Source organism: Labrus bergylta, chromosome 5, assembly GCF_963930695.1.
Source record: "Labrus bergylta chromosome 5, fLabBer1.1, whole genome shotgun sequence".
NCBI classification, from domain to species: domain Eukaryota; kingdom Metazoa; phylum Chordata; class Actinopteri; order Labriformes; family Labridae; genus Labrus; species Labrus bergylta.
This window is the reverse complement of record NC_089199.1, coordinates 18,472,583-18,578,374: the sequence shown is the minus strand read 5'-3', so window position 1 is coordinate 18,578,374 and position 105,792 is coordinate 18,472,583. Positions and strand designations below refer to the sequence as shown.

Genomic DNA, 105,792 nt, shown 5'->3' with positions numbered 1-105,792 from the left:
CGATGTGCATCCATTACTGTGTGTAGTTACAATGAGACGGAGCCACGACAAGGGCAGAGCCAAACACTAACATGATTATGGTAATGACTGCCAACAGCTACTCCTCCAAATGCCAGGGATGTTCACTCCGAAAAGACATTTCCTCATAATTAATCAAAACACATAAATAGATATAATGTCGTTGACTTTCACTTCTGGCAGACAAGCGATTGGTGAATGTTTTTGATACCTTCAAAGGTATTCAATCACTGTGATTCATGTGGATGGAGGTGGGGGGGGATTTGGCAGGCTACAATACATCATGCCAATATTTAGTTTAAACTTTGTCAGCAAATGTAATTAGGCAGAAGTATAATTTTACACGTGAGAGACCTGTAGCAGATATTTGAAGCATCCATCTCTGTAATTGGGCTACAAAAACTGTGAGGTGGCAGTTTCATTTCGGATTAAACACTCCCAAGGCGTTCCCATTGTGATGACAAACCATGCGAATTAAAACTAGGATCCCCTGACATGAATTGAAAAACACATGGAAAGAAGGGCTTTTAATTATGTAATGTGGCATGAAGAAAAGTAATTAAAGGAGAGTGGCAGTCTAGCTTTGAGCTAAATGCTAATGCCAGAATGCTAAACTGCTTACAATGATGATGTTAACCTGAATATGCCATGCAGATATAATGTAAACCATGTTCACCATCTTAGTAAGCACTAAACACAGGTAAGGCTGGTTGGAATTGTTATCAACTTTGCAGGTAGTTGAATCTGAGTATTCCAAAGCTGAAATTTGATGCTTTTTTTTTTTTTTTTTTTCCAGTGATTATCTATTTAATAATCTAGTTAGAACCATGCAGTTGCTTGAAATGATACGAGATGGACCGCCAGAAACTAACATCCTTATAGCCATGTATCAACAAACAAAATGTAGCTTAGATGACCTTCTGTTCATCCAGCACCGAAATGATTGAGTGAAAAAACAGTGCAGCAGAATGAAGGACTCTATAATGCATAGCCAAGTGGCAACATCTGGTGTTGAAAAATAAAAACCAATGTTTACAGCCTGGTACAAAAAAAAGGAACTAGGCTGATTAGTTATAATCATCATGGGCACACACTGCACAGGTGGTGAATTTTTATAAAACGCATCCATTTTGATTTCGTGAATGATGCTGGTTAGCCATAGTTAGGCGTGTAGCCGACATGATTGACAGGTGGGTCCGGTGTAGCGGTTGGTCAAGAGGCTTAAAACCTGCCTCAGCTCCAGCTCTCAGCCTGTCGTTAGGTTGACTGGAAGTTAGGTGGAGGCAGCTTTTCCAGCATGGCGGCTGCTGCCGATGAGCCCCCTGCTGTAAGAGGTGGCTGATATCACTCAGGCTTTGTCCTTTTATATTTACATTCATTGTGCATAGCTAAATATAGGGCATAAAAATGGCAGAGTTTAAAATACAGTCGATAAGTAATAAAGAAACCAGGCTACAATTCCAACAAAAGGCAGGCAAAAGGCAATGATCAAAAACACTGGCAATGGTCTTACACTAGGATGAGCCGAAAGAAGTGAACCACGATGAACTGGCAATGTGAAGGAAGACACACGGAGATTAAAAATACAGAAAATCAGGGGTAATAAGATGCAGGTGAAGCCAATTGGGGCAGGGTGAGACATAAGGCGGGGACATTTGGTGCATGGAGTACTTACAGAGTGAGCTGGATTTTTATTTCAGAAACCACATAGATAGTGTAATATGATACAAACCTTAAGCGTTAGGTCTAAAAGGAGGTTTCCTAACAGTGCTCTATCTACTCGACATCCTCCCGATTGGTTCTTCCGCTGCTGAGGGAAGCAGCAGTCACCCAGACAGGGTGTTAATTCCAGCAGCTCCTCCTGTGAGCCACCAGCCTCTCACACATTTACCACCTCAGCACATACGCCTGGTGATCTAATGTATGCATGATCAGTCAGGCATGTGCAAGACTTTAGTAAGACTTTGTCCTCAGAGACAGATGGTTTACACCTCTATCGATACCACCTTCCCTTCATCTCATTTTCAAAACAGACGTGTTCGACAGACTATAGCACCTTTCTCTTTTCCTCGTTTCGTTTACTTTTAATTGCTGCATCTCTTCTCTATCACACCTTTTTCTTTCTGTTGAGAAAATGTTAACAAGAGGAGGTGCTTCTTTGTGAGGTTAGAGTATAGCGCTCTGGCTGAGGGCTTCCATTAAAGCCACAAAGCCAATCTTGTGCTCATCCACCTGAGGCTGGACCAACAGGAAGGACTAACTTCCAGCCTGAGAGGCCGTTATACATGTTTCATATAAACTACCCGAGAAATCTTGTTTATGTTCCTGGTTTCAGGCAATGTGAAAATTTCGAAACCACAGTAAAGGATGATCTTTTCCACTTTTTACCCCGTTTATGTCTTTATTGCTTTCCCTGTAGCGCATGTATTGGGATTTTTTTCTATTATCACCAGGGGACGAATAAAACCAAGGCAAATATACAGCTCTTATCAAACAGTAGCTTAAGGGTGCCGGTGATTCAGCAGGAGACTGCACTCAAAAATAATACACCTTACATTATTACGTTATGTATGATAATGACAAAAATATGGCATCGGAAGAAATGCATTTATTGGATTTGTAACCATTCATATCAAAGCATGTACAGTGTTTTGTTCTTATTGTATGGCTTCAGATGATGCATTAAATACAACTCACTGAAGTCAAGGTAGTTAGTGCTGGATTTGGTTTGAACATCAAAAGGTTGTGAATGGTTTGTGTTTATTAGCAACAGAGTGCAGCTTAGCCATGATTGAGTGTTATTGATCATCCATCAACAGCCCCAAATGCCAAATCCTCATCTTGACATCTGTGATTGAAGTCTTTCCAGACATTTTTCCTGTGGGCTGTGTGTTGCCCAAGATTCTCATTTCTTATTTGTCACATGCTCATACAGATGTGAAGTGAAATGTAATGGTTGTAAACTACAAATTGTCAGTGATGTAATATTGGATTTATAAGATAAAAATGTAATTTCCTCCCAAAAAATCCACATTTCATGCTGCAAACATGACTGCCATGTGTTTGAGGAAACAAGATTTGAATCACACTATGTCCTAATTAAGTTCAGTCTCATAAAGCAGCAGGGTAACTGCAGCACAGATGTGTTAAATTTACTAGAAAAGATCAGCAGAGCCAGGGGGACTAGCTGAATTTTTCAGATGGGTATTTCCACTTTCAACCTCTGATGCCTTGCAATGATTATATTTATTTTTAAGTGTATTTAACCAGGAAAAACGTACTGACTCATCTCTTTTAAAAGTGTCTGCAACACCTTTTAACAAAGTCTTACAACACAGGTCAACGTATTGGGTCATAGATCAGAAAGATTAGTCAAAGCGTCTACAAGCTGATGCATTGTCCTCCAACACGTTCAGTCTACTTTTTTTTAACAAGATGGGAAGGGACCAGCAGCTCCCCCAGACCCAAAACCGACTACAGCAGATTCCAAGCAACAGCAGGAGAAGTTACCTGAAACCCCTTTCACCCATTTCCAGATGCACTTTGGGAGAACAGACAACAGTTTGAAAAGGTGTATTTGCAAAGTTAAGACTGAAATAGAAATAGAATTTCCATCTTCTGAGGTTAAATACTTTTTTTTTTTTTTTCAAAATATAGCTTAATGCTAATGACAACCATTTATGCCCTGCTGCGAGAAAAGATTACTTTACTCTAAAAAGAGTCAAGTTGTTCAACTGTAGGAAGAAAATGTGTAAAATGCAAATAGATACTCCAACAGACCTGCCCGAAGTGCTTTACTAAGTGTTTGCAGTAAGATTGAAGTAGATGACTGTGACAAAAAGGCAGCAATTCTGCTCTGCATATACCTGTGTGCACACATGGTTTGTTGTGGAAATGAGGGAGACATCTGGCAGGAGACTTTTAAGGTCTTTGACTCAGTGATCTGAAAATGCATTTTGTGGAATAGCAAAGGTAGGGTGCACATGCAATGCGTATAATGGACAACAACAAATCTAATTAATTAACAATATTTTCAATGAAATTATAAGACATTATTGATTGGGAATGTTTAATCGTTGTCTTCTGTAAAAATTGTATGGAGTAATTCTTCCTTTAAGGGTTTCTTTTTGTCTTCTGTTTAGAATTTCAAGGGACAATAACTGTAAAACCCATTAGGCTTTAAAACCCAAAAAAAGTTTCCCAGAGGCAGAAGATTTTAAGGATTTCATTTAGGATCAAGCATTCTGATGACTTTGTGCCAACAGTTATGATCAATTGAAGAATCATTATCTACTTCTACAGAGAGTTATAAACTTAATGACTCAGCATAATCCCATTTCCTTCTTCATTATTAATCCGTTCCTCAGCAGCGGTTATCAGGGGGGAAATCTGTTCAATATGAATGGCTTTTTTTTATCATGTTTGTTTCAGTCACTGCAAGCTGTTCACACTGCCTGAGTAGCAAATACTCAACAGATGGAGGAATGCTGGCTATCGTGAAAACTACATTTCTGTCAGAAAAAAAGAAGGAAAATCTGTACCTTCATATCTTACAGTAAAAGATACTACATCCTACAGGAGGAAGAATCATTTTAAACATCTGGCTTTAAACATGAGGTGTACAAGCTGTTGTCTGGGCATAATATGTAGACATAAAACATTTAGAACAAAGCCAACCTACATGTGAGTATAAAATAAAGACAAGACTTTCATCAAATTCAACAATTTTGTACACAACTATCTGCCTAAAGCATAACTCAGAATATTTGTCCTCAGACAGCCTTTGACCTAGAATTGAGCATAGGTTAAGACTACAGTGGTAGGCAAGCTGTTTTTGGAAAAGCTGTTAATCCCCCTTAGATGAGGTGTAGTGAGGGAGTGTTGGACGGTGATGGAGGCTTAATAAAGCTTCCCCCACATCCACCCTGCCGTCTGCACCGAACACACCCACGATTTACTCTCTTTATTATCTCGGCGGAGCATTTCATTTCCCAGCATTTGTTTGGGTTAGTGGTACAAGCAGGTGGGTGTCAGGACCGGCAATCACTCAGGGTGATACTGGCAGACAGTGACATATGATGAAGTCTCCAATGAAGCTGAAGGGGAGAGAGAGTTAGAACTATGGAGAGAGAGAGAGAGAGAGGGGAAAGAGAGAGAGAGAGAACAGAGTTATCCTCTGTTTAGTATGATGAGACCCCATCTGGCGGGGGTTTAAAAAGGGAATGTGTTAAATATGAATGTGTGGGTGTCTGTTGATCATGTGATGCCATTACTTCTGTGAGAAGCTGATAAAAACACCACTTGGCCACCACCTTAATAAATAAGTTAACACCCAAATTGTTTTTAATTAAGATCTCATTTCGGTTGTGCTCTGATGAATTAATGATGGTGGGTTGGGGAGAACACTGAGCTCCATACTGGCTGGCAAAGTGCTTCCATCCACACGGAGGGGACGCTCTGTTATGTCATCAAACTGAGCTAAATCTGAGATAATGTGGAGTAAAACCTCATGAAATGAAAAGGTCTTACGGTTGAACTATTTTATTTCCTACAATTCAACACCAAATATGTTACATTTCTTTTTTATACCAATTTCAATCAGGAATGATAACACAGTTCTAAACATTATACCATCAGCTTTTGCTGTTTGGCCTAACTGTTTTTGGCTAAACGACTTTAGTCTCTGACCACCTCAAGCATCTTGTTTTGGTAACATCTCCATATTCCTAATCACGACAGTAAACTTGTAAAATAAAAGTCATTATTATCAATTGTAAGGATTACCAACACTTCATGCATAAGATCCAATGTGTGATGAATTTGATTAAACTGCATTTTTCTCTTCCTGGTATTCACTTGAGTGATGAATTAAACAAGCGTGCGTGTCTCCTCCACTCAAAGATGTTAACAAGCAAACAGTCACATCATAAAATCATTATGATTGTTTAATGTGGTGACACAAATCATGGAATAAATTGTTATCCTACAATGCAGGCTGCACAGAGAAACAGTCGTATTAAAAGTGAAGAGAAAAACATAAATAAATAATGTAATGATTCATTAATGTGTGATATGTCAACATGAGTAATACTGTGCATATCTGTTCTTCAACTAACTGCCTCTGCAGTTGCGATTATAGTCTGCCGCTACGTATAAAGCAGAGAGGAGAATAAATGTGAATATGACTCTTTTTATTGTGTGATAGCCAATCCTATAAAGCATTATGAGTGCGTATAAAAATCACTCATTCTTCCTGCTGATAGAACATCTAAATCTCACTGAGCTGCAGAGAACTGCGATATTACGAGGCTAAAACCCGCATTTTGATGTAATGAAGTTGTTTTGACAGAAGTACATGTTTTCTTATAGGTGTCACTTTTACAATGCAAATCTCACAGTCCATTTCCCTCTGAGGGCTGCGTGCTGCCAGGTGCTCTGCTGTTTATTACTTTGGAGCGGGATAGTGAGAGATTTCATGATGCTTTATCTCCTGAAACTGTTTCATTTAAATCCCTCATGTAAACATCGGAGTCCGCTGACAGACGAGATGAAGTGTTGCTGCTGGTATCTGTAGTCCTATCGCTGGTTCAGAGCCCTCCAGCCTCTCTCCTCAGTCATGTTCTCAGTGCAGAGGAAGGATATACCCCACATCCTCCAGCACCACCTTGCCCCCCCCCCCCGCTCTGCAGAGGAAAGGGGAGAACATAAAATATAGGGCTTAAGAACTCCTTACGGGTTTAACCTTAGGGTGGTAACAGCACTGAGAGCTTCTCTATCATAAAGTATAACTTTTTTAATGGTGAGGCAGTGTGGGACTTGTCATTTATTAAACATACTGGGTTCTAATTGGATTTTGATGCTTTGATCTTGATTTGAGCATCATTTTTATGATAGAGAAATATTTGTAGTTTTTGCATTTATTTAAATATTCAGGATTTTTTGAATTCAATGATTATTGTTAGAGCAATTCAGAACATTTTTAGAACATTTTACACAGGTGCAAACCTTTATACCAACATCTGAAGTTGCAATAACAAAACAACACAAGTGTCTAGCATGAAACTGATCAAGGAATACAGTGTGCACAGTAAGAGATGAGGCATCTAGCATCTTCATAATAATACAAAACAGACGTTTCAAAACACCGAAATAAGTTCATGAGCAGTGAAATGCTATCTGTTGCCAGTCCAATGCATAAAATATGATAAACTATTCAATTATTACTAAGAGTCGAAATATCAAAAGATATGTATTTATGCCACATCTGTATGGTTTCTAATTTTCTTTAAGCAAGTTTTCATGATGTAATATTCTAATTCTTTGCAGCCCCTTGGGTAACCCTGTGATCATGAGTTCAAGCAAAGATGGAAACAAATAAAACAGTCAAAGGTAATATTTGATATTATCCTTAATTATTGACACAGTCAATCCTTTTTTTGTCACACAACATTTTTCTGCATCAATAGATTTGGTTGAGAAGATAGAGAATGAGATCGAGAACTCCCTATTTCCTTCACTGTATCATGTGTGAATCATTTTAAAGCATATTTAACATCAGAGCTCTTGAGGCGAGTGTTGGAGCCATGGATTGATATAATTGTCTTTGTGCTATTTATTTAAGGTTAAGGTAGTCTGTTATATATTGGTGTTTTGGGTTATTGATTATTATATTATTATTAGGATTGTGTTGAGTGGGGGGATGTCGGGTCACATGGGTATGGGCGGAGATGTATTGATTTAACTCACCTGTTCACTTTTTGTTCTCAGTGGAAGAGAGGGGGTGAGCTTGGTTGCCATATTTTTTGTTGACCGCTATTGTTTCTAGTTCACTGTGATTATGAGTTAATGCACGTTATTATAAGTTAAGTTGATTATCTTTTTTACGCTAATAGAAAAGTCAAATTTATTTTTACGTATCACAGTATTCTTTTGAAAGCGCGTTGGACAAATATATTAGGCCCAACCTCAGCCTCTCAGCGGCTTCATTGTTCAGGAAAGCCGCTACAGCGAGCATCTGGGTATTATGTCTGATTGGGTAGGGAGCACTCTGCATTGTGCTTGTTTCTGTTATGAAACTTCACTCATCTGATGTCTCTGGATAAAACAGTAAAACAAAACATTTTATAAGGAAAAAGTGAGCATACGTTTCACTTGTTCCTTCTCAGTCAGGGTCTGCATCCTGCTCAGATGGAAAAACCTAAACCTTGAAGTGTATTTTGTTTGTCTCTGCAGTGTGTCTCACTCCTGTGAGGAAATTCTTGGTGACTGCTGACAGGCTGGATTGTTGTCCCCCACAATAGACAATGTCTCCTTTTAAGAAGACTGGCTGAATAGTGATGGAAGAACAGTAGGAATGGCAGGTCAGGAAGTGTGCTGAAGAGGACAGGAAATAGGAAGCGCGAGCAGGAATAAACGCTGTTGAAATAGCTGGAGGGAAATTTCCGTTTCACTCTCTTAAGATTCTCCTGCAAGCTTTCCTCCGCTGTCCTTGAAAGACACGGAGAGCAAGCCTTGAATAAAGACCGAAGATCTGAAAGAAAGCATCATGGATACCGTTTCAATATTTACACTATACTGATACATATTAAACATGCAGCAGCAAAAGTCTAAGTAATATATTGAAACAAGTTCTAGGGGCATACCCATGAAGATTCAGTCCTTTGATATCAGACATTGCCTGTACTGGTGTCTATACTAAAGTTTGTGCTCTGACCAGAACGTGCGAGCAGCATCAATGTTGCTTCACTTTGCATTGTGTCTGTAAAACAGGTGGAAATAACTAACATGGCTCTGAAAAAGATCTATCTGCTACAACCTAAAAGTTCACTATTCAAAAAACCTTATTTTCATTTGAAGCTTTTAATTTGTAAGTATTTATTCAAAACTTAGCTGGTTGTTCCTTCCTACTGACCATAGTCATCTTTTTTTTCAGCAAATCAGTGCATCAAAATGTCCATGTTTGTCAAGGTGAAATGTTCTATTTGATGATAAAAATCAAAAACCACCTGTGTTTTCAGTCTTTTTGATGACTGTGATTCAAATTTGAAAATGGAAAAATACTGAGACCACACATCAGAAGCTGCCCCAATTAAATTTAATTTAATGGAAAAATCACCACATGTAACGTTTCGGGCCCTCACCATTCATCAGACATCATCTGTGTGTCAGATTTCTTCTCTTATTGTCTCTCATTTTTATTCTCACTCAGCTTCTTCTTCTGAATGCATCCATGTCTATATCTCTCACCAACAGAAAGTCAAGTCTGAGAGCCGTATTAACTGCATGTTTTTAGCTACTTTTAAACTCTTTCAATCTAGCACAACTATATTTTTGTATGTACATAAATATATTTGTGTATATGTGACCAGACTTGTAATGCAAAGTTTCTTTGGGTTCTTTTATGCAAGGAAAACTAAAGTGCATATATATTTGTAAATGACTTTTGTTCAGTAAAATGAATAGCCATGTGGACTTTTATGAAACCATTTGTTGCATTTTACTTGACTAGTCAAGAGTTAAGTATAAACCAGAAATGTGGCTCGGGGTGATGTTTTTTGACTTGTCAGTGTTCATCTTTTTAAATTCTTACATACAAAAACAACAAAACTTTTACTTTTGTTTTTGCTGGATCAATGTGTTAACACAGAGACTTAATGAAAAACCAGCATTGCCAAACGATGTTGTCTTTAAAGGGAAATTAAACTAAAGTTGTGAAGTACTGAAAATGTATAAATGTCAAATCTGTTGCAGTTTTGGGATTAAGACTTTAAACTTTGTGAAACACAAATCAGTGAAGAGGTCAAATGTATCAGCCTGACTGCACAAAATGAACAAAGTCACCATGTGTTCAAAAGTTTTTAAAATCTTTCGTTTTTTATCCATCTTCAGGACAGTTCCAAACAGCATGAAAATAAAAAAAATATGTGCAGCAAGATGATGGCAGGTCCTCCACCCCTGCAGGCAGGAAGCTCCAAGCACAAATTGTCTGTGGGGTTTTGCCCATCAGAATCAGGAAGAACAAAGTGCAAACCAGCAATGACACCACACCCCACACACTGGGAAGATGGATTGTGTTCCCTGAACACCTTTGCGATGCTGCAACAACCTCATGTAAGATCTGATCCTGCATACCACCTCACTTTGGGACAGCAACTGTGGCGTTGGCAGAGAGGAAAGTAGCATTCGTAATAGTAGCCATGATGTTAGTTAGCCCATTATAAGTTGTTGTAATGAGTTATAATAAAGACATTTTGGGTTAAATACCAAAAGAGAACAGGACAATATCAAAACCTGCAGCAGTGAACCATCAAACACAACATTAATGTATTTTCACAGCTAAAACAATTTATTGTCTTGGCAATACACTCCAGGCAATTTCAGTTAAAGGTAAACGCATCCATCACATTTGAAATCATTTAATAAATCCCCCACATATGGAACGCATATCCTGCTTATATTTCCGGCTTTGATACAAAAGTAACCAGGAAAGGGCCTTTTTTCATTACAATCTAATCAGACAGACTTCACACATCACATCATTAGGATGCACTACTTCACAATATAATGCCATAAATTATAGAGATAGCACGTGAGGGAGCACAGACACACACTTACAGATATTTGGATCATATAGCAAGACAACACAGTTTTGTTGAGTGTATATGGAGAGTCTAATTACATTATGAGCAGTGGCAATAAATCACCAGTCTTAATCAAAGCAATACAACAGAGAGAGTCATCAATCACTTACTACAGCACAACACAACATGAGCCTGTAGCGTCTCCTTGTCTCCTGCCTGGCAGCTCTTCTCCTTGCCTAACATGGGACACATGGCTGACACTTTATCATTAGCACAATCAACACCACTTTGGAAGTCCTGACGGGGAGCCATCAAGTGGCAAATGGATATGGAGATGTATGAGGCCATAAAGCTGACAAAGCTTGATTCTCATGTCAATGCAAGAAGAGGTTATACATGCAATGAAAAGCAGGATTTGCTTCTCTGTTTTTTCGTTGAAGAAGACACTAAATATAAGCCAGCGCCTCTGAGGTTCTGCTCCCTGGCAAGGTGTCAAATACCTGCCTGTCATGATCAAGTATTTCAAGCTTGGGGGCTTTTCAACTGGGGAATCTTCAATCTCTGCGTAGACACCTTAACTGTGGTTGGCTGTGATGGATGGCAGAGAGGGTCACGTCAAAGGCACCGTGGTGACATTCAGAACGTCGCTGCTTCAGGTATAGAGAAATGACAGATGGCATTTCAATGGAATCTATAAAAATGTATCAACACTGGAAGATGGTTTGACTTCTTGTCCTCTGCTGCCCTACTTCAGAGCTTGTGTGCGTTCAACAAGAATCAATGCTTTAGACCTCAAAAATAAAGCTAGAAGCAGAACCAATAAAGGATTGCCTAACCTGAACATTTGGGCACCATCCTATCTATTTAAGTGTCCTTGTGCAAAAATCCCACGGCAATGGTCCTCATTCATAATAAGTAGTTTTAAGTGTCTTGAGGGCTACACCTTCCATATTTTTTGATGAGATTTTATCACATTTCCCTGCTGTTTAAATTGGGAGCACAGCTGAGGTAAAATGAAAGAGGACAGGACAGGCAGTGAGAGAGAGAGAGAGAGGGAGGGAGGGGAGAGAGAGAGAGAGAGAGAGAGAGAATGACAGAGATAGGGCAAGGATGGCAGGCAGTCAGCTATGAAGGACATGGCCACAGCAATTATTTTAAGTTATCAGTTTTCATAGGCTGTCATTCGGAACATCTCATTAAAAATCTGAAAAATAAATCCATCAAACTCTTCTGATTGTTACAACTAAGGGACACTGCCGCCATATGCTCCCGCACACACAAGCGTATTATCCAAAATGTGGATAATAATTTCAGGGTGCCATGCAATCAGCACATCAGGCGGATCTTCATTGACCTCTGGAAAAGGTATCTCCACCATGTTTCCTTTAATATAAGAGGAGTGTCAGACATGCAGGTGGATTCATTATGTTCATGTGCCCACAGGCATGTCTCTTAAAATGCAAAGAAACCAAGTCCAGGTTTATTAATCATTCTATAATGAGAGATTAAACACCAAGATTCATTAGTACAACATGGACACAGTAAATCAAATACTTGAGGGAGACGTCCTAACTAGAAAGGTCGTTAAACTTAATTACATGATTCCAGATTTTATGTCTTATTCATGCTAAGTGCCCTGCACAGAAGTTCACAATTAAAGCAGTTTAAGGCTATACGTATGTACAGTAAGGTTTTTTTTTTTTTTTTATTGTAAAAGCAGTTGCTCTTTTAAGATTTGCATTACAAATGTACTACAATACTACTAATGCCACTACTACTACTACTACAAATAATAATAATAAAACCACAAGAAATATTGTAAATAAAGTGTAAGATTGAGTTATTTAAAAAGTGATATCATTCAGGCCAAAGAAAAACATGATTAGCGTCTGCTTTGAAGCAGGCTCATTTCATGCAAATGGGCCATGTTCTCTCATTCTGTCTCTCTCTGACTGTTAACTTGTTTTATAGATAATTGCCAAAGTTTTAGGGCTGAACCATACAGAGCAAAGCAATTATCATGTAATTACTAGTGGAGTCTATTTAAATCTCTTTGCTGTTGTTAATTCTTCTGCTCAAGTGTCTTGCAACATCTAGACTATTGCATGTAATAGAGTCAAATTTTGAACAACTATGCTAAAGACAATCTTTGACCTTTAAAATGTGGTCAAAATGAGTAAAACTGATACTCAGTGGAGGACTTTATTAACATTGAATGTGTAAGTATAGACTTGTATAAGTCTATTTTTAATTGCACAGTTTAATTTTGATTCATCAAGGAGTATTCTTTAAATCTTTTTTTCGGGTTAATATAGAGGTATGTATGGGAGGGGGACGTCGGTTTTTGTGGTTTATTTGTAACAAATGTTTCATGTCATGTACGTCTTTGTAACCTGCTACTGGATGCTTTGAATTCCCCTCAGGATCAATAAAGTATCTATCTATCTATCTATCTATCTATTTATATATCTATCTATCTATTTATCTATCTATCTATCTATCTATCTATCTATCTATCTATCTATCTATCTATTTATCTATTTATCTATCTACGTATCTATCAATCTATCAATCTATCTATCTATCGATCTATCTATCTATCTATCTATCTATCTGTCTATCTATCTATCTATCTATCTATTTATCTATCTACGTATCTATCAATCTATCTATCTATCTATCTATCGATCTATCTATCTATCTATTTATAAATATATCTATCTATCTATCTATCTATCTATCTATCTATCTATCTATCTATCTATTTATCTATCTATCTATCTATCTATCTATCTATCTATCTATCTATTTATCTATCTATCTATCTATCTATCTATCTATCTATCTATCTATCTATTTATATATCTATTTATCTATCTATCTATCTATCTATCTAACTATTTATATATCTATCTATCTATTTATAAATCTATCTATCTATCTATCTATTTATCTATCTATCTATCTATCTATCTATCTATCTATCTATCTATCTATCTATCTATCTATCTATCTATCTATCTATCTATCTATCTATCTATCTATCTATCTATCTATCTATCTATCTATCTATCTATCTATCTAATACAGAGGGGAAATGCTGCCACCGTTTGGATTATTGTTGTATTTGCAGTGAATTACCGTAAGTGGACTTTAATTATGCTGCATTCAAAACTATCGGATTTATTAAAAGCAAATCAAGCTGTGTGTCTAATTGTAAATAATCTTAGATAAAAGTTATCCTACTCAGGTCCTATCTGCAAACAAGAAAGATCTGTTGGTCTTAAATGAAAAAAATGTCCAAACCTACATCTGTGCTTGGGCACAGATGCCATTGCCATTATTATGCTATTATTGCCATTGACATCCCATATTTACTATCGCTAAGGTCGGTCTTTGAAGGTACATTAGTAACCAAACATGGCGGACGCGGATGAGCCGTAAGTAGCTGCCGAAGAAACAAGCAAGAAACAGTCATTAACTGCCCAAAAGATGCCTTCAAATCTCCTTAACCAAGAAAGCGCAGCGTGAATGAAACTTCTTTTATTCTCTCTTTTTAGGGAGAAGAAAAGGAGAGTAGTGGAGCTGACTGAGAAGTTAGTGATGAATTGGAAGGTTTGAGGTTACTTGACAGGAGAAAGGTTAACGTAAGCTAGCGGAAGAAGCTAACTAACTCGATAGTGGTTGTTCACAGTACACTGAGGTATGGTAGGGACACAACCCCTGCTATATGTACAGGTACAGGTGTTCATTAAAGAGCGTTATCATTACTCTATGTGAAAAGATTACTATACCTTCTTACGGTTGCCATGCTAGCTGTTTACCTAGCCTAGCAACCGGGAGCTGCCCAGGTAAGAGAGTAGTAATAATACAGTCAGTAACGCCCACCTGTCAGACATGTGCAGGTTCACATCGTGTGATTAAACATCAGAGAGTTACACTTGTTAGAGCAGAAGCTGATTCAGTATAAAGGGTGGGACAAACATCCAAACACAAGTGAATGAATGAACAGTCGTCCATGTCTTTTTAACTCTTAATGCGTGTTCTGCTGTAAACTGTGAATAATATCCTGACTGTGTCACATTGTCGAGTCCGCTGTTAGTTTTTGCACAATTTCATCAAAACGTAAAATGTTTTCTGTGCATCATTAAATAATGAAGTAGTGTGCTTTGAAATGGTCGCATTTGACTCTGATGATACGTCCTTAATATATGTATTGTTGTCTTCAGGATGATGGTTGATGGATTTAGTGGCAGAACATGTGAGTCGGAGGGCCAATGGAACCACATCAAAAAGTTTCTGGAGAGGTCGGGGCCCTTCACGCATCCTGACTTTGAACCTAGCACAGAGGTAACAGTCACATCGATTAATTGGTTGACTCTTCTTGTCATTTGATCGGTGGTCTTTTATTTGTCTAATATCACATTTCTTCATCCGCTTACCACAGTCGTTGCAGTTTATGCTGGAAACCTGCAAAATCCTAGTGATTGGTGCTGGTGGACTGGGGTGTGAGCTGCTAAAAGACCTGGTATGATCACCACTATTATCAATATTTGGAAGGTGTCATTTTTGCTGTACTTAATGGCTAAACGTGTTTGTTTTGCTACACTTTTTTGCTCAGGCTTTATCAGGCTTTCGAAACATTCAAGTTGTGGACATGGACACCATTGATGTTTCAAACCTGAATCGTCAGTTCCTCTTTAGGTCAGTAGAATTAACTCATAAATTAAATGTACATTTCCGACCCTTTTAATCAGTATATGTTTATTTTGTAAGAAAAAAAACCCATATATATATATATATACATTTTGTAAGGAAGCAGATATATTGACTTGATGTGTATAATTTTCAACAGGTCGAAAGATGTAGGCCGGCCCAAGGCGAATGTTGCTGCGGATTTTATCAACAATCGCATACCCGGATGCTGTGTAGTTCCGTATCCTTTTAATGCAAACACGTTCTTTAGTTTTGATTGCATAATATGAAATGAAAATGCCAAAACCATGATGTTCAATCAAAAGGTTGAAAACAGCTAGCCATATCAAGAGTCACTATTAGTCACTGTTAGATCAGGCCCCATGTGCGGAGGCTAGACCACCAAGCGTAAGGCCTGGGTTCAAGTCCTCCTGATTTCCCACTCTGTCTGCTGTATATTATCTTAAAAAAAAAAAAGCCCTGAATCACAATTTCACAGTGTGGACATATTTGAACACAAGTGAGCTTTCTGTCCAACCATGAACTTTTCCTTAATGCTTTGTGCAGACATTTTAAGAAAATTCAAGACTTTGATGAAACATTCTACAGACGTAAGTATGATTGAGGCCGTTTAGTTGCATCTTTCCTAATGTCTGGTTGGAAGGGGTCTAAGGTTCAGTCAGCTTGAAATCTGCGTAAAATGGTGTATTTGACTGTTACTAAAAATTACATATGACAAATATCATCTAAAATAAGTTTTAGATGATATTTCATTCCATTTGCAGCATTATAATGCACTTCAGTATGTATTTGTTTAAAAATATTTATTCAAACCTCCTCTGCTTGGACTGAATTAATGGATCCTTCTGTCTTCTAGAATTTCACATTATTGTCTGTGGACTAGATTCAATCATCGCCAGGAGGTGGATGAATGGTATGCTGGTAAGTTGTGTTTACTTCAGCCTTTGTCACAGTCTTTTTTCCTTTTTAACTCCATCAGTTTGGTAAATTTGCATTACATAACACTTACACCCCCAAAGTGATGCAGTTGAAAGATGTTTTGGTAAAACAAACATATTTCATGCAATCAAGTGTGATCCCTGTGTCTTTCTGTGCAGCTGTCTCTGCTTGTGTATGAGGATGGTGTCTTGGATCCAGGTTCCATCATCCCTCTGATTGATGGTGGGACAGAAGGCTTTAAAGGCAACGCCAGAGTCATCCTTCCTGGCATGTCTGCCTGCGTTGACTGTACCCTTGAGCTTTACCCTCCTCAGGTGAGAAAGCTTTTTTTTTTTTTTTTTTTTTAAATAAAAGATGGTTAAAATCAAACCTTGTTTGAAGTGTATGTGTCAGTCCTAAAATACACCTGCCTTTGTAGGTCAACTTCCCCATGTGTACAATAGCCTCCATGCCTCGTTTGCCAGAACATTGCGTCGAGTACGTTCGGATGCTGCTGTGGCCCAAAGAGAAACCATTTGGAGGTATGAAATCTCATTGGAGTTGTAAATAATTTTGTTGTTGCTTTTTAAGATTACAGTTATCCTTCAATATCAACACAGCATTTTTAAAAGTAATTTTTATGTGTGTTTCTTTGTGTGAATTAGATGGTGTGGTCCTTGATGGAGATGACCCAGAACACATCCAGTGGGTGTACCAGAGATCTTTGGAGAGAGCAGCAGAGTTCAACATAACAGGAGTGACATACAGACTCACACAGGGTGAGCACATTGAGCACACCGATCTGTCACCACCAGAAATGTCTTTCTTTATTTGAGCTCCACTACGAGATGAGCCAAAGTACACAAGACCTACTGAGCTGTTGCTATAATTATACTTTTTTAAAGTCTGGAATCTTAGAGCTTTGATTTCTGCAGTTTTCCATTCAAAATAATAATCAACACACATATTTATCTACTGTGGCCTACTGTACTTCTGTGCTGCAGGTGTTGTGAAGAGAATCATTCCAGCTGTTGCATCTACAAATGCTGTCATAGCTGGTAAGTTGTTTGAACTGAATTACAATAAAGATGCCTAAGGAAAGACACATTATCGTGGTATTGTTTATGAAAGATTGTATTCCCTGCCATAAAAGAGTAAAACATTTACAAACAGGCCTTGGTATGTTGACTCAAAGCAAGCCGACAAGTCTTCCAGGATGTAACATTTTATTTGTTTCTTTTGTTTGATCCAGCTGCTTGTGCCACTGAGGTTTTCAAAATAGCAACAAAGTGAGTTTGCATGCTCTGCTACTCTGTTAAGCCCACAAAATGATGTGTTTACACATTTGCCTCTCACTGTTGTGTTGTATTATTAACTTCTGCTTTTGCATTTGCAGTGCCTATATACCTCTTAACAACTACATGGTGTTCAATGATGTTGATGGCCTGTACACCTACGCTTTTGAAGCAGAACGGAAGGTTTGTCATGGATATTCATTTATCAGCTCGTACTTGCCTGATCAATACAATCAATAAAGTTAATTTCTATTGTCTTGAATGAAGGAAAACTGTTCAGCCTGCAGCCAAGTTCCCCTGGACCTGAACTTTTGTCCATGTTCCAAACTCCAAGAGGTTTTGGACTACTTCACTGACAGTGCCTCCCTGTACGTTGGCCTTCCTAATAACAATCTATAACCAATAAGTACCACTCTTCTTAATTATGCTTATGGTCCTATTTTTTTTATATATATGGTCTTCAACAGCCAAATCTTTTATTTTTTCAGACAAATGAAATCCCCTGCCATAACGGCAACAGTGGAAGGAAAAAACAAAACGCTATATTTACAGGTATTTAGCCTATGATTTGTTTTTAGTTAATTATTAAGAAAGGTGTCCTGATGAAATAAGGCAATCATGCAAGTTTTGGTGTGAGCTGACTTTCACCTGGTATTTTGTGTTACAGTCTGTCGCTTCAATTGAGCAGAGGACGCGGCCAAATCTGTCCAAAACCCTAAAGGGTGAGCTCCTTTATTTTCTGATACGTTTGCTAGAAATGGCAACGCCTATGTTTGTTGGAATAAACCGAGTTGAACATGCACATTGACTTGTGTTCTGATATATGAACATGATTTTTCCAGAGTTGGGCCTGAGTGACGGACAAGAGTTGGCTGTAGCTGATGTCACCACACCTCAGACCATGTTGTTCAGACTCTGCTTCACTACTTAGGAAAAACTCCATCACTCCCACCACCAGTTGATGTCATTCTTGTTTTTTTTTTTGTTTTTTTTGCCAACTATCACCTGATGCAGGGTAATTAAAGCAGCCTAATAACTAGAAAAGTTTACACTGTACGATTTCACAGTGTAAATGATTGTTGCTGATTTCTTTGTTTTAATGTACTCGTTGACTTTAGTACAGTTTTTTGCACTGAAAAGCCAAATCATAACATGTCATGTTTTGGTGATACATTTTCTGCAAATGTCACAGATTTCTGCATTAATGTTTTATCTGCACTCCAATCTAAGTTGTGCTCTCTACAAAGAAAGAGACAAGCAGGAGTTACTTTGGAAAGAAACTTCTGTATGTGTGAATATTTATTATTTTATTCTGACAGTTTTTTTTAGTTGCAGTAACCACTGAAGCGGTACATGCCTGATATTGAAAATGATATGTAAACTGGAATAAAAATGTTTTTCTTATTACTTTCCTGTGTTATTTATGTCCATGCATACACTGTATGTGTGAGTCCAGTTTTAATCTCGTTTCATCTTTTAGTAGGTATGATTTGGAGGAGTTTTATTAGAAAGACTTTATTTAGAGTCAAGTTGTTTACATGTATCAATTCAGTTCAATCAATTTTCAGTCTATTTACCTATATATTGAAACACATAGGCTCTAACGTTGTAATTGAGCTGCACGCAATATTTTAAAATGTGTTTTCCACATTTGCAAGTATTTAAATAAAGAAATGTAAGCCAGTCGAGGACTTCACCTCGCGGACTCGTCTCACAACATTGCAGGCGCAGTCAGACCGGATCGTGACGTCATGCTGCTACGTGGAAAGGAAGAAGATAGCAGGCTAATGCTAGCCGTTACAAGTTGAGCGACCAAAACAAACGATGACGGCGGAGCAAAGGAGCCGGAAATCTTGGATTTACTATGGAAAATGCGCTTTGTTTGATGGCCTGGATGCGATTTAGATAAACCTGTATGTCTACATTACTGACTTTTAAAACATGTTGGGATATTAAGAGACAGCTGACCGGTTTTTCCTGCTGTGTCTGGGATTGATGTCCCCTGTACACTAACGTTATGCGTTTGCTAACCTACAGCTTTGCTAGGCTGTAGCTGGATGTCAAAGAACCTTTTCATGTACTCAACATACATTTTGAGTAACAAAATACTCCTCGCAGCAGCTTATCTTGGCAAACGAAGAACACAATGTCAGTAAATTTGACTGCTTAGTGTGGGTACGCCGAGTTCCCTTTACTGTATGATCCGTGAAACCTTTACTGAACTTGGTGATAGCTAGCTAGCTACAGAGGCAAAATGAGTTGGTTCAATACATCTCATCTGTCTAGCTTCGCTAAGCAAGCTTTGACAACAGCTCAGAAGTCAATCGACCGGGTTCTGGACATCAAAGAGGAGGACCAATGGGGTGACACAGTTGTTATGCCTTATGATGGTAAGTAATGCAAAACACCATGATAAAAGCCTCCAAATAAACAGGTTGGATTACTTTTAAAACTGTCTGATTCTCCCCTGTCAGATGTTACAATACCCGAGAAGCTGTCCTTAAGTGGAGGGTGGGGGATGACTCAATGGGAAGCACCACCTGAAGAAAAGACCACAACTCCTCCTACCTCTTCTGAGGCCATCACTACTCCTGTCACTCGCACAGTTGTGGATGAAACCGAAAACTTTTTCAGTGCCTTTTTGCCACCAGGAGACGTTCAAGTTGTCCCCAAATCCCAGGTGGTTTCGGTGCCCCCTACTAAATCCCAAAGGCGGCCTCGGGAAAAGGAAGAGAAAAACATTGAGGCTGTGGTCCAAAAAGAAGAGGAGACTGACGAGTCAGCCCTTGCTGATGAGAGTACTGAGAATCAGAGAGCTTTTGAGATCCAGCCAGCGGACCCTGAGTCCTCCTCACCCACACCAACTTATGCAGACACTATTCTCCTGGAGCCTGTTTCTCCTGCTTACTCGTCAAGCGATTCTGCTTGCAACACTGATATCAAAGAGAGCAGTTTAGAAACAGATGTTAGCTTAAAGGAATCTGAAAACTCCATAACAGAGCCACCACAGAGTCCATGCGATCTCCAAATTGAGCAGGAAACCATAGATTCTTCCGATCCTTCTGCCGTCAATTCTGGCACTATAAGCTCTACTTCTCCTAATTCGTCACCTTCCCCTTCCGCTAAAGAAGGACTAGTAGAGCATAAAGACTCAAAGGTGGAGGACCGTCAAAGTGATACCCCTTCTCCTCCGGTCAGTGCTTTCTCCTCAGGAACCTCAACCACCAGTGACATTGAAGTGCTGGACCATGAGTCTGTGTTAAGTGAGAGCTCGGCCAGTTCCAGACAAGAAACAGGTGAGGGCAAGGCTGGCCTACACCTGATGCAGGGCTCCTTCCAGCTTCTCTCTGCCTCAACCTGTGGAGATTTCCCCCGCCTGGAGGATTATTCCAAACTCACAGAGAGCTGCGGTTCTTCCTCAGATGCGTTTGAGCGCATCGATTCCTTCAGCGTGCAGTCATTGGACAGTCGGAGCGTCAGTGAGGTGAACTCAGATGATGAGATCCCTGGCAGCCGGACACTCGCGTCTGTCACTGCGGGCCCCGCTCCTTTGACAGTGTCGTCAGCTGTATGTGAAAAGCAAGACGATGGATTGGTGGAGAAGGTAGAAGAGGGGAAAGATGAGGAGGAAGACAGCTTCACAGAGCCAATGAGGGAGCAGTCGCTGGATGAGATGGAGGAAAGTGGACGGAGTGCGACGCCTGTTAATAGTGAACAACCGGAGGAGTTGACAGAACAGGAATCTGAGGCTAACGCCACACTGTCGGATGCTACCTGCGTAGCTGGAGAGACGATCATCCCACCGATCACTGAAGACATGAAAGGTTTCTCAACAGCTCAGATTTTGGAGCTTCAAAAGGTAGCATTTGTTCCTATCAGTCTTTAAGTATCATGTGTAGGATTTTATGTTCATCTGATACATACATATATATCAACAAATCTACAAAATCTATATAGCTGTGACGGTTACCTCCAGCTTGAAGGATGGTGTGTGTCTTTGCAATGACTCTTTGATAAGCAAATCTAAATCTGTCGAGAATAAAGTACCATGCAAAAGTCTTAAACTACATTGATCAGTAGAGAATAACAAGTTAAATATATAACATTTAAGTTCATATCTCTACATTAATAACAAAGTAAAAATATACATAAAAGAAATGCATCTAAAGCGATTCAGTTCTTTACAAAGCCTTCTTTAAAATGTAAAAGTAAGTAAAAAAGCTTTGCATGAATTTCAGTGTCATGACAGTGAGATCCATGAGACCCATGTCAGTATTTCCATGTTGCTTTGAATTTGTTCAAGCCAGCTGTTTTCTGGAGCACACGTGTGTTTGTTTTCTGATGGGTTTAATCCCATCTTTGCCGTGTGGTTAAAATCATTGGACACAAAGTTTTTGTTTAGTTTCAGTCTTTCAATTGTTCCACTATTCCCAGAAGCCAGTCGTCAAACCTTTACAGTATATCTCTACTGCACCACGTCACCTTTTCATGTTTTTAGTCTTCTCATGCTTGTCAACACATCCTTTGGACATTTTTATAGGTCATCGATGAACTGTCAGGGCGCCTTGAGAAGAGAGAATCCCAGCTGCTGGCAGTCAGCAAAGACAAAGCCAGGCTGGAGGAAGAGTGTGACAACCTTAAAGAGTGAGTTTGTTCTTCACATTGTCCCATGTTGTTCATATAACTCCATAAATGTGTCCAGCTATAGGTGAAGCTACACAAATGAATGTTTATGTAGCTTCAGGCTGAAATGTAAATCGATGTTTTTTCGTTACTCTTAATTGTTGAAAGCTTTATGAAGCTACTTGTGTTGTTTTTGCCTTGATGCTCTATATACTTTGAGAATGAGCTCTTAAACCAATGTGTCTGTTCCTCCTCAAGTGAAGTGGTAACCTTGAAGGAGGAGAGCTCCACCGTTCAGTCCCTGAAGGAGGAGTTCACCCAGCGCATCGCAGACACAGAGAGGAAGGCTCAGCTGGCCTGCAAAGAAAGAGACATAGCAAAGAAGGTAACATGTTCGTCTTCCTAGGCCAGGGGTTCCAGAACTTTGCCAAGCCAAGGACCCCCATATAGCATTAGCTAATGGCAAGGACTGAAAGATTTCGTAAATTTTGCTCATTCCTTGTGCATTACAAGGAATTGTCAATACAATGTACATGACAAGGTAGTTAAGACACACGACTTCTTAACATGTTTCCTTTTATGTTTATTAACATTTATTATCTCCTTATGCATTCAGTGTCTTTTTGTATTAAAACATTCTGAACCATAAGTTTCCGAGACCCCTAGAGTCTCCTCCTGGGTGGGCTGGGAGCTCCAATTTCAAGATGTTAAGATACAAAGACTAACAGTGTCTTAAGTGCTGGTGTTAAAAATGAAATGTTTCTGTCGTACAGGAAATCAAGGGCCTGAGAGAAGAGCTTTCTACCAGACTAAACTCCAGTGATACAATGGAGATCATCAGAGAAAAAGAAGAGCAGATCAGAGGCCTGCTAGAAGAAGGTAACACTGATTGTTTTCGCTAAATATTTATATATATATATATATATATATATATATATATATATATAGTATATACTCTTCACCAACGCCAACCCTGCCAGTTTGATTCTGGACAGCTTTTTTACTCGGTCGTCAGTTGAGCCTCACGTGGTACTGTGGCTTATTTTACTATTTCATGTGTTTGAGTAGCAGGAATCATTCAAACATCCATCTTGATGGAGCCTTTTTTTAATGTAATCCTGACAAGGTACAAATACAAAACAAGGCTCAGACATAACAGGTCTCATTTGAATATATGTCACTAATTTTATTAAAGTTGGCTGATCAGGTGTTTATCTCTATCATGTTTAGGTGAAAAGCTGTCTAAGCAGCAACTGCAGCACAGCAACATCATCAAGAAGCTGCGAGCGAAGGAGAAGGAGAGTGACACAAAGATCACCAAGCAACAGAAGAAAATCAAGGAGCTGGACGAGGAGCTCCGACAACTGCAGCAGGTAACACCTTTGTTTTTGTTTGGTGCCCAGTTAAAAATGTAAATATATCATATCAAGATACTTCTGACTTATTTTTATAGTTTTAATAATATTTGATATAAATTTACATTAAAAAAAAGAAATGGTTGGTTTTCTTACAATGGTTAATTATGTTTGACAGAGGCACGGTTTCTATTGTATATTATAATAATATAATATTGGTTCTAGAGGTTAAAGGAGGAATATGCCACTTTTTGATCCAGTAGATGTCGCCCCTGAGCACCAGCATAAACCAAAACAACTGCATTGTTGTGTTAGCATGCTAATGCTAGCTGTCTTTAGTTTGCTCGTAGCTTCCCACTGCATGCAAATTTACATGAAATGGCCGTGATCTAAAAGCGCTTATGTGACATTCAAATAAGCAGTGAGTACAATTCTACATTACAATTCTACAATTCACTTAGCAGACGCTTTTATCCAAAGCGACGTACATCAGAGAGTAAGTACAACACAAGCAAGGATCTAGAAAAAAGGGAACAATGTCAGTAAGAGCAAACGATCAGCTTTGAGTCCGATTGGACAAACAGGTGCTGACAGGAAGTGACCAGAGGCAAAGCACAACATTGAGGGCAGTTCTTGAGAGCTCTAATCAGTATAGAAACCATCTTATAAGTCATTGTTATCAAACAAAAACAATCGTCACTCACAACCATCATCATCATCATCATCATCATCATCAATAATATGGAGACCATCATCATTAAGTTCGTAGGTATTCATGAAAGAGCTGGGTCTTTAGCTTTTTCTTAAAGATGCAGAGGGACTCTGCTGATCGAATGGAGTTCGTACAGTATGTTATTCTTCTTTCCTCTAGTCCCTCAATTAAACAACTTTTATACGCAAGGGGATGAGTCGGCTGGCCGCCCCGTCCATGTAAACACAGTGTCGATACGGCTCAGACAGCATCACAGACAGTGGGACTCGGGTGTCATTGTAGACAGTCATGACTCATAGAGTTATTTTCAGTTGATATACTGGATTTCTGCTACATTTATGTGTAAAATGACGCTCATTCAGCCTTTAAGGGTTTGGTAAACATTTAAATCATTTGAAGTAGAAAATGAGGTCATCAGATTAGACTGGATTTAAAAATGAATGTAATTCTCAAAAATGTTGTCACATTGTCTAAATTGTTGAGCAACACTACCCTCTCTGAAATGAATAACCAACCTGAATCATAATTATGAGACTTTAGGAAATTACTTCTAAACACACACCTTTGAACCATGTTGTTGCTGCTTCTGGAGCTAGTTTTCTTAAGAATGAAAGTAGGTTTGTTGAGTGATGGAGGCCGGTTCATGCCAAAGTCATTTTGTGGTTGTTGTTTAAGTATTGTTTGAGTTAGAGGTGTGTCTCAACTCTCCAGCCATTAATAGTATCCCTTGACAATACTTTGTTGAAACAATACATGGCAACCTGGTCATCCTGCAGTGTCTTATATTGTTCAGGAAAAATGTCAACTGCATGGCTTTAAAAAGTCATGTATCTGTTTGTGTCTCACTCTCATTTTTAATTTGTCTTCCTGAAATACTTTTTTTCTGTCTTTGAAACCCTTGATGTTTGATGCTTATATTTATTTTTAAATTCTGCTCTTGGTTTATGTGTTTTAGGTTCTAGATGGGAAGGAGGAGGTTGAGAAGCAGCATAGGGAGAACATCAAGAAGCTGAATGCTGTAGTGGAGCGGCAGGAGAAGGAGCAGAGCCGGCTGCAGACGGACTCAGAGGAGCTGCAGGAGAAGAATAGAAGCATCCAGGCTGCTCTGGACAGCTGTTACAAGTAATCACTACACCCTGCCATCCAGACTGAATACTGTATATATGAGTAGAGCAAAGTGACGTATTTACTGAGTGATAACCCAGTTTATGTATTCATTGTATTTCAGATGCAAGTATATATTTTATTCCTGGTTGTTTATAGATATATTACATTTGGTTAATAGTTTAGAACCTCTTTCCATTTTTGTACAAAGACCATATACTTCTTACAGATGGAGCCAAAAAAAAAATCTTTTTACATTTACCATGTACATACATATACTGTATATCTGATCCGATCTGAAGTACAGAGCCAACTATATACAATGTTTCACTGTTACTGCAGACAGAAATGGCAAAGGAAAACACATGTAAATGTAAATTGTCTTGTCTTTCTTGTTTCAGGGAGCTGGCAGAACTTCATAAGGTGAATGCCAGCAAAGCCAGCCAGGCTGAAGAAGTAGCTCTTAGCATGGAAATCCAGGCCAAGGAGCAGCTGAGTCTGACTCTTGAGAAAGCCCAAGAGGAGGCCAGGTTGCAACAGGAGGCACTGGCTGATCAGGTAACACAACTCATGCTGTACTTGCACACCAAGTAATATTTGTTTTACTGTGCATGTAAGTAAACTGAGCTTAACCAGCGTGCATTAGTTTACCCTGTACACTGTGTAGGCTTTAGTGCAGAATAACAAAACACTTAGTCTTCAATTATAAGTCAGTAGCAAAGCTGTTGCTTGTACTCAGCTCTGTTGAAATGTTCATGTAAAAATGTCACTATAGCAATTTCTTTAAGGTTTTTATACTGACCAGTGGCAGATTTACTTTTCAGCCCTTGCTTATTTCTGTAAACACAATAGTAATAATGTTTAGACACAAAACTCCTTGATGTTTTCTGAATGAGCTGCACGTGTGAATGCAAACTGATACATTTTTTCACCCTGACTTTTTAAACAAAATGTTATTGAAGGGCAAATAGAAGACAAAGTGCAGACTTAAGGCAAAAAAAAGGGGTTCCTTTATTTTAATTTTCTTATAGCATGAAACAAATCCCAACACCTGTGCGTCCCTTCAGGTCCTCATTTTGGGAGACTATACAGGTTCAATACAAGAGGTCCTTATAGGATAGGAGCTTAGACCAAGAAAAACAAAAGAGACCAACTGAGCAAACAAAACAAAACAAAACAGAACATAGGACACCAGCTAAAAGGATGAGACACAGTTGACAGTCTGCATTCTGTACAGTAAGTAGAAATACACAGTGGATTAACTCGTCATATCTGTATATTTTCGAGTGCTTGGTCCATCTAAGCTTGAGACTTGTCCCGGTTGGCTGTGCGTGTATCAAATAGGGGTTGCCAGATTTTCAGGAAAATATGATCTCTGTTGCTGGACTTAAAGCGTAATCTCTATATGGAGTACACTCCCTAGATCTCTAAACCACTGTTGGAATAGAGGGCGAGACTCTGACTTCCAATGCAAAATTATAATGCTTTTTACTAGTAGTGTGAAAAAGAATTTGGCCTGCCCTTCATACTTATAAATAGCCTGATTCACTCCAGCTGCTCCAAAGATAGCAAGTAGAGGATCTGGAGTGATAGTTTGGTTAAAGGCCTTCTATAGGTAGTCAAATATAAGAGACCAAAAAGTTTTTAATTCTGGGCAGGACCAGAACCGGTGGGTAAGTGTACCGGGCCCCCTGACTTTATCCAGAGTTTCTCCTGCCAGCCCCCTAGTATTATTTCCACAGAACGTCAGAGTGAACCGATGTCAGAAAGCAGCAGGATATAGTCAGGAGAATTCACTAAATTACAAATTATGAAGTGGTGGTGACATTATTCCTCAACAATTAGCACACGACCATAACCAGTATTCACACAACCGGTACGATCTACAGTATGTGCACGTAATTAAACGGCTGCATTAAGATTTCTGTTCATCAGTGTGGTCTTCTCCGCTTTGTTGATACTGTGAGTCTGTTGAACTACACAAAGCATTGATATAAAGGCAAGTACTCTCAATATAAAGCTGTGTAGTGAACTCTGTTGCTTCGTACACCACTTCCGGAACCTTTATTTATTTGTCATGTTTCGCCTCAGGAGACCACCTGCCACCCCCCTCCTGTCTGACAGGAATAGTCTCCTATTGTGACGTGCATGTGTGAACAACCAGATCAGGAGGATTTCAGGGGCACTCCTCCAGAAATTCTCTAGAAGTTTTCAGGAGTGCATGTGTGAAAACGACTAAAAAGCTTAACAAGACAACCTTCGATTCATGTTTATTTTTTTATTGTTGTGTTCAGGTAGCTGATCTGAGAGTGGCTCTGCAGAGGGCTGAGCAACAGCAAGCAAGGAAAGAAGATTATTTGAGAGAGGAGATCACTGAGCTGCAACAGGTAACATATTGTGCTTGTCATAAAGTGTGTTATTAAACTATTTCCATTTGAAAATCAGCCAAAGTAAGAATTATTTTGAACAGAATTATTCAAATTCACAATATTTCTGTATTCAACAGAGACTACAGGAGGCAGAGACCAGGAACCAGGAACTCAGTCAGAGTGTCACATCAGCAACACGGCCCCTTCTGCGACAGATTGAGAACCTACAGGCCTCGTTGGGTGGGCAGACTGCATCCTGGGAAAAACTTGAGAAGAGCATCTCTGATAGGCTTGGTGAGAGGCAAACCAACAGCGAAACACAGCACTTGTAACAAAGCGAACTAAAAGCTTGACATGTTTTCTGCTCTACATTAGCGGACGCCCAGGCACAGCTGGCTGTTGCTGTGCAGAAGGAGCGATCCGCAACAGAAGAACTGTTGTCCATCAAATCCCAGCTGGCCTCTCTGGAGTCCCAGAATTCCCTGCTCCGACAGGAAAAGGCTCGAGTCCTGGCACAGGTCGATGCAGAGAAGAACAAAAGAGAGAAACTGGAGGATGATAGCAGCAGGTAACAAATTACAACTTTAAACTTAGACTAATACATCCAGTAGATATTTCCCTCCTCGACTGTTAATTCTCAGTACATTTGGATGATATGTTTGGTTAAGGTACAGTGTTTGACTGATTTGAAGACATGGCTTTCTAATGCTTATGGAGTTGCTGCTTTTTCTCACAAAAAGATATTATAAAAGAGAAGAATAAAGCACAATTTAGACTAAAACTTTTTTCTCATTTGGCAATGGTTTGTCTCCAGAAAATCTGTTAAAGACAGATTCTTATACTGTGTGTACTTTGTGTAGAAAATTACTGCTATAATGTTTCTGTCTACAATAAAACTTGTCAAACTATGCAGGAGAAATCAGCCACACTCTCTCCTCTTGTCGGGCCTTTGCTTCCTGGACAGCACTGTTGTTGTTTAACAGCCAACTGATTTGTGAGTCATAGTGATAGTGTGAAGTGTAGGCTTCGGGGGGAGGGGATTTTTCCCCTGGCGGAAGCAGTCATGCGTGTACTTCATGAATATCTTTTGTGAGAAGACCTAGAAGTTTCAAGGGGCCAGTGGCGCAATGGATAACGCGTCTGACTACGGATCAGAAGATTCTAGGTTCGACTCCTGGCTGGCTCGTAGCTTTTTGTGTCGTGCTCAAGGAAGGAAGAAAATAAATCTTCAAACTGCGGTGAAATGCCTCTGTGTCTTGCTAATGACTGTAACCGAATCTGAAAACATAATTACTTAGAAGGAGATATCGCACTGCTCTTTGCTGCTCAATATAATTGCATTTACTTTAGTGGAATATCCTTAAACACAATGATCATGATATTTAACATCATTATAAGATATTTCCCACTACATGATATCATTTCATTACAAGCACATCAGAGGTGATTCCTCTGTTTTCCAGTCGTTGATACTGTTTGATGTTTGTGACTTATTGCCTGTTCTCTCATCTCAGGGAGCATGTCGAGCTGGAAAACCTGCGTGGAGAACACATTAGGATGCTAGAGGATGCCAAAAAAGAAAAGGTGCCGAAATGTTCTTTCCTACTCTCACTGTTATCCATTATTTGAAAAAAAAATGTTCTTATTTGCATACATGTGTCTCTTCCACCAGCTGCTACTGACCAATCAATTAGAGATGGAGAAGATGAAGGTGGAGCAAGAGAAGAAGAAATGCTATTTAGCACAAGAGGCACTCAAGGAAAAGGTTGAGTAGAACGTAGAGATACGTGGACATACAAAATGTTACCCTTAGTCTGTTTTGTTATCCCCTTTCAAATAAGGTGTCGAAACTCTGTTGTTTAATAGTTGAACATTTTTTCCATATCAGGAGCGGAAGGCTGTGATCCACTCTGTGGAGCCTCCAGCCTCCTCCACACCGTCCCTGTCCCGCTCAAGCTCCATCAGTGGGGCTGACAATACCGGCCTGCACGCACCAGTTCTTTCCCAGGTACGCGATGAGGAAAACATTTTGAATTTAAAAACTACACTTAGTTTGTACATCCCTGTATTTTTGTAATTTGATTGATCCTAACAGCTCACATTCTCCAACAGGATGATTCTTTGGATCATTCACTCAGTACCATGACCATGTCGATGTCGATGAATGGGACCAACCTGTACGAGGCTGCCCGGCTGTCTGGAGGCTCCAGCATCATAGAGAACCTCCAGTCTCAGCTCAAACTCAGAGAAGGAGAGATAGCACAGCTGCAGGTAGCAATTAAAAATTAACAACATAACACTAATTCATCAGTTTGATGAATCGGCTTCATGGCAAAACCAGCTGGTCCAAGCTTTTCATGTTTTCCTTACAGTCACCAGTACACAGAATAGTAGTTTACTACATGTGTCAACAGGACCAACTCTCAGCACAGGGATCGTCCTGTGCTTCATTAAAAAGGTGATTATCTACCAAAGGTTTTAACCTTAGTTTCTCTTGCTTTGAAAGCTTGAGATTTCTGCTCTAGAGAGGAGTCGTTCAGTGATGGCAGAAGAGCTGGTACGCCTCACCAATCAAAACGATGACATGGACGAGATGGTGAAGGAGATCCCAAAGTTAAAAATTCAACTCAAGGTAAGAGCTAATCAGGGAAATCAGACCATATGTCATTGGAAAAGTTCTGTCTTGATGACTGATTTGTTTGCAGAGCCTCTTCTAATTTGTGCGGCTTTGTATTTCAGGAACTGGAGCAGAGGCACAACACAATCCTTCAGATGTACGGGGAAAAGGCTGAAGAGGCAGAAGAGCTCAGACTGGACCTCGAAGATGTGAAGAATATGTACAAAATCCAGATCGATGAACTGCTGAAAAACCAGAAATAAACAGTTTTTCGGTGCTATTTTAGGAACACATACTAAACAAGATGACCAATCTACCCAGGCATGAAGTGAGGTGAAGATAGGACAGAGAGTGTAAGTTTAATCACTGTGTCAGATGAAAAATAGGTTTTCTTTTTTCTTTTTTCTTTTAACTAATGATCACATAAAATATTTAAGTTAGGATCTTGGGATTATTCATGGCATACAATGTATTACTGCACAATCAGTATGAAGGATAGTCACAGTTTAAGATTCAGGTGCCCTTCTCCAATAGTTGGGATTTAGCTCAAACTTCACTATAGATTACATAGCGAGGACGGATCGTTTCAAATGGTACCTTCAAGACAGTTTATAGAGATGGTGAAGGCCCTTGCACTATACAAATTCATCCTTGTTTCTCTCTAATGCATTTTAAGAATGGTTAAAGAACTATATAATTTTATTGTACAGAAATATGTATGTATTGTTCTTTGCTCCTTACAAATCACAAAATGTTGTGTAGGCCTGAGAGTAGTCTGTGATTAAAATCCTGAAGATTTGGTATCAGACATTATAAATATGTAAATGAATAAACATCTATTCGGGTGGTGGAAAAACATTTTTCTGATTCTTGGTTTCAAATGTGTGAAATAACATGAGAAGTCATTACAACACTATGTTAATGATGCACACAGCTCTTCAAATAAATGTCCTAAGTCTTAGCACAGTATATGTTTGTAAATTAGTACAAGACTATCCTACATAACCTAAACATGCACAGATAAAATCAAATAAATCAAATTAGGACAAGATTTAATTCCAAGGTTTGTAATACTTTGTGATAATGACGGCTACATTTCTTAAAATGTCCTTTCAATTAGAGAAGTTGTCCAATGTCAACATTTCTTGTAAAAGGATAGAAAGCCACTAGAGTACATGGAAGTTACATGTAATAATAGAAATAGAAAGATGTGGTACACAGTGCCATCGTCTGGCGGATACTCACATTACATACCGGGTTAAGATTTCCGGTGTTATGGCGACCACCGGCACCAGCATCGCTTCAGTGTGGAGAACAGAGAGCTGTGCTTTCAGGTCAACTGCATCTCTCAAACTCTCTCCAGCTGCTGCAGACGACTCTACCGAGTGAGTGTTTCTGCACACACGCCGTGTGCATCGTGAAAATGTGAAGTGTTTCTTCCTCAGTATGTTTCAATGCAACACTTGTCCAGCTTAAGATAACGTGAGAACGGATTAGTAGTAGAAGTATCGCTATCAATATGTTAGCCACCTAATAAATATCTCAGAATGTATCCTTCAGTACGAAGTGTCGTCGTAGTATCAAAGAAAGAGCAACTATTAAGTAACGCGTTATTAACACTTTGTCAGTCTTTCTGTGAGCGTTCCTGGCGGTCTGCCACGTTAATAACACATTTGAGTAGCCTAAACTAGTAAATTCACTTTAGATACTCATTAAAATGTCAAACTGGAGCTTATTATCTTGCCAAATGAAGTTTGTGTTTTTCTCTTAAAGCGCCAGTGTGACAGTAAGATGAGGATAACACGTTTAGGGGCGTCATGCACTCTCACTGATTGCACAGCTCCCTATGTCAATACTGTCCATTTACTACTCTGTTTTTGCACATTTACATTTAATCTTTCATATTTAAGACTAGTAATGCTTAGTTAAATCCTGGTTGTATATATTCCCATTCTCAGTTGTGATATTTTTAGTGCTTATTTACTTTGTATTTTATATTATATAGTGTTTAGATTTGCTAATATTGTGTTTTTTGCTCATATTGTGTGTTTGGACAACCTGCTGCTGTAACGCCACAATTTCCCAGTTTTTGATCAATAAAGTAATTCTATTCTATTCTAATTGACAGGGGCTAATAAAAACTAAATAAAGACAATTAATTCATCTAAAATGTGGGCGGGATACTTGTGCCGTGTTAAGTTTAGCGTTTAATTATTCAGGTAACAGTATTTCACATGGAGCTGCTTTTTTTCCCACAGTAGAGTTTTATGCAGCATCCTGTTACGCCCACATCAAAGAGGATTGTTTACATAATAACTATCCTTGTACATTTGTTTTTAATCAGGCGTGATACTCTTACGCTTAAAAATGTAGTTGCTACCTAACCCTGCAGGGCGTTTTTATTGTATTATTATTTTTAACAGATCATGCACTGCATTTTGAGTCCAGTCCAAATGTTTGGGATTCATTGTTTAACAGCATAATGTGGTTATTGCACTAAAGGAGTTGACTTTGGGAGTGATGAATGTCAGTGGTTCAAACCACATGCATACTTGGATCATAAAAATGTTGCCTGTGTTCTGTGTGAAAGTTGGTTTGGCCATCTGAAACTGCATAAGTCACGTTAATGCCAGCTTTTCATTTGCCCTATCCTGCCTCAGTTATGATTGTTCAGACAACAGTCGGAAAAGGGGTCAGTTATACTTCCTGCAACAGTACTTTTCCTTATGAGGCAGGTTCTCACACACTTGCTTGTTCCCACATGTTTGTCTACGGCGGCGTTAGGCTTTAAACTTAGATTACAGAGTGCAAGTCTCAGTCTGTGTTTCTTTCTCTCTGTCCTCAGGGTGCTGTGAAAAGCAGCGGCCGTCTCTCATGTCTGTGTGACTCTGACTATGCTGCTCTTGGTGCTGTTGTGCATAGTTTTTTCATTCACTTTGGTCGCCACTGAGAGGGCTGAGAACATCAACCACAGACCACCAGCACCGCTACTCAACTACAGCAGGATCACCCTGCCACCGGAGCATGTACCCTTCTTCCTCTACAACAACAAGAAGCTCGCCAAGCAATGCCGCCTGGACCCCCTCTGTCCTTTTAAAGTAAGTCATGCACTTTGTCTATTTTTTTTTCAATTTTCTTTTTTAAATTTTGAGTGCTGGCTTATCACGTGAGTTTTTGCTGTTCTGTGTGAAAAGCTCAAGGCCCTTGGGTTACAAAATCAATTGAATTGTCTGTTTGTATTTTGTAGTAAACTGATAATCGGCTTTACCTTCAAGCATACATTTAAACAAATTCACTCATTTATTTATTTATTCGAAGCAGCGTGGAAGCAGCTGAATGTTTGGCAGCACTGTGAGTCCACGACAAATTTCCCCAAGGGGACAATAAAGTCTATTGTATCGTATTTAAAGCTTTCAACGCTTTCAGTGATCTTCAAGGGTGTGTGTATATGGACACCAATTGCTGCAGTGTCACACCGATGTTTCATAAAGAATGATACATTTCAAACATCACGATTAAATTATGTCTTTAAGAATATCATTATTTGCAAACTTTTGTATTGAAAGTCATTGGACAACTTTTTTTCTGCCAAACTTTCCCTTGAAGATTTTCCTTCACTTAAACAACGCTGTTCTTGTTTTTACAGCAGGATGCACTGCAGGATCCGTCTGCCTGTTGGGGTTACGAGAAGAAGTGTGATCCAGATAGACGCTTCAGCTACCCAGTCTGTACCAGGGCTGACACAGGATGGTACTGTTTTTCACTTCATTTTCACAACTATAATGCTGTTTACATCACTTACTTTTTGTTCTCCTAGCAGGCATCCATAATATATGAGGTGCTTAAAAATCACAAGTATAGTTAGTCATCCTTTATTCATAGGTATTTAATTTATAGTTCCAAAGTAAACGTTGCTCATTCATAGCATGCATCTTTGATGATCCAGTATGATTTGGGCTTTGCTGATCTGCACTAATCTCTAAACTGTCAGGGCTCGTTCACTGGAGGCAGCCCAGGAGCTCTTTTGGAAGCAGGCTGATTTTGGCTACGTGAAGGAACGTCTCTCTGAGCTCAAAACACTGTGCAAGGCCAGCAAGCCGGTAAGTCTGCCCATTTCCTTTGTTCCCACGGGCCTACTGAGTCAACAGGAAGAAACAGCAGGTAGAAACATACAAAGTCATAAATAGGGCCTGACATTTTTCTTTTTTTTACAGTAGTGCAGAGACAGAAAAGTGCAAATTCCATTCTCAAAATCTACACAGTTCCAAGGTTTCTCAATATCACTTAAATATTTAATAGTTCTATTAATAACATTTTTCAGGGGAGCTCATCTTTAAGGTGCAGTAGCCACACTCGCTTCTGTAAGGCAACAAACCTTTACCTGGACTTGCGTAAGCCACGCAGAGGTCACGAGAGGTCAGTATGTTTGAGAATAATGTGTACATGAAAAGAGATGAGGCTTGACACCTATTCATGTTTGTTGCAGATACAAGGAGGACTTCATTCAGAAGGGTGAGATTGGTGGCTTCTGCAGACTGAACAAGCAAGCACTTGCTGCAGAGGGAGAGCACAAGAGCCCCCTACAATCTTGGTGAGCAAAGAGAAACTCACATGTATACAGTGTAGTATACACTCTGTTACTGGCACAACTGAGATAAAATCAATGACTTCATGATTGGTACTTTTTTTTTAAAACGTGGAATGCATCCATGGCTAACATAGCCCAGTCAATGCAGCCTATTGAGGTTGATTCGTAAATTGGTTTTTAAAGGTATTGTTCAGACTATGTCACTTTTGTGGTTCGAATACAAAGTGCAAGAAGAGAGATTCTCTGAGATGGCCGGTTAAGTTGTAAAATATATTCTTAGTATATCAGACGCTGAAGGTTGTATTGATTTCTTACAAATGACACACTTCAGGTTGCTTAGATATATATTATAGCTGCTCCTGTCCTCATCAATACAGCACAGAATCTGTGCTGTTACGTTTGGCCGCTTCTTCAAACCAATTCAAGAAATCTGAACAACCCCTTTCATTGTCAGCATGTTGTTGTGTAATGTAATGGCTTTAGCGTGACGTTAGAGGTCAGGCTCTTTGTGCTTTGAATGAACTTCATTCTACAAAGCAAGTTGAAAAGGGAGTTCCCTGACCGGGAATCGAACCCGGGCCGCGGCGGTGAGAGCGCCGAATCCTAACCACTAGACCACCAGGGAGCTTACTGTGAGTATTTCACACTTGCAGAAAACTCCTGAAAAAATCTGGATAATTTCAGGAGGAGCTGCATGTGGAAACTCAAACAGCCACATTTTTGACTTGGACTTTATCCGGAGTATCTCCTGCCAGTCCCCTTGTATTTCTTCTGCAGAAAGTTCGGATGAGCTTATGTAAGAATGCAGCAGGATATAATCAGGAGAATTCTCACCGAGCAAGTGGGAGGGGGTGATGACGTTTATCCTCTGTGACTGCTGCAAAATTAGAAGAGCGACGCTTTACAGGGTGAATGAAAACAATGTTGAAGACCGAGAATCATTTCACGACTCATAACAGCGATAATGTGTGCCCACTGGAGCGACTATGAGATCAGGGAGTTTTTGTCTATGAGGGTCGATGCTGAAATTGTTTGGCAGATAAAGGGGACAACCAGGGACTCGGTCGTGTACGACCAAATAATGACGCTGTTATGCGACAGTAGAGTTACCGGAACAAACGCCCAGGTAAACATGAAGCTGAAGTCCCTAAAGACATTTTACGTCCACGTCGTTGCCCATAATGTCCGGAGTGGAAACGAGAGAGCGAGACGTGGGCATATTTTGGTCTTTGTGAGGCTATTTGGTTAGTTAAGTTGTGAAATATATTCTTAGTCCTTCAGACGCTAAAGGTTGTATTGATTTCTTACAAATGACACACTTCAGGTTGCTTAAATATATATTATGGCTGCTCCTGTCCTCATCAGTACACCGCTTAGAATTTGTGCATGTTGACAACTTGTTCAGTTGACAACATGTTGTTGTGTAATGTCATGGCTTTAGCATGACGTCATAGTTCAGGCTCTGTTCTCTTAATGGTGTTCATGCTACTAAGCAAGTTAAAAAGGGAGTTCCCTGACCGGGAATCGAACCCGGGCCGCGGCGGTGAGAGCGCCGAATCCTAACCACTAGACCACCAGGGAGCTGCCTGCACAGTTAGAAAATAGATGACTGAGCTAATGTATGTTAGGGCTTTCACCCTAGCAGAAAACTCCAGAAGAAATCTTGATAATTGCATAAAGTCCGGATGAGCAGATGTGAGAATGCAGCAGGGTATAATCAGGAGAATTCACACCGAGCGAGTGGGAGGGGGTGATGACGTTTATCTCCCGCGACTGCTGCAAACCTGAAGAGCGGTTGTCAAGTAATGTAATGGCACTTTCTAACATTAGTGGTCAGGTTCTTCGAGCTTTGGATGAAGTTCATTCTACATGACATGTTGAAAATGTAGTTCCCTGACCGGGAATCGAACCCGGGCCGCGGCGGTGAGAGCGCCGAATCCTAACCACTAGACCACCAGGGAATTGTACAGACTACAAATCAATCCAAGAATCCAACACATGTCTTATATGCCAAATGTGTGGCCTTCTTGGATGGACATGTACATGAGGGTATTTCCCTCAAAGTATCATTAATGTAGTTATTTAATCTATCACCAGTCTACTGTTATCCCTCAGTGCCAGCTGCTCCTGTCACTCAACATTCAACATGTTTAAAATTAGCAAACTCTCAGTCTCTTCTGATCCACTCCTTTGGATTTGACTCCTTTCCATTTTCACATTTTCAGCATGTGAAATAGTTCATGAAAATGTGACAGTTCCCTCAATTGCATGTTCTGCTTTCTATGTGAGAAGGATTGATCACATTACACAGAAAAATAATAATAAGTATTTAATCAATGTGAATATAAATATTTAAAAACAAATGTCTCATATTCAATATGATTACTTCATTCTTTCTTGTAGGGCTCGTCCGATATGGGAGTTCTGAGGACAATATGGATATAGATAGTGAGGAGAAAAACACTCTGAGACCGATATATCGCTGATTGCTGACAACAAAGTAGAGGGGATTTTTGTCAGTGAGAGTCGGTTGTGAAGTAGTTGTTGAGTACTGTAATGGCTTTAGCATGACGTTAGAGTTCATGCTACAAAGCAAGTTGAAAAGTGAGTTCCCTGACCGGGAATCGAACCCGGGCCGCGGCGGTGAGAGCGCCGAATCCTAACCACTAGACCACCAGGGACCTGCTTCTGAGGTTAGAGAACAGATGAGTGAGCTAGTGTGACTGTGTGTGACATATGGTAGGCTGGGTTGGCTTAGTGTAGCATCACAGATGGTCACTAGGTGGTGCTTTTGTCTTACACCTCAAAGTACTCCGTTTTAGCCAGCAGTCATCTGAAGATATAAATGTGCTATACTGTCTGGAGCCTCTAAATTGTATAAAACATGCAATACTTTTAGATGCCTGTCTACAGAAACACAGCAGGAGCAGCTAATGTGCTGCCTTGAGCATTATTGTATGACATTCACTTCCAGTGAGACCAGCTTCCCTCCATAGAGAGATTAAAGAAAGCAAAAGCTGACCCTTGTAAAGCTTTTACAGACACAAAGTCATGCAGAGTGATCTATAGGAAACAGCTTCCCCCCTTCCTCTGCCAGAGAGACTGAAAGAACCGAAGAAGGCGGTGACCTCTCTCTTTTAAATGTTAGTCAGAGTTAATGAAGTAACTCCTCAAACCCAAACCTCGGGGTTGAATATTTGATGTTTTTTTAAACTAAATCACTGACATTGCACACTTTGAAAACACGCTGGCCTTTCTCAAAGCAGTTCTGGGGGGGGGGGGTGGGAGACAGGAATGTGAGGGTGGAGTTTAACTGTTGAATGCATGGCTTTTGTCTAGACTGAAAATGCTTTCAGTGGGCCAGTGGCGCAATGGATAACGCGTCTGACTACGGATCAGAAGATTCTAGGTTCGACTCCTGGCTGGCTCGGTGTTTTGTCCTTGTGTGCTGAGAGAGTGCTAGTCATGAGAAACCAGAGAGTAGATGTAGTGTTCGATATAATGTGAATTATATGTGTAATGTAATCAATGTGATTTATTATATTTAACTCCAAATATCAGACATGTTGCTCTTTGCAGATAAATAAAGGCACAGTCATGATTGGATGGCACTGTCCTTGTTGGAATTATTAGGGATTATTGTTGCATTGATTAAAATGTAACCCTTTCTTGGACACTCACATCATAACCTCGATAACAAACAAGTCACAATCCTTCATATAGTATGTACATGAAGGCATGGAGGACTGTGATGAAGGACTTCCCCATCTCAGTTGCAATCACATAAACGGACTGCTTTATACGCTTTTGCTAATCTTATCTCTAAAAAGTACCTGAACTCTCCTTTGACACTTTGACATGAAAGCAAATGATCACAGCCAATAAGTTCGTATGAATGTATAATATTTTATCCCTATCAGCCTTAAGAGCATACATTTATTTTACTTTATAACTTGTTATTGTTGATGACACTATTATATTCGACTGACTGTCAGCAAAAAAGCATCTGAGCCAGGGCCGAACCATTTTTTGTACGGGGAGGGAGTAAGCTTCCCTAAAGCTACTTTATTTATTGACAGCCTTCATAGTTGTCTGTCATTGTTCGAAAAACTCTAAGATGGAAAATAATCAGTTCATGTGACCTCTGGTGATGACTGGCTGGCCTGTTGCATATTTCTCATGTGTGGACACGGGTTGCTGCCTTAAACAGTAACAGCTAACAGTCCGCTTAGTTAGACCTGGGCGGGCAAATCTGTACTTTATACTTGAATAGCACTGTACCATGTTACTGCAAAAACAAAACTATATTGATGCGATGCGCTGTTCTTGCAGGTATGCTGAGCTGCAGACATACACGGAGCTGGACTTTAACCCCATAGAGGGTGGACACTGTGACATCGTCATTGAAAAACCTACTGTTTTCATGAAACTGGATGCTGGTAAGCAATGAAAATATAAGGGGATTAGATTTAAGACCTGCAGTTGTAACATGTAGATAAAACATTTCCTCTCATCATAATTTTAATAAAAACACAATTAATGCCCTTTTTAAAAATGTAGATACATCAGATGTTTAAATAAATATATATATATAAGGAATAATGTGTTCCTAAAACCAATACATGTTTACAGTTTGCAATAGTAAGGATTCTTCCGTAATATACACTTGATAAAAACCATTGTTGGAATGATCTACTTATGTGATGACAGATTCACTCCAGGTTATTTCCTCTTTTCAATATTAGGCCAAAGACCTCTCATCTTTATGGTTTACCAGTTTTCATTTTCAGTTGTTACAGGATGATACAAATAAACCTACTTTTCTGTTTCTATAATAGGGGTGAACATGTACCACCATTTCTGCGACTTTGTCAACCTCTACATCTCGCAGCACATTAACAACTCGTTCAGCTCAGATATCCACATCATCATGTGGGACACGGTGAGTATCTGATGCGTCTCACTAATGCGCCAATGGAGGGTGGGGGGACATATTTCTGAATATGTTTTTCTTATTTCATATTATCCTTTAAAAAACTGTAGAGTAAGGGAAACATAGCAGTTCACATTGAGGTGAACATCACTTGTATCAACACTGGAAAATACAATTTTCAAAAATGTTCTTCTGCAATTTTAATAATCTTTATGGAATGTGACAAAACAAGATAAAGGCATAAAATGCTCATGGCACTTTTTTTTATCTGTCTAATTAAAACACAGCCCAGGATTGATCATGTCCTGCTGACATTTAATCGGAGACATCCACTTTAAGCTAAGCTAGTTTACAAAAAAATAAACTTTTAAAAAGTAAATTGTTGAACAGAGGTTAGATAAAAAGAGTATACTTCTTCAAATAGAAAAAGGGACACACGATTTGCATTTAGTCATCTTGATCAAGAATATTTTGGCAGATGACTTCACTCCCTATAACACACAATCTGACAGAAGAAACATATGGTGTTAAAGGCTAAGTAAATAAATATCGGAAAATAGCTGGCAGGAATCCAAGCAGCCGTGTTGATGTACAACAGTCACACATTTTCTTTAACAAGTCAGTAAATATGCTCGTGGTTAAGACATCAAGGGGAAACAGCAGTTGAAAAGCAGAATGCTTTACAAACAGCCTTATCCGGCCCATTGTTCCTTCCACTCTGCACAGAGGTAAAGAGGAAAGAGGAAATAGAGGAAGACAAATGGGAGGGAGAGAAAACTGTCAAGGAGAAGAAAAGCAGTGACCTTTCGGAACAAACTGCACACTGCAATCCAAACAGTGGCAGGCTGTCAGATTATAGAGCAATAAAAGACTGTATAAAAAAATAAAAAAAATGAGAAAAAGAACAGATGACTGACTCTGGCACTGCTTAAGGATGTAGTACATTTGACTTTAATGGGGTTGTTTGTCTTTTCAGTACAACATTAATTTAACTGAAACATGTTCACTCCTTTTTAATGTCTTTTGTCAGAGTTTTTATAGTTATGGAGATCTGTTCAGTGAAACATGGAGGGCCTTTTCAGAGTATGACATCATCCACCTGAAGACCTACGACTCAAAAAGAGTAGGTACAATGTCAACTCGGAGTGTTTTTTTCCTGCTCTGACTTTGATGAATTCATCACTTACTTGTTAATGAAAGCGTTCAGGGTGCACGGACCCTTAAACACAGGAAATGTGTGCAATTAGTAACCATGATCTTGATGAAATATTATGTAAAGAAACTGTGAAATAAGTCAGGGGGCCGGCAGTAGCTCAGTCTGAACTGGGTCGCCAGGTTCAAGTCCTGGCACTGACCAAAGTATGGAAGTTGGTGTTGTAGCTGGAGAGGCGGCAGGTCACTTAACGAGTACTGCCAGGGTGCCTTTGAGCAAGGCACGGAGCGTCCAACAGCCCTGGCGCTGTCCCTGTGTAGCAGTGTGTAGCAGCTCCACTCTCACATCCCTCCATGAAAGCATGTTCATATGGATGTGTGTAATTCAGGCCTATGTGTGTGTGAGAAGAATGTCTCTCAACAACAGTGTAAACATGAATTTCCCCTCTTAATAAAGTATGTGAAGAAAGAAAGAAGAAACCAACCATGGCCTTACAGATAACAAATCAGCACCTCTCATTAATATAAATTACAGTGACAAAGATCCAAGCACTCGTGTGATCTCTGACAATAGCAGTCCCAAAGCAAGGAGAAGGAAACAGTAATCTATATTATATGTTGCCTGATTGTGAATGTTGACCCCGAACCATCTATTCAGTGTTTTTGAAAGCACTTGAAGATGTCTAATAAGTTTACATGCCTGCTAACCTGTAAGAAACTTTGCAGTATGCTAACTTCATTTCTTAACTCACTTTTGTCCATAGGTGTGCTTCAAAGATGCTTTCTTCTCCCTCCTCCCCAGAATGCGATATGGCCTCTTTTACAACACCCCTCTCGTAAGCTCTCCTTTATGTATCTGTTTGTGTGTGAGCACTAACCAGATATACTTTACATGTGCACATAGGACTGGGAATCTTTGGGTGTCTCACGATTGGATTCGATTTTGATTCTTGGGGTCACGATTTGATTCAGAACCGATTTTCAATTCAAAACGATTCTGGATTCATTGATCCATGGATTCAAAGTGTATTTAATGAATTAGTACATACTTCAGGATCTACGCCAGTCAGCTGTGAGACTGGCTGAATTTCTTGTTGCTCTATTTGGCACTGAGTTAAAGAGCTAGCCTTAGCACTTAGCACTCAAAAAACGATTTAAAGTGTCTCATACTCTCAGTGCTGTCTTGCTTTTTGTCTTTTTCTGTGTTTTATCTGACATTTGTCATCATTTATCCGCCTTTCCTCCAAACATGCACGATGATATCTGGCTTTGTCATTTACATGCAGTGCAGCTGAAATATTTATGTGATGCATTCCAAAGTTCACCAAGTGCTTATGTTATTTAAATGATAATTCCAAGGAGATTACTATAAAGATGATATCATGTAAATACGCGATGTCATGGAGTTCCAGCCTTGAGGTGTGAAATATTGATAGGTCAGCCTCAAGCTCATGCCTTTGATCGCCCCTGCAAATACATGTCACGTTTATATTCATGTGCTCACATCCACAGCTACAGTGCAGATGTGTATATGGGATTTTCTTAGACTTGAAGGAATGTGTAGCTGATATGATATTCATTCCATGGAGATTAGGAGATATGTATGTTTACAGTTTTGTCAGATATAGTGTGTTACATATATATTCTTTTCAACCCGGTGCAGTACACAGGGAAGGCCAAATTAAATATGCCTTCAGTTCATTTCAAACTGGAGAGAAGATTTCCTACTTGCTTGACTAAATACAATCTCTAACAATATCATCAAGTGGAAAGAAAATTGCTTGAATTGCCCATGTGGCTGAAATCATGAAACCATGTTCTGTGTTGTATCGATGGCAGATCTCAGACTGCTACAGTGAAGGGATATTTAGGGCTTTCTCTCAACACGTCCTCCATCGACTACACATCCCTCAAGATGGACCTAAGGTAGGAAGAACCTTTTCTTTGTAAACACACCTTCACATCTCTCACTTTTTTTTGGGATCTTATTATTCACAGGGTTGTTATAGTACAGCGAGGCTTAAAATGTCAATTATTTTCAGGAATCACTGATGGTGATGATTCAGGTCTGAGGTAACTTTTCAGGGTAATGCAAGTAACTTTTGTGGTTTCTCTCGGTCAACTGTGGTTCCTCTTGTTGGTTTATCTTTTCACCACTTTCTAAAAACATGAATGATTTTGGTACAGAGGCTTTCAATGGAACACCAAGCAGTGACGAAGCAGCCTCTATTTTTGAGACGGGCTGTAAGTAGGGTGGCACAATAAAACACAATCTCAACGTTATCGCAACATCAAAGTCTGTATTTAAAAGACTGTATTTATCGCAATAAATAAGACAAATGACTTTACTTCACATTTTGATTGAATGTGACCTATGTGAAGGACTTCCTAATAAAAAATCATGGGTACATTTTGAATTCAGAATATTAATCAGGGTGTTTCCTGAGCGGGAACCGGACTGGGCCACAAATTCTAACCACTAGACAACAAGGGAGGCTGTCTCACTCACAGCACAACAAAAACCACACACACACACACACACACACTCACACACACACACACACTCTGTCGTCACTGGTCTATCTGGATCTATAGATTGTGAATGTGAAGATCAGAATCATAAAAGTCTTTGTTCTTCTTTTCATAAAGGATCTGTCTTTGTGTCTGTGGGGATTTTTAGGTGAGGCCTATGAAGACTTTTGAATCAATTTCAAGTATATACCTACAGAATATGGAAATATTTATGCTTTTCTTACCCCATTTTTGGGGTTTTGATTTGTTAAGTGATGTTCTAATGTCTAAAATGATCAAGATATGCGGCCAGCCAATAATATCAGCCGATATTAGCATATCCAGTGACTATCCCGTGAAATACGTTGGTATCAATAGATTTATTCACCAAGACTTTCATTTGAGTATCATTATATTATACAAGCAGTTCTCTGTCTGGCTGTCACCAGCAGAGTGCGCTATATGGATTAAAACAAGCAGTATCACTCTTCAAGTATCAAGTGGTGATTACATGCATAAAAGTGTATATCTTTATCTATCTATCTCTGAATATTAAACATAGATTAAAGAAAAGATATCGGCGATATATCGGTTTCTGAGTTTTTTTCTCCCCAATATCGATATCAATATTGTCCTCAGAACTCCCATATCGGACGAGCCCTACAAGAAAGAATGAAGTAATCATATTGAATATGAGACATTTGTTTTTAAATATTTATATTCATGAACTATTTCACATGCTGAAAATGTGAAAATGGAAAGGAGTCAAATCCAAAGGAGTGGATCAGAAGAGACTGCGTGCTTGTTTGCTAATTTTAAACATGTTAAATGTTGAGTGACAGGAGCAGCTGGCACTGAGGGATAACAGTAGACTGGTGATAGATTAAATAACTACATTAATGATACTTTGAGGGAAATACCCTCATGTACATGTCCATCCAAGAAGGCCACACATTTGGCATATAAGACATGTGTTGGATTTTTGGATTGATTTGTAGTCTGTACAATTCCCTGGTGGTCTAGTGGTTAGGATTCGGCGCTCTCACCGCCGCGGCCCGGGTTCGATTCCCGGTCAGGGAACTACATTTTTGTTTGCATGTGTGAGTTCCCTCAGACACTCCAGCTTCCAAAGACACGCACGTTAGGTTAATTGGTGTCTCCAAACTCGCCTATGAGTATTATTGTTGCTGCTAGTCTGTCTCTGTATGTCAGCCCTGTGATTGACTGGCAACACTCAGGTTTTCCCCCGCCTCTCGCGCAATGATAGCTGGGATCAAACTGTAGGAGCGGTAGGTATAGTTAATGGATATTGGGAAACTGATAAACACTTATTTTTTGTCATGGCGTGGTTGGAAGAATTTCAGGAAGCAATGATGTATTTGGAAAAAAATCTAGTATAAGTTGTACAACATTGACTCAGACATGGTTCAAACCGATAGGGAGGAACTTTGATTTGTTTGTTGATTTTGGCGGCCCCCTGTGGAGAAAGCAGTGGGTCTCATGTCTTTGCTGATTGTTTGCTGTATATGCATGTGCAGAATTATCTCAGTAAAAATCTCATCCAGCTTCCTCTCTATTGTCTTGCTTACAGGAGACTGTGAAACTTTGCATGGGAAAACATTAACGTGGGTTATTTTGGTTTGCATGCTGTTAATCACTTTTTAAAAATCTAAACTGGTGAAAATAAAGATGACTTTTTAAATGTATAGTCTGTCTTCTAGCAGATGTTCTGGTTGGCATTTTAAGTCATATTAATCACCCAACATTAAATTTGTTCTTTTTTTAAATGAGTCAAAGTTATGGACTACCTTGTACACAGGACAAAAAAATGAAAAATATTTATATTTAAATTGTAGAAACAATCTCTATATACTTTGACATAATAGTTGTTCCTAGTAAATACCTCCCTGGTGGTACACTTTTGGTAGGACACTCATATCCTGTAGAAGCTATTCATCAGCATAGCTTAACAGTGCCAGGGCTCACCTGCGTGCAGTGTGTTGATCGTCTGCTCTGAATGTGTAGTACAGGGTCTTCTTGTGGTACAGATGGAAAATGTTGCTGCTTTCCTCTCCCTCTGGCCTCTCAGTCAGCTTGACTGTAAAGCCCTGTAGTGGTAGACTCTCTGAAGCCACTTTATCCTGAAGAAACCAGAGGGGAGCCATCAAACACGACATACAAACCTCAAACACCAGTGCTGTCTGCAGCAGTATGCAAATAACAAGAAAATGGATGTTTCAAGACAAAGAAAGTGGTGCAACACTCAAGTGCAAATGTCTAACAAGCAAACAGAGAGAGAGCACAGAGAATCCCTTTGCTCGTGCTCTTTTTCCGGCGCTGCAGGCTGCCACTCATGGTGGAGCCCTCCACGGCCAGCGCCACCTGTTGAAAAGCAGGACACAGCAGAAACACAGCAACAGTTAGAACTGGACTGCATTACTTTCCTGTTGAAACTCCTAACGACAGATAGACAGTGACCTCTACTGGTAGCTGTTTTTACTACACACTGACATAAACAGCTGATCAGATCATATCACACATGCCACACATTCCACTCAACAAGTGTGACAGATGCATGAACAGGTCCCTGGTGGTCTAGTGGTTAGGATTCGGCGCTCTCACCGCCGCGGCCCGGGTTCGATTCCCGGTCAGGGAACAGCTTTTTCTGATTTGGTTCAAGCGGTAACATACAAAGCTGTTTTATTTTTAATCATCCTCTTATAAAATGCACAACAGACACAATCTCATTTGTCACATTTCCATAAACTAATTACATATGTAAAAGAACCAAAATCAAAGGACTGGATAAGCAGAGACTGCTTCCATGTTTGCTCATTTTAAACATGTTGAAGGATGAGCGACAGGAGCAGCTGTCACTGTTTGACAACAGAAGACTTGAGGTTGTTTACCGTGATAGCTGACTAATATCAATCTACACAAACCTTTCCACGTTTAAATAACTACATTAATTATACTTTGAAGGGAAAACACTTAAACATGTTAAAAAAACAAAAACAAACGTCAGATCAATTATACAGGTCTGTCCAAGAAACCATTAGCATAAAGATGGACTATTTATTTATAATGCCTGAAACTGCAGAAACAGACGTTTCCACGACATTTTCCACAACAAAGATTTCCAACTAGTGATTCATTTGACTGTCTAAACAAAGCATGATGAGATGATGTACAGGAAAAAATATTCAAAAATAAAATAGGAGATAGTAGTTTGTCCATGAATCGCAAAAATCATAAATCAGAAGTTCATCAGAGTATCTTTAAGTTGTTTTTGTGTATTCTAGCTATTTATCTAAAAAGGTGTAATTCTGTAATAAGAGTTATTCATTGTAATTCTAAACATAATCAATTCTTCCTCTGGAGGCTTCAATTGAATGTGAACATCATTTCACAGTGAAAAGTTTGTAAACAGATTTCAACTCCTAGAAAATAGAATCAAATTATATAGAATCCAAGGCAACTGAGTCTAGGGGGAAGCTTAAAAAAAAGTATATTGTATAATCATTTAATCCTAGACCAATCACACATTAAGACATAGACCTGTGATTTCACTCCCATCAGGAAAAGGCTTTTTTTTATTTTATTTTTTTTTACAAATGGATTTGTTTTACAGTCTGACACATTTGAGATGGGCTGGGAGACAAAACGAGTTTCTTCCACTCAAAACCACCAAACATACAGAATGCTACACTCCGGCCTTTAAAGCAGTTGTCAAAACACCCAATACACATCTAACTAGTGGATAAGTGACAACAATGTAACAATGCTGTGGTCACTGGGGGACAACAAACAGAAGTCTAAGGACACATTTTAATAATTTTTACAAACGTAAACTAACTCTTTTGCTTTCTCATGGAAATGTAGTTTCTTGTTTACAAACGTTTTCCCATATTTTAATGATCTCACTTTGTGTTGTTGCAAAGTTTAATTAAAAATTAGCGTTTAATTGCACATTTATGTGCAATGGAGAGCAAAGTCACTAGACTCACCACAACCACACTCTCTGACAATCTCAATACTTTATTAAACAGGTGATGCATCCCTTCCTTATATGAGTATCCCTCTAGTTTATGTTACAGTAGATGCATAAATAATGTACTTATCATACTCATGATAAGTACACTCCTCACCCTCCCCTTCATCTCCTACACATTGAACTCCTTTAAAGATATTTTATGATACCAGAGTTGAAGTTTGAAGTGCTTGACTGCATCTTTATGACCAGCAAAGCCCCATAACTTCTTCTCTCTTGTGGAGCAGCTCATTGGGTATTCATGGTCTTCACTGGAAATATGCTAAGAAGCTTTTCAGCCAGACATGGTGCTGATAGTGATAGCGAGCCGGCAACTGAATGAGAGGTCTTCTTGGCCCTGACCCTCTCCACAGCTACTCCTTTCATCCCTAGATTAATGGCACAGCCAGAGACTCACACGTCTGCTCTCTGCTATTGTGTCCCATTCATCAGCCCAAAGCACCCCTCTCCTCCTCTACACCACTCATCTTCATTTGCTCTGGTCTTGCTCATAATGTTGTCTTTTCCTTTACTTTTTAAATGTTTTTTTTTTAATAGAGCAGAAGAAATGAGTTCTGTGTTAAATACATATATTTCCACTGTTTTTGGCAAGGTGTGGATGTAGCTGGTAAAATGTTATTTCTCAAGTTCTATGTTACTGTTTGTGTCATCCATTTTTTAGTAAAGGTCGTGCCATCTTCTTAATTTTGTTAACGTCACAGAAGTTTACGCCTCAGAGAAACCTGAGTTCTCTTTCAGGACACAAGATGGCAGCAGAAGATAACATAAAAAAAGAAGTCTCTCAGATCACGCTGTAACTAATGAGAAAAACATCAACACAGAAAACTTTGATTCCACTTTCTTACTCACACTTCATTTGATTTAAACTAATATATTCCTTTATCTGTGCTAAGGAAAAAGACACTGAAGACGTCTTTTAGTTAGTTAAAACGAGCGTCATGTTTTCCCAGCGACCCCTCTTTCTGTCCTTGGCTGATTGATTATTGGGCACATTGCTGTTTTCAGGAGGGGCGTGTTCGTGTCACCCTGCTGGCTCGCAGCACAGAATACAGAAGGATATTAAACCAAGTGGAGGTGAGTCGCAGCATCACCCTCCCTCCTTCCTTCCTTCTATCTGTCTCTTTCTATATTGTAATTGCTCTTTCATGTCCCATATCCTTACTCTACCACCACTCCTCCTATTCCTTTTTGTCTCTGTTCTCACTCTATACAACCTTCCTGTCCCTCAGCTCCTCCTTTCCATCATTGATTAACTGCCCACATCTGTTAAGCGCCTATTTAAAATGTTATTTGCTCTAAAAACGGCAAGTAAGAAAAGACTTGTGATATATATGGCCACTGCACATATTTATTTGCTCTCTCATTGATCAGAGAACACGCTCCTGTGTTGTTGTTACAGCTTGTAAACGCCCTCAAGACTGTGCCTTTACTGGAGGTCAATGTGGTGGACTACAAATACAAGTGAGTTATTGAGTAGTGCCACATTACAACTGGAGTTATTCAGTACTTTGCTATATATAACAGAGGTTTTGTTTGATAAAAGAAAGTGTAAGCTTTTAAAGATTTGTAATTGTGACACGTTACACAATGAAGATGATTGATATAGGACTTGCTGCCTGTCTTTCAGGGATGTTCCCTTCCTCATGCAGCTGAGGATCACCCACAACTCTGACATTTTTATTGGGATGCACGGGGCGGGTCTCACACACCTCCTCTTCCTCCCTGACTGGGCTGTCATCTTTGAGCTGTGAGTGGCACTCGGAGTGGCTCTTGTGTGTGAGTGTGTGTGTGAGTGAGTGAGTGATGGACGAGCAGGTAGAGTGATGGGTTTAGCAGCATCCTGTGCCCGTACTGACCCTCAGTCACTTTGTGTATGACTTTGAAATGCCATCTAATTAAACTGGCATTCATCACACTTTGTTTCCCTGGGCAGATGAGCTGATTGAACTGTGGTTGAGTATGTGTGGGAGTGTTTTCTGCAAAATTTTGGGGATAGAGAGTGTGAACCACTTTAATGTATACAGCGAAAGAGAGAGACAAACATGGAGCAAAAAAAAAAAAAAAAGAGTGAAAGTGAGGCAGGGAGATGAGAGCAAGAGATAAAGCGTCTGCATCTGTCCCGCCCAGATATAATTGTCAGGATGAGAGCTGCTATCGAGATTTGGCTCGGCTGCGGGGCATTCAATACGTGACTTGGCAGAAAATGGACAAAGTGCTCCCACAGGACAAGGTAGGGGAAAGTCCCACACCAGCCATTGGCTCTCAAACACCTTGTTTACTTAATTCATCTGTTTTTATCCCACATACACAGGTGTTAATAGCCACAGCAGAACAAACATTTAGAGACTATGTTATTTAATTGCAGGTACATCTTCCTATAATGTATTTCCCTGTGCTTGTATGTGTCTTTTCAAGGATTTCACTTTTCTCTACCATCTCTCTCAGGGTCACCATCCAACCCTCGGAGACCACCCGAAGTTTACCAACTACTACTTTAACGTGGGCGAGTTCATGCGCCTTGTACTGGAGGCAGCTGATTACGTCACACAGCACCCTAAATGGCAGCCTCGTACTTTTCATGATGAACTCTAGAGTATCTGTGAGTGTGAGATACAAAACATCTGGCTGCTGAAGTCCCCTCGCTTGACTCTGGATATGAGTAGTTCATGGAGTGTTTTTCCCGTCCTGCCCACTGCTTTGATAGATCCAGATGAATGAAAGCAGCGTGCTGGTCAACTCAGGGCTGACGAACATGACACCAGCTCTATTAGCATCGAATCAGTCACAAGGCAAGGCAGGTGCAAGCAAAGCAGCTGGAGAGGGATAAGAGACGTCCTGTGTTTCTTCATTACCTCCGCTGCGTCTTTTTCATTCCGCGCCGGCAAAGTTAGTTAATGAGCAGCTGTTACGGTGTCCCTTCACATGCGAAATCTTGTCACATTTGATCAGAGTCACCTTGATGCGCTCCTCTTCAGAGCTGTTGACAATCATGCCCGAGCTTCAGAGCACACTCAGAGTTCACCGGGCTAATATGAAGTGCAGTATTCACCTACATTTGTGTTTTTAAGCTGTGGTTACAACAAGCACTAATGTCTCTAAAAGATAAGGAACAGAAGTGAAGCGACACACTCTTGCTGCAGAGAGGGATTTTCTTTCTATCAGTATTAGTAAATGATCGTGAGCACATACTGTAATACTATGTTAAGTACTCTGGAACTCATATTCAAGTATTTGTCCGATAAGTTAAACACTCTGTTGTTTTATGTAAAAAAAAAGAGAAAGAAAACAATACTGCTTTTGTTAACTAAGTATTAAGATTATGTTGCGGGTTATTTGGATTGACATTTTATTTCAAGTTAACCTGCTTGTTACTGACGTTGGTAATAAGGTCTAATTTAAATTGAAGTATTTGTTGTTATACGTTTTTATTCTGATGCCTAATTTTATCATACTTTCCTTTTTTATTTGAAAGGAAATTCATTATCAGGATAATGAAATGATGAGTGAGCTGCTATTGTCTGTTACCTTTGGAGTGAGGTTAGTTTCATATTTTAGAGGGCTATGGTATTTTGAAGCATCAGAGCATCGTTTTCATCTGACTCCATTGGCTTGATGTTTTATTTATCGATGAACAAGATGAACTCTCTCAGACCTCTTTGGTCAGAGCTACGCTTGACTTGAAGGCCATTTTTATATTCAGATGTTGGCTAATATTTTGAAATAAATAATTTTAAAAAAATGCTGAAGCATGCTGTCTTTTCTATGCTGCCCATTCTATTAAATCAATCAGCGTTTGAAGTCTGACCTTGAGGGACAAACTGAAGTCTCTGTTGCCAGTTTTTTTTTTTTTTTTGCTGAAACCGGACAGCTCTTTTCTGTGGGTTTCATTATTTTGTGTGAGTTCAGGTCGAAGGAGCGGGCGGGCCTTTCGCAAAAGGTCACCAGTTCAGTTTTTACTGTCACCATAATAAATCTGAATGACCTCAGAAATGACTCAGGTTAACTGTGACGCATCATGAACACACGGGGGCAGTATAACACCACACATGAGGCCAGATCAACTCGGTGCGCTGTGTGGGATTGTGCCTCACTGAGTTTTTCCTAATGGTGGTGAGTGTGAGAACACATTATTCACAGATATCCATTGGGTCACAATAAGACAATGTTTGTTAGTCTTTTTTGCTTCACAAGTTTGATGTCAGCAGTCGCACTCCTGTCGGCTCTGCGGATGTTGTGTCTGAACTTTCTGAGTATTGACAGACACCGGGCCTGTCTGGGATGGACACTATTTATGGCCTACTCGGGTTACTACCAGTGACCTCGTAAAGAAATGAAGAATCTCTTTGCAGGGGGGGGGTTCAAAAGCAGAGGAACCAAGATGTCTGTTCTCATTAACCTTCATTGCGGCCCCAAATCGATGGCCAAGTCCCGGTTTTAAGGCCTGCCTGCTGGATCTCTCCAAGAGGGATCGGATCACCAAGCCCACCTTTCGACTTAAAGTACGAAGCGAGATGAAACAAAGACTTCTCCTGTCTGTTTTGGGTGGAGGTAGTGCGCAATGTATATAATAAACAATATAGTTATGATCATGCAAAATAATTAATGCACATTGTTAAAAATGTCCTTAAAGGATTCTATTTTGTATCTGTAATCTTTGGACAAGGTGCTCAAGCAAAGCGTCTTAAATAGCCTGTAATTAAAAAAAACTGCATACAGTTTGAAGACACAGTAGAAGTAACAGAGAACAACAGTTTTCTAACAATTAAGACACATAGCAAAGACAAAGGGAGAGTTCAGTGCGGGTGTATCAACTATCGATTGTTTCAATTGGTTACTGAGATTTTCGGTTTTCTGGGATTCTCCAATCTCCTGAATTTCTGACAAACCAGGCAAACTAGCAACAGGCATTTTTCAAACAATAAAATAAGCAGTCTCCTTTTGGCTACCTTCATGTGGCCTTCTGATTTGTAACATATCCTTTCTCCTGTTTGTGTGGTTTCAAGATGAGGTTGATCCAAACCATATGGAACATTATAGGCCACAGAGCACATGTTTAGGCCTACAATTTGTTACATTATCCATCTATCTTCATCTTTTATTGAAAAAGTTGCTGTTATGGAAGTGAGAGCATTATTTGACTACTTTACTGGTTTGAGTCATGGTGTAAGTGTGCTTTAGTTGACTTGTATACAGCTTTAGATAGTTACTCAAATGAGTTGTGTTGTCTTCTTTTCACTCATCTATCATTGGCATCAACAGGATATTTACTGCGTCACTGGAAGACCAATTGAATGTTTGATCAGGACAGCATATGTGATAACAAAAGCTGATGTTTGGGTTAATCACCACCGTCATTAGAGACCGTTTTAGTCGTGATTCACACTTCAGAATTAGGATATTTATACGAACATGATATGCCTCACCATATGTGTCTTAACGGTATTGTCTAATAACAGTTTGTATATTTCCACCGCAAAAGCCATTATTACCTCGACTGCATGTCCCAGAGTAGTTATTGCCTCAAGCTGATCCTACCCTGTCACCTGAAGGCGTCCCAAATATCAGGAAGACATTGTTTCAGAGCGATTGCCGAGTTATATCGATTTATATTCCTCCAATTAAAAGCAGGTTTTCTGATAGTCCCATCATAGTTTGTGTTTGTCACTGGACGAATAACCATAGAGAATATCCTCTAACATATACCCCATAGAACTTCAACCTACTTCTAGCTGCACTTTTCTTTACCACATTGACGCCAGATACACAAATGATAATACAACCTCTAAGGTATCACTACTGCATACGATTTGAACTCCGCTACGGATGGTAGGATCAAGCTGAGAAAACTGATGCCTAACAACACCAAGAAGTGTAATGGAAAGTAAATTAGATTTTACACCGTTCAACCTCACCCTTTAAAGTCCGTGTTTACGTCACGTGATGTGGTTTGCTCTGATACTATCTGCCCCGTCTGAGGGAGGATAGATGAGATAAGTGCTGTGGACTGCTGCATCCATTAGCTGCCTCTCTTATAGATAAAAGGCCTATCCATAATGTGGCACGGAGGTTCACTACTGTATAGACACAACTTGCCTTTGCAGCTGGTCAAATTATACTTTTTGTTAACTTCCTGTTCACAGTTAAACTTTTTTTTTTGTTTTTTTTACGAAGATGTCTTCAAAATGGATTAGCTGTCTGACAGCAAGAGGCAGGGCAGGCTGGAGCTCCGACGTTCTATGACTTTATGCTGCTCATCTGGTGCTGTCCATGGTGCTGAAACTTCTCCGGTTGAATGTTGTTGTTTTTTTTATTGTCTCATTCCTTCAGCTGAAGGGCTGCATGTTCCTGGGTCATGGTGAACCCACATCAATGTCTAAACTGTGCTTAGTTTAAAGTGAGACAAGTCGATCTTTAACAGATTAAAGCCCACATACATCGCTTGAAAACAACCCACAGCGCTTTCCCTCTCAAGCATCAGGACGCAGAAGTGGTCAGAATTGGTCGAGGAAAAGTGACAGGCAAGCGTGTTCGAGATTACCGTAATATCAATACCCTTGTTCCATGTTTCAGTTTTAAAATGAATCACATTCATGATGCATGTCCCGAGAAAAGTTCAAATGCACGTGTCTTGACACTACTCCCTATAAGAAGGCCTCCTGTGACACTTGGGTCGCCGTACGGCCCAGGGTGAAAACAATGAAGACGTCTGAATGTATCTGATCCCCTTCTCCTTGGATCGTTAGCAGACATCGACCTCCTCTAAGCCTTAACGACTGAATGTACAGCGCAAAGCAATCAATCGCCATCAACACACTAGAATATTCTAGGGATATACTAATTGATAGGCTGTCTCCTGGTGCGTAACGGAGAGGCGGTGGTGATTAAATTCTGTTTAACATCTTGGTGGGGGGTTAGGATGGTGTTGGTGGTTAGCGGGGTCTAGATTTACACCATTCGGTGTACAGCATAAAGTATCGATATTCAGACAGGATCTGTAACATGATACAAGTGTTGAGGTGAGGTGGGATATTAAGTGATGAGGAGGGGTCATCGACTTATGCACAGGCAGCAAACACAATGCCTGCCACTCGGAAACCATATCAGACTTCAGACCCCTTTCTTAACTCAAAACACACACACACACACACACACACACACACAGACACACACACACAAACACAAACGCACGCGCGCGCGCACACACACATCGGCTAAAGTCTGACGCAAACAATGAATTGAAAATTGAAGAGGGACAAATTGCTTCCAGCCTTTTTGCATATGGGCAAACTATGAATAAAATTTAATCCTATTTTAGGAATACTTCCCATGAAAGATTTATGACAATCTTAATCAGTGTCTGACAAGGTTTGCACCAAATCCACTCTTATCTGTCCTGTATGAAACTTTATCTCTCCATGAAAAATGTAATTAATAAATCCCCTATGCAACATGTATAACCACTCGGTATGTGTTTCTGCTCATGTATTTCCTTTTACTTCTATGTTAAAAAAACTTTGAAAAATGATTGAAGAAAGAGTTAAAAAGTGCAAATATCAAGTAATTCACCAGGACGAAAAATGGCACAATGAGAATTGTTGAAATTGACTCTTTTCAGTGTAGAATGTTTTCCATCTCTCTCCCCCCTCTTCCCTACCTTCACCTCAGTCGTCCAGGATACTTGTAAACTGCATGACATCAGTGAGGAAAAAAAGGGGGGGGGGGTGTACTTTGGAGCCGGTGAACTGGGCGGGCGCTGCTGCACGTGTTCTGAATTGGGAAGACTGGCTCACATCGCATTTCTCATGTCCAATCGATCCCTGCTCGGGAGGAGCGACGGGAGCGCACAACTATCACTCCTGCATCAGTACACCATCACTCTCATCAGCACCTCTCCGGCGACTATTACGCCTCTATGTGACTGTGGCGCACGAAAGGGGATAAACTTGAGTGGAGTGTTCACCAAAAAAAACAAAAAAAAAAACAACATCAGCCCGGTGTCTCTTTGGGGGAATTACGCACTTTTTTATGACTTTCTCCTCTGTGTGTAGGGCTCAGAGATGAGACGTGGTGAGATCATGGAAGGTTGGACCACATCGCTATTGCGCAAGATGTGTTTTCTGAGCCGGGTCCGGAGGGCTGGTACTCTGTCTCGGCAGTAGTCCTCTTCGGCCCCGCGTCAGTATACTTGAACGTGGACTCTGGGAACTGGACAAGGGGCGAAGAAGGAGTGAGTTGAAACAAAATCAGAAGAGAGGGAGCAGAAAGTGGCAAAGCGCTCCACTATCTCGCCTGGATCCTTTACAATATCCTGTGATCATGCCATCGTGGTTATAGATTCGGGTAAGGTTGTGTGTGTGTGTGTGTGTTTTTTTTTTTTTTTTTAATTCACATTCAATAAGTATAGCTTCACATTTTAATTCCGCATGTGTTTCCATGGCGCACGGTCAATGGGCTAATGAAACAAGGATGGGGTCAGAGGGGGTCTTGGCTGGAGAGATGTGGGCAGCAGGGAGACAGGGGGGGAGGTGACTGGTTCACTGACTCACGAGCTTAAAACAACTTTGATGTTTCTGGCTCAGAGCGCTGCAACCTATTCCGATGAGGCACCAAGAGGCTGAATTTCCGAAACCTCTTTGATTTTCACAGTGAACCCTCTCTTCCTTTACGCGTGATTGCTACCTTTTCGCAAAAAAAATGGCACACATCGCATGACGAGCCGATTCCGCTGACCGTGTGTAAGCGCGTACTGTCGGCGAGGGGCGCGGGAAATTGAGGTGAGATTGATGCAGTGTTTTCGCCACTGTCAGGTTAAATAAGCGATCGGTTGGAGCTCGTCGCTGCTTAGTACCTATATTGAGTGATCTTGCGAGGCTGATCCGCTGACCGAGGCTCTTTTCACGCGTCTGCTAATCGCTTTGCAATGGATCGTGATCGGCGGTGGAATAGAGAAGGGGAGCACGCGGGTCTCGGACGTATGGGAAAGAAATGAGGTGCCGCCGGGTTCTCCGGGCGGATTGCGCACGGAGGCAGGGAGGTGTGTAGCAGACTCTATTGGACACACACTCAGCACGCGCAGACACACACGCCTCCCCTACCCTCGCTCTCTTGCGCACACACATCCAACTGAGAGGGGAAAATTACTTGCTGCATGTTAATGGGCGAAGTAATGAGACCCAACCCCTATCGTGTTGTAATTGTTAGTCATCCTTGTCTCCACTCCTCCCTCTCCCATCTCCTCCTCTCCATCCCTCCCTCTCCTCTTTCTTTTTTTTTTTTTTTTTTTTACCTCTTGCTGTCCCGCTGCCCAGGTCTGCAATTTGTACTGTATTGAAAGAGTGTAATTATTTGCCCATTGTTTTTAACGCACGTGGCATTGGCACTCCACAGAAAGTGGTGTCATTACTGTGACAGACAGGGCGGACAGGAGAGAGAGAGAGAGAGAGAGAGGTAGAGGTGGAAAGAGCAGAGAGGGCTGAGGAGGAGGGACTTAATTCTCATTGACAGTCACATTAACACAGGAGCAGCACTCTTAATCCTGGGGAGATTACTCTCTCCAACCTGACCCCCTGTCACACACACACACACACACACACACACACACACACACCTGTAAGAGGGGTTGCACTGACGTCTTCCTTTGCTGCTTTTCCCCCCTGTCTGCAGTAGATGACTTCTCCTCTGTCTTTGTCACCCTTTTCCATCTCATCACACCCCCCCCCCCCCCCCCCTCCTTTTCTCCCTGTGCACTTTTCAGTGATCCCCGCCACACACTCAAATTCACACACACTTGGCAATTACTCCTCCCCCAAGGCTCACTCTCATCTGGACCCTTTCTCTTCTACTCTCTTCCTCCCAGCTGTGGGACATCCAGTATCCTCAGAGGGCCGTTGGGCTCAGCATGTCTCAACAGCCTCCTATCTACTCACCCCCACAGAGGGCTGTTCAGGATGACTGCCTGGGAATGGTGGGGGAATGGATTGTGTGCATTTGTGATTGTGCATGAGGACACGGCCAGGCAGGGAGGCAGCGGTGCGGCAGTGAGCGGAGCAAGGGATGGAGGCAAGAGAAATGAACAGTGGAGAGACAGAAAAAATATTTGTTAGAGATGAGGTGAGGGAAGGAGATAGTATGTGCACGTTTGTGTGTATGTGAAGGAGAAACAGACGCCCCTATATTTGAAATGACCTGCGTGTAAGCCTTTGAGTGTAAGTAATAGGATGAACTCGAGACAATGGGAATCTTGTACATCTGTGTTCTCTTGCAAGCTGATAATGATGATGTGTGAAAAGATTGATATGATAGATGAATAAGAAGGGATCAAGCATGCACTGGTGAGGTGACAACAGCGCAACAACAGATCACCTCCACACACACACACACACACACACACACACACACACACACACAGGCATTAACAGATTGACTGTGATGAATGGATACTTCCTGACAGAGAGCAGGAGGAGTAGAAGAGCGTCCTGGACAGCTTTTCATCTCAGGCAGTTTCTGGCTGTATTAAGCCAGAGGACATGAAAAGGTGTCCCGCAGACGCAGCGGACATTAAGCCTTCACTCATCCAGATGGAATCAGGTCCAGGAGAAAGAATAGGAGATCCATGATTGTAATGGAAAACAGGGAGATGTAAGATCAATGGTGGTGAGTGGTTGTGTATCTGTTTCTTGTCTCAACCACAAACCACAGCTGGACAGAGGTCACAACCCTTGGAGAAATGAAAAGAGGTAAAGATCAGGTGTCACTGACAGGCCAATGAAAACATGTGATTTCTTGTTAACATTGTGTGGTGGCTGAAAACCATTTAGATGGGAATGCCCTAAGTATCCACCGACTTCTTTCATGGTCAAAATATCCCTTTTAGTGTCTTTTTAAAGGTCTAAATCTCACTTATTGGTACTGAAATATGAGGTAAACTAATTAGATCCCCTAGTGTGATAATAAGCTGCTGTTAGCATAGAGCTATACTATACTACCACACCAGCTAGAGATAATTCAGAAACAATGTCTCCATTGCATTGCTTTTCCACCACTGATATTTGAAAAGTTGCACACTGTAAAATGTGTAGCTTGATTACATAAAAGCACAAATGTAAGGGATCTTTAAAAAGCGGGACTCCTTACATTAACTTTTTCATTTGAACAACAATTACAATTTGATAGAGTTGAATTATTGATATTGATTAGCTGTTTTTTTGATTAACATTATTAATATAGTGATTAAATTAACTAAGACATACAATCTTTTTAACTCATTATCACCAATGCAGCACAGATAGAGATCAGGCACTAAATACATGTGAATAGTGCGGTAATGGTATGTTTCAAGTTCAATGAACATGTCAGTAAGACAAACACACATCTTTGTCCTGTGAGAAGAGGTGTAGAAGTTGATTGTCCTCTTTGCCTTGTCCCTCACACGGTGATCATTTTGTAAAAAACGGGCACCAGCTGGTCTCAGCAGTGGGGGTCTCATGTAGGAGCTCCACAGCTGTGTGCGATTTTTGACTTCCATTGTTCCCTCTACCTGTCAGTCAATCAGTGACGGCACGGCCTCGGTCTCCTGTGTGTCACCGTCACACCATCCAGACTCTCTCTAATTCTTCATAACAGGTCCTTCTTTGACTGACAGTTCTCTCTGCCATGTGGCCTCCCCCCCCCCCCCTCCCCACAACCCACCCACAGAACACGGTGAAAGGCACAGCTGCCTCTTTCAAACACACCGTTCTCATGGCTTTAACGTAGCTGACAGGTTGTGGGTTACTGGATTATTGTTCTGAATGTGCCAAGTGCTTTTGAAGAGTCACTCATGTACTGTAGAGAGATTATTTTTTAAACATCTGTTTCAAATTCTTAGTAATTAATTTACGTTTAATTTTAGTCATTTTTGATTTGGGAGAGAATTTTGAGGATGTCGTAGCCCTTATGCGAAAACTGAAAGTAGCACAACTTCACAGTCTTCAAGGTGCTTTCTCCACAGCTGCGACTCACTTTGACCATGACAAATCTCCCGAAGTGATAGTAATGATTGTAATTGAACGGGCACAGTTTCTACCCACAGTGCTCTATCTATCACCTTGGATGCAATCTGCTGCTTCTACTCGTGTGTGTGTGTGTGTGTGTTTGTGTGTGTCAGAGAGGTATTGCGTCCCTTTTCGTTTCCCTCTGGCAGCTGGCAGATGTGCTGGTTACTTTGAGTGACAGTGTGAGTTTGTGGGAGTTCTTGGTGTGTTTGTGGGATTATGAAAAGCTCCCAGCATGCTCTGCAGTGTGAATCCGCTGTGAGGTTGTGGTGAGGAAGCGGTGTGGTGGTTTTGGAGCCTGGGGCGGTCGTAGCAGAGCAGCAGCCCTCAAACAACAGCACCGCTGATGAAGCGGGAGGAAAGGGTTAAACCCTATGGGGGCGCAGAGCATAAAAGGGGGGTGGGGGGTGGGGGGGGTTTGAGGATGAGGAGAAGATAGAAACAGACGGGAGAGAGGAAGACCACTGTTGGTGATATCTGACCGCAAAGTTGGATTGAATGGATGTTTGAAAGAGGGGTTTCAACAGAGAGGATCATGGGTAGTCAGGACTGAGGGGGAATCTGTCAGAGTTGGGGTGTGTATGTGTGGGATGTGTGTGTGTGTGTGTGTGTGTGTGTGCGTGCGTGCGTGCGTGCGTGCGTGCGTGCGTGTGTGTGTGCTGGAGGTGATGGCTTTGTAATGAAAACAGCAGGCAGACAGCGGTGGAGGGTCCCTCATGGTGGCTGACTGATGTCAGTCACCACTGGACAATAGGCTCCCATGAGGATGGCTGTTTGGATGAGGATGAATCCTTATCGAATGTGGGATTGTGTGTGTATGTGTGGTGTGTTTGTGTATGTGTGGGGCGGGGGGATTCATGTAGTTGAAGAGGAGTGACATGCTGCATATGAATGCAACATATATTGTAAATTGTAAATTGCACCATTGCATTGTGATCTATTGTGATTGTTATTTTATGAAGGACACACATATCGACTAATAGAAGTGCATGTAGCACCACTACCGGGAGTTGCAAAAAGTCGTAGTATAATAAATGAAAAGTGACCCTCTATATATACTGATTATAGTGATTATAAGCTCAGCAAACATTTCCAAAACTTAGTGCATGGCCTCAATTTCGAGTCACAAGTCCTCATCAATACAGCTCAAGTTCATTTTGTGAATCCCCACCATTTAGAGTTAAATATACCATAAAGCAACATGTGCTATTTGGGATTTACAAGTCTTTTACTGTAACCTGTCAACCAGGATAGACAATAAAGTGTGCATCTACCATTTCACCCAACATTAGAAACTCGCACTGAAAAAAAAACAAGATGAGAGTCATAATGCCAAACTCAAGGCTTCAAACCATAGCAAACAAACATAAGGATGACATTGTGTTGTCCATTGACAAACACCACATTTGTGAACAAAAATATGTTTCTTTTTGTGTTAGGTATAAGGCTCAGGCATGTAGTGGTTATGGCATACTGTAGGTTTGTTTACGTCTCCAAGGAATAAATGCGTGTAACAATGTCCCAATATCTTTAAAGTAGATGATAAGAAACACACAGGTTTGGGCATATGCTGTGAATATTGGTATGAAAATGTTTCTCTATCAGCATATCTGTTTCTGATATCCATCAGAATGTGTGATCCTCGTATGAAATTGCTTTGTAACAGTGTGTGTGCATGTGTGCATGTGTGTTTGTCAGAGAGAGGGTTAAAGGCCCTGCTTGTCTCGGGGGAAGTGTGACATGGTGTCATGCTTCAGAGACCCACAGACAAATTAATTCACTTATTGACACTGCTGACACGTCTCAGTGACTTTGTAAAATGAACAATTGATCAGGCTTCCTCTCTCTCTCTCTCTCTCTTCTCTCTCTCTCTCTCTCTCTGTCTTTGTCTTTCTTTCTTGCTCAAATTCTTTTTTTTCACAACCTCTCTCTTTCTCCTTTTCTCACCCATTTCCTACTGCGACTCTTCTGTGACTTTTTCTTTTCTGTTTCTTTCCCTCCTGTTCTCCTTTCTACTTGTTTTCAGGCTCTCCCTGGCCGATTGACAGGCGAGGCACGTCGGCTAATTAATATAATTACAAGCAAGCTGGTCATTAGCAGCTGAGGGGACTGATATAATCAAGATGTCTGTTTGTCTGGCTGTGCGTGTTTCTGTGTGGGACTGTGGAAGAGAGTGAGAACCCGCTTCTCCATCTGTGTGTCCACCGAGTCAAGGCTGTTGTCTGAAAGTGTCATGAGGCTAAGGGTTGAGTTCTGAATGTTTGTCCAGAGCTTTGCTCTCTGCCAAACATGTAGCAACTACTAAAGGGAGACTGAGGGTCATAAAAAATCAAAGCAGGCTCCACATCAAGGCTGTTTATTTTCCATTAATCATAATTTGGGCACAAAGCACAAAAAGTGGCTACAACTCTCAGGAGACATGCCGTCAGTACATCGACCTTCTTTTCTTTGGCCTCTTTTTAGTTTCCACAGACACATACAGACGCATACAGAGAAACTGGGATTGCTGAATGATTGTGTAAAAACCATGATCTCTTACGTAGTAAAGTTGTATTGCTTCGCGCTGCCCTGCTACTGGTTCAACTATACTCTATACCACACCTCCTTTTTCATCCTTCAGGATAAAGGAAGGCAAACTTAGGAACAGTATGATCATTCTTGCAGGGTAAAAATAATGGAGGAAAGATAAAGAAAGAAGAAAAAGCATGGTATTATTCAAAGTGTAAGCCCTACCGGAAAGTTGTCCTCCCTGAAAATGCAAACAATTTCAGTACTACACAACAGTTTCAGATCCTGCTTGCAAAGTTTGTGAAATAAATAGTAATAAAAAGTAGCTTCACATCTGCATTTGTTCATTTCATTGGGATACATATGTGTGTGTGTGTGTGTGTGTGTGTGTGTGTGTGCATATGTGCTTGCATCAAGAAGGGCCGGAATAAAATCTTGCAATGCGGTAAGTGTTACAGTAGACCTTGCAGGGAGGAAGGCAGCTCAGAAGCGGAGACAGAGATCCTACCCAGTGAGCGGAACAGTACATAAAGACCGCGCTTCACCAGTTTATATCACAGTGTTTACTTTTTCCATCTCAAAAGTAAGCTGCAGCCAGGAAGGGTAAAAGAAGAGGAACACCAGGAGAAAGGCATCAATATTGCAGATACTTGGTTTGTCTGGAGCGTAGAAAAAAGCTGCCAAATATGAGTGTGGGTGTGTACAACCATCTCAAACTATCTCCTCTACTTTCCACATTTTCATCTATCTTTCTGTGCTGGGGGACATTGACTTTTAAAGGCCTTTTATTGCTTTATTAGAGTGCAGAGGATTTACAGCACAGGCCCTGCTTCTCTGTCTGTCAGCCGCTCTGAGGAGGGTTGTCCTGATCTATGTCCAGCCATGCTCGCTGTCTGGGCTTTAAATGACAAACGTGTAAAGCGAAGAACAGGGACTAGACCTCTGCTGCAGACTTGTTGTTTTAGTGTGCTAATGTTTATTAGCCTGTTAGTACCTCTGCCTTTTTAATCCATTATTACAAAAGAAACAGCGTTCACCTGACGCCCCCCTCTGCTTATAGTGGGAGAGGATGTTTAAAGGCTTTAATGAGACTTGCTAGCAATGTGTGAATGTCACAGGTACATTCTGCATAATCCTATGAAAAAGGAGAGATATGTGTGTTTGAAGAAACATTTGTGCATCAGTATGAATTTTATTTGATAGGTAATACAGGCAAGCATTATCCATATGGGGATATTTGTTTTTGAAAAGATTATAGGTCCATTTGTTTGTGCATGGCAGCAGGAGAGATGGGTCCAGACTCCTTGCTTGCACAACACACACACATTTTAAAATGCGTTAGATCTCTGACCATTTCTGAGCTTTAGCCATAAAATGTGGGAGCGAAAAGGGAATGACAGACAAAGAGGGACGGAGGAAGTGATGTGGAAAACGACGTTAGAGAGAAAGTGAAAAAAAGGAACCTTGAAAAACACAAGAGAATCTTTCTTTCAAAGAAGTTGTACACACACACGTACACAAACACATGCACACGCGCGCGCACACACACACATGAAAACACACACATGCAGATGCACAGGCCTCACAAATAAACACACAGAGAAACACACATACTTTCCATGGTCACCGGATCCTGAGACGACGCCTTGTGCAACAAGGTGGGATTTGGACTTAAGTGCAGTCCGATCAATTGAGCTGTAATGGTACCTTAGTGCCAAGGCCATTCTCTGAACTCTGCAGTCAATAACACCGAAAGGTAATGCTCCTGAATTCAGACTTTCGCTCACAACTTGCTCCCCTCTCTTTTTCAAACTTAAACATTTCACCAAGCAGAGAATCCTCCTTATTGCCTGTTGGTTTACTGGAAGAACAAAAGAGGTGTGCAGCAGGACTAATGCAATATTATTAATGTCCCTCAAATGACCTCTATCCTTTTTCTTTATTAAAAAAACCTAAAAGAATCACACCTTTTACAGTGATACACATGTACAGTTACTACGGCCCATAATGACCTTGAAGAGTAGCATTAGCATCATTCATCACATCATTGTGGGCCTTTTCTTATGGGTTCTACACATTATTATATAGCTACATATTTTAGCATTAATTAATAGAGTATATTCTGTCCCTATTGCATGTATGTTGAAAAAAAAAAGTGACAAATGCGAAAAATGAAAGAGTGCTAAAAGTATTGGTTCCAAGCAGTTGACAAGACACATTATCAATAAGGAGCATGATGTTAAGAAAATAGTTTTAAAGGTAATGAAAAGTAATTTATGCACCAGTTCAGAATGTAACGTAGTAAATGTTTTAAATTTGAAAATTTACAAAACTTTTTCTCCAAATTAAAATAATTTAGGTTTTTTACTTAGTTGTAAAATTTTCAAGATTTCCATTTTTAAAGCCTCTTCCCTGTGTTTTAATAAAAGGAACTCTTGCACACTTTTGAACACAAAATCATTCTTGGACAGTGTTAGACACAAATATAAGTGCACATATGTTCATTAACAAGGTGAAAATGTGTGTTGTATGCACGCACACACTCGCCCGGTGACTCAGAGGAAATAGTGAGGAGCAGCGTGCTTTAATGGTTAAAAGTCTGAGGCGGAAAAATACACCCTAACTGAATATTAATACACGGCATATCGGCTGAAATCTGAAACGCTCTTCACGAGATTCTATTGGGCTTTTTGCTTTCACCCGTTTCATTTTCAATATCTGTCTGCCTTAGGGAGAAGCACTTTGTTTTACACTGATATGCTTTTTGTCTGCCTGCTCTGTGTCTGGACACAAATCAGCTCACTGCGACATGGTGTGTTGTTTGTGCAGTCTTCAATCATACAGCCTCAGTGGTTTTCAGTTATGCGCAGGTAAAAGGCAGTTTGGTTGCAGTATGGGATCCATATATTAATTTATGTTTATATCATTTTGTATTTAATGTCAAGAGTTTTCTTCCAGATAAGCTTGTATGCTGGTAAAGACAAAATGTTCTTGAAAGTCAGAAAGCCTCCTAAAAAGTATTAAGAGAATCACTAGACATCAAAACTTTGCCTGAAACACAGACTTCTTATTTTTACAGTTTGCTGCTGTAGGGTAGATCATCCTCTGCTATCTTACTGTAGACGTTTCAGAAAACAACTCTACCTATGGCCAATAAAGGTCATTTAAATTGGTCATTTAAAAGCATTACTCTCAGCACGTGACCAAGCTGTCTGTGTGTTACAGTGAAACATATTGAATTAAAGAATCAAAAAGGTTTAAAAACAATACAGAGCATCACAAAAGTTACTGCTCGACACAGAGCAGCCTCACTGTGAAGCTCAAAGCAAGAACATGATTTTTTTATGAACGTAAGATTGAAACATAGCCAAGAAACTACGTGCAGAGGAGGGAGGAAAGGGCCATTAGATTTTAAAAAGTGAGTGTGAATATGCTCAGTTAATTCTAATGCGTTGGATCATCCTGCTCATTTTTACTTCGATTCGCAGGAGTAAAAAAAAAAAGGAAGAGCTGGAATGTTTTTCTTCTATGTTGAAGTATTAAGAATAGAACATTTTCCGGCAGTGGTTTTCAATGTAGCAGCAGAACGAAGGCTTTCATTTTTGACTCATTAAATGTGGAAGATCAACAAACTCATTATCCTGATCATCAAGAATGACTCTCCACCGAACTGTTAAATGAATACTCCTGATAACTGTAGTTGTTATCTTTCAATTACAGTCTGATGATGATCTGATACAGACTTTAGACAATGTATGAACTTTGATAAGCAGCACTTTGTATTCAGAATGCAATATGTCCTATAAGAGATACATTGAAAGTTAGGAACCTTAGACCAGAGATATTTACAAAAACACTCTCAGTTTCACTTCATATGTGACAGCGTGTTTATAAAGCAGAGGGGAAGTTTCTATTCTTACAGAAGCTGAAGGAACGGCTTGTTCTGTTCTAGTAGAGGTGCTGCTGCTTATCAATAGGCGAGACAGGCAACGGAATGGGACCCCAGGACAGCAGCGTGCACCCAAGGGCTGACAAACCTTAAATCTCAGCATTGCCTATAAATGTGCAAATTTGGCAATGACAGTAAGAGACCTCCCAAAGGGGGCCCCATCTGATAGCACATACTTACTTTAAAAACCAAAGTTTGTCAATGAAAGTTGCAAAAGGAAAATGAAAATGAAGAGGAAGTATTTGTATAGGAGTGAAAAAAGAAAGTGGAAAATAACAATGAGTGCTGGTAGAAGGGGCCTTAATTATAATTTTTGCCTAGGGCCCCAACATGCTCTAGAATCGCCACTGTGTTCTGGTAAAGTATGGAAACCCTGTGAGTGTCAGTAAAATCCCCATCATGCAGAAAGTTTCTCACTGCTTGAGGTGTCGCATACATGTTCCCTGATGTATCGCATGAGGTGTTATGTGTACATGCGTATGTTTGTCTTTCAGTGTGCTGGCAGATGATGCTGTTTAGATGCTGCTCACACAGATTTATATTTGTGGCAGAGGTGGGATTGTATCACTGCATGTCAATGAGCCCTCCTATCACTTCAGTGAGATTACAGCGAGAAATGACACAAATCAGCCCATTTGTCCACAGAGACACAGAGAGCGAGCGGGGTGGTGCAGAGGGTGATATTCAACAGGGGGATCATTTTAGAAAGAGTGAGACTTGATGTTCCCTGATAATCTTGAGCATGTCTCTGCTCCGCTTGGTAACATGTATGTGTGTGTATATGTGTGTGTGTGCGGGTCCTTGCTGCTGCCAAGTCCAACAATTCCTCAGAGCTTTGATGACCACCTGAGCCCCTCACACACCTCTGCTTCCTTATTAAGGGACATTTCAGACCGCTGCAACACGAGTGTTCTGTAAAATGTGTGTTTATGAGAATGTTTATTATTATTGTTACTCGTTACCCTATTCATGGCTCTGTTATAAAGCCACAATCCGCACAGAACTTTGGACCCAGTAGAGGCGACACCGTTTCTGTGACTGATAGGTTGTTTTTTTGTCCCTCAAAACTGAACTACATCTGGAGGCTACAAACATTCTCACTCTGAAAATTCTACACGTGTGCTCTTTTAATGAGTGTATGTGTCTCAGTGTATAAAGCTGATAAAAATTCATGCCACAGCCCAGTCTTTAAAAAGAGAATAAGAAATGGGCCATCGTGCTGCCATGCAGCATGCTTAATCCCACTGCACATACAGTACATGCACCTTGCATTCTTCCACATACTGTGCTGACAGAAGGCACATTACACACACAAAGGCACACAGTTAGAAATATTCAAACAAATCCACACAAATGCAAATTCATCCCGCACCAATGTTTGATTGCTGTCCATGTCAATGCAAGTGCAAAGCTTCGTTTCACTTTCGGAGCACTGTAACTTGTTTGCATCTCTGCAGGAGTACATATACAAAGGCACTCAAGCAAACACTACTTTTCACACATTTGTGAAGCAGTCTGCTTAAATAATATATTATTTTATTTATACTGAAATCTACACTTAATTCATGAATTCATTTTCCTTTTTCCTAAATTTGTTTTTTTCTTTCATCCACACTAAATTTCCCTCTCTTATCTTTTCACCTTGTCTTTTCTATGCAGCCTACCTCTAATCTTGACTTTTTCTCTCTGACCTGAATCTCTGTTTGATTATCATCTCTGTAACTTACTCTCTGTTTACTGTCCTGCTATTTTGTCTCTTCAGTAGTGAAACTTAAAAATATACACATGTATCTATGGTACTGTATCTTTTCTCCACTCGTCACAGGTGTTGCAGTACGTTTGTTGCCCACCAGGGGGCAGTGGCACTACACTGTTGTCTGAGCGGAGGTATTAGGCCTGGTTAGAGCTGACACACACTCCTAGGAAGTTCCTGAGCACAGCAGCGGGCTGAGCTGCATATCAATGAGTGATGATGAATAATGAAGGTTTGAGGAGGGGAGAGCATTTTGGTCGTAATGTGAATCTGTTGTCTTTCATTTAGATTGCAGAGTAAGTCCCTTTGTCAAGAGAGCCGTGTTGACACCATAGACTGGTTGACACACACACTTTTGCCAGGATGATAATTGACTCTGTGCCTGTGTGTGTGATTGTATTAAGAAGTGCACACGCATCAGAAGTTGTCACTCAACTGTAATGAGGGAGTCTTTATTCTGTCATCTACACTGTTTGAATTTACCTTGCAAACACTTTGCAAGTGCGTGAGTGTTAGTGTGTGTGTGCTTGGGTGTGTGTGTAGAGAAAGAACTTGCATTTATTGATAGTTTCATTATTTGATTTGCTGTAAATGATTGATTCATGGAGTTGCATGTTTTTAATGTTGCACCTTGTTTTAATGTGTAATGTGTCAGTCCTTGTGTGTATGTCAAAGACTGATGAGTGAGTGTGGGTTTGTGTGTGTGTGAGTGTTTGCAGGAGAGGGAGAAAAACATGGGAAGAGCTGCATGTGATGTCTAGAGTGGGGATCACATTCCGCCTGGGGGTAGGTGAAGCCATTGTAAACAATGGATCTGACAGAATGTAGGCCTTCACATCTCTACCACTGTGTGTGTGTGTGTGTGTGTGTGTGTGTGTGTGTGTGTGTGTGTGTGTGTGTGTGTGTGTGTGTGTGTGTGTGTTCTACTGTAAACCGTCATACAAGGCCATTGGAGGCCTCTGAGGAACCCTGGGGCAGGCGAGCCTCTCTGACCTTTGTCTTTGTACCTCTTCTCTCCAGGGGGCTTCTTCTGTTTGAGGTGAGGAGAAGGAGAAGCAGGAGGAATAGGTAGAAGAAGGAGGAGGAGGATGGCTGAGCAGTGACTGGATGCAGCCATGGCCTGTGCACCCTGTTCATAGAGGAGCTGCTGAGGGGAAAAGAGATCAGAGAAGACAGAGACGACCAACAGGTCAGACCATAGCCTGTGCAGATTCCCATTAAGGAGGAATACATTTTGAACGAGGGCATGATTATTTCCTTGCTTATCAACTTGTCTGAATGATTTTGTATTTGCTCAAGAAAATGCAAACAAAAGATGTTCTTCAAAGATATTTGAACAGTTAACACAAAACAGAAAATGTATTGAAAATATGCAAAACCCAACAATTATGCTGAAAGCATCTGAAAAGGATTGATCGAGTACCACAACTGCTTAGTGCTCATTTTTGGTTGATTGATTTTATTCCATTAATCAGTAGGTCATTTCATCAATATCAACATCCAAAGAGCCACAGAGCTGAAATGCTTCACCGAAAACTAATCAGCAACCATCATCATAATTGATTGTTTCTGTGATTAATTTAGCTGTTTTTTTTAACCATATATATATATATTAGTCATGGATTATCTTTGAGAATGTTGATCCAACAAATAAAGCAATTAAATGAAAACACTTTTTGCTTTGGGAAAGGGATGTGATGGATGATTTATTCATTTTTGGCATTTAATTGACAAATGATGAATCATTTAATCAAGAATATAATTGCTGTAACAGTCAACAATAAAAACTACAATTAGTTGTGGTTTTAATCCACATACAAATATAGATTGAGCAGGCTTTATTTTACGCTTTAACCAACACAAACTAAATGTTAATCTGATTGGCTTCTTCCAAATTGTACAAGTGGATCTTTATTTGATTGTAAATTGGCACTAAAGCAAACTGTTAGATCTAGTTGGTAAGATTTACTGACAATATTTGTGTCTGCAGAATATTTTCCTCAGGTCAACTGTGTTCTCCTGCTTGTCGTTCTTTTCCTTTGACCTCTGTTATCTCACCTCAAACATTGTTTCTGCTGTTGAAAAAGCAATACTCTTTGTTTGCCTCGCTCCTCTGCCTTCTGGCTTTATGTGGACCTCCTCTCATACCCTTTCCTTGTCCTCCACTTCCCTTATTTTTCCCTCGTTGCCCCTCTCTCTCTCTGCCAGGATGAAACTGTGGGGGAGGTCAGCTTGGCCTTTGCAGGTGGCCTTCCTCGTTGCCTTTCTGATGCTCTGCGTTGACCCGTTGTCTGCTGGCAGCCGTAACCATCGGGGATCGACAGGTACACCAGGTCTTGCTCTGCACCCTCCGTCCAACCCCCGGAGAGGTTAATTACACTGTCACTGTGGGGGTTCAACACATGTTCCATAAGCCTGTGTCTGACTGACTCATCCCCATCCTGCAGGAGGGGGTCTGAGCCAGGACAATTCGCCCCTGTGCTTGACTTTGACATAATGTAATCTAGACAGGACCTCGTTTTGGACTTGGATGCAAACACACCGCGGTTTGACTGATCGAGCCCGTGTAGATATAAATGGCACTTAAGCTGTCATGAGCTGCCAACACAGATAGATCAGTGTGGGTGTGATCTGATATTTTCAGAGCGCTTTCAGGGATGGAGCTGTTGTTCTGAAGCGGCCTGGTGAGTTAGTTCTGCTATAGAATAAGAAGCATGTCTCATGTAGGACCATGTAGGCCATAAGGGCTCTCTTGACTTCTAATCCTCAGGCTTTTAATTGCCAGGGCTTACATTATATGCATCGCGTAAACCCTTCAACCAAAGCAGCACTTAATTTTTTCAACAATAAATCTCTGAAAAAAAGATAGAAAATCATCATCAGTGCTGACCTAATGAAGCCCACAAAATACATTTACTCTCTGTTGTTAATTTCCTAAACCCTTTAAAAAAACAGGCAGCCAAAGACTGACCAAGACATTCTTATTATTTCATCGAGCTGTGCAGGGTCAGTTGTGCTGAGTCACAGCATGTTGCGCCTTGACTTGTTAGCGACGGCCTCCCAAGCCACCTCTTCCTCGCTCTTAATTATGACAATTTCCTTAATTATCTCTCGGTTTTTCTGTCCTCTCACAGCTCCTGTTTTGCAAAGTGACCTTTACGTGCCACAGAAATGCTGCCAGCATCAGCCTGTGCACTAAGTGATTGTATTAGTTTCCTTTTGACGGAGAGGAGGCAGCATGCTTACGGCAGGGACATCGCTAATTGCAGGCCCTGTGTATTGTGAAGGTCAGCATGAATGCCCGCCCCCTTTTTATTTCTCTCTGGCTGTGAAACAAGATGAGTCGCTCCCAAACTGACTACACTTCTTATTAGACGTTTTACTCTAATTGGTGGAAGTTTAGGACCTGTTGGCTGTGAATACCAACATGATACACACATAAACACACAGTTGTTTGAAGCTAAAAAATAATTGGCTTTACATTATGACTGCTGGAGACAATTTCTGTGTTTTCTACGTGTTCTAAGTGTTTTTACTGCTGCTTTGTTGGCAGGTCAGTGAGTCATATGTTTGAACCGTGTAGTCGGTGATGTACCATTTACTGCCACATGATGGCTCTAGAGGTCAAAAAATACTCCTCTGTAAGTATGTATATTTTATTAAGGCTCCTATGTTCATTTGACCTGCAGACACCTTGCATCTTAATGTTAATTAATTAATGTTGCCAACTTTTTAAAATATATTTTTGGAGCTTAGTGACACAACGGTTTAGTTATGATGTGTGGATCTTGTGTATATGATTAATAATAATAATAATAATAATTTGATATGTATTGCTAAAACTTTTTATTATGTAAGTTTATATTAATAAACCCTATTTTCTCCCCAAAACCACCCCTAAACTGACAAATGATACCACAGCATCTGAGAATAATTTTAGATTTGTTTATTTCAGCAAGTGAATGATATACTGACCACAAGAGTTACATTATGTCATTGTGTTACTTAAAGATAAAATTAGGCTATTATTATAAAGGAAATAAATGTGTCTCTTAACTTGGACCCCTTTAACCCCATTGACCTCTGACAGTCCCTGGACACTGATTAAATTAAAAAAAGATAATTCTCAGGTTGGAATAAAAATAAAAAGAGCTAAAAAAAAGGGTTTTAAAGAGAGATGTGACTAACTAAGTTTCCTTTTTTATTTCGTACTGCCCTTGACATCTTCAAGCAGTCTTTTGTCACAAAAATGCTCTGATATACATTGCAACTTTATGCTTCTTGATTATCTCTTTAGGAGCATGATGTGTTAGGCTGACCTCATCTCTTTATCCATACTTTTATCTGCACTGATGCTCCACAAGGCAACTGATTATTATAAACTATGAACTTATTTCAGCACTTTAGATACGGCATATACGTATATCTGATGAATGTGATGGGGGCTGTGATTGGATGGCAGGTGTCATTTTACAGACGTGTCTGATGATCTGATCTATATCAGTAAGGTGTCATCTAGTGATTACATACTAGCAATGTAAATATGGGACAAGGGGCATCCTGCTCGGGACAAATCAAATCAATTTAGTTTGGAACACAGGATGTCCCTGCTAATACAGGATGATGGGCAACCCTACTACATGAATGCAAATGAAATGCAAACTCTAAACTTTGCCCTCATTGTGACCATACCTAAACTCAATGACATATTATTCACACTCAGAGCATAACAACTATCAATGAAAGTACACAGTATACTTACAGCCATTTTCACTGTTGGCCCTCTCACAAATAGATCCAGACAGTGTGACAAATTAAGAAAGCCATGCAAAACATGCAGCAAAAAATACCTCGGCTCAGCCCTTGTGATTTTTTTATGCTTAACTATTTACTCTTAAACTGTATTTCACCGTAATTACACTGAGAAATTTATAAACAGGTCGCACAAGATATAGCATTCCAGGAGCTGTCAAGGTAATCCTACACAAATAATTAGTCACTCCGACTTAAAATGCTCTCTTATTCAAAGTGCATTTTTTGCTGGTGAAATGATTGATCATGCCTTCAGAGCTCCGTGCCACATTCTCCTGTATTCTGATAATTAAATTTCATGCAAGAATATCTCATATGCCCCTTTTTTCTTTTCTTGCTTGAATGCCTGAAATTTGATTATCTTGGACCAGCAGTTCAGTCAGTCACTTTCAAAAGTGATATACTTCATTCTGCAAAATCTAATTGTGTTTATGGCAACTTTCCACAGCTTGTTTATACGAACATAACCAATTTTCTTTCGGCTTCTGTGCCAAACTGCTAATCCGTGGTTGAAGTGATATTTTAAATTCTAAGACAGATACATTTCTGCATAAATTCATGAAGTATTCGGGGACCTTGTGTGCCCTCGTTGTCTCACGCTCTTTCTCCATGACAATAGTGTCTGTCAAGGTTAATCTCATACTCATGCACTTAGAATTAAGCAAGCTTTTTTAAAACACAACTGTGTGCATCTGCAACCACTAATATTTAAGTATCAGATACAGCCGTTTGTGTGTTCTTATCTGAGGCTGCTTTTAAAATGTCTCCTTAAAAAAAATCACAGCAGGGCATGGCCGTAGAGAGCAGGTTCTTTTTTATTAGGAATAGATTTTGTTGCGAAGGACTATTCAGCCGTACCAGGGACCTGTTTCGCTAATTACCATAAAGCCTTTGGGCCTGTTAAATGCTGATAATGTCAGAGCAATTGATGGGATGTGTAGGGTCTGGGTGAGGAGGAGAGGAACCAAGTGAGGACAGTGAAGGAGGGTGAGGAGGGGCAGCGAGTGATCTTATATGGCAAATAAAGAAAGGGATACTGCAACCTATGAATAAATATGTTGATCCAATAGAAATTCTATGTGAAGAGATCCCACATGTCTCCCCATCTTGTTCCACTTAACTAATCATTTCTTACTCTTTTGAAACTTACAACTCTGGTCCTGTAGTGTGTCCCCTCTACATCGACTTTGCCACCTCCGACAGATTTTGCGAGATATCTGGCCTTTCATAGTGGCAGACATGCTTGTCAGGTATTGACAGGGGAAAGACACAGCTTTTTGATAAATTGCACAATGCTCCTGCCTGCCCGTGTCTGTCAGACTACATCAATCGCCTGACTAACCCATCAGTTCAAGGTATCTAGGTTTGTTGGCTGCCCAGCTACTGTTGCCGCCCCCCACCTCCCTGCCTCCCCTTCTGCCTGTCGTGGGGATAGAAGCATTTAGCTGTGCTCGAGAAGTCTTTTCATCTCAGCGTTTGCAGGGCTCTATTACATTGAAACGGCCATAACAAAATGGTTTAGAGGCAACACTGAGACATTAGATACACTGTTATTATGTGTTTATAGCTGGAGGCTGACCGCTCCGCACATGAATCTTAAGCAGATGAGGGGCGAGAGGCAGTAGCTCTCTGAACTGGGAAGAAGACAAAACTGAGAGGGCTCACAGCCAAGCTGCAGTACTTCAGTCTGCACTCAAGACCACATCTGATGTCTGGGACTCGTCCTTGTTTTTTTACTGTCTCAATTCAGAAGGATGGACTTTGGCTACTGCTAGCTGTTAATCAACTTTGGGTCATTCCTATGCACGGTCAGAGGTCACTAGATCTTATTTCTCTGACATTGCAACACATCTGTACAGGATATTCAAATTGAAACAAAGTACGAATCAGGAGGGAGAATAAAATCCACTTTGAATGGTAAAAAAATCAATTCACCCTTGTGGAGAAATTTAAGTCTGAAGAAACTCCAGACACAACCATCTTTAGGGCTAAGAGTGAAACGTCAGCAGGCTATAAATTGTATTTGGCATATTCAACATTAGCAGAAAATCACACTAAACATTTGTACAGGAATAAAACATAGCTGGTAGTATAAAATCCGTTGTAAAGTCTCTCCTATGTATTTTATTACAAGGACATTAGGATGGGGAATTGAAGACCCTGCAGAAACAACATGACTCCTGAGAACTCAGATTTTAAAACGCTAGGGTCTTAATCTGCAATTGGCGGCAGAAAGTCAGTTGCAAGCTTAGCTTAACTTATTCTTGTAAAAGCAAATATGAAAGGCTTCAGCTACGTCTGTGTTCTGTCAGATACAACTAACACAACAGGAACATATGTCAATTCATGCTCTACAATATCCAACATTACATCCAGGAGGAGCATTGCTACAAGACACAAAATTGGGTGTAACTTTTTGTTAGTTGGCAACCAGATTGGTTTTCTTTTAAGCTCAACTGTCGCTCTTTCTATCGACTTTGACTGAACTCTGTATTCTTAAACAGAAGAACATTTGTGCTAAAAAAGAGCTGAAACTTAAACACTGAAATATAATTAAAAAAAATAAAAATACAACACTGTCTATGTTGTGGAATCAATCTACTTATGCTGAAGTTTGCACAGATTATTCAGGTGTATTGGTCTTGTCCAGCACATTATCATTGGTGCTGAAAGAAAACTGAAGTCTTTTAACCTTGAAAACAGAAATCAGAAATGTGGGCTTTACTTCACCTTATGAAGCCCTATGAGAGGCTGAATTCACACTTTTTAAGGTTTAATTATCATACCAAGTTTGATGGACACAAAAAAAGTTGCATAAATGAAGTTCAGGTGGGTTTAACCTTCCCTGCATGGAAACCCTTAAAGCTTTACAGATTTAAATACAAACAGCCTCAGCCCAGGCCTGATTTAAGCACTAAAGAGAGGAGACCTGTGAACCTGCTGACCTCATTATGCTAGCAGGAGGCGATCCACTCTTTGTTCTCTGACACCACTTCTCCTCCACCTGTTTGACTCCCTCTCCCTCTCTCTCTCTCTCTCTCTCTCTCTCTCTCTCTCTCTCTCTCTTTCCTTCTCACTAACAAGCTGCCTGTTTCTGAGATGAGGGCAGCCGATTGACTCACCAAGTCTCCGCTCAGCGCTAACAATAGAATGAATTCTCAGTACAGAGTAATGATAATCAGAGAGGGCGCGGGTCTGATTAAAACAAAGGCAAGTTGATGGTGTTTGAATTAGACTTTCATTAATTTACATTGCTACTCTGTGCTTTCATTCTGATTATTCTAATTACAGCTGCGCAGATAGTTTTTATTCCAGTCACCGTTTTATTAAATCTGAGGTTCTTATCAGTAGATATGAGTTTTATGTGCTTGTGCATGCATGAGTGTGTTGATGTGCGTGTGTGAGGAGGTTATATGGCAGCTGCTTCATCCTCATGAGAGCCTCAGCCAGAGGAGTGAGGGAAATGAAAGTGAAGGGATGATAGCGGAGGGGCGCCCTTAGAGAGCCTGGGATCATTGATGGGGCTCTCTGGAGAAGAGAACAAACAAACTTTAAATCAGAAAGGATGAGAGAGGCCATGGCCTGCAGAAATGGAACCCTCTGCAGTCTGTGTGTGTGTGTGTGTGTGCATGCTGTGTTTTTGTGTGTACAGCTCTGTGTGTGTGTGTATTTCTGTCTGCCTGCAAATCTCATTCAGCTGAGCGTGAAAAGTTTTGGAGTCTGGGTAAAGTCACGTACATAAACGAAATCTGGGCTTATGGTACAGTATAACCAAGGGTTTTCCAGGGCTGTAAAGAGGCTTATAGGTAGTAATGTCGCCAGCAGGGTTTGCTTTGCTCGGGAAACCATGCCAGAGACTCTCAGGAGTGCGCGACAAGCTTTGGGAGCGAAAAGATAAGGCAGCTGGTATCTGTTCAGAAGCCATGAGCGAAGATTAGATATACTAAACATTTTACACAACATTTGCGCTCGACAGGTTTTCTTTTAGGTGGCTACAAAACCCTCCTCCTAAGACGTTCATGAGTTTAATGTGCCGAGTGAAATGTAACATTAGCATACACATTATGCAGAACACACTGCATTACATTTACATAAGCCTATTCACACACTATCCTTGCAGCACCCACACGCTGCTGTATTTTGCATGAACACACTATACGCCAACACATGCTTCAGAAGTCTGCACATACCTGTCCCTGCAAGATTCTAGAATGGGCATGAAGCCGCGTTTGTCTTTTAATCGATACTCTAAATAACAAAACACAGATCCCGTATGAACAATTAGGATAACCAAGTGTTTGAGGCTAAATCATTCAGATTCAAAGCGCATGGTTTCAGTAACTTCACACTCACATTCATATAAAGCCACTGGGGAGAAAGGTTTGTGTTCAAAATCACTCTAAGTTAAGCGCGTCCTTCTGTCTAATTATTGTCAAGACAATGTGTTAATTAAGCGGACCAAAGTCCCCCCCGGAAGTGTCAAGATAATCAAGGGAGATAAGATGTTGTTTGTGTGTTGAAGATGACAGGTAGATAACAATTATCCTCGTATAAATATAACTACCAGAAACAGGAATAAACACAGGCTGAAGACATATGTGAAGATGTGTGGATGACAGTGCAAAGGTTTCTGTTTCTACTTCCTCGCATAAACACAGAGATTCAGTGTGTCTCGCACTACCAAATTTGTCCTTGACATAATTTACAGGTGTGTTCTCTCCTTATGGTGTGTGTGTGTATATATATATATATATATATATATATATATATAGTAGCCTATTATGTCATACAGAGTAAAAAAAAAAGATGAATTCAAAATCCCCCCATACCCCCTCCTGCTCACAGTGATAGCATTAGAGCCGCTTCTGTCTCTATGTTAATGAGGGCACTGGGCTGAGAATAAAAGCAAAGTATCGCTAAAGAGTGTTTACTCGTGAATGCGAGAGTGTGAGACGGGAATAAATTGAAGAGTTTATACAAAAGCAAATAATTCTGCAGATTTGTTTAATCCTCTGAGGAGCTGTTGTGGTGTATTTGCGGTGTATTTGTATTTGATTGTTTTTGCGGCTCAAAATAATTTGAATTTAAACTCAATTGTTTTGGAGTAAACACCAATAAGCCATATTACAAATGGAAGAATTTCTCGCTAAAAAAACAAACTAACCCTTTCTGTTTTTTTTCCTCTCTCTGTCTCAGTCTCGTACCAGGTGAAGCAGGGGACGTGTGAGGTGGTGGCTAACCATCGCTGCTGTAACAAGAATAAGATCGAGGAGCGCTCTCAAACCGTCAAGTGTTCCTGTTTTCCTGGGCAGGTTGCTGGCACCACCAACGCCAGACCCTCCTGTGTGGAAGGTAAAAACTCCACCACCTTATCATATAAATAATCATGTAAAGAACGGGCTGTCATCTTAATTTATGGAAACTTGCATGCTTTTTTTAACAGCAGACAAAAGTTGTCATCATAATCTCTCTGTTTTTCTTTGAAATGTTCCTCATGTAGTATTTAGGTTATTTAATCTATGTACATCTTCTGCATATACCAGCTGCACGATTTCACTGTAGCGAGATCACAACTGAAGTCAGAGTGATATTCAAGCCAAAAATCGTGCAAGTTTAAAACAAAGACAATATTTGAGATATCCTCTGCATCCCTTTTGAACACTTTCCCACAACCCGGTGGCAAGATGCCTGACAGTTTCCAAAACTTTGTTAATATCTAAGAAATATTTCTTCATAGGTTTGGACAGCTCTGAGCTGCACAGCATGTTTATGTAATGATTGACGCTGTGCTGAAACAGTCAGGGTCAAAGAGGTTGTCTTTTATCTCCCTGCATCATTAAACGTGCTACATTCAACCTCCCTCCTAAAACAAATCATTTCCAGATTCATTTAGTAACATAAATAAACGAGTCAACCGCAGAAAGATTCATAGGTTGCACTTTATGTTAGATTGCTGCAAGGCTAGATTGGGTGTGATGATTGATTGTTTTACGGCAGACAAAGGGAGACACTGTTCATCTGTTAAAGCCTAACTGAGCTAAACCTTCTAAAGGTGGTTAAGAACAGGAAACACTGATGGAAGAAAGTGATACCTGGTGTTTCTGACATTCTCAGCAAAGCTAAAGGAAGAAGAAAGGCTCAAAGGGGTGAGACAGGAAGAGGATGAGCCAATATCAAAAGAAAGAAGAGCTTTTAAGATATGAGATGATGAAAAGAGTCCCTTGAGATCCCCTTTTTTTTTGTAATCATACGAATAAGTAATAATGATTTAAACCTTATTTATAAAGACATACACTGCATCTTTATGTACAGGAAAGCCATGAAATCAAACAGCATATCTAAGCCTTTTTTAGTCCCACAGTTTGTGTTTCATCATGTCTACAAGAAACCGTGTAACATGTGAGGTTCAAGTATCTAAAGCAGGAAATAGAAGCCCAGTCACCGGTGTCCTCTAGACTCTTTATTCATCCTGTGTTATATGATAGAAGAACCAAATATAAGACATCTTTCGACCATGACTGCCTCTGCCTTGAGATTTTAAATGTGCACTACAGTTAAAAGGCTTGATTTCGTTTGACACAGCTCTCCATTTAATAGCTAGTTGAGGCCGTTATGAATACAATGTTCTTCTTCTCTTTTCTTTTCGTATCTTTTCTAAAGTGAGGACATTGACCCCATGGAGACTAAAAACCACATTTTTGAAACTATTACCTTCAAGCTGTGATAATAATGAATTATAAACAATATGATAAATGAAGCCTATGCAAAAAGTAGTGTACTACTAATAGTGTACAGTGTGTTTGTGCCTCTACATGTGTGCTGTGTGGGAGTGTATTGATGATAGACAGATGAAAGCTTCAGGTCGTTTTCATAGACCTTATTTCCAGACGCTTTTCTGCTCTGCGAGCTCCTGCCCAGCAAGAAACAAGCAGTGTCACTGACCCCTATCATCCACTGACGCTCTGCTGAGATCACAAACACACACACACAGTGTCAGCCAAGTCGATCCAATCACGCTGTATTAGCCTCCTACCAGAGCGAAAATACATAGTGTTCCCATATGAGAGAAGAACAAGTGCCTCTCCTCCGAAGCTCAGAGGTTAGTCAAACTGTTAAGGTCAGTAAACAGAGGGGTGGGGGTGATCAAGACTGAACCCACTCACACAGATCTGACTGACTGATACAGTGCAGAGAAAATGCAGACTTTTGAGGAACTGTGAGGCAAAGATGAGGTGATGTTTGTATCTCAGATTGTTGATTTTCAGTCTTTGGTTTGACTATTGTTAACGAAGACCTTCACATCATCGCCCTGATGTGGCAAATTAATTATAATAAAGATCTGAGTAGTCTGTAGTAGACGTCTAAAACTCCCCAAATACTGTTCATAATCAAGTCCTTTGAGCTTGGAGTCTAATTTAGCTATTAGATCGAATATCATATCAGAAAGGTCTTTGCTGTTAACAATCTTTCCTAATAAAAATATTTGCTTAGATTAGTTGTTCATGTGAGCCCTGCACCTGCATTATGTTTCACTCATTTTGTAGTTTTATGAGTCATGTTGTTTTATTGAAAATGAAATCAACAACTCTTCTGAGTCATAGCTGACTTTCTGTGCTTCAGGCATGTACTCAAACTGTCGGAGCAACCTCCGTATTTAGAATTCACAACCATCCACCAAACTCCCCCACCATCACTCAGTTGCTGTTCCTGAATGTGGCCAGTAGACGGTGCTTTCCCCATTTAAATAGCTCCGTTACAGACGTACTTGCAAGTTCATTTCAGCACTATTTTCTCCCAATGAAAGAGTAGATTTGTTGTTTAACCCTCTTTGATGAGTTCCTGGGAGGGAACAATTGCTTCATAATGATAAAATCAGGGAACCATAGCAAAGATGATTGGCTTTGTAATGGAAGTTGGGATAAATAAAGGATCATGTGAAACTTCGATAACCTTTTAGAATAGGTTAATTCTAAAAGATGCTTTTGTTCTTTTGTTTGCTTCGGCACTATAGGTTGTTAATCACGAGGAATTACACTGATGAGGAGAGATAAAAGACTGACAGTTTTTACTCAAAGTCAAACAATGCTAAACTCTCTTTTGTTGGACCAACTTCTCTTTCCTCTCCCTCTCTCCCTCTCTCTCTCTCTCTCACACACACACACACACACACAGCTTTGTGCCTCCATCACACCAGTCATGAGGTTTTCTAATTTCCTTTGCAGAACTCTCCTCACACCTCTCATGTACGAATCCAGCAATCAGCAGCTCTAACCTCGTGAGTCAGGCTTGACCTCTGAGTCACAGTTACAAAATATCTCACCCCACCAAACACTGTATTAGACACACACACACACACACACACACACACACACACACACGCACACACACGCACACACACGCACACACACACACACACACGTTCTACTCTCACCTTTTAGGCCTGAGCACTGATGGAAAGAGACAAACTCCTCTCAGTAGCAGCCTTTGTAGAGAAGCTGTAGAGTAAATGGAGTTACATTATTGATGATGACTGAAAGAGGAGTAAATGGCAGCAGGCCCATTACTGGCTGCTTTATGTTGGACCCATTACTGTGAGACTAACTATTCAAGTCAACTCCATTCAACAACATATGACAAGAGTTCTTTTTTTCACCATTAATGAAACACACCTTTTTTCTCTTCATATTCTTTAAGATAAGAAATATTTAATTCTTTAAATTGTACCATACATATAATGTATAAAACAGTGGAAAAAGTTATCTTGATTTTTTTTACATATTATTTTTCTTTATTCAACACTATACATGAAAAGTATGTGGGTATCACGATTTAGTAGTTTCATATCCAAAGGCATTGTCTTTAGAAGAGTTTAATTATTGATGACGTAACATTAAAGGAGCATTTCAATGTTATTCATAAAACATGAGCACATTTAGTTTTGCCGGCTTGTTAAGCTCTTGTTAAACGATGTCAAACTGAATGTAGTAACTGCAACCTTTAGACGGACTAGATTTGGAGGACATGTGATAACCGAAGTAACACCCACTCTGGAGTTTATTGAGTTCAAAAAGGACTTTTAATCCTCCAACACTCACCTTTGTAAAATCGTGTCAGTTATGGAGACAGTCAGAGATCGTAGAAACCTTGTAAAAATGATGGAATCAGTTTGGTGTTTGATTTGTTGCACTCTGTGACTGTTTCATTACCGGCCAGATGAATGTAGTTAAGTGTTTCAAACACATCTACCTGCTCTTGTTTACTGGAAAATCTGCTCCATAATGTCACGCTTCTGTCATTATTTAAAAAAAATCTGCTCTCCGTGTTTGCAACCCTTCACCGTGCATTATCATTTTCTGTCCGTTTTTCCACTTTTGTTTTCCTCGTCAAGCGTATCTGGGTGTGTTGGCATTGCTGTGTGAGCTGTGCCAACAGAGATACAGTGTGTTAGTAAATCATTCTAGAAAGAGATGGATGCTCCTCTCCAACTGCGTATACACTGCAGGATCACTGAGTGGAACAGTTACAATGCCTTAGGGTATCCATACCTCTGGGTCCATCCCAAACTTCTTCTTTGTGCCTTGGCTATTGTACATGTGTATTTGAGTGTGTGGGTGTTTGTGTGTGTTTGTGTGTGAAGGTGCATCATACTCTCTTTAAATATTAATAGTCAGGGAGCAGGGCCACAGGATGGTCTGTGATTTTGCTTTTACGCCTGACACTGCACTGTGGGGGAATGCACACATGCACACAAAAAACACCCAAAGGGCCCCATATGTGCACAGCTGGCTCTACACGTATTGAAAGACAAATACACGCAGATGCAAAGTGAGAGTAAACTACCTATTGCACTTTGTGTTGCTCCATTGAGTGAGTGCCTTTGTGAAGTATTAATGGGAAATACTCCTGCAGACGTACGCATGAGTGCCCAGATTGTATTAGCATGCCCTGCTGTACATCAAACAAGCCACGTCTGAATGATACAATGGGAGACGTCCAGATAGAATTGGGCTCATACATCAATGGATGATCTATTATTCTTTCACATGGCTATAATAACTTGAGATGAAAGGGATGACGGGGAAGGAAGACCCTCGAACATGCATTTGAGCTTTACCAAAACACAGCGTGGTGCGACCTTAAAAGTTGTGTTTGTTTGTGGTAAAAATGATACACACCTCTCCCCCACCACCACCTAGCCTAAAGAGACGCTGTCAAGCTTATGCAAAAGAACAGGAGTACAGCACACATTCTCAAAGTGCTAAGTACATAAATTAACGCACGTTGGCTTGATAGTTTGTTGCAGGTTTCTTAACAATAAACAAGTTTTGTGATCATGTAAGTCAGAGAATAAACAAGTGGAGCCTGCAGTTTCACGTTTGTCCACTTGATGTCACAAACATTACAATGACAATCCACAAGGCAAGGCAGGAGGAAATAGATAGCAGCTGTGTTGGCTCATAGACGCTGACACCCTCGCTCTCATACACAAACAAAAATAAAAAGCTGCATCCACAACTGGCATAACGATGAGTGACATTTATCATGCTCATGTTAGATTGACGTGTAGTGATCAGTTGGAGCAGAGACAGGGCTGTAAGCAGCCTCGTGGCGTGGAACCTCCGCAGACCTTATTTAGAGAACCCCATAGAGTATAAGAGAACTTGGGGAATAACATCGCCTCAGTCCCTCGTGTTGCCTAATCACCTGCACCCAAAGCAAAGCTGTGTCTAGACGTTTGCCCTCAGCTGTGCTGCCTGCGCTGAAAGTTTGAGAGAACTTAAAAGGAAGCCATTTTGAGCACTGATTCTTTTGTAATGAGCTGAGAGGTACTGTGATGAAATGTACGAGCTGTAAACCTTTTTAATTAGAATTTTCACTTTCTGAATGTGTTAATGGGACTGATGCAATCAGAATAGAGGTACTCCATGTGTTATACACGTTTCCTGGATTGTATGCATCGTGTTCTAGTTTAAATGAATCGTTAGTGAGTCATTCTCACATTTACTCGATCAGCATTTTGGGGACGTTATAAGTGCGGCGGAGGAAAGCCGAAAATATATTATTGGCTCAACCATTTGAGGTGTTACCGCTTTTCAAGGCTTTTATGCCCTTTAAGCATTTGCCAGTGTCACCGTGAATAATGACCAACTTGTGTATTTAGGTCATTGGAAAGTGTTGGTGAGACGAAGCAGAGAGTTATAAAAATGAATAGTTCAAAATGTTGGCAAATGTGCTGAAGTGCGTTTTTTTTTAATGCAGTTTGAAGATTCATTAAACTTGCATTTCTGTAGAGTAAATATAACCCTTCAGTCAGGATACCATTAACAAAGCATAGCCAAAGGACTGTGGGAAAAAAAGTGGGAAACAAATAGATTTGCTCCATGCAAAGACAACAGATTCAAACTACTTGTGTCTTTAGAGTTTATTTATTAACCTGATGTAGTTCAGAAACTAAAGTTTGAAATCTGACAATTTGTGATTAAAGACAGTTTTCTATGTTTGACCTGAATTCAAAGTTTGTACCTTACTTCGTTTATTGTACAGATGACACAATATTACAAATGATGAATAATTGATATAAGGACTGTATTGTACTATGTTCAAACCACATCTATATAACCGGACACCTGAATGTGGATTTAGAATGTGGGCTAGGGACAAGATTTATGGTGTCTGAACTGTAATGGTTTTTAGTTTGAAGCGGTCATTGGTAGTATCAAGTATCAAGTATCAAGTAGTATCAGAAACTGCTTGTGTGAAATGCAAAAGAGCCTAAATATATTGGCAGTAGGCCATCTGTACAATAGCTTACCCTGAAGGCATCACATCCTGCCAAACCTACCGCTTCCGCATTTACTATAAGTGGGGCGCAGAAAAAAAAAAGTAGTCCCAGAGGTGATGATGTCAGAATGAACTACTACAGACACACTAAGTACCTCTGTAATCTCTTTATCGTTGACCTGTGGAGACCTGTCTGTAAGTGCTGTCCAACATCTAAACCATGCATGACATCACAGGCCTTACCCCAGCGACTGTTAATGTCTGACTTGACAGGCAGTTGCTCGTGTGTCACACCTGACCCGCCCTCCCAATACAACATGAGATAAACTGCAGTGAACACTAACTCCATAATAGCACTCACAGGCCATGCCTATTAGCTCTAAATAACACTCTCGCAGTGTAAAGCACGGTCGTCGACACCATAATGGCCACATTAACGAGCATTACACAGCCATTGGTTTTTAGAACCACTCGCTGCCACTGAGCTCATGCATCATAACAATGTGTTCTACATTATGCCCAGTGTTTACTGTATTGTTGTGGTGACTTGGCATATTGGGTTTCTTCCTCTCTCTACATGTCTTCCTGTCTGTGTCTTTGGACTTGTACAGCCTATTCTCCACTCATTTTCAGTTTCTTAACTCGCCTTCCCTCTGTCCTCTTTGTTTCATCTTCTGCTTTCTTTGTTACACCTGGTGGCAGTCATCTTCAAAAATCCTCTCGTCTCCCTTCCCGATCTCCAGCTCTGCCTCTCTTAGTTCAAACCACTTCTCATTTCCCTCACTACAAAGATTTATTTCTCGGTGAACACTTATTATTTAACGATATCTTCCTCCTTCTTTTCTCTTTCTTCTTACATGATACTTGAGCGATGTTTCTGTTGTGTTACGCAGTTGAAAGTCTTTTTTTCCCCTGCCAATGCCAACTCATCTCCTCTCTTTGTTGGAAACAATCGGCACTGAAGATAAAACAAAATACATATTTCAAAACATCATCAATCCACCAGTTTAATGAAGTTGGAGAAATGGGTGCACTCTTTTAGTCCTCCCTGCGTCCACACTTGAGACAGAAGGGTGGATGGATGATGAATTAGGAGAGAGGGAATTGAGTTATTCTCAGCTGTCGGGCTGTCTGCTGTCTAGACAGTGGGTCAGATGATCTGCGAGATTTGAGTGTCAGCTGCTAAGGCATGAGAAAACTTGGGGTCTTAACACTTGATTAGCTGTACAACAGGTCCAGTTCTGAAGCTGTGCCTTCTTTCACACAGATATACAGGAAATGATCACTTTATTTTTTTTTTAAATTAAGATGCACTGATACTAAAAAGACCACACTCAGATTTGTTTACCTTCATGCATAATATACAGGAGACTGGGTTTCAGAAAGGGGTTTTTAATTAAAGAATAGAACATACGGTCTGTTGTCCTAAATACATGAGAGTATGTCTGTTTCAATAGATAGCATTGCTTTATCACAACTCTGCTCTTTCTCCCTTTGTTAAGTAATTAGATTTTTACATAATTAAGTATTTAGTGCATAACAGATGTTATTGAGAGACATGCTTCTCACACATATAGGCCTGAATTACACACCTGCCTGGACCTATGGGCATTAATGGAGAAATGTTAGAGTGGGGCTTTCCAGTTTCCAACCCAGGTCCCTACAGACTGAGTTACTGAATAATACTTATCACCAAAATGATGTGCCTTGTGTTATTCTTATCTTAACAGAAACAAAGGAGAAGTTAGGTGAAAGCAGTCATTTCATTCATATTACTAAAAGTTAGAAAGTAACTAATTTCTTGGATTAGTTAGCCCCATTGTTTTATCCAAATACTTCAATTATAATAGTCATTGCTGCCTAAGTAGTATATCTTCTGCTTTTTCCCCATTTCACGTTTTGTATTCTTTTTTGCTTATGTCAGAATTGATGCTCTACACCAGTTTTTAGATCCCATGATTGGAGATTACATTATTCTAAATCAAATAATACAGGTACCTGATATAAATTCTAGCTCCTGTAAAAATCACAGTTGAAAACACACATGACTGCTCAGAGATAACAGTGAATACAACAGAAAAAAAACAGGGTGTTTCACCAGTGTAGTTTACAGTGTTAGTTATTCTTCCAGCAGTAAGATCAGCACCATGGACAGCGGTGGGGCATTAACATTGTAAAAATAAGCCGAGGTTTGCTACCATGTTTGAATAAAAAAGTTCATTTGGGCTGTTGATATGAAGTCCAGTTTCATGTCAGTGTGAAGGTAATGGTGACGTTGTATTGTATCCTTTTGCCATCCTTTGTTACTAATTCAGCTCTCTTCATCGTTATTTACCATCTACTCACTAACCTGCTGTCCTTCTTTTCCCTCCACGTGCTGCTCCAGCCTCCATAGTAGCCCAAAAGTGGTGGTGCCAGATGCAGCCGTGTATGGACGGAGAGGAGTGTAAGGTGCTGCCTGACCTGACCGGCTGGTCCTGCAGCACTGGCAACAAAGTAAAGACCACAAAGGTAAGATGAGCATCTGTTGTTGCTTTTCTAATTTTTTTTTTATTTGTTGTGTGTGCGCTTTATTTCTGTGCTCATTTAGGGTCACTGTTTATCAAGCCAATTCCAATTATCGTAGCGTCTTTGATTAGTTAAATTTCTAAGCAATAACAAAGCATGGAACCTTATTAGTGTTCAAAACAAACAGTCCCCTGAGAATCACACCTTGGCCCGGAATAATAGATGAATACTCTACTGTGTATCTTCCAGCTTCACTAACATTTCATGTAGCCATAATCGAGCAGGATCTTCAATTGAATAGATTTTTTCCCCCTGTGTGAAACATCTTGGCTCAATTTGTGTCTGGTAAACAAACTTTCAACCGAAGCACTCTTACTGCTATGCCTTGTCATTTATTTGACTGTAAAAGGAAGAATTCAAAGGAGCTTACAGAGAAAATTAAAGATGATCTCCAGCACAAAAGCTGCTCGGGTCTTTGAAATACTTACAAAAGAATGTGGTCTAATTAAATCACTATTTCAAACATAAAAAAAGACTTTCAAGAACAATACAGAGCTAATCAGCAAACAAGTCCCAACAATGAGTCTAATTGTTAATCTGCCCTTGTACCTGCTCAGCCAACTTTTACTATGAACCAATGGAGAAATCACAGGCCCTCTTTACACTCTGTATACCATAAACAACCTGTGTGTGAGGCCATGTTAACTGACTGAGTTTCAGATGAGACAGATTGATTTAAATGAAGGTCCTCCACGGCCCTTTGTAAGCTGTTGAGGTGTGAAAGTTAATTTGCGGGACTGACGACAGGGGTGTGTGTATGTACATACAACAGTGTCTGTAGTTTGATGGAGCAGCTGCAGTTTATTTACAGGTGAAACATAAAAAAAAAAATTAACAAGTTGTAGAGGAAGCGATACAGGCGCCATAAGAGTAATTGCTCGAGAGATGGCATAACAGCACAACATCTGTCGCATTCATTAGAATGCATTATGGCGGGGGCCTTCCACAGAGGCGCTACAATTAAGAGTCATAATTAAATTGGTGAGTGGGATAGACTGAGGAACAGAGGTCCTGCTGGGCTCAGTCACAGGCAGTAGAATTAATGACCCTGGGCCTAACACCAACCTTGGGACCTATAGGGGCAATTATCCTCATTCTGTTACACACTGCTGTCTCTCTTCTTCTTCTTCTCTCCTTTTCTTCCACCCTGTCTGACTGGTCGATCAGCTGAGGGAGAAATGAGGAGCCAATGGCTGACTGCATCAGTGGACATTAATTGTGCATTTGCAAGGTGCTTTGGGACCAGGGAGCAGTTACTTGGAGACTTGATGGCAGATGTCACTGAAGATAGTTGCAATGACACATCGATTCCCTGGCAACCGCTCAAACGGCCCTGCAACCTCGCTCCCTCTGTTTCTTTCTTTTCTTTATCCTGCATCTCTCTCTTTCTACCCATGGCCTCCTTTCACCACCTCAGCGTCTCATTCACCATGATGATCTGTATCTGTCCATCTGTTTTCACTCCCACACAGCGTAGGTGTGCAGTAGAAAAATGCATAGTTTGCCTGACCAAGGCACTGGAATTCTGTTTAACAAGGAACAGCAAAGATGCTGCACCTCAAGATACATATTTGCACATGTCCCATTACAAACATCTTTCTTTATAGTACATTTTTTACAGCATTTTAGGAATGAAAAAACATGAAATCATTAAATAAACAAGCATTGCTGTTCTTTATAAATGCATATTAGATGAGGTTTGTTGATGGAAAACAAGCTCTGTACAGTTCCAATTACACGCCTTCAACTTACTGCCCAAATGTAAACAAACCATTACAGCTTGCAGACATGTGAAATCCATCTCTAGCAGTTTGTCCATGCAATCAGTCAGGCAGCTAGGGTAACAAAACAAATATTTCCAATCAAAAAAAAAAGGACACGAAGGCAGTGCAAATGGTGTGATTTGGTATATATTCTCCTCCTAACCTGATTGGATCTTTTCAAATGGAAACTGTTAAACAAGAATCAGAGTCACTTTGTGTAATTAGATATCTCCCTGACACTGACACTTCTCTTATCTGTTGTACGGTTTCTTTTTTAGGTCACACGATAGCAAGAGAGCCAGCGAGGCACAAGGAAACCTGAAACTCTCCATGTGGAAGAGATGGATGACTCACACATATTTACTGTACAGTGGGAAAAATATCAAGGAAAAGGACCGCTGTCAGGCCATCCATCACAAAACAATGGAATAAAAAAGAATGCACTCTTCACAAACTATGTTCACTTGGCTAAGTGGAGCGACACATAAAGCATACACAGAATGCTTGTTTGTGAGACCAACGGCCTACAATCATGGACATCCAGGGTACATCTGGACTCTAATGTACTCATATTTATAAATGATGGACAGAGTATGGAATGATCAGGGGTCGATTTCAAACACAGAATTAGCATTTTTAAGAATATATTTCAACAAAGCGTTTGTGGATGAGTGTCAGATGTGCTGTATTCCACAGCTCAAACCTGTTGTCTATGTAGAGCTTCTACTGGAGATACTTAAGAGATGATCTGGGAGAAATGAAAGCGATAGCAGTCGATAACTAGCAAATAGCAAATTAGCATCAAAATTGCTCTTGTGGGTCAAGTCACAAACATAAAGACTGTTTTGCGTGGCTCATTTTGCAGTTCTAATTAGGAATTTCAGTGTAAGAACATAACAGCATATTAAAAATTCATGTAAGATATTTGCACTAGCTGAAACCGTTTGGGAATGTTTTGTTTTTCTAGATATCTCTCATCCTTTGCTGTGGATGTCACATGAAATTGAAGGTGGAGCATTTTGTTGAATGTCTGACACTTGAAGTAGATGAAAAAGAAAAAATCATTCTCCATTTGCCCTGATTAGGTATTGGTCAAAATAGCTCATAGAATCGAGCCATGCTTACGTACAGCTTGGAACAATATGAAGTAGCAAAATGTGACTCACCCGACTCCTTTCCTTTCCTTTTTGTCCAGAAGACTTTTTCCAATATCAGCCTTCAAAGTTAGATATCTCAGATCTCACATATTCAGACTGTGACATCTCTTATGTTCACTAAAAGGAGGCCCATAAAATGTTCAAACAAGGAGGACGAGTTGTCTTTGTGTTATTTCCATTCATTGTGAATATTTTCTTTCTCTGTCTTAATGTTCAGATTATTTATCTTTACAAGCTGTTTTAAATGGAAGACAATATTATGAATGTGTGTTGCAAAACCTCTGTCAAAAGATGCAATTATACATGCTTCTGTCAGATACACTGAAATAATAGCCAGTTCCTCTGTCTGTATCTCCATGCAGTTTGACCATGGAAAACAGTTCTTTCCCCATTCCTGGAAAGTCATTAACTGATTGAATGCAATGGTGAAGCTTTCCAAACAACAACCTAATATTTCTCAATCATCACTGTCTAGATTGACTTGGATTCCTCCTGTTTTTCTCTTTTTTTCAGCCACATTGCGTATCCTCACAGTCAAAACTTTTTTTTCTTAGCCGTTTGTACGAGTGTGCTACTTTCTGTTCCCATGCTTTCCAAATCCATTTTTTCTCTCGCAGACACACATCCAAGTGCAAGTCTTTCTCAAACTGTTTCTGTCTGCCTCTCTGATATGTGAATGTGTCGGGTCAGTGTGCCCAGGGGTTAGCCCGCCGGGGGCGGGGGGGGGGGGGGGGGGGGGGGGGGGGGGCTGCTCCTCTGCGAATGAAAGCCTATGCTTTCAGACGGGCTGCTTTGTGAGCTATGATAAATCTGTGGAAGCTGAGCCACTGCCTCTCCAGCGCCAGCACCAGCGCTGAGCTCTGAGCCGGAGGGAGCTGGGGGACAGCAGGGCTACCAGTGGCAGGCAGCTCCTCTCTCTCATTACTGAGAGGCCTGGAAAGCACTGGGCTCCTCTCGGGACTACTGACATGGAATATTTTTAGGCCTACAGTCACACCACAATGCCCTCTTTCCTTGAGCAGTGTCTCTGCAACAGTGGTCCATTTAGAGTGGGAATACAATGACACTCTGCAACTGCATTCTCACACAAGCACATACGACTATATTCAAATGAAACACTCTATTTTGAAGTTTAAGTGGCTTCCCATCCTGCAACTCACTGCAACTCACATATACAGACACTTAAGAGAACTAGGTAGTGACAAGCTTAAATTACAGCCAGGATAAAGCAAAAATGTCTCAGTAGCGTTTCATCATTAAACTGTATGAGGGCTCTGTATACTTCCTCATCATCTCTCCTCCCCTCATTCCCTAACTCGCTTTCTCTCTCTCCCTCTGAGGTTTGGTGTTCTGCAGATGAGCCTGGCGCCTTGTCTCCGTCCTTACACGGCTCTCTGCAGCAGAATCAATATTTGAGGACAATTTGCGCTGCGCTGCTCTCTTGTGGCTGCTGTTTGACGCTGTAAGTTCAACTTTCGTCCCTTCCTGCTAACGCCTGGTAGGAACAGATTCACAGCTTGTCTCAGGTCACCACTAGTTAACAACAAAATCTGGAAAGAGCACAGTATGTATATCTGCAACTGCTGTGCAGGGTGGACAGCCCTGCAGCAGCTCACATGCTGCTTTTTCACATCTATGGGACAGAAAACAACTGAACTTGGTAAGAGGCCTCAAGGTATCTGGGAGGGATTTTTTATTACCATATTCACTTTTAATGAGATGTTATATAGCATGCGAATTAAGCAGGTATCACGTTCTAGCCATGGTTGTATATATTGTACATTCCTTGCAGGAAAAACCTGCAAACCCACTTCCAACATCCTTTTTACCAACTGGTTTAAACAATTATGAAAGGATTCTGCTCACTGTAGGAATTTAGCAAACAGAGACATTATTCAGTAAAAAAAAATGCTTTTAACTGTTAGCGATATCTCTGGATATCTCTGTGGTGTGTCAACAGGTGTCAAGCCTACCAAATATCCCACAGAGAGTGGTTGCTTTCATCTCAACGGGTTAGCAAATGGTTGGACCCAGAGGGCAAGACCCACTGAAGAAAACAAACAGCATGGAGGCCATGAATGCAAAATAACATGCTAATGAGAGCCAGACAGGCAGTTTGAGTGGGAATGGAAGAATGATGGGCTACCTAAAATAAAAAAAGAGATACAGAGGTATAGCTATGGCGTCTTAAGAGTGAATGTGTGAAGAGTATTTTAAGTATGTATTTGTTTATGCACAAAGCCCGGGTGTCTCCCAAGAGGCCACTTGGATCGTCAAACCAAACGCATCCACAGTCCATCATCACACACAGCGGCAATTCACACAATCGCTACCTAGAGAGGGAGAAATAAAGGGATGAAACAGCGTTGTCTCGGCTTATGCATCATCTTTTGTCAAGTCCAATTTGTATTAGCCTCCAGCCATATCCAGGAAATATGGCTTCAGCTTCATGTTCAGCGAGAATGGTAATCTTCAGATGAAGTGAGTTTGTCAGAGGCAGAGAGATTTGTGACAACTTGAGTCGACTCTTGGAAAAGAGCTTTGCAATTGCAGAGGAAACAGACTCTGAGTCCTGCTGTCTAAAAAAAAGTTGACATTGATTTAATATAAGTCAGAAGGAGATTAGCTGATGAAGAAGATCCGATCTGCGTTATCAGTTCCGGATGGCACTCGCTGCTCTTGTCGCTGTCACTTCAGAGGGAGCAAATCAACTCAAACCAAAATGTTTCCTTCAAAAGCTCAAATCTTTAGGCTAACAACCGTGACATATAATTACTCTGATGGGCTCAGACATGTGCACAAACGCTCTCAGAAAAACATTGTTCAGACTCTTTCTAACTGTATTGTATCATCACTCAGCACACTCTAGACACAGTGCCCTCAGTCTACATCATTCAGTATTCTAGTGCAGCGTCTTATATTAGTGCATCGTGGCCATGTGACTTTACTGGCTACCACAGCTGATTAGCCTTCATGTGATGGTGTGGGGATTAATTGCATTAGCTCCACTCTCTTACCCAGCATAGAATATGTGACAAAAACACCACAAAACAACCCATTAAATATTCAATGAAACCACACAAAAAAATACGGCAAACAATCAAAAGTGTCTTTAATATTCATTTGCGGTGGGCCTGCGACGGGCTGATATTGACGGAGGAGTGAACAGGGGATTCATTAACATCTTCCCCCTCGCTGCTTCCTTTTCGCTGAGCCGTTCCTTGCTGCGTCGTCAAACTCACTTATCTCTCTGAAGCAATTAGCCACTGGAGGCTCCATTGACCTGCGCCTTTGTTAGACTAACGGGCTACATTAGCATGGCTGTAGCCTGGCAGTCTTGGCAATGCATGTGTCAGTGCCAATGTGAGCTGCACTGATAAAGAAGGCGCCCTGGGGTGTGTGTGTGTGTGTGTATGTGTGTTTGGGAGGCTGCAGGAAAGACATGCATGCAAATTGACTAACTGATACTTTTGTACCATTTATATTTAGACCACATATATTCTTTATGTATTCATTCCCCTAATTGTATGAGTGTTTGTTTGCTGTAGTCCTGTTTGTGCAAGGGGGGGGGGGGGGGGGGGGGTAAAATTAACAAGTCAATTTAAGCAATTCATATCTCTGTGTAAATTTGATTCAGTCTCTTTTATGCTATGGCACACAAAAAAATGTCGAGGACTGATGCACAGTGACACTTACAGTCTCCACAGCAGCTATCAGACAGCTGCAATATACAGGTTGATTCACAATACCTCAATTGTGTTTCATGAAATGTGGTGAAAGTGACCAATTTAATTTAGTGCTCTGAAGTGAAAATATTACATATATTTACATGAAAATGTGAATTGTGGGGTAGTAGTTGCTTTCTGTCACAGCCCAACATAAAACTACAGAGACATGAGTAAGGTTCATGGCCTCTAGCACTCTGCTAAAGAGTATGGCAGCAGTGCTATTTTTAATTGTAAGAAATTGCATTTACCTACTTGTCACGCTTCTGCCAACCGTGCAGCGAGGTCCCTGACACGTGAGATCACAACAACAGAAAGAATCATCAAGCTGATGTAACTCTTACATTAACAGCTGACATGTGCGTTAAGAAAATAAATATCCTACCATTAAGTGTTTTCGTTTTAACATCAATGTTAGCAACAGCTAAGTATGCATTATTTATAATTAATTATCCAAATGTGCTACTCCTTTTGTTTTAAAACCAAATTAATGGTTTGTTTGCTTGAGAAATCTCTCCGTCTGGTTTGTGGGGTGGAGAAGCAGCGTCCTCATAACTTTTCCTGGCAGGTGAGGTATGGAGAGAGTGATGAGACAGAACACGGGAGGATCAAACACACAGAAACAATTAGTTACGCTGCCTCTGTGGCCTCAGTGATACAACTTTAAAATCACTGCAAGCGGAGACATAGCAAGTTTTATTAAGGAGTTGTAAATGTAGTACAATCTACCATACTCTGCTAGCAGGCGTCAGTTCTTGCTAGCATTTGTATCATTCTGCAAAGTTGAAACATGTTTCTGGAAGGTAGACTACAATACTGGATTGTGCACTTGAGTGCCTTGTCAATTTAAAAAGGATTTACATGTTGATGGTTGTTATGCTCTAATGGATTTTACAACACTTTCTCTGCTCTTGTGTTTATTTTGACTCTTTAGAACACGCTTAGTTATATTTCTCCCCTAAACCCATCCTTAATGCTTCCCTAATACTACATGTGTCACTCATAAGTTTTAGGGTTAAAGTCATTGCTTAAAGGCTTTATATGTGATTTTTCACACTTAAATATAATAGAAATCAAGTATATCCTCTGAAAATAACTCTGAGTCATGACTGTCTACAATGAGTGTAACACCCGAGTCCCACTGTCTGTGATGTTTTCAGAGTTTTCAGAGTCCTATGTTCACTTTGTTTACATCGGCGGGACGGCCGACTGACTCCTCCCGTCGCGTATAAAAGTTGTTTAATTGAGGGACTAGAGAAAAGAAGAATAACATACTGTACTCACTGCTTAACTGTGTTTCTAGATCACGCTCATTTCAAGTAAATTTACATGCAGTGTGAAGATACGAGCATAATATAATAATAATAATAATAAGATCGTTAGCATTAGCATGCTAACACAACAATGCACCGCGAGTTGTTTTGGTTTCATGCATAGACCTCATGCTGGTGCTCAAGGGCAACATCTGGTCCGACAGCTGGATCAAAAAATCGCATACAAAGCCTTTAAAGGTCCTATATGTAACTTTTTACATGTATAAATAGTTTTTTTATCGCCCATTAATAAGAGAACGGTTAACTGATGTGAAAAAGTAGATGTTCACTGTCTATCTGTGTTGCCTGTATAAAAATTTTCCCCGGGTCGTATTTTACACGAAAGCTCCAGAAAGTGACATTTTATTTCTCGACATCCTCCTCACTCTGCTTACTGAGATCAACAGAACAAACTCATCACACACTCCCGCTACAGCCAGAGGCCGCCTTCCACACACTTCTATCCGCCCTAGGAGCTCTCAAAGGCGGACAAACTCATCACACACTCCTGCTCTCAGCCAGTGCCTGCCGAGACTGTCGTTTTTAGGATGGAGAATGAATCTAATATGGAATCTGTTAGTACAAATAAACGACCGGTCTCAAGCACAACACAGACTCCTTCACAGACTTTCACATGTGTATGACCTCTAACCTCCTCTGTAAACATTATGCCGGTAAATAGCCAGTGTTTTGCGGCCGATGATGATGCTCGTTTGTGTATGTACGAGCCATAGACTGTACATATGACGAGCATGCAAGCGAGCAACAGGTTACTGGTGCAATTCGCCTAACGGCCATGCAGTATCACTACAAACGCATTATTTTTGAAAGTTACATATAGGCCCTTTAATAATGAAAAATAATAATAATCTCTTGATTTTATATTTCTGTTTCTGAAGATATTTAACGAGACATACTTTTACAACAGACCAGGCCAGAATCAATCCAAAGACTAATGACCCTAAAAGTTCTAGATATATTTCATAAAATGCACTACTTCGACAAAATATAACAGTTATTATGGGTAATCTGTAAATTATGTGCAAAGCCCTGTTTTGTTAAGTTACCAAATATAACTAGAATATAGAAACTGTGAGTTCATGAATAATAGTTTACTTATTAGTTTAAATGGTAAATGGACTTGAGCTTGTATAGCACTTTTGTAGTCTTCAACTCAAAGCGCTTTTATACAGTCAGTTACAAGTATAATAGCAAGTACTGTACAGTAGATAATAACTTTTCAGGAAAAAGATATGGGGAAGATGTCTAACATATTAGAAAAATATACAAAAGAAACCCCAATTGTAGACGTTGCATGCATCACACAACCATTTCAGAGGCTAGTTGAACAACAGCTGTCAACCAGCTAATGCTACTGCTGCTGTAGCAGAGCAAGCATTCACACACATTCTTTCAGAGCCTCCTGAGCGTGGCTGCACATCTGCCGGGACTGGCAGCCAGATGCCGTGCCCTCAGCCAGACCTCAGCCCAGACGACAAGCTTTACAGGCGTGTGACTGGCGTCTCTCATCCCACTGTACCCTGTTCACCCTCACAGCTAGGGGCTATCTGCCTCCACGGCTGCCTCTGTGCCAGCCTGACAGATGTCCCGTCAGCACAGATGTGAGCGGTTTGGGGTGGTGGTGGTGATGGTGATGGTGGGGAGCTGCAGAATCAAGCTAAATCACTGTGTAATCAACGTGTGTGGTTGGGAGGTGATGGGGGCTCAGCGGGCACTCAAACATTTACAATTGGCCAGGCAGTCCTTGTAAACAGGAGTGGTTGTACAAAAGAGGCAGGTTGAATAATTGATAGGATGTAAGAGGATCTGGCTTTGGGGGATTTTGGAGCATTGATTCTGGCTGAAAGGGAGTGAGTATGGATGGGGGAGGGCTTTCCTGGTGCTTACCTTTATAAATGCCTTTTTCCTTTCCTTTAGCCCTCAATTTGCTGTACCCAGGTATTTCTACCCAAGCCCGCAATATTTTTTCCTCTCAGTAAAGTGAGTTTTTGTATGAAACAGTGGGTAAGCCATCATACCGATGCATGACACCAGCATAGCCAGGGAGGAACAAAAGAGCAGATGGCTGAAAAAGAACAAGAGAGAAAAAGAAAAAGAAAGACATGATGAAAGATGACGTAGGATAACAGAAGAAGAAGAAGAAGAGAGTAACAAAGTAGACAAACAGAAAGAGGATGGAGAAAAAAAAAATACTGTATGTCAGTAAAAGGATTGAGAGGAGAACACTGTCATAGCAAAACATTTCATTCTGTGAGCCTGTGGCACAAAATGTCAAAAAACAAAAAATATAGGGTTTGAGATTTTTCCCACTTTACCTGGATGAAAGTCATTTATAATCAGCTCTCACACACACTGAAACTTACAGATGCGCACACACACACACACACACACACACACACACACACACACACACACACACACACACACACACACACACACACACACACACACACACACACAACCTCTCATAACCCTTTCATCTTCCAGCTGCAGGGCTCATAAAACGAGCTGATATAAATACATTCATCAGTCTGGTTGCAAGCTTTAGTCTCGCAACAAACACACACACGTGCAGACACACAAATGCAGCCAAACACAGACACAAGCTCACACTGTTTCACAGCCTCTTTTGACTTGCACACTCCACATTCACATCATGTCCGCAGACTGGGAAACAAGCTTATCTGTGCTTGTTTCACTTGAGCTGTGCTTTGCAGAAGTAGGAGGAAATGTCTTGAAGTCTCATTTTTGTCTTATCTAACACAATAGATATCAAGATGTGACACTTCTTCTCTCTGGTCACTGGTGAAAAAAAAAATAAGCACCCTGCCTTGTTATTGTTGCGGAAGTGATGGACACTTGCTCTCTTCTAATGCAAATTTCTCTGTTAAGGAACTTGTACAGCTTCACCATCAGGTGCTTTGACTGTATATTTCCTGTCTTTATCAGAAAACATCACAAACACCGCACTGGCGTATTGAATATTTTGACATCAGAATAATCTCTACTTCAAAGTCTTACACATTCATGGTTTTCTTCATACGGCAGTAGCTGCAGTCTAAGGGCCTGGTCTAGCCTCACTGTAACAATATGCAATTAGATATGATGGCTATGCTAATGCTTTCCCTCCTCCTGGCATCGTACAGAGCCCACGTGTCTGGGGAAAGTGAATAAAGATGACTTCTTTTTTTGGATTTTGTCTTGCTCTGGGATTTGCTTTATCCTTACTTCAAATGAAGCCCATTTGTGCATGAAGTAAGTGAGAACAGTGGGTGGCTTCTGCCAGACAAGAGACATGTGTTTGTTTGGCATTGGGTGGGTGGGTTACATCATCTAGCTGTCGGCCTCATGGCCGTGCGCTCCTCTGTGTCGACACAAAGACAACGCGCTAAGACCATCATCAGAGGAAATTAGCTCAGTAGCATTGAAAGCGCTCGCTTCTCACAATAGCCAGTGGCCATGCTAAATCATTAGCCTGTCACTTCGTTGGGGTTGAGTCCAATTATTCTCTCAATCCGCCTCCAAACCAAATTGCATTATTGCAATTATATCCATTGCATGACATATTGTTGGGTCGAGGGGGTATGAGAAGAGGGCCTGAAAAAGAGGGAGACAGAGAGGGAAATAATTTTGGTGGCATTATCAAGCAAACGTCTCAATGTTTACTAGCTGGCTTTATAAAATGGCCCATTGATTATGTTTTTTCCTGTAATGACATTCGTATTTACCACATAAACATCTATCTCATTACCCTTTTTCTCATAGATTAGGATGTTTTCGATGTCAGATTTTATAATATGAACAACTCCTGTTTCTTGTAACACTTTTTCCACTTCCTCGCTCTCTCCCTCTCCCTCACCACTCTCTCCTTCTCTCCCCACCTCTGCCCACTCTATCAGTACAGCTTTTGCTGTCAAAGCATTCTTGTCATCAGGCTGTCAGTGCTAATCATGGTGCAGCTGATCATTGTGCATCAGATCATTATCCCGACCTTCCACACTGATGAAGTCCGTGGTGTAATAAGAGCGCGCGGTCCTGTCAAACCTGCCCGCCGGTCCTGTTGGCGTCGCCTGCCTGAACTGTAGATCAGAGTTCCTGCCAGGAAAGTCAGAGCTACATCTGGGATGTGAGGGCCTCATACTGAGCTGTTCAGCAGTTACAGTGACTGACTTCATACCGCTACACTATCTCTAGCTTGATTCTCATGTTGGCTCAGAGTTGCAGCAGTGATTCTGAATGATGACAGAAAACTACTTTTGTCCATTCCCACTAAAACACCACCATCAGCATCCCAAGAAAAGTTCATATTTGCAGCAACATTTTATTTTCAGTTATCTTTGCTTTCAGTTTCCATTTCAACAACTGCTAATTTAAAATTCTGTCCTTTTTAACAATTGGTATAATGGTCAGTGTTTCTTTTTATTGGGCCTATTTCTTATACTGTACAGCTATGTGGATGTTTTTTATATGTATGCCTTTATGTCAGTCTATAGTGAGACCTTCAACAGTTTTTGTACAGAAGTGACATGACCAACTTTATCACTGATCTTTTAAGTTACATAAATTGAATTCACAATACCTGAGCAGCTATGAGAAGTTTATCATTGTCTAACGGCACCTTAACAAACTGAAGACCTATTGAACTATTGAGGGCATGAACACATTCAGAAAGAGCTTAATGGTGACATAATACATCAAATGAGAGGAAGGTTGATGTCGTATACAGTCTATGATCACTAGTCATGTAGTGATGGATAAAATATGTTCAACTGCCTCCTGATTCTTTTGGAAGAGAGAAGAGGACAGGAGAGGACGGGGGCGGTTGATAGATTTGTCCTCTATCAGTTAAACATCAGTGTCTATAAAGTTATCTTTAGATGACAGAGTTGGATAATTCATCTCTTTGCTGATAAATATGTTCTGAGGTTTTAACAGTCATTTCTTACTGTCTTCATTTCATGTGCAGAGGACATGTGAAGAAAATGGAAAAAAATACAACAATGAAAAAACATTGGAGAGGAGGTTGAGGGCGGGGTTATATGAAGTTTCAGTTATCTTGTATTAAAGATAACTATGATATTATTCTCCAAAGATTTGAATATTTATTCTTCTTCAGTCATTTGTTTTTCTTGGAGAAACAGAGAGAGAGAGCTGGAGAGAGAGAGAGAAGGAGAAACAAATGATTAGGTGGTGCAGAGATTTTATGAGAGGAGGAAAGGAGAGAGAGGACGCAATACGGCTGAGAGAAAAAAGTCCTAAAAGCAAATCAAAATCATCAACCTCTAAAAACGAAGAAAGATTAATTCAATTCAATAGAAACTGAACATATTTAATAGCTTAAGAAAGATTGGCCCTTAAGTGTTTTGTTTTTCTTAACAGCTGACCAAAGCCCAGGAAAATACTAAACCACAACATCACAAAATGTCTTAAACTTTGTTCATCGCAACTACCATTCCTTTTTCATTATGAGTCCAAACAGGGGAAATTGTCTCAGATATGTTTAGTTAAGGTTTTCCCTCCAGGTAGAATTTGTGACCTTTTTCAGATGAGTGACTCAGTAGTAGTTTGTGTGCTGTGGATCAGAGAGTTTCCCAAAACAGAATATAGCCTCAAACAACCACCTGCAAACTCTAAGTTTGTGAATTATGTGGCTCCATTGACCTTCATTTTGCTATGAGTTGCTCGTACCTAGTACAGCTGATATGTTAGGAGTTTTCCAAAACTTTACAAGATGAATAGCGCCACCCTCAAGGTACTTTACGAGACCAAAAAGCCAGTTAAACAAGTTTGGCACAGGATTGCGACCTGTAGGAAGAATTCCTGATAGGAGGAAATAGAAGAGCTGATATGCCCGGCCTCTTATTAGACTTGATAATGATGCAGCCTGTTTACAGATTAAGCCCTCAGCTCATGATAAATGCACTTGACATATGTAGTCCACATTGCTCTTCAAAAAGAGAGTGCGGCACAAGCTCCATGTCAGTTAGCCAGCCAACAGTAATGTATCATTAATTTCAACCCTGGACATCCCACAGAGAGACACATGTCCTCAGAGATGTTTTGGACTGACCACAGTTTTGACAGCTGACTAATCCCCCTGAATGAATAGAAACAGCAGAAAACCTTTAATGTTGAGGAATCTTTTCCAAATGATACAGATTTAACAGAAGTGTTTGACAGATGTTACTTTTTTGCTTTGTTTATAGGAGTGGAGATGTTTTAAATGTAGACATTATGAAAACAAAACTCTTTAAGTTGTTGGTTTACATTGTGATAAACATTTGCTTTGGGTCACTTAGAAATGTATAGTGCTAGACTATGCATTTTGTATAGGCAGATGGCCAGGGACCTGACATTCTGAAAGAGCGAGAGAGATTTAGGAAACATGCAATACACTGACCACCTGCGCTTCCTTAAGGCTCACCATGCTGCCTGAGGGTCAATGTGGACACACTCAGAAGACCTCCACTCAATCATGCTTATGCTCATTAACTCACTCAACATGTGTGTGTGGCAGTGTGTGTGTGTTAACATGTTGTCTTGTGCAGCCATCAGTGAATATGTTGTCCAGTATGTCCTTGTGTGTGTGCGAGCTGGAGCGGCCCCAGAGGGGTGGAGACGACGGGGTTGGGGGCTCTGCGTGTGGTGATGTGACAGCACTGGGGCAGAGCAGGGCCAGGCGGTGCAGCTCCATCTGTGGCCCTTCTGTTTCCACATTACCTGACCTTTGACTGTCTTTAGGTGTTACATGACAAGGAGATTGGAGCCAGGGGCCTTTAGGGCAGCTAGCACTGCAGACTCAGGATACACAGAGGTTAGCCTGTTGGTATGACTGTGCATGAAGTGGCTGCAGAAAAAGAAAAAATCCTCCATCTTGCCAGAGGTCAAATGATGGTTGGATTCAGGAGTCAGCGTGTGTGTGTGTGTGTGTGTGTGTGTGTGTGTGTGTGTGTGTGTGCGCGTGTGCGTGTGCGTGCGTGTGTGCTTCTGGATACAAGTAAAAGAAGATTTTGTAGAGGCTTTGATTCACACTTGACACTGTGCTAATGAGAGAGAAAACTGTCACTTCAGCCGGCTAATTTGGGTGTAATATCCCAAAGTCAGCCAATCCACTGAGGAGAGGAGAAAAAGAAAATTAAGCATCTGCTTCATTTCCCTAACTGGCCATAGCCAGACTCATTAACAAGAACTATGCTCATACAGAGAGGCTCCATCAGGACTCAGGTCCTCACAGAAACATGAGCACAGCCAGTTACAGCATGTAGACTATAAATTCTGCACTGCAGTTCAACTCTGCATGCAGAGTCACAGAAACAGAATCAGATTGTCACAGAGATCAAACTACACCAGCATATAAGTGACAACCAATGAACTCTTCATGAAATCAAAGGCGCTGATATTGCAGACACGTCTTTACATTAAGTCAGAACATCCTTTATTAGCCTATGTGTTTATGATGGGGAGCTACAAGGCTGGCTTAAACAAAGCTGCCTGTAAGGCTGCTGAACTGCATGGAAACATTTCTGGGTCACTGAAAGTGAGAGCTGGGCTCATAACAAAACCAAGGCTGTTCTCACTGCAAAGCAAAAGAACAGATGGGGAGCAAAGTACTTTTACAGCCATGGCAATGGCAAGGTTTGCAGTCCAAGCAGCTAGAGACAAATCAATTATTTCCGGATGGGGCAAAAGTTCTTAAAATTCATTAGTGACGGCCTAATTATAGAGGAACAATACGCTGATAATTATAGCTACAAAATTAATACAGTTATTGTGACAATGGGAGCATAGAGAACATAATCATCAGCTAATGGCTTATTTTAAAGTTGATATTCTGTAGAGGGAGAAAACATAGCTGGAAAACATGGGCCCTGTGTGAGAAATGACAGGGCCTTTTGTTACAGAAGTACAGAATAGAATCAGTCTGAATGTTGTCAAGAAAACGTGATGAAAATGAAATATACATTTGATAAGTTCAAGCAGTTTACACAGCTAACATGAGATAAGATAAGATATTGAAGGAGTCACGATATGGGACATATGCCAAAATGTTTAAGGACCCTTAAAAGTTCTTTGATGATTAAAAAATGAATTGATAGGGATCGTTTGGATTAAAAGGTCTGGACTGAGACCCTCATATGATCCTACTCTAAAACGTGGGGGGATTTTCAGTAAGGGCCGGTAGAACTGACACAATCATTTATCACTCCTTTTGTCCAGAGGTGTCTCAGTGCTGACGTCAGGTAAAGACAAAATGTGTTTCACACAAGGTTTGGGCAGGAGACAAGGTCATCCTTGACTGCAGGTAAGTTGTTGTCGTGTTATTCTTTCAGCTGAAAAAAAAGATGTTCCCATTTGAAGGTGTGACAGATGTTTTCACAGCCGGGGCACAGTGGGGAATTTATGGGTTTGTACTGATTGGCCAATCAAGTCAGTGCCCATTTCAGTCAAATGTAAAATGCAAAGTAAAGAGTGGGTGAGCTTGTAGAGTAAATAAGAGGAGATAGTCTATGAAAAATAGAACTTTAATTACCTAGATTCAATGTTTTCAAGTCATATGTGCTCACTGCATGATCAATCATTTTGGAAGAGTTTTTGAATTAGCGATGGAGACATTTTTACACAGTTGAGCCCCCATGTAAAATCTGTTCTGATTCTTCTTTGAAATAAGATCAAATAAAAACAACAAAACAAAGTTTGGAATTAATCATGAATTAAAAAATATAGCCTTGTGTTTCAAATAGTTAAGGAACAGCCAAAAGATGAAAAGACCTATTGCCTCTGCAGAAGCAGCAAACTGTTTTCTACTCTGCCTGGAAAGTCAGACAAGGATTTTCTTTCACAACTTCTGAGGGAGATTAACAGACTCGGTTCTTGTGGATAGAGCGCATACAGCTAAGCTCAAGTCCAGTTTTGCTTGTGTAGTTTGTATTACATAAGCAGTTTATTTTGAGCTTAAAGCGTGTGTGGAAAAGCACATTCTGAGCAAAAACCTAGTATTGAATTGATTTCAGTTGGTTTAATACCAGTAATTATTGAGTTTTTATGCTCTTTTATTTTATCTGCTGCATACACCTGCCTCGTTAAAGTTGGATCATTTAATCAGTGTAAAATGCCATGGACACAAAAATGTGCCTTGTTTAAGTAAAGCAGAGAAATGAGTTGGTCCTTTTTTCTTCTTTTTTTTAAACTTTTTTTCTGGTTGCATTCTGTATCATGAATTCTGCATGACAGATCAAACACTGGGCAAGTCTCTATTGCACAGTTCTTAAATGGTCCAGGTCTCACTAAACCGGTTGACAACTCTATCTGGCCATGGCTGCAAGGATACATTTCACTGTAATTGAATACAACATGTGACAACTTGATTTACTTGACAGATTGATTGATGAACACTCATCGGAGAAAATTGACCTGATGTGGTGTACTGCAGGGCTCTATCTTAGGCCCACTTCTTTCAGACTGTGAATGTCACCACTTAGCAATAATATTAGAATTTTCAAGACCAATTTTCATAATTACATATATAACACCCAGCTATTTATCCATTTAAGCTCAAATGACTACAATTCTATTAACAGCTTAATTACATGTATCACTGATATAGCTCTGCGGATGACTCACATCTTCTTATAGTCAATGCCGCACAGTATGTGAGAAACTGTCCCAGACGCCCGGAATTCATTTTCATTAAACAGTAAGGAGTAGTTCAATAACTTTGGAGTTATTTTTGATTCTGACCTAGATATGTAGTTATGTTAGAATGACTGAAACATGCCTCTGTAAGTTAAAGAATATAGGTACAGTAAAATGGTTGCTCTCCAAGACAGTCACAGAAAAGTGTGTGCTTTAATCTCCAGCAGGCTAGACTAACTCTCCAAAGTAATGATAATGCTGATTATGATGATGGCAATGACAATGATGATGATGGTTATTATTATTATTATTATTATTATTATTGATAATAAATAAATAGTCGTTTTCTGGACTTAAAGCAAGGTCTGAGTGCATTCCTGATACCCCACAGCAGTCACAATCTAATTAAAAAGCTATCTTAGATTAATTCTAGTGCCCACATAACAGCATGACACAAAGCCTTCTTGATTTGAATTGGCAATAATAAATTCTTTAATTGTCGCCTCTAATTGTCCTTGTATTTTTTTCCCCATTTTTCCATAAATCCTTTTACTCCAGTCTTCAGTATCCATCTTGCTGATAATTTAAACCCATGAGAGAGGGGGGGGGGGTCCAGTTTAATTAATTGTTGTGTGCTTGGCAGGTGGTGCAACAGAAACCCAAGACCATGATCAAGGGATCTATAACTGCTTATTATTGTGCACTAGCATAAAATGTCCATAGGGAAAGTCATAAACCATCTACTCATTATTACTCCTGCACACCTTTACTGGTTGGAAGTGATGTCCTAAACTGCAGTGTGAATGTGAAAAACCCCTCACATCAGACTGTCTGCCCTGCAGTCAGCTGCTTTGACAGATGTCAATGTGTGAACGATTGTCCTTGGGTAAACCTCAAGAGAGTTGGTGGATATGTTGCTACGTATGATGTAAGTTGTTGGAATAAAGTGTTCTTGGAAGTGTTTGAGGCTAATCTTTTGTTTACATATAAACATGTCATAATTGCCTGTGATTACCAGTGTACAAACATTTGTCGTGTTGCTTAGATATTTGATCCTCTGTGATCCTTAGTACTAATTGTATATTTTAGCTGAGAAAACGTACATTAAAACACTAAAACAAACAATTGTGTCAAACTAATGTTATCATCCACCTTTTTAACAATACAATACATACCCATACTTTTATGAAATTGCTGCCAAAGCAGTAATGGCAACAATAAACATATATACATCT

The 105,792-nt window shown here is 40.3% G+C and overlaps 4 protein-coding genes and 8 non-coding genes across 17 annotated transcripts; 8 read left to right on the top strand and 4 right to left on the bottom strand.

Moving 5' to 3' along the window:
- The first annotated feature begins 14,000 nt into the window (after nt 1-14,000).
- uba3 (ubiquitin-like modifier activating enzyme 3) lies at nt 14,001-18,934 on the top strand. Of its 5 annotated transcripts, XM_020633116.3 has the most exons (18): nt 14,016-14,038; nt 14,159-14,194; nt 14,828-14,948; nt 15,046-15,126; nt 15,220-15,302; nt 15,454-15,534; nt 15,861-15,904; nt 16,171-16,235; nt 16,412-16,567; nt 16,672-16,774; nt 16,898-17,011; nt 17,237-17,290; nt 17,485-17,521; nt 17,629-17,710; nt 17,795-17,895; nt 18,016-18,079; nt 18,195-18,249; nt 18,370-18,934. In XM_020633116.3, the coding sequence occupies exons 1-18, from the start codon at nt 14,019-14,021 to the stop codon at nt 18,456-18,458; spliced, it is 1,386 nt and encodes a 461-aa protein (XP_020488772.1). In that variant the 5' UTR covers nt 14,016-14,018; the 3' UTR covers nt 18,459-18,934. The 5 variants fall into 5 exon arrangements, with proteins under 5 accessions (XP_020488775.1, XP_020488772.1, XP_020488771.1 ...); XM_020633119.3 differs by lacking the exon at nt 14,159-14,194 and having other exon boundaries at nt 14,001-14,038; XM_020633115.3 differs by lacking the exon at nt 14,016-14,038 and having other exon boundaries at nt 14,056-14,194.
- Nucleotides 18,935-19,306: 372 nt separating this feature from the next.
- Nucleotides 19,307-31,165, top strand: tmf1 (TATA element modulatory factor 1). Its single transcript, XM_020633125.3, has 17 exons — nt 19,307-19,917; nt 20,002-21,386; nt 22,068-22,171; nt 22,409-22,535; nt 22,924-23,029; nt 23,381-23,523; nt 25,173-25,339; nt 25,723-25,879; nt 27,616-27,708; nt 27,828-27,984; nt 28,066-28,258; nt 29,205-29,274; nt 29,363-29,455; nt 29,579-29,698; nt 29,803-29,961; nt 30,197-30,322; nt 30,430-31,165. The coding sequence occupies exons 1-17, from the start codon at nt 19,782-19,784 to the stop codon at nt 30,568-30,570; spliced, it is 3,477 nt and encodes a 1,158-aa protein (XP_020488781.1). The 5' UTR covers nt 19,307-19,781; the 3' UTR covers nt 30,571-31,165.
- On the top strand, nt 28,804-28,876 carry trnar-acg (transfer RNA arginine (anticodon ACG)). The gene has a single exon. It is a non-coding gene; the product is annotated as a tRNA-Arg (tRNA).
- Nucleotides 31,166-31,561: 396 nt separating the features above from the next.
- eogt (EGF domain-specific O-linked N-acetylglucosamine (GlcNAc) transferase) lies at nt 31,562-51,289 on the top strand. Its single transcript, XM_020633126.3, has 16 exons — nt 31,562-31,692; nt 33,153-33,405; nt 33,954-34,057; nt 34,299-34,407; nt 34,629-34,723; nt 34,794-34,898; nt 39,228-39,334; nt 39,734-39,837; nt 40,859-40,951; nt 41,745-41,816; nt 42,820-42,906; nt 48,548-48,616; nt 48,942-49,003; nt 49,170-49,289; nt 49,670-49,772; nt 49,988-51,289. Exons 2-16 carry the CDS (start codon nt 33,202-33,204, stop codon nt 50,132-50,134), a joined length of 1,581 nt encoding a protein of 526 aa, XP_020488782.2. The 5' UTR covers nt 31,562-31,692; nt 33,153-33,201; the 3' UTR covers nt 50,135-51,289.
- Nucleotides 35,449-35,520, bottom strand: trnae-cuc (transfer RNA glutamic acid (anticodon CUC)). Its single transcript has one exon. It is a non-coding gene; the product is annotated as a tRNA-Glu (tRNA).
- trnae-cuc (transfer RNA glutamic acid (anticodon CUC)) lies at nt 36,405-36,476 on the bottom strand. Its single transcript has one exon. It is a non-coding gene; the product is annotated as a tRNA-Glu (tRNA).
- Nucleotides 36,785-36,856, bottom strand: trnae-cuc (transfer RNA glutamic acid (anticodon CUC)). The gene has a single exon. It is a non-coding gene; the product is annotated as a tRNA-Glu (tRNA).
- On the bottom strand, nt 37,505-37,576 carry trnae-cuc (transfer RNA glutamic acid (anticodon CUC)). Its single transcript has one exon. It is a non-coding gene; the product is annotated as a tRNA-Glu (tRNA).
- Nucleotides 38,253-38,325, top strand: trnar-acg (transfer RNA arginine (anticodon ACG)). Its single transcript has one exon. It is a non-coding gene; the product is annotated as a tRNA-Arg (tRNA).
- trnae-cuc (transfer RNA glutamic acid (anticodon CUC)) lies at nt 44,500-44,571 on the top strand. Its single transcript has one exon. It is a non-coding gene; the product is annotated as a tRNA-Glu (tRNA).
- Nucleotides 46,076-46,147, top strand: trnae-cuc (transfer RNA glutamic acid (anticodon CUC)). Its single transcript has one exon. It is a non-coding gene; the product is annotated as a tRNA-Glu (tRNA).
- Nucleotides 51,290-55,316: 4,027 nt separating the features above from the next.
- Nucleotides 55,317-90,014, top strand: tafa4b (TAFA chemokine like family member 4b). 2 transcript variants are annotated; one of them, XM_065955055.1, is made up of 7 exons: nt 55,317-55,882; nt 68,805-68,973; nt 69,993-70,108; nt 77,793-77,948; nt 86,764-86,888; nt 88,113-88,176; nt 88,987-90,014. In XM_065955055.1, the coding sequence occupies exons 3-6, from the start codon at nt 69,994-69,996 to the stop codon at nt 88,125-88,127; spliced, it is 411 nt and encodes a 136-aa protein (XP_065811127.1). In that variant the 5' UTR covers nt 55,317-55,882; nt 68,805-68,973; nt 69,993; the 3' UTR covers nt 88,128-88,176; nt 88,987-90,014. The 2 variants fall into 2 exon arrangements, with proteins under 2 accessions (XP_065811127.1, XP_020488790.1); XM_020633134.2 differs by lacking the exon at nt 88,113-88,176 and having other exon boundaries at nt 55,329-55,882.
- Nucleotides 90,015-105,792: the final 15,778 nt, after the last annotated feature.

Excerpts from the sequence above, each read along its gene's own strand:
- eogt (XM_020633126.3), top strand. The coding sequence starts at position 33,202 with ATGCTGCTCTTGGTGCTGTTGTGCATAGTTTTTTCATTCACTTTGGTC. Across the intron at positions 42,907-48,547 it reads TCCCTCAAGATGGACCTAAG|GAGGGGCGTGTTCGTGTCAC; the intron begins GTAGGAAGAACC and ends TGCTGTTTTCAG. Across the intron at positions 48,617-48,941 it reads GGATATTAAACCAAGTGGAG|CTTGTAAACGCCCTCAAGAC; the intron begins GTGAGTCGCAGC and ends TTGTTGTTACAG.
- tmf1 (XM_020633125.3), top strand. The coding sequence starts at position 19,782 with ATGAGTTGGTTCAATACATCTCATCTGTCTAGCTTCGCTAAGCAAGCT. Across the intron at positions 21,387-22,067 it reads AGATTTTGGAGCTTCAAAAG|GTCATCGATGAACTGTCAGG; the intron begins GTAGCATTTGTT and ends ACATTTTTATAG. Across the intron at positions 30,323-30,429 it reads AGTTAAAAATTCAACTCAAG|GAACTGGAGCAGAGGCACAA; the intron begins GTAAGAGCTAAT and ends TTTGTATTTCAG.
- tafa4b (XM_065955055.1), top strand. The coding sequence starts at position 69,994 with ATGAAACTGTGGGGGAGGTCAGCTTGGCCTTTGCAGGTGGCCTTCCTC. Across the intron at positions 70,109-77,792 it reads TAACCATCGGGGATCGACAG|TCTCGTACCAGGTGAAGCAG; the intron begins GTACACCAGGTC and ends TCTCTGTCTCAG. Across the intron at positions 77,949-86,763 it reads CAGACCCTCCTGTGTGGAAG|CCTCCATAGTAGCCCAAAAG; the intron begins GTAAAAACTCCA and ends GTGCTGCTCCAG.
- uba3 (XM_020633115.3), top strand. The coding sequence starts at position 14,130 with ATGAAACTTCTTTTATTCTCTCTTTTTAGGGAGAAGAAAAGGAGAGTA. Across the intron at positions 15,303-15,453 it reads AATCGTCAGTTCCTCTTTAG|GTCGAAAGATGTAGGCCGGC; the intron begins GTCAGTAGAATT and ends AATTTTCAACAG. Across the intron at positions 17,012-17,236 it reads GACATACAGACTCACACAGG|GTGTTGTGAAGAGAATCATT; the intron begins GTGAGCACATTG and ends TCTGTGCTGCAG.